Genomic DNA, 124,431 nt, shown 5'->3' with positions numbered 1-124,431 from the left:
ACTACCTGTATTCTTCTACCATGACAGATACCTATAATGCACGTTCTACAAGCATACTTCATTTATTTGACGTAAAATCAAAGTCAATGTAAATAACGCGATTAATTAAAACAAGTTCGTTATAAATAAGTACTCTGTTCCAGAATCCAGAATTGATCTGTTGTTAGTACAGGGTTGCCCATATTCGACGGACCCATCTGGCAACGCCATAACTTTTGACAGAGATGTCACATCGCTTAATGACATACCGCGTTTGAAGCGTCAGTCCAAGCAGATTTTTACCATGAACCAATACACGCGCTCTGAAATAGTTGAAATTTACATTCAACAGAAGAAGTCAATTGTGAAAACTCAACCTGCTTTTAAAACATTAAAAAATGTGAGATGTGCGCCTTCTAAGAACACCATTAAGCGTTTATACGAAAAATTTTCGACTGGTAAGGCTCTTTCTAATCCGAAGAGGCCACATAAAAGTCGACCAAGGCGATCGGCCGAGAATATCGCTGCCGTACGAGCCAGTGTTGAGAGGTCCCCAAGAACATCGCAAAAACGCCGTTCTCAGCAGTTGGGCATAGCTCGGTCCACTTTACAACGGATTATTCGCATTGATTTGCATTTGTTCCCGTACAAAATTCAATTGACGCAATGAATGTTGCCTGCGGACAAGCCTCGTCGATTGGATAGGCCCAAAAAAACATGGGTCCGTCGAATATGGGCAACCCTGTACAACCCAATTTTTTTTTGATATCATAAAGGAAAATCGGTAATCGTAGTAAAAACTTTTAAATTCTTACAGTCCTGGAACAAACCATATAGTAAACAAAGAACTGATGCTCTGTTCTAGAACCTGCGAGAATCTACTATTTTTGCCTTTTTTGAAACAAAAAGATTAATTTGAACTCTGTTCCAAACCTGCAAGAATGTACAACTTTGTACTACGATAAGTAGTACGATAAGTTTGTAGGTTCTGGAACAGGTCAATGGAGTGTATTGGTATTGTATTACTGTTCCAATACCAGCAAGAATCCACTAGTTTTGCATTTTTTTCGCTAATCATAGTAAAATGTTTTACATTCTTGCAGATCCAGCGAAACTCGTACACTTAGCAAACAATTTTCTTTCATGCAATATATGATTGTTATTAAATTTCTATGCAAAAACTAAACTCGTACAGCTTATATTTATAGGGCAACCCTGTTTCGAACTGCGTAAGTCAAAAACGGCAAATAATAAAATATTTACCTTGAATGATGAAAAGTATATTGCAGATCCAAAATGATCTATTTTTGAGTGCGTCGAAGCTCGCAATAATTGATGAAAAGGAATTGGGAAAAAATATTTTTCCCTCAAACAATAAGAAATATACTGCATATGTCGAGTTACAATGAAAGAAGAGTCAGACATAGACCTCCATACAGCAAGCGAAATCAAGGAGTAAGATTGCGATTTGCCAAGGAGCACATATCAAAAGATTTTCTATTTTGGAAGAATGTTCTGTACACGGACGAGAGCAAATTCAGACCTTACAGGGTGAGATGAAAAATCTGCAACCAATTTCAGGCTGCTGTCATTTCTAAGCCACTCGTCCGACAGCTGTTAAAATTATTCCAGTGACAGCTCATTATATTCTTTACAAGGGTACAAAAGCATGAGAATTTTGCATTATTCGTGATGGAGTTCAAGCGTGATTTCTTTATATTTGACTGGAAAATAAAAAGTGGCCATCGTTAGAGCACTCCAGCATTTAAATGTGAATAAATCTTTTATGTCTCGTACCATCGCTCGTTACCCTGCTACTGGTAGCGTAGCCCGACGTCGAGGAAGTGGACGGAAGAAAACAGCAACATCAGCAGAATGGTTCGAAAAGTAAAGAAGCGACTTGATCGAAACCCGAGTCGCAGTTGGCCACCAGAACTCAAGCGCCGGTCATGATGATGGTGTGGGCCGCCATAACAGCCGATGGTCGCTCTTCGCTCGTATTCATCGACAGTGGCATCAGAATAAATGCCGAATATTATCGCGAAAATATTCTGGAGGGTGTATTAAAGCCTTGGGCACGCAAACATTTTGGCAGCAGACCTTGGATATTCCAACAGGAATCAGCACGCTCTTCATTTCCTGCGCACAAGGACCACCAAAATCTCCGGATACCAATCCATTGGACTATTGTGTCTAGAGTATTTTGGAAAGCAAGGTTGGCACTAAAAAATACCAACGAGTCGATAACCTCAAGTAAGAGCTTCGCCGAGAAATGGGCCAAAATACCGCAGAGCAACATTCGGGCAGTGTGTGATGTTTTCATTGGCCGTTTGGAGAATGGCAAATGAAACGCTCCTTGAAAAGAATATGAAGCCTACTCCGACGCACGGCGTGGGGCTCATTTTCAGCCTCTGGACCTGGTGTATTGCATTTTATTGAGTCTATTATGGATCAGACTATGTACCTTAACATTTTGAAAGAATGTTTTGCACTCTGTACGGAAAAGCTCGGCCTTGGTGAATATTATTATTTAATCAAGACAATGATCCGAAACACAAGGCTTATAAAGTGCGGTCATGGCTGCTATATAATTGTCCCCACGTTATGGATACACCAGCCCAGAGTCCAGACGTAAACCCCATAGAGAATTTATGGAGCTATCTCGATGGAAAAATCTGCCTGCATACCATATCCTGCAAAGAAGTTTTGAAGAAAGCTTTGTTGAAAGAATGGCAAAAATTGTAACCTAGATTTTGCGAAAAATTTGTTAAAAGTATGCAAAATAGGTAAAAAAGTAAAGGAATGGATACAAAATATTAATGTTTAGAAATACTTTAAATTATACGAAGTGTACGAGTTTGGCTTTGTCTTTAAATGAATTAAAATGTTAAGTTTTTTTTTGCTTTTTAAATAAGTTTATAGTACACTATATAACAAAAAGTTACAAAAAAAAAAACATTTTTTTGTAAATATTGTTTTTGGGAAGTTATTAAACAACAAACATTTTTCTTTGGCTGTACGAGTTTCGCTTGGAGCTACTGTATGTTTTCTCACACAAATTCAAGTCGCCCATTATGATTAATAATTTGTATTGCTTTTAGATTTTATTAATAAATACTGTGCATATACTTATGTACACACACATATATGTATGTGTTGGCATGTATAGGGGATTTTTATTGATATTTTTTCACGTTAAGTTTCTTATCAGTTTATTTGCAAAAAGCTAAAATAAAGACAACAACATTTTCGGTAATTTACCCTTAGCAATGGGATTTTTTTCCTGTCTACGAATCTTTCTATAAAATGATGCAGCCTCAGAAACATCTTCACAGTTACTCAAATCTTAATCTTAGAGCAATAACTCTTTACTGGAACTTCGAAAATATGAAATTTTTCACACTTCTGGCTGCACTGATGGCATTGTTTGCCATCTGTAATAATTTCTCGATGGTATCGGCATCTCGTGACTCCAGACCTGTTCAACCTAGAGTTCAACCACCACCGCCACCACCCAAACAAAAACCATTCATCTATGATGCACCAATTAGAAGGCCAGGAGGACAAAAAACTATGTACGCTTAAAGTGTTAATAATTTGTACTTTTTAATAAATTTTATTTACGGCAAATATATTATCTGATATTTTTAGTTTGAGTATTTTTTAAAGACACTTTTTTAAATTAGAAATATGTATTTTTAATTGCCTCATACCATTGTTTGCCATTGATTGGTGATTTTTTTTAAATTGGAGAAAATGTAAATTTTAATAAAAAATGTAAATCATTTCAAATTCAGTTGCAACAGAAATTCATATTTTCGACGTTAAAGGGCAACAAATTGTATAATTTTGGGGTTAAAACTGTATTGTCTTAATATCTTTGATTATTCGATTTTGTGGAATAAGCCCAACATTCTATTCATCTTTTGTGTATAAAATGCAACTCGGATCCGACACAGTTCGTTGTCTCTAAACATCAGATAATATTGTTACAAAAATTATGTATAACGCTGTTTAATTCTCATGTGTATCGGTAAATCGTCAATAGCCTAAAAAGCAGTAAGGGTGGAAATACATAAAGCGCATATTTGGCTGGCTTAAGTCATCGGCTGGCTTCTTCGTAGATGAACAAAGGAGTTTTAGGTTGACCTAGTTCGATTTTGGCCCTAGGCTCCTTTGTTCATTTCCAAAGAAGCCAGCCAGATAAGCGATTTATGTATTCCCACCTTAAGTTCGGCCGGGTCGAACTTTGAATACCCTCCACCATTTGGAACAAATTCGGAAATTTTCAAAAAATTTTGTTAAAATCTTAAAAATACCGAATATCGGAAGTTGCCGATACATAGGAAATATACGATATTGTGGACCTATATAGACAAATCTATGTCTGGGGGTAAAGTACTCACACAGAACCCTTTGTGTAGAATTTCATAGAATTCCAGTGAAAAATGTGGCTAAAATCATAAAAATACCGAATATCGGGGAGTACCAATATTTCGGGGATTTAACCCATCTTCGAACTCGACCTGCCTGCAGACAAAAAACAGATCTGTGCAAAATTTTAGCTTCTTATCCTAATTCGTTTTGACTGTAGCGTGATTACAACAGACGAACGGGCAGGGTTAAATCGTCTTAGAATTTTACGCTGATCAAGAATAATTATACTTTGTTGGGTGTAAAATTATTTTTTCGATGAGTTACAAACAGAATGAAAAACTTAATATAGCTTGCAGTTCAGGAACAGACCAAAGTGGTTTTGGTATTTGGTAGCAAACTACTTGTTGTATTTGTTTTGATTGCAATTCTGACATTACAACCGGTAGGCCTCTTTTCTTGTAAAATTTTTTCAACTTAGTTTTCATTGTACCATGGTAGTAGCCATCGTAGAAGAATACAGGTAGTCTCATCAATACAGCTGCTGGGACAATGAAATGTCAAACCATTTTTGGAATTAAAAAATTTTGAATGAAAAATTATTGAAATTTGTCGAAATTGTTGAAAAATTAATATCATAACAACCTTCGATTTGTGTCGTATAAGAAAACATATAAAAAAAAACTTTTTTGACAACACAAACAAATTTTGACATATTAATGTTCTTGAGCTTTGATGCATCTACTGTATACTTCTACCGTGGTAGTAGTTTTTGTAGTTCTTCCTTATATGTGGGCCAGACCAAAGATCAAATATTTTGTTATATTCACGCCTCTGAGAGGGTATTGCCATCTCAAGTCAAGAAAGAATATAATCTAAAACAGAAAATTAAAATATTCCTCTAAAAAGTTATGTAAGACTTAAGGTGAGAATACATAAGTCGCTTTTTGACTGGCTTAAGTCACCGGCTGGCTTGTTCGGGAAAGAACAAAGGTGCGTAGGGCCAAAATCGAACTAAGTCAACCTAAAACTACTCTACAAGGAAGCCAGTTAAAAAAGTGTTTTATGTATTCTCACCACTATGTTATTATTCAATTTGTCTGTTCCGGAACTGCAAATTTGTAAAACTTTTTACTACGATATCCGATTTTTCCTTTATGATATCGAAAAAAAAAAATAGAAGACTAGTAGATTTTTGCAGGTGGTGAAACAAAGCAAATATTATGCTACAGAAAGCAAGGGCTGGATTCTTGTTCTATGAAAATGTGGAATGAAAAATATTTCCTTTATAAATTGAGGCCCAAAACTCATTATAAACTCAAAATACCAAAATACAAAATTGTGGGTAACCGTTGTAGGTACCATTACATGGGGGCTATACCAAACATCTTAAGAGTATTACAAACGCCTGTGCCAAAATTCAATTTACTTATCTTAAATATTGCGACCTCTATTTTGATTTCAACATACGGACAGACATCGTTATGGTGGAAGATATAATTTTTTAACAGAATTGTTAACGGATTATATTTTTTTTTGAAAATTGCCAAATTCGTTGCAAATAGGGTATTCAAAAAAATTGTCCAAAGTAAAATTAAAAACACATTACTTTATAACGAATCAAATCAAAACTTGGAATTTACGAACATATTAATATAATAGATCAATAACCGCAAACTTCTTCAATAAAATATTTCATGTAATCACATTTCTTTAAATAGTACTCAACTGACAATTCGATTTCGATATAAAGCTGGTGTAATTATCAAGATAAACAACAATTCCATTTGACAATCAGAAGGTCGATTAACTTTAATTCTAATAGTTATCAACAAAATCGCGAAAAATGAGAGCTATTTTCGTTTTGGTGGCAATCATTGTTTTGGCGACAATACCAACAGCCAAACAACATTCATCACCTAAAGATAGACGGTACACTCTGCCTACAGTAGGACCCCATAAGCCCAATAGACCTGCACCTGCTGGCCAACCAGCTCCTTATAAACCGGTTGTGAAACTTTATAGACCCGCAGCACCAAAACTGTATAAACCTGTTGTGAAACCCTATCTCCCTCCAAACCCTATGAAACCAAAACTCAACAATTTGTTAGGGAAACCAACAAAAACTCCCAATAGATATCCTCCAATGCAATACCCCGTCAATAAATTGTCAAGAAGTAACAGTTTTTAAGATGTGACGTTGGATAACATTATTATATTATTAATAACCTTATAAAGAAAATTTTAAATAAATACAATTACACAAATGTGAACATTCAAAGCAAATACATTTCAACCATGGTACAATGAAGAGAAGGTAGGCCAACTTTGAAAAAATTGCAAGTATAGAGGTCTACCTGTTTGGCTTGTAATGTCAGAATTAGTATCAAAACTATAAAAAATCAAACAACTTGTTGCATTTATTTTGAATAAATAATTGAAAACCGCGATAACTGAATGAAAGGTCAACACTTCTTTTCAAAATCATGTACTATATAAGTATCTCTAAAGGATTATTTCGCTACAAGAACTCTAGATTTTGTCGATGCATACGTTGAAATAAACATTTTGAAAACACCCGAATTTGAATGTTTTCTGAACAATTTTTTGTTATTGAAAAGAAAACACATACATAAACAAATAAAGATGACATATTAAGCCAAGAAAATAAAAAAATTAAAATCATATGGTATCATAGCCCTACCTTGATATCATTGTACCATGATTTCAACATATTTCCAAGCATGGTACAATAAGGAGGTAGAACAGCTTCGTAAAACTACAGAAATACAAACCTGAGGCTATAACCGTTTCTGTCAGACTTATTTCAAATTATATGCAAACATTTGTTTTCATATTTTCTTCATTTTTAAGGTAGAGCTACCACCTTACCTTTTTATTGTACAATGTTTCCAAGCATATTTCACATGGTAGAATAATATAAGTAACAGCAAGTGTTGTACAACAAACGTAACAACAATCACATACAAAATTGATTTTGCACGTAAAATATTTAGTTTTAATATCATTCTCCTGAATGTATAATTATTAGCTATCAAACCATTATGGGACCAATAACATGTTTTTGAGGCAAAAATCTCACAGGGGCAAGGTAGACCTTCCCATGGCATAATTACAGAAGCTACCCCCTAAATACGATTTTTTTCATTTGGGCCCTTATTCTGTTGAAACATATACACATTTTCTGTATGTATGAGTTTTGTTTTGAATAAAACATACATTAATTTGAAATTATTTCAAATTTGGTTGCAAAATAACAAATTGTACAATTTTGTGATAAAACTATATTGTCCTACCATTTAAGATTCAATCTTGTGGAATAACCCTGAAATTCCATTCTTGTTTCGCGTGTTTTTTTTTTTCAATATAAGAATTTTGTTTAAAAAATTAAACAAAACAAAAATTAAATTAAACAAACAAAAATTAAACAAACAAAAAATTGAACAAAGCCAACTGTTGCATATTTAAAAATCCATTTGACACTACAAGACTCCAGCACAGAGTTGCATTTTTCTAGTTTCTTTGAAGTTGAGCAAGCTTTCTTATTGAGCCATGGACCTTCCAAAGTTCGGTTTTAGATGCTGGTTATGTTGGCAGAAGTTGTTCTTCTGCCAAATTTATTTCGAATCGGCAAGAATATTGATATAGCTCCCGCATATAACTTTCATCCGAATTTAGATTTAGGCCCCTCAGAGTCTAATATGAAATCTATAACAATGATATTCTTTACAAGGTATCAGATACAGCTTAGAAATACTTATGTTTATGTATGTAGTATAGTATAACTAGGAAGGCAAAATCAAGCAATTATATGTTTACAATTTTTTTTTCAAATGTATACATTTCATAACATCTCATTGTCAAAATCTATACTCATAAATCCATTGTATTCACACAAAATCAGAGATGGGAACTGTTTGTATCGAAATTTGACAAGGTACATTACAGAAAATGCAGAGCTGGGAGTGCTAATTTGAAATGAGGTTACCTCTATTTCATTGTACCATGTCTTCGGGCTACTTGAAAATGAGTTTTTTTTGACAAAGTCAAAATGTGTGTAAATTATTTTATTAAAATATGATACAACACTTCATTACCTTTACTAAATACGACACAATACCGAAAATTATACTTCGAAGCATGGTACAATAAAAAGGTAAGGTAGAGCTACCAGCTGATTACAATTTTTTCTTAATTGTGCCCGACTTCTGCCATTTTTGTGTATGTATATATTTATTGTTTTGAAAATAAAAAAAAAATATTTTCGAAATCAATGATTAGAAGAAACGCGCACTACAGCGTGCAAATTAAAGGTAATACCAATTATTACCATGGAATTGAAAGAGTGATCAAGTGGGATAATATTTTTGATAGGAAATTCAGGCACTTCCTTCGTCTTTCACTCTTTTCAATATTCAAAATAAGGAATGCAATATTCAAAATGAGGAAAACTATTAAGTAAATTAAAAAAACCTGTTTATTCTAATTTTGGATAATTCCTACAGAAAGCATAGGCATAGCACCAGGGGTGTATTTTGTACTTTTACGAAGCTTTTCTACCTCCCAATTGTACCATGCTTCCATTGTAAAACTAAGAAGGTAAAGTCATTTCAAATAAGCATTCCCATCTTTGTTTTTTTTTTCTGTAATTAACCTTGTCAATTTTCACTGAATAGAAAGCAGGTTCCCATCTCTGTTTTGTCTATGTACAATGTATTTAAAAATAAATATTTTGATATGAGATGCTGTTAAATGAATAATTTTGAAAAAAAATTTAACATATGATTGCATGACTTTACCTTCTTAATTCTACCATTCATGCTTCGAAGGACACACGGGCGAAAACAAAAGATTGAAAGATACTACACATTCACCCAATAGCAATATTTTCAATGTTTCGCAATATGTTTGATTTTTAATAATAATCATTCTTTTGCATGTATTTTTAAGGCCGTGAGTTGTTGCCAGATTGTAAATTTGTGTTTTCAAGTTTTTTAAAATGTTATTAATATAATTCCATTAATCTTTTATTCAAAAGACAAACGTCAATAAAGGATTTTTTGCGACAAAAGCATGTCATCGGCCTTAGAATATAAAAGAAGATCGCGAAAAACGAATGAAACGCTATGGATTTATCACAATATCGACTTCCTAATGTAATTGGAATTTTGTTTCATCCCTAAACGGAGACATTTTTTAATTCTGTATTATGAAATTGTATTTGATCAGACTTTGAATTTTTTTACATAATTTTAGGGATGTCCCAGAACCTGCAAGAATTTACTAGTTCTCATGGCTCAATAAGAAAAGTTCAGGAAGCTAGGAAAAATGCAACTATGTACCGGAGCCTTATAGTGTCAAATAGACATCTAAGTATGCATAATTGGTTTTGCTTATTTTATATTTTTTAACAAAATTCTCATATTGGAGAAAACAACAAAACATGAACGGAATTTTGGGGTTCTTCCACAAAATTGAATATATGATAGTAAGACAATTATATTTTCTCCCAAAAGTGTGTAATATGTTTCCCATTAAGGTCGAAAATATACAATTTTGTTGCAACTGAATTATTTTGTTTTCATTCAAAACAATGCACACACATATACAAACTGTGTATATGTAATGACAGAATTGGGGCACCAGAAGAAAAAAATTGTATTTAGGAGGTAGCTTTGTTCTACTTTCTGTAATTGTGTCATGCTAGTTCTGAAAATTTATTTCGACATCATAAAGGGAAAATTGGTTATCTCATTTTTAGATTTTTGCAGTCTGTTCCAGGCTATTTGTTTATTTTTCAGAAAAGTACATATATATATACAAAAACTATACTTGGTAGGTTCCAGAACTGCAAGAATGTAATAGCATGTTCACACGATAAATTGAATGAGGTTGTTTGCTCTCAGAATCACGTACACGAATTAACCCGTTCATACGGCACGATTCGTAATTCATAGTAAAATAATTCCTCTTTCAAAAATTTTGTTTGTTTAACTTAAATGGGAATTTATACGAAAATACATTAAATTCACACTAATATGAATAGAAGAATTATTGTTTTCCTCCCAAAGATTTATTATATCATTAATTTTACAATTTTCATTCATGTTTTCAACTTTTTGTGTAAATGTTGACATTTTGGACATATTTTAGTATTTTTCTATTTTCAAATTCTGCTGGAGAGACACTTTGAAAATAATGCATCTTTTGTTTCCAGTTTTCTGTGGAAATTTCAACTCGTGGACAAAATGCCCACCTCGGATGAGAGAGAAAACAAAATGTACTTTCGTTTGAATGTACATACGCCATTCAACATTGTAGTTTTCATTCATAATTTTCAGTCTTCCCAAAAAATTTTAAATTTTTTTTTAAATTTTCTTATTTTAATTTTTAAATGTCATAATTTATTTTTTCGATAAATGCTCTCATTTGTTAGGGATGGGACATATTTTTTCGTTGTTCTGAGATTGATTTGATTTGAACAACGTACAAATATGAGTGTTCGCTCAGGAAATTTTGTGTGAAGAATTAGATAGTTTTTTCATAGTTAAGGGCCAAACAACGAATAGAGAGCGAATCAAGTGCAGTGGAAACGCCACATAAAAGTTTTTACTACGATTACCGATTATACCTTTATGATATCGAAAAAAAAACTTGGAAAACTAGTAGATTCGTGCAGGTTCTGACATTACAAAAATACCAAAAGAAAAAATTGTATTCAGGTGATTGCTACTTTGTCGTTATTGTTCCATGGAAGTAACATTTTCACATTTCATTCTGGAACAAAACGAATATGTTATTTAATTCCTTTTTTAATATCAAATCACCCCACTGTGCGTTGATAATGAAAATAATAATCGATGTGTCAACGAATGTTATTCGTGGGAAATGGCAACCCTTATGCCATAACGGACTTCCACAAACAATAACAAAACTTGGCGTGCCTTGAATGGAAATCATACTTTTGAAATAAATTTTCCTGTGTTTCTGCGTCTTAAAAGGGCGATAGGATTTAAAGAACCATTGAAAGAGTTCTAGAAAAGAAACTTTTAATTAACAGAATGAGCGATTCAACAGCAAAAAGATACCGAGGACGTTCCAAAAAAGGGACAATGGCGAATAAGAGCCAATACAACAGCTATGAATGGTCTGTGGCAAATAAAGCAGAGCTCGATCCTTGTGATTGCCTGCATGTTGGCTGTGAAGGATGCTGGTATCCATGCGAGACGTGTGGCAGTGTCAAATGTTCTACGTTTTGTCGACAAAAACGTAAAGAAACATCATGGGAACAACAATATATTGAATGGATGCGATCCAATTGAAAATATGACGGGTGAGCTACGAAAAGTTGCACTCCCGTTCCTTTCATTTTTACTGAATAGTCCAACATGTACTTTGACCTGAATTTCAATTGTTTTTATGTCTTTGATTTTTCTCCATTTTCTTTCAATGCACTTAAAATGTTTTGTTTAATTTATAACAATTACAACATGCGACGGATATTACTTAATTTAATATGAATTCAATGTTTTGCTTTTTTTAAACACATGTGTTATTTCAATAAATTAATATTTTATATTTTCCTAAATTGATCATTGACTATAATATTTTTGGTGATCACGGACGTTCAGAACAAACACCTATCCTGAATCATTAATTTTTAACATTTGTTTTAAAAACTTAAGTTAAGTTTAAATTTCTATACCTTTTGTCTCATCGATTTCGCTTATAACTCCGTATTTCCGGAAAGACATCAAGCTGGATGATTTTTTTTTTTAGTTCTATACTGAAAAAATATTAGATCCCACGGAAAAAGGCCGATTGACATCCTTATTAGTACTCAAGATCTCAATATTGGGAAGCTTTTTTTTTTGTTGTTGTTATGTTGACCCCCGTTACGTCAATGAAAATTTAACCCGATATCAGTTTTGGCATGAGGGAGTCGGCGCACGACTGCACCTTTCTGAATCTGGTTGTCAAAAGGAAGACTGTTACCAAATTAACATTTTTTTCTGTAAAATTTAGTCGGCGAACCCCCAGAGCGGCATCAAAACCCCTGTGCTATACGTACTGATGTAAACGTTTTGTTTTTTCTTATGATTTTAGACGCCCCTTACTAGATCATGTAATACATTCTGACGCGCTTGGGCGGATTGCTGGTATACATAAAATAAATATCCCAAAGTATATACACTAATGTAATATTTCATATGAAAATAATGATTGGTAATACCAACATAACGAATTGAAAAATGTAGTCTCATATTTGAACGAAACTTAAAATTGCTATGGAAGGTGAGATTAAAAAACTGCAACCAACTTCAGACTGCTAACATTATATTGTTTACAAGCGTACAAAAAGTTGAGAATTTTCCAGAAAAAAAGGTATTCGTGATGGAATTCAAGCGTGATAGTGTAATTTCCTTATATTTTGCTGGAAAACCACAAGTGGCTATCGTTAGAGCACTCCAGCATTTAAATGTGAATAAATCTTTTTCAGCAGAAATGGTTCGAAAAGTAAAGAAGCGACTTGATCGAAACCCGCGTCGCAGTGGCCGAAAAATGACTCGTGTGCTGAACATATCGCAATATTCCATTCGGCAAATATTGAAAAGAGCTCGGGATAAAGCCATTGAAATTCCAAAAAGTGCAAGAACTTACACCGCAACGGAAAGAAAATAGACTCAAGAGCTAAAGAGTTCTTTCGCTTAACCGAAAGGGTTGAACTGCCGAATTTGGTTTTCTCCGATGAGAAAACATTCGTTGTCCAGCTCTTTACAAACAAACAAATTGATCGTGTTTACTTGCCAAAGAGGTCAGAGAGGTGTATTAAAGCCTTGGGCACACAAACATTTTGGCCCAGACCTTTGACATTCCAACAGGATTCAGCACCATCGCATTCAGCACGCGCCACCCAAGAATGGTTACAAAATGAGTTGGACTATTGTGTCTGGAGTATTTTGGAAAGCAAGGTTGTCACCAAAAATACCAAAGTGTCGATCACCTCAAGCAAACGCTTCGCCGGGAATGGGCCAACATATCGCAGAGCAACGTTCGGGCAGCGTGTGACGGTTTCATTGGCCGTTTGAAAGCCATAATTCGTGCCAAAGGTGACCAATTCGAACAAATCTAAACTTATTCTGAAATTTGATGCTACTTCCGACAATTTTTGCTTTCATTCAATAAAATTTAAAAAAAAAATGTAAAAAGTATGGCGTTTTACTTTGTTGCAGTTTTTTTTATCTCACCCTGTAGTTTGCTATTCGTGTACATTTTTGAACTCTGTATCTACTTGGAAACATTTTTTAAGGCCCTGTAACTAAATTTATTCCATTGACAATTGGTCTGTTCCACAACTGCATGAATGAAAAACTGTTCACAACGATCATATAATATCAAAAAAAAAAAAAACAAAAAACAAGTAAGCAAAGGCTACAGTCGAGCGGGGCCGACCGTTGAATACCCTAAAACACTATAATAAACGATACAGATTATATAGGCTAGATACTCGAAAGAATTCCACAATATATTGTGACAAATAATAAAAGAAAACCATCAGGTTTCGTTCTCTAATTTTCGAATAATAGCAACTTAAACTAATTTGCTCTTTCCAATATATTGGTAGATGTTGCACGTAAATGGTCTTCCTAGATCTGGAACCAATATTTCCCAAAGACCTATAATCTCTCAGAAGTGGCAAAAGATTAACATTTATTATTGGTTTTTGACTGAAACGCATCTATATGAGATACAGCCATTTGGCTATATTCTTCCAATTTTGCAGTTTTTTGGTCCATTTCAACCCCTAAATATATGGCGATCATCTCCAAAAAGAGTAGGTTTCTATTCTGACCCTCATCTTATCCCCAAGCAAAATTTCGTAAGGATCGGGCCATAAATGCGATCTGTATATGATATCCTGATATCCTAACTACTTAGTTTTGTTAGCTGTAGAAATATTACCAAATGTTTAATTCAAAATGAAAATATGCTAAAAATTTGACAAAATTGAAAAAATATGAGAAAATGTTACAAAATCAATATTTTCAGCTTTAGAGAGATATTTTTATGCGATTTTTTAGACGTTTTTTCTTTTCTGCCAAGAGGCCATTCTGAATTAATGAGAACTGTCGAAATCAGTGCAGCCGTTCTCGACATATAAGAGATCTTTTAAAAATATCCTCTTTGATATACATATATATCGTACATATTTTACTATATATCCGATTTGTTAGATGTTAACATCAATGTAAAGATCAGAAGTAACCTTGTCATGGCTTTATGATTTCGCCAGGATTTAAAATAGTGTTGTAGGGTATAATGACAAATAGAATGTACTAGATTCTAGCAGGTTCTTGTACACAGAAATTTGTTTTCTATAAAGCAAATATTGTTTTTGTAAAATTGTTTACTGTTGCAATTCATGCATATCTTATGTACATGCGCCTTGGTTCTGATATTGCTTAAAAAATCAAATTAATCCCTGCAAAAGTTGTCTATATTTATATACCTTATGTAAATATGGCTTGGTTTTAATAATCCTTAACAATACAGATTGATTCCTAGAAGAAAGTCTTAATGTTTCTAAATGCGAGTTGAAATTATTAACAAGAATCTACAAGAATCATACAAGAAAATCGGTTAACATAGTAATATTTTTACATTCTTGCAGGTTCTGGAACAGATCAATCCTTTAAAAATCATATAAGTTCTTTGTTATAAATCGGATAGTTTTGCAAACAATCCGTAATTATAGCGAGATAAAAAAATCATATCATATTTTTATTTATTTTTTTTTTTTTTGTAATCAAATTTTATTTTCTTTCGTTTTCTTTTCTCAAAAATAAATAACTTAGACATTTAATGATATAAGAAATTATAAACGGTGCCTTAAATTAAAGAACTTTGTGACCATTGTTGTACTTCTGTGGGCAGGGCTTGATATCGTTGTACGGCCTGATTAATTTGACCATATGTTAGAACCATTTTATGCATTTCAAATTCCTTTTGCACTTTACATGTTGTCGCTGTTAGAGGCAATATAATTTCCATATTTCGCAAGTGTTCGAAAGCTTTCAAAGCCACGGGCCTTTCAATGCCCTGCATTGTCGATGAAACTTTGGCAAACTTATGAAATCGTGAAAATATAATTTCAAAATTGAATGGATCACGATCATAAATTTCCGAATGATGTTTAATGGCAATGATTAGACACAATTCCAATACGGATAGACCGCACAAGAGCTCAACTTTTTCATCCATTTCATAGATGGCAGTTAACTGGGTTATTTGTTCGGCGGTAATTTGTTCCGCAATCGAAAGAGAGGTTTGCATTTGGCAAACCAATCGAAAAATAAAAATCTTAAGGAAAGCTTGACTAACATCAAAATCAAATAGAGCCTGTAGAGACTTAACAACTGAGGGTGTTTTAATTAACTCTGCAATATGTTTATTCCATGCTTCCATATATTTCTTGCTAAACTTATATTTGGACGGCTGAAAATGGCTGCGATGAAATGTCAATTCACTGGACTGTAAATGTTTGAGTGTGCCAACTCTGTCGGCTAGTTCTTTTAATTGTTTTTCACTGGGTATGGTTAAAAGTTCAGCAAACAGCTTAACATATTCATCAAAGTCTTCTGCATTTGGAAATATAAATACCTGACGATGTGAAAATCGTGATTTTACACGCTTCTCCAATAGCTCAATAACATCTAAACGACAGGTAACACCCAAGACACAAATCGGTGCCTGGGCACTTTGTGATACGTCAAAGAGATTATATAGCAGAGTTTGATTGTGATGTGCACAGAATAAGTCGAATTCGTCCAATATGAATACCACACTTTTAGAACGTTTATTGCCCGCCTTCAAGCAGGCAAGTAAAAATGCCAAATTTTCGGAAAACGAACCGAATACTTTGCCATCAGTGGCATTTTCCAACTGCATTTGTACGGTAACCGACTTGAGTGCCAGGCGATCATCTGTATGTAGATTACCATTGAGATGGACAATTAAGGTGTTTTGTATAAAATCCTTGTTTTTCATTAGGTCCGTCAGTACAGCATTAACGAGCTGAAATAAATAATGTTAGGATAATTTCACTACTTTGGTAAATGTGTAAATATAATTTACTTACTGTTGTCTTCCCCGATCCTCGCGGTCCAATCAACAGCATAGAATTCGATTCACCCATTTCTGCTGTCCTTTGCAACAATTGCCGGATATTATCACGTTCATTTTCATGACCACGAAAAGTACTGTAGTCCGTTTGTAATCTTTCCTTAAGGAATTTTCTTGTTTTTAATATTTCTTCACTATCATCGGGCATTTTTATTCAATACTTTATTGGGTTATCAATTGATTTATTTACAACGATCCCGTTTGTTTGTTTACCGACGACTTCGACTGAACAAATGCGCTGCTGCCGCCAATTTTTTTTGCAACAGCATAAACGATAAATCGATAACTGGTAGGATCGATGACATTGTTTGAAGATAGATTTTAAAGTGCCGTAGCGAAAATGTTGACTTTGGAGGAATGATCATGGTAGAATACAGGCAGTCGCATCGACACAGCTGCTGAATATTCTGATGAAAATTATTCAAACTTGTTAGTGTTGAAAAATCATATCATGAGGAACTCCGATTGGTGTGATATAAGAAAACATATAAAAATCTACATAGTTTTGAAAAAAAAAATCAATATGTCAACATTATGTGTTTATGTGTGTGTTTTCTTTTTTTATAATAAAAAATTGTTCAGAAAAATATTTAAATTCAGTTTTTTTTGAAAATGCTTATTGCAAAGTATGCATCGACAATATCTACATGATTTTGAAAAATAATTTTGACCTTTCATTTTGTTTTCAGAAATTTATTCAATATCAATGGAACAAGTTGTTTGTTTTTTTATTGTTTTCGTGACATTACAAGCCAAACAGGTACACCTCTATACTTGCAATTTTTTCAAAGTTAGCCTACCTCATGGTACAATGATATCAAGGTAGGGCTATGATACCATATGATTTCAATTTTTTTATTTTCTTGGCTTAATATGTCATCTTTATTTGTTTATGTATGTGTTTTCTTTTCAATAACAAAAAATTGTTCAGAAAACATTCAACTTCGGATGTTTTCAAAATGTTTATTTCATCGTATGCATCGACAAAATCTAGAGTTTTTGTAGCGAAATAATTCTTTAGAGATATATAATACATGATTTTGAAAATAAGTGTTGACCTTTCATTCAGTTATCGCGTTTTTCAATTATTTATTCAAATCAAATGCAACAAGTTGTTTGATTTTGTATTGTTTTGATACTAATTCTGACATTACAAGCCAAACAGGTAGACCTCTATACTTGCAATTTTTTCAAAGTTGGCCTACCTTGTCTTCAAGGTTGCGCTAACTGTCAAAATTTCGTCTGAAGCGAATAATAATTCGCCTCGGTTTATCTTTTTTGTGGCGAATTTACAAACATCTAAGGGAAAAACAAAGAAATGCATAAGAAACAAAGCACACGAGCATAGTAATAAAATTAAATAAATTTATAAAAATTAAACGTTTCAATGAAAATATTCAAGCAGTCAACCAGCTAGAAGAAAATTAGGTGTGTATGTATAACCTAAAATTTGTAACTATTTCTTTTAGCACAAAAATTCTGCAAAAGAGAGAGAGATGAGAGGAGTTTTGACATACTTTCACCGAGTGTTTGGAAATTTTTTCTGAACTAATTTCTTGTTGCAATCATTTGCTATGTTTCTTCTTTCCGCGATTTGTATTTGGGAAAACACATATAAAACATATATTTTGATAATGATAAGCCTAAAGGTAGGATAACATAAAAGGCTTTTTTGAGTGGCTCAAGTAATAGGCTGAATTCTTCGGACAAGGAACATTCCTTCAACATTTTAAATTCTAAAATCAGTTTGACAGTTCATTGTCCCAGCAGCTGTGTCGATGCGACTACCTGTATTTTTCTACCATGAGCTTTACACTACTTTTCTTATTTTGCAATGGGTAGTCATGATTCGTAGTGGAAAAAGGAAGTTTTCAAATATGGGCCATACTTTTGTTTTAACACAATTAAGTAAAAATGTAAATTGTTGAAATTCATTTGATTTCTGAAGCCATAATCGAACAATTTCGAATAAAATAAATTTATTTACTCTCATTTTAAAACAATTAAAATTAAATCTATCAAGTCTAGCCGTCTCTACCGAAATTTTCAGTTTATTCAAGCTAATCCATTTCGCCCAAAAAGTTTTTCGATATTGAACGAGAGAATTTTTCACATTGTTCCTGATTTTTAATTACAAAAAAAAAAATCTTAAAACCCAGAACTACTTTTTGCACGTTGCATAGTCGCAGTTCACTTCCTAATAGGAAAATATAACTTGATACAAAAATACAGTTGACCGTATAAAAAATATGCGAATTTCTCAATAATACCGATAAAAATTCTGCATTTGCCTATTCCATGTGAGAAAATCAATTTCGATTAGTAAAACGTGTTACCCTGCAATGTCACTAGATACGCTGTTATCGAAATCAGCAACAATGTGATGGAGGTATTCACACACATTGACGGCCAAATGTCAAAATTACCAACCACGCAGCCAGCTATAGAAACTTCTCAGACTTTTTATTAAGAGACTACGAGATTTTTTTAAAAGAAAATTGGACTGAAATATGCCTCCAAAAAAAGCTCCTGCGCCAAGCAAAAAAACCGAGCAGAAAAAGAAGGAAAAGGTCATTGAGGACAAGACTTTCGGTTTAAAGAACAAGAAGGGTTCCAAACAGCAAAAATTCATCCAACAAGTTCAGAAGCAGGTTAACAGCGGTGGTCAACATCCGCGCACCGACAACAAAAAGAAGGATGAAAAGGAGAAGAAATTGCAGGAACAAAAGGAATTGGCATTGATTTTCAAGCCGGTGCAGAAGGTCGAAAAGGGTACAGACCCCAAGTCGGTTGTGTGTGCTTTCTTCAAACAGGGAACATGTACCAAAGGTGACAAATGTAAATTCTCCCATGACTTGGCTGTGGAAAATAAGGTCGAGAAGCGTTCCATCTATGTGGATATGCGTGATGCCGAAGAGGATGACATGAAGAACTGGGATGATGCCAAACTCAAGGAGGTGGTTAATCAGAAACATTCCAGTGAAAAGAAAAGGCCCACGACTGATATTATTTGCAAGTATTTCATTGAGGCGGTGGAAAAATCGAAATACGGCTGGTTCTGGGAATGTCCCAACGGCGAGAAGTGCATTTATCGACATGCTCTGCCACAGGGCTATGTGCTGAAGAAGGACAAGAAGAAGGAAGACAAACCAACGGAAATTTCATTGGTAGATCTAATCGAAAAGGAACGCGCAGCTTTGGGTCCCAATACCACTAAAGTAACGCTGGAAACATTTTTGGCCTGGAAGAAACGAAAGATCCAAGAAAAGAAAGATAAAATGGCCGCTGATGAGGAACGCAAAAAGAATGACTTTAGCAAAGGCAAACAATTCGGTATCTCTGGTAGAGAAATGTTTAGCTTCAATCCAGATTTGGTGGATGATGGTCCGATGGAAGATGGCGATGCTGCCTTTGACACCTATAAACGTGAAGAGAACGAAGAAGAAGTCGAATACAAAGAATTGGATTTGGCGTCACTTTCTCTGTCAGCCCAGGAGGTTGATGGAACGGGTACACAGGCTTCAGCAACACGTCTACAGGAACAGGCCGATGCATTGGAGAAACAAGAAGCCGAAGCGGCAGCCGCTGCAGCTGCTGACGAAGAGAGTGCAACATCTAACACACCTGCCACTGATGCTGCTCCCATCAATAAGGATCTGTTTATGGGATTAGCCGATGAATTGGATGATTTAGATTTGGAAGATGAAGACGAGGATGAAGATGACTAAGATGAAGAAGAAGATAGAGATTAGGGGACATGTGTCATGTTTTTAAAACCACAAGTTACTGCTTATCTGCTGCTTCAACAACAAAATAATCTTCTGAAGAAAAATTAAATAACAAAATGTTATATCAATTTAAAGAATTTTTAATAAATCTTAGTTATTTGTCAATACAAAAAATGAGAGCGTAAAAAATGTTTTAAAGTATAGATTCAATTTATTGGATTTTATTTCTTTTAATCATGGGTAATTATCTATTAATACCTATCATTAACAAGTCATGGATACGAACAATGTGATTAAATTTATTAAAGTACTCCTGAGAAATTACGTTCGATGTCTGAAATCTTGCGCGAATCAGTCCTGTTTTCAATTCAGATATATTGATTTTATGTTTTTTTTGTAGATATTAATTGAATTGGGTATTTTCTGTTCCAAGTCACAGTTTGATTTAAACTTAATTTAAAGGTACCTGTCGATTTAAGGTATTGATAACACTTGAACCTTTTTACACCGAGTAATATAATTGATTTTTTTATGGATACAAGGAAACAACTTCTACTTCATCTTATGCAATTGCGGTGTCCTCTACCCATTTCTGTAAGACTATGAATGCTATACAAAACAACCCAAAAAAATTGTGCGTTCTCAAAAGCCGAATCCTCGACCATGGATTGTTACATAAGTCTGTAATATAATTTTGTTTATGTGCTCTGATTATTCGGTGCATTGTTATTACAGCGGAACTAAGTTCCAATCCTTAAAAATCCTTATTCATTATTGGTTCTCGACAAAATATTGATTTTTCAATAGAAAATGTGCCATAAATGTATCATTTTGGGGTTGGTTTGATTCGTACGTCGGTGGTTCTTACATAACGGTAGCAAACGATTTCAGGCATTTTGAAGGTGGTATTTACATGAATATTCTAATCGAAATGTTTTTAATGTGGCATTTAACTTTATTCCTCGCAAAATACAGTAGAGTCCATTTTGTAGTGCTATTTAGCAGTACCCCCGATAGAGTCATTGAAGATAATCTACAGAATATCCCCTATAACATTAGACGTTAAATTTTGTTAAAGGTTTTAACTAAATTTTCTAATTTATTTTGATGTAATTTTAATTTTCCTAATAGCAGTTTGAAATTACGTTTTTACTCAAATTGATTGTAGAGTATCCTATCTAGTTTAAAATACTGGAGATGCCGGGGATTGAACCCGGGGCCTCTCACATGCAAAGCGAGCGCTCTACCACTGAGCTACATCCCCCATAAATAATCACATTTTTCAATGTAAAGTAAAAAAATATCCTTAAATTTATCCTGAATTATTACTTCAATATTTAGATAACACATCCGAAGATTGTGGATGAGGAAAACAATAATGGTAGGGATAGAATAAATAAGAAACAATATTACCTTGTAAGGTATCCTAAAGAGAAGATACAAAAGCAAATATATAAATATTTTTATATAGTCGACGAAAGATTTTTGGTTACAGCGCATGTGATTTGTAATAGTATTAAAAATTGCAAAGAATATTTCCCCTAAATATTTATGCCCAAAGGAACTCTCCGAAGTTTCAAATATTTCACAAAGTGAAGTCAAAGGCAATAACATAATCTGTTCATCATATCTACCATGTCATTAATGAAGAGCTATACAGGGTGAGGTGAAAAAACTCCAACAAACTTCAGACTGCTGTCATTTCTAAGCCACTCATCCGACAGCTGTTAAAATTATTCCAGTGAAAGCGTTCAAAAGCATTTTGGTGAGAATTTTCCACACACAAAAAAGTTATTTGTGATGGAATTCAAGCGTGATTCCTTTATATTTGGACGGAAAACCACAAGTGGCTATCGTTAGAGCACTTTAGCATTTAAAAGTGAATAAATCTTTTGTGTCTCGTACCATCGCTCGTTACCGTGATACTGGTAGCGTAGCCCGACGTTAAGGAAGTTGACGGAAGAAAACAGCAACATCAGCAGAAATGGTTCAAGAAGTGAAGAAGCAACTAGATCGAAAACCGCGTCGCAGTGGCCGAAAAATGGCAACAGAAGGATAATAGACTCAAAAGAGCTAAAGGGTTGCTTCGCTTGGCCGAAAGTGGTGAACTGCCGAATTTGGTTTTCTCCGATGAGAAAAAATTCGTGGTCCAGCAGTTTGTAAACAAACAAAATTATCGTGTTTACTTGCCAAAGAGGTCAGCTAAAAATGTGCACCTTTGGTTGGCCACCAGAACTCAAGCGCCGGCCATGGTGATGGTGTGGACCGCCATAACAGCCGATCGTCGCTGTTCGCTCATATTAATCGACCGTGGTATCAGAATAAATGCCGAATATTATCGCGAAAATATTCTGGAGGGTGTATTATGGTGGCATCTCCGGTTACCAATCCCTTGGACTATTGTGTCTGGAGTATTTCAGAAAGCAAGGTTGGCACTAAAATACATCTCACTCAAGCGCTTCGCCGGGAATGGACCAACATGACGCAGAGCAACATTCGGGCAGCGTGTGATGGATTCATGTCGTTTTGAAGGCCATAATTCGTGCGAAAGGTGACCAATTCGAAAAAATCTAAACTTATTCTACAATTTGATGTTATTTCCGACATTGTTTGCTTTCATTCAATAAAATTTAAAAAAAAAATATCTCACCCTGTATATTTGAATTATAATTTCTGAACACAAATTGAAGTATAAAAGTCCTCAGTTGTATTTTGTCAAGAAATGTCTCTGGGACAAAATTATACTTGGAGATGCCGGGGATTGAACCCGGGGCCTCTCACATGCAAAGCGAGCGCTCTACCACTGAGCTACATCCCCTATAACTACGGATTTATTCATATCAAAAAATGGACGATTAAAATTTAAGAGACAGACATTTAAAACCAACCTGCGGTTTAATGAATACAACCGTGTAAATGTGGAACAGGACTCAAAATGATCCATTAATTATACAGATAGAAATTTAATAAAATTATTTCTCACAAAATGTTAAAAAGACAAAAAACCAAATTGATAAATGAAAATTGTTTGCATATTAAGGATATCAGAACTTTTCTAACTCTTCAAAGCATTCATTTTCCGTCCCATTTTTTTAATAGTTCATTTTTACTCTGCTTAAAAGGTACATGTTGCAACAACCATTGGGCATGGTAGAAGAATACAGGTAGATGTATCAACGATTGGGAACATTAATAAGTCAAAATTATTTATGTTTTTTCAAAACTAAGTAGTTTTTTATAAGTTTTCTTATACAACACCAATCGGAGGTTGTTATGATATATATATTTTTTAACAATTTTCACAAATTTAAATAATTTTTCATTTTAAAGTTTTCAATTTAAAAAAAAAAAGTTTTCAATTTCTTTGTTCCCGTAGCTATGTCGATGCGACTTCCTGTATTCTTATAGCATGAAAGAAACAGAAACATAAGTTGTGTTCCAGTACTTTTTTAGTAGTAAAACTTGCAGAAGAGAGAACAGTTCGAAATGTCATTCTCAATTAGGTGTGCTCAAAAAATAAGGGAACGGAAAATTAGCAGAAATGCGATAAAATGTCAAAATTCCAAGAGTAAACAGTCCAAATCGGACTGGTGAAACCTTACTGTAACGGACGCCAAAATTTAAAAAATTAGTATTGAAGACGATACGTTAAAATTAATAATCTATAATAATAATTAATAGTCTGATTCATCATTCAGCCAGTCCTCCTCACTACTGGAATCATCCAAAAGTGCTCCATATTTTCTCTTTTTGTTTTTTTGCACTACAAATATTAGCTTTTCCTTTAGTTTTTAAGTTGATCATTTCTTTATTTTTGTTATGACGCGGGAACATTGAAATGTATCAATACATTTTTCAACCTTGTTAGCCCTGCCAATTAAATGTCAAATTCACAATTTGCACATTTCTGCTCGGCCAAATTCATGTAGCTAAAACAAGCAGAAATGTGCACCACTCAGCGCCATTTTTTTCTCGAGAGAGCTGCAAGTTTTGCTAGTTTTTGCAGTACGGGAACGCGTTGCAGCAGAATTAGTACTAATTAGTACTAATTTGTAGGTTCTGGAACACAACTATAGTTTTCTGCAATAAACAATCGCAACCCTGAAAAAGTGTACAATCAGCTGTTTTGTCACAACAAAATAAATTTTACGCAACCAAAAAAAAAAAAAAACAATCGCAAAAAAACATGGTAGAAAAATATAGGTAGACGCATCGACACAGCCGCTGGGAAAATGAACTGTCAAACCAATTTTGGAATTGAAAATGTGGAATGAAAAATTATTTAAATTTGTAAAAATTGTTGAAAACGCGTATTATAATACCCTCCGAATGACGTCGTATAAGAAACCAAATATAAATCTACTTATATTTGAAAAGACATTTAAAATTTTTTGACATATCCATAATATCCATAATGTTTCCAAGCGTTTATGCATCTACCTGTATTCTTCTACCATGCAAACCACAAATGGAAAAGATGCAAGAGATTGCAAGAAAAATTTTGTTCGGCAAGAATTTGCAAACTCTCTTAAAAGAACTGCAAAATCGAATCGATCTCTTTCATAGCACAGACGGGTAACTAGGCAGACCTAATATAAGGACAGCGCAAAACCCGAAAGACACTATCTATCACACTCCCTTTTTAACAAATGGGAACGCCATATGAAGGTATTACCCTATATTAACATGTTATTAGTAATCCGTTAAACATTAAAATTAATTAAACATTAATTAGTGACTGCAGATTCTTTTGGAGAAAGTAAAAGTGAGAATACATAAAACTTTTTTTACTGGCTTAAATCATCAAATAGCTTTTTCGTAGAGAATCAAAGGAGTTTTAGGTTGACTTAGTTCGATTTTGGCCCTAGGCTATGCTCTGTTCATTTCCGAAGAAGCCAGTCGATGACTTAAGGCAGTCAAAAAAACATTTTATGTATTCTCACCTTAAAGATATTTTATTCTCTTTTGCAACAAAATAGTGACAAGTAAACAGACGAAATCCCTCCAAAAACATGCAATCAGTCAGCTGATTTTTCAAAACAAAACTATTTTACTGCCATTAAAAGAAATGAAGGACGCAGACACTAAAAATGAGAAAAATCGAATTGTTCTACATTGCAGAACTTGTATTAACAGAGAATTCCAATAACAATGTGCAACAATTGTTACAAAAAACTTATGGAACCAGACACTCCTAACGAAGAAAGTATTTCATGCATATTTCCTAGGATAATTTTGTCGTTCAAAGTCTGGCACAAAAACACCTTTTATAAGGGAATATTATAATCAATTTATTATCTAAATGTCTACCGGCTTTTTAAAACAAGCCTATTGTAAACGTTAGCGAAAAACTCTCTGTCATCTGTCATGTAATCTATAACTAAATTTTCGAAACTAATTTAAAAATTATCTGGAGATGCCGGGGATTGAACCCGGGGCCTCTCACATGCAAAGCGAGCGCTCTACCACTGAGCTACATCCCCTACAATTATATGAAGTTAAAAGCCAATTCGTGTAGTTGAATCTTAATATTAATTTTATATTAAAGGACATTAATTTTATATTAAAATCGAAAGTTTACAAAATTTTCGTTTTAGATTAAAGTTTATGAATCCTTCAAAATTCGTTATTGCGGACAAATTGTTTTGTTTTGACAAATCAGCTGATTGCTTGCAAGATTTTGCAGGGTTTCCGTCAATGTTTACTTTTCGGAGTTTTCTTGCAAAAGAGAATAAAACTACCATACTCATTCAGAAAGAAGTTGCTGGACAATTCCTGCAGGAAAAGTAACCAGAAGAAGTAAACAAAAGAAGTAACAAATGATTTTTGAACCAGTAACTACGATTACGCCGTACAATTGTCTATAAAAACTTGATAGTTGGCAACGCCATTGATCACTTAGCCTGTATGAACCTATCATTAATAATAATTATGTATCAATCATGGTAGAATAATACAGGTAGTCGCATCGACACAGCTGCTGGGACAATGGACTGTCAAACTAATTTTGAAATTGAAATTTTTGAATGAAAAATTATTGAAATTTGTAAAAATTCTTCAAAAAGGCACATCATAATAACCTCTGATTGGCGTCGTATAAGAAAACATAAAAATGATAAAAAATAAGTAAATTATTGTCTGTTTTTCAATCTACTGATTTTTACTTTTTATAGCCTCCACCTTGGAAAGGAGGGTATATTAACTTTGTCATTCCGTTTGTAACATCCATAAATATTCATCGCAAACCCCATAAAGTATATATATTCATAATCAGCATAAAATTCTAAGTCGATTTATCGATGTCCGTTTGTTGAAATCACGATACAGCCCACATTATTTTACGTAGAGCGTAAATTTAGCGGATCAATTTGTATTGTGCCTAGGATAGTTGGTATTGAAAATGAGACATATCGGTCCACGTTTTGTTATAGTCCTCATGTAAAGGTACCTCCCGATATTCAGTATTTTGTAGATTTTTTCCAAATTTTTTCACGCATTTGTATAAAAAGTGGTATTTGTAGGTCATAATGGGTTCTTGTTCATGTGACGAAACATTATATGTATAGGTCCACGTTTTGGTATAGGCCCTATATAATGGTACCTCCCGATATTCGGTATTTTGATGATTTTTCAACATTTGTCACGAATTTGTCTAAAAATTTGAATTTGTAGCTCCGGTGGCAAAACAATATCCGGTTTTTTGTTGGGTTTTGCCACATTTTTTTCGCGGATTTGTCTCAAAATCGGTATTTGTGAGTCATAATGGCTTCCCGTTCTGGTGGCGAAACATTGAATATTTAGGTCCATGTTTTCCTATACATATTCGATACCCACCGATATTCGGTATTTTGATAATCCTAGTTAACTTTACCCATGAAATTATTTCAATTTTGGTATTTTAGAAGATTTGATAGATGACAAATCTCAAAGTATAAAATTGTCTGTAGAGGTTCCCGTTTTGGTATGGCCCCATATAACGGCCTCACCCACTTAATGGTTTTTTGATAAGTTTAACAGCATTATGCAAAAGGTCTTACTGGTATTTGTAGTTTAAAGTAGAGCACGCTTTAGTTCAGATACTTAAATATATTAAATATTATATAAAAATGATTCCTTTACCCTAAGGTGGAGGGTATTAAAAGTACGGCCCGGCCGAACTTAATGTTTTTACTTGTTTACTAAGTAAACTTTTTCTAGTAAAATTTTGCAAACTCTCAGCAATTCAACTCTCACAATTGTTCTCTAAGTTCGCTCCCATTAACTGGAATTTGGGATATCTAACAACATTTGCAATATTTTGTACAAAATACTGAATTATCGCTCGTACAGACCTAATATAAGACGAAACTTTTCCATATATTTCTCTTAGGTAACGTGAAAAAAACAGTTTTTTTTTAACGAAACAGGGATTAGACCTGTCTTGAGTTATTGGTATTCCAAAAAATGAACAGCATTCCTGTCCAACAATTACAAATTGTATTTAGCGCTTCCTAACTTTTTTCTTTTGACTTAACCCGAATTTTTAAACTGTTATCCTTAGAGTTTAAAAACTTGGTCATTGCCTCCTTTTTACATTTGCTTCAATTAGTCAATCGACCATTGACTAAGATTAACCCGTTGTACCCTAAACTAAAAATTAACTGGAGATGCCGGGGATTGAACCCGGGGCCTCTCACATGCAAAGCGAGCGCTCTACCACTGAGCTACATCCCCTATGAAGAGTTAGGCATTTTTTGCATAAATTTATTTAAAAAAAAAATTACAAAAAATTACAAAAAAAATAACAAAAAAATCTGGAGATGCGGGGATTGAACCCGGGGCCTCTCACATGCAAAGCGAGCGCTCTACCACTGAGCTACATCCCCCACCCTTTATGTTCCAGTACAAATTTTCCAGCCGATCCAAAAGGCAATTCATTTGTTTAAAAAGGTTTCTCATGGATCTGAGCAATAAAAACTCTGGAGATGCCGGGGATTGAACCCGGGGCCTCTCACATGCAAAGCGAGCGCTCTACCACTGAGCTACATCCCCCGATGGAAATCGGTCGCCACACTACAGTTTTGTTCATTTTTCTTTTCTAAAAATTGGAGTTTGCAAAATTTGTTAATTTTACCTTTGAATTCATATTTTTTTTTGTTCCAGCATTACTGGCATTTTGTTGCGAGATTCTTATTAAAACACTTACTTTGTGAATATACGACTGCCTACTTTGTAACAATTATTGTAAATTTTTACTGGAAAAAATCTGTTAACCCACAACTTCTGCAAAAAACCTCGATTTGAGTGAGAAATTTTGACATTTCCTTTACAGAAAATTTGCAAATTCTTACAGGATAAAGGTGCAAGTACATAAAAAACATGGCTAGGCATAATAATGTCAAATTATAACGGAAAACCATTGCAGGATTTTAGTGCGGCTCTGTAATCCCTTTATGAATTGTCACAAAATATGCCTAGCCATGACTTCAAGCTTCTTATGTACTTACACCCTAAGTCTCATATTTCAATAATTTGCAACCCCTCTGCTTCCTTCTGAGTATCTGGGAATTTATTTTTAGAAATCGCAATTCTAATTTTTTGCTGTTGGAGATTCGTCCTTTTGGCTCATTTCCTTTTTTTATTTTCAATGAAATGCAAAATGCTCTGTTTTGACAAGACAGCTGATTGCTTGCAAGTTTTTGCAGGGATTTCGTTTGTTTCTTTTTCCCTGTTTTTTTTTTAAGAAATAAAAACACAAACCAGAGAGATGGGGACCTCTTTTCAATACAGTGACATTTGACAAGGTAAATTACAGAAAATGAAAAGATGGGAAAGCTTATTTGAAATGACTTTACCATCTTCATTTTACCATATTAAAAATGTAGAACTGCAAAAAATGTATACATTTGTACTACGATTTTTCTTTATGATATCGAAAAAAAAACTGCAAAAGCATTAGATTCTTGCAGGTTCTGGAACAGAGAATAAGTTGGAGTAGCTATTTCCACCCTTCTTACACTTATTGATGGGACCCCGATTAACGAATTATAAACATTTTTGACTAACTAATTTAGTATTGCCCTTTTCCACAACCTGCAACCTAGTGATTCTTATCGATATCATAAAAGGAAAATCGTATCGGCTATAGTAGTAAAAACGTTTAAATTCTTGCAGTTCTGGTACAGATCATAGCATAGAAATTGTAATTTGTATGAACTGTATACTGCGCAATATTATATAATAAGGGCATACAAATTGTTTTCTTTTATCATGGCAACCCTTTTCTGACGAACTCGACCTTGTCATATCTAAAATATTTTCGTATGACAAGTGGCAGTTTTTACAAAAATAATAAACTATACTTTATTTTCGGCGTTTCTTGGCACATAAAAAACCTTCATCATGAGAAAACATTTTCGGTGATGTTAGTTCTTGTGTAGTCCCCGAATAAAGTTTTTTGGGGTCCACCTCTAAGGTTCAAATCCACAGAATTACCAGCTGAAAATTGTTGCCAAAATCTTCACAATACCTGCTATATGGATTCTGTACTAAAACGAAAACTCACGCTGACGATTTATTGTAATAAATTTGATGTCAATTCGACTTAAAATGAGGGGTGAAAATTATATTGTCGTCATACTTGTCCTAAGCGAAACCAAATTCAATCATTCCATAATTAAGTCTTACATGACTTATCAGACTAATATTTTAGTTTTGTTTTCACAAGTAAGCTGATTGCTTTGGGGCAAAACTAGCTGCTTAATAATAGGTGTGTCTGGTTACCCTGGTTATTGTTACAAATTGTTACTAGTAGTCGTCTGTTAACCTGAAAGTTCTGCAAAAGAGAGCGGTTGGAGAGAGAAATTTTGACAGTTCTTTCAGTTAGAGTTTGCAAATTCTTGCTGGACAAATTTTTTCTTGCAATCTTTTGCAACTCTTCTTCTTCTCATTCATCGACATTCAATCAGATGTTTATTATTTTTGTTTATTTATTTTTTTTTTGTGCTTTTAATTTAAAAATATTGTTTTGGAATTAGCAAGACTAATTGTTTTTGGAGAACAACTTTACAAAATGTGAAAAACACAAATATTAATATGTAATTATTTCCAATGTTTTTAGACAAACGCCATTTATAAAACTTGTAGAATTGGTAGTGCTCCCTTTCTTTTAATTCTTTTAATGGGGGACAAATCGGTTTGTTTTGACAAATCAGCTGATTAGTTGCAAGCTTCTGCAGGAATGCCGCCTGTTTACTTTTCGCATTTTCCTTGCAAAAGAGAATAAAATTACCTTACTCTCTCAGAAAGATGTTGCTGGACAATTCCTGTAGGAAAAGTAACCAGACACACCTAATATTTACGGTAGACGAATATGGGACAAGGAACTGTCAAACCAATTTTGGAATTGAAAATGTTGACTGAAAAATTATTTAAATTTGTAGAAATTGTTGAAAAACGCGTATTATAATAACCTCCGAATGGCGTCGTATAAGAAAACATATAAACAATTACTTATATTTGAAAAGAAATTTAAAATTTGTTGACATATCAATGTTTCCAAGCGTTAATGCATCTACCTGTATTCTTCTACCATGATAATATAACACAAAGTTGAATGTTTATTATCTGGAAAACAAATAAATTATTGCCTGAAATTTGTAAATATTTTTGTACAGTCATAAAACAGCTTTTTCCATCAGCAGATTTTACTAGATAATAGTTGTGTTTGGTTATCCTAAAATTTGTAACAATTGTTGCAAATTGTTACTGGAAGTCGTCTGTTAACACAAAAGATCTGCAAAAGAGGTCTATTTGAGAGAACCATTTTGACAATTCTTTAACTGGGAGTTTGCAAATCTTTGCTGGACAAATTTCCTCTTACAATCACTTGCAGCTCTTCTTCTTCTCCTGTGTGTTCTTAATTTCTTTTATTTGCGGACAAATTGCTTTGTTTTGATAAATCAGCTGATTGCCTGAGAGTTTTTGTCGGGATTCCGTCTGTTTACTTTTCACAGTTTTCTTATAAAAGAGAATAAAACTGCCTCACTCTCTCAGAAAGAAGTTGCTGGACAATTCCTGCAGGAAAAGTTACCAGACATACCCAATTTTTACTGAGTAAATTTTTCCAGCAAGATTAAACTCTCTTTCCTCGTTCTCATTAGCTGGACTTTTGGGTTATAAAATCACATTTTGTACAAAATATCTTATTTCGGGAAGTCCAACATCAATCTTTAATTTAAAATGCGTTTTTCTCGTAACTGATTTATTTGAGATGCGACATTCTTTCAGAAAAATGATCTACATCTGTATTTGTTATACGACTAATCCTATTAGTTTGAAGACATCATGAAAATAAACACTTTTATTATATATTTTTTCAATTTTTTTACTTTCATTCTTTCTTTGTCCCGATTTAAACTAGGCGAGTTTAGTTGCGGCTCAGGTCGTGTAAAAATAAAGTCGGACAATCTAATATGATGGAAAACCCAACATTCTGTCAAAATTGTTGCTTAAATGCATTCTAAACGCAACTCAAAAAGTAGGATTTGTTATGTGTAAACACGCCATTAAAAAGAAACAAAATAATCATACCAAGCGGTGCCATCGTAGAATGATGAAGGTAAAGTCATGCAATCATTTTTTCACAATATTTTCAAAATGGTTCATTTGACAACATATCATTGTCAAAATTTATACTTGTAAATCCAGTATGCATATACAAATCAGAGATGGGACCTGTTTTCCATGCAGTGAAATTTGACAAGCTAAATTACAGAGCGGTGCCATAATGGTGTCTTTTAACGAAAATAAATACTCTATTACAACAATTTTTCTAGTTCCTGGCCGCGTTTATATGATTATTAACGGTGTACCCACACTGATTGCCAATAAAAAACATTGTACCCACTTAGTTCGAAGATATCAAAAAATATGTAAGTTGACATATTTATTATTTCTCCCATATGACAATGAATAACGTATACATTATAATAGAACATTGTTAACATTTTTCAGTTAAAACAAAGAAATAATCATTAAACAACATTGCTAATGTTTGCTTCCATAAATAGATTTGCCACAGTGCCACACAGACTCGCGCACTCACAAAACATGTCTGCTGGGTTCCACTCACTTATGAGCAACAAACTAATTGTATGACTTTTCAACGGGGCCTCTTTACTTATATTGGTATTTGGCAACGCTTCGACATGAGGGGATGTAGCTCAGTGGTAGAGCGCTCGCTTTGCATGTGAGAGGCCCCGGGTTCAATCCCCGGCATCTCCAAATTTTTTTTATTGGATTTTTTATTTTTCTTCTTAACATGAGAAGTTGTTAGACATGGACTATTTAAACTTAAGTCCTTATTTATATTAGGCGAGTTTACTAGCGACAAGTTTTATCGTTCTCTTTTCAACTTGCCTCTTGCATTTATACAAGACAATTATTTTCATCATTGCCTTTTTTGTCATTTTTAATCATATTTTTGTATAAAAATAAAAAACCAACGAAGAATTGCCAGTATAAGCAATGTTTTTCCATGTCCATCCCCTTTACACCTCTCTCATACAAATAAAGAATTCATCCCAAGGCACAATTACAAAAGGCGGAACATCATATGACAATTGCGACGTTTTAGGTTTGGACTCTATTGGCCACTTCCTTCACTTTATATGAGATATGTGTTAATTTTTAGAAAATGTTAAATATGCATAGCCGACCGAAGAATTCAATTTTATACCCTCCACCATACATAGTATGAAGGGTATATTAAGTTCGTCATTCCGTTTGTAACTCATAATCATTTTAGACACAACAAAGTATATATATTCTTGATCAGCGTAAAATTCTAAGACGATTTAGCCCTAAAAAAAGCTAAAATTTTGCACAGATCTTTTTTTTTTGTCTGCACGCAGATCAAGTTCGAAGATAGGATATATTGGTCCACTGTTTCGTATTGCCCCCATATAACGATACCCCCCGATATTCGGTATTTTGATGATTTTAGCCACATTTTTCAATGGGATTGTCTGAAATTCCACACAAGAGATTCCTTGTGAATACTTTACCCCCTGAAAGAGAATTGTCTATATAGGTCCACGATATCGTATATCCCCCATATAACAGTACCCCCTGATATTCGGTATTTTCATGATTTTAGCCACATTTTTCAATGGGATTGTCTGCAAATCCACACAAGGACTTCCTTATGAGTACTTTATCAATGGAAAGAGAATTATCTATATAGGTCCACGATATCGTACAGCCCCCATATAACGATACCCTCCGATATTCGGTATATTGATGATTTTAGCCACATTTTTCAACAAGGTGTTCTTTGTGAGTACTTTACCCCCAGACATAGATTTGTCTATATAGGTCCGCGATATCGTATATCCTCCCATATAACGATAGAAGGCATTTTAAAGATTTTAACAGAATTTTAAATAGATTTTATTTATTTTGAAAATTTTCTAATTCGTTCCAAATGGTGGAAAGTTCGGCCCAATCGAACTTACTGCTTTTTTACTTGTTATACTTCATCTAATACAGAAAATCGAACATTTATATCCATATTCATCTCAGGTTTCTGGTTGAGAGAAATATTTGAATATAGCAAGTTGTAAAAAAATCGCCGACTTGTTTCGCAAGTTATGATAGATAAAAGTATTGAAAATTGTGACTCTTTGTGGGTGAGGTATCAGAAGGGGTTTGCAGATATATATCATCTTCACAACAGATCTTGTTTTAGCAAAAATATATGTACGTGTAAAATTTGAAGAGAGTTGGGAGTTTATTTCGCTTTCTTTAAGCGTTTTGTTTTTTTTTTAAATCTTGAACCCTATGTGGGGGAGGTACAAGAAGAACTGATCCAGTCTCTCCCATCTTTAGAACTGATCTTGTGTTGATGGAACTATTGAGATGTACCAAATCTGAACGGAATTGGATGTTAGTTTCGTGTTTTATGAGCTTCATGGATAATCAAAATTTTGAACCTTGTGAGGCAGGTACCAGAAGGAGTGAACCGATATATCCCATCTTCAAACCAGACTTTGGGCTAATAAAAATATTGTGATTTGTGTAATTTGAAGAGAACCGGATGCTTATTTTATGAACATTTTGGTTATTCAAAACATCGACCCTTTGTGTGGGAGGTACCAGAAAAAGTGAACCAATATTTCATCTTCACCCCGGACCTTGGGTCAATAAAAAAATTGTGATGTGTGTATTTTAAAGATCGGATTATCCCTTCTCTTCCTGGCAGTAAAAAATTTTTTTTTGCCGAAAATTTCGACCTTTTTGTGGTGGAGGTACCAGAAGGAGTAGACCGATATTGTCCATCTCCGAATTCGATATAAGTTTGATAATAATATTACGATGTACCAAGTTTAGACCAAATCGGATACTCCCTTCGACGCACCAACCAGACAGATTGACGGACGGACATCGCTAGATCGACTCTAAATGTCCTGAAACGGATTTGGTCCAAAGAGACCTAGTCTAAAACCGTTATTTCGATGAGGCACGTTTAGGCCGTATCAAATGATATATACCCTCTCTAGGGTATATTTTGGAAATTTGGAGTCTGCGAAGGTCTGTCAGAATTTGGAAATGTGGAGTCGAATGTCTATCACAATTTGGAAATTTGTAAGGTCCATTCTGTCGGGAAATTATATAACATGTTTATATGTGTTTTTATTTTAGGGAAGACATAGAAAAGTGAGGCAGATGTGGACATCATCGTTTTTTTTTTGTTTAATTAATATTTTTTTTCTTGTTTAGTATTACATTGTTTAGTTCATTTAAAATTACTAAAACCTAGAATATTTGAGCACTAAAACATCTTACGTTAAAGCCCAAAAAGTACCTTCATGCTGAATCAAGAGTTGTTTGATTCCACCCTTTTATATCCCTTTTCCGTCAATGTACAAAGAAATTGAAGAAATTTAAAAGTAGTCTAAATTCTATAGCCTTCTGTAAAACATTAACTTAAATTACAAGCTATTTGTCTTTGTTATTTACGACTTGACTTACTTTCTTTTCATACCCGCCCATCAAATCTGAAGGGTGTTGAACCCAGAGATTAAATTTTTCACAAAATACTTAAAATTTTGGCACACATTTCGTTGGCTATAACAAAAAATAATTCCCAACGTATTTTTAAAATCGCGCAGACATTCTTCGTGCTTACGCATGAAATACCGCTAACCATGTCATTTTATCAATGGCTTTGTTGTCAGCTTTGGACGTACCAACGGAACAAACGAACGAACGATCCGACCAACATACCTATCCATGCACTTTGTGTTGTGCTGTGTTTTTGTTGTCTTCTGGAAACCCCCAGTTGACCAAGTTAAAGGTGCAGTCATCAACGTTTTTATGGTGGTGGCTGAATGAATGGTTTTCTTTTTAATTTGCATTCGTTGTAACGCCACGATAGCCATCCTTAACATCCATTCGAGCATTCATTAAGTGGGGAAATGTTTTTATTTTGTATTATTTCTTTAATTTTTGGCAAACTAAAGAGGCTTGATGTATTTTGAATGTTGGAGAAAGTAGGTAGTTGGATTGTAATGGAACATCATTTGTCATACAAATAAACTGATCATCTTCCTTATTGAAACTGCATGAGAAAATATACTATCATCAAGAATCCGAAATAATTATTTGAATGAAGCCGAAATTCTATAACTTATAGCACGTTCACATACAAACTTTTAACCGGATTAACCCTCCTTATCACCAAATATTTTCTTAATCCGGATTAATTCAACCAGTTGTCCCAATTCATATTGGGCGCCAATTCATAACTTTGTGCAGAACATGTGACTAGTTTATCCTGCACAAAACTACATTAAACCATTTTCACAACATTAGTATTTAACAATTAAAATGATATCAGTCGGGTTTTGCCGACAGATTTATACCCCCAGCCTTGAGTTATGAGGTACCTAAGCAGTTGGCCAATATTGACCAATTAGTATCTGACCTAAGACTGATAAAAATATTACAACGTGCCAGATTTGGACTATATCCTTTATTTATGAGATATGTGCAAATTTTTGGAAAATGTGGAAATATGCTTGAGGTAAGAGTTATAGCGGAACGAAGTATTCATTTTCACACCTGACCTAGCACTTATGCAAATATTACGATTCGCAAAGTTAGAGCAAAATCGAATCCTTTCTCTTGCTATAAAGTAAATTATTTTCCTTGAAAATGTAGACATTTTGTGTGGGAGTTACAAGAGAAAGAGTGGACCGATATTGCCCATCTCCGAACTCGATCTAAGTTTGAGAATAATATTACGATGTACCAAGTGTGGATCAAGTTGGATAATCCCTTCGAGAGTTATCGTGCGCTTTAGCCAGCCGGCCAAACAGACGGACGGACGGATGGACATCGCTACCCTCTAACCCTTAAAAACACCTTAAATCATTGTTTATTCGAATTTTCATTCAATGGAAACCCAAACTTTCTAATTTACACCTACTTCCGTTTAAAATCTGAGCTGAAAAGTTGTAATGGCGAGTATCAGGGGTACCGTTAAATGGGAGCTATATGTTCTTGGGACCTGAAACGCCACATTACAAGAAGTTAGGTATTAAAATCTAAAATCTAAAAAATATTTGAAACACGAAGGTGCCGTAGTTGAATTATGAGAACCCTATTGTCAAATTACAGCTCATTCGGTTCGAAATTGTGGAAGAAATATTTAAAATTCCTAAAATCAGAAGAAGATACCGACGAATGGGGACTAGATCAAACTTTTCTAAATTTTAAATTGGCCGATAATGTCAGTTCTGTTTTGACACTTTTGTAGTAAACACACGCGAAATACACGTTAATAAACAACGTTACGCTACACTGCTTTAGAACGCGGAATATTGGTGATTATTTATTTGACCAATAATCGGTCCGTAACTTTGGCACAACGTGAATTTTGTCGCAGATTTCCTGGCTGTCTAAAGCCTGCAGGTGAAACAATGCGACTTTTAGCCGCTCGCCTCGAAGAGACTGGCACATCAAAAGATGCTGCCAGGCGTGGTAGACCCCGGAGTATCCGTTCAGCCGAGAATATTGCTGCTGAAGCCTAGGATGTCATGGAAGCGACGTCGACCTCGACCAGACGACGTGCCTCGCAAATGGGCATCAGTCGACAGTCTTCACAGCGAATTTTGGTACAAGATTTGAAAATGTTTCCGTACATAGTCCATCAGCTGTTAGTGCTGACCGCCATCCGTAATACCACCAAGAAGAGGATGATTTTTCATTAAAAATAATTATGAGTGATGATGCCCATTTCCAACTTAGCGGGTAAGTAAATAAACAAAATTTACCCAAAGATCCATTACACCCGCTCAAAGTCGCTGTTTTCGCTGGAGGAGTCATCGGACCTTTTTTCTTTGTAGAAGTCGTGGGCCAAATGGTTACTGCGAATGATGAGCGCTACAAAGCAATGATAGACGATTTCTTTTTGCCGCAACTTGATAAAGGATACATTTCCCAGGTGCCAAATCTCCCGTTTTGGCGATTTGCACTGGCCAGCAAGATCGCCTGATTTGACCGCTCCAGACTTCTTTTTGTGGGGCTTTTTGAAGTCGCGGGCTTATGTCAACAAGCCTTAGACACTTTCAGCTCTTAAAGACAATATTCGACAAGAATGGGAGGACCTATCGCCGGAAGTTTTGGCCAAAGTGATGGAAAATGTCATAAAAAGAGCTCAAATGATAATAAATTGTGGCGGCTTGTTCTCGACTTGATGTAAAAAAAAAAAACTTAAAGACCGAATAAAAATAATCCACAAGAAGAATCAAAGTTTTTCATTTTTTTTTAAATTACAGCCAAAAAACATCGGAAGTTTACATTTGCTTCCTCGTACAGAGTGAGATGAAAAAACTGTAACCAACTTCAGACTGCTGTAATTTCTAAGCTACTCGTCCGACAGTTGTTAAAACTATTCCAGTGGCAGCTCATTAAATTGTTTGCAAGCATTGTGGTGATAATTTTCCAGAAAAAAGTTATTCGTGATGGAATTCAAGCGTGATAGTGAGATTTCATTATATTTGACTGGAAAACAATCACCACTGGAGTGCTCTTACGATAGCCACCCAGCATTTAAATGTGAATAAATTTTTTGTGTCTCGTACTATCGCTCGTTACCGTGATACTGGTAGCGTACCCCGACGTCAAGGAAGTGAACGGAAGAAAACGGCAACATCAACAGAAATGGTTCGAAAAGTAAAGAAGCGAGTTGATCGAAACCCACATGACAGTGACCGAAAAATGGCTCGTGAGCTGAACATATCGCAATATTCCATTCGGCAAATATTGAAAAATGAGCTCAGAGTAAAGCCATTGAAATTTCAAAAAGTGCAAGAACTTACACCGCAACAGAAATTAAATAGACTCAAAAGAGCTAAAGATTTGCTTCGCATGGACGAAAGTTGTGAACTACCGAGTTTGGCTTTCACCGATTAAAAAACATTCGTTGTCCCGCAGTTTGTAAACAAACAAAATGATCGTGTTTACTTGCCAAGAGGTCAACTGAAAATGTGCACCTTCGGTTGGCCATCAGAACTCAAGCGCCGGCCATGGTGATGGTGTGGGCCGCCATAACAGCCGATGGTCGCTCTCCGCTAGTATTAATCGACCGTGGCATCAGAATAAATGCCGAATATTATATAAATATTCTGGAGGGTGTATTAAAGCCTTGGGTGCGCAAACATTTTGGCCGCATATTTTGGACATTCCAAGAGGACTAAGCTCCATCGCACTCAGCACGTGCCACCCAAGAATGGTTACAAAATGTGGTTCCTCGCATCATTTCCAGCGCACAAAAATCTCCAGATACCTTTCCGTTGGACTATTATGTCTGGAGTATTTTAAAAAGTAAGGTTGGCACTAAAAAATATCAAAGTGTCGATCACCTCAAGCTAGCGCTTTGCCGGGAATGGGCCAAAATATCGCAAAGCAACTTCGGACAGCGTGTGACGGTTTCATTGGCCGTTTGAAGGCCATGATTCTTGCCATAGGTGACCAATTCGAATAAATCTAAACTTATTTTAAATGTCTAAGTGCAGAGCAACTTTCGGGCAGCGTGTGACGGTTCCATTGGCCGTTTGAGGGCCATAATTCGAACAAATCTAAAATTTGATGCTGTTTCCGACGTGTTTTGCTTTCATTCAATACAATTTAAAAAAATGTAAAAATTATGGCGTTTGACTTTGTTGTAGTTTTTTTTTTTTATCTCACCCTGTGCTTTTCCTTCACCTTGTATACTTCTGAAAAATCTTAAACGACAATAATAGTATCTTAACACTTGTAATTTTGTCGGGTTAATCTGCTTTATGAGGATTTATTTGACGTATAAGCAATATAAACAATAAGCCACTGCCTTTACTAAATCCGGTAATCTCTAAAGACTATCTATAGTTTTAGAATAATGCAACATACTTTTTGGGTTAGATTCAGATGGATATGTGGCGATCTCAGGCCCCTCTTTTAATACTATGCTACAATTATTGGGTAAACCACACATTCTTCTAGATATTTTTTCAGAATAAGAAAACCCCTCCAATTGTTTTATTTAATTCCCATATACATCTATAAACTTAAAATGATTTATGTAAATGTTTCACAAAATAAAAAAAAAAACTCAAAAGAATTTGTTTGTTTAAGAACTTTCAATTCAATTTTTAATGGCAAGAGGAAAAAACGTTTTACGTTTGGGGGAAATTCCAAAATTTTATACAAATTTTGGGTGTCGTTCGATGGGAATGTGTGTGAGTGTGTACTGTGCTGAAATTAATATTCAAATATTCGTTTTTGTAATTCAACAATCAGTTTGGTGGGGTTTGATTTTTGTTATTCTTTTGTAATTTTATAAAATTAACGACACGCTAATTAAAACATAATTTATAACACAATTTGAATGACGCATGGGAATCGGAGAGAGGAAAATTGGAAATGTTTGGGGGAAAAGCTAGGTACACAACTTTAAACATTTTGTGATCCTCGGGGACAGAGAAACTTTTATATATGCATCCGGAGGACTAGAGAAACCTTAAATTATATTTAAATTGTGACCATTCATTGTGAAATATTTAGGCGAATCGATTACTAGCATTTAATCAATACGTCAAATGTCACATGTCCTAAACTCCATCCAATGCAAATGTTAAACTCTCCTCTTCTCTATTCTATACACAATAGTCTCCCCACCCGCGTATGGGTTAAACCAAACCATCAACAAATTCTAAATCGCAGCCATATCGATATTATCTAAACTCAGTGAGCTAATCTACATTTCACGATCACACAATTAAACCACAACCAAAGAGCAGCAGCAGCAGCAACAACAACACAACCCAAAAAAATGTTCAAACTGAAAAAAAGTAGAAAACTTGACTTTGAACTGCCATAAAATGTTTATTTTTACCCATTTTACCGTGTTTTTGCTATTGTAGATGTTGTTGCTTTAAATTCGAATGCAATTTCTAAATACGAGTAGGACAAGTTTTGAGAAAGACAACAAAAACTAAATAAACACAAAACTAGGCTTCCTCCTACCCGTTTGCACTCTTCCCTTAGGCCGACATGGAGCTTAAAATGCGGCTCTATAGACTCATAGAATTATTTTTGTTTTTATTTTGTTTTGTGGAAATTTCTCTCGCCATTTTAAAGAGATTCAAGAGACATTCGAGAAGAGGTGGGAGCAAGTGAATCATTTTCCCACAAAAAGGTTGCCATGCTTTATAAAATAACTAGCTGAACCCGGTGCGCTTTTGATCTGAAATGCATTCAAAATTGTATATAGGAATATTTTGTGGTTTTTAAATAAAAAATAAAACTAATTGAAAATATATTATATATAAAGTATAAAAAACTTATTTGTTGTAATGCTTTAAGATATAAATGTAAAGGAGCGTAAACAAACCAGTCTCTCGGTCTACCAACGCGAAAACCTGCCAGGTACAAAAAAAAATAAAACTAATTGAAAATATATTATATATAAAGTATAAAAAACTTATTTGTTGTAATGCTTTAAGATATAAATGTAAAGGAGCGTAAACAAACCAGTCTCTCGGTCTACCAACGCGAAAACCTGCCAGGTACAGCTGACCATGAGAAAAGCAGGAACATGTCAAATTTAGACCAAATGCACGAAAAGTTTGTCTTTGGGATTTAATGATTGTCATAGCAAATGCTAAGCGTACAGGAAACTGCATGCTTAGTTTAACGGCAATAGATATGAACGTATATACTGGTAGGAATATGTTTCTTAATAAAATAATATCCAAATCTAAACCGATCTCAATATAATTTGCCAACATGTATGTTTGTACCAAATTCCGCCACTTATTCCAAATTTCATTGGAATCTGTCATACATATCGTGTTTGGTGTATCAAATACATGAAATCGGCCGAAAATATATATGAGCTATATCCAAATCTGAACCCATTTCAATACAATTTAGCATATTTATATTTGTTCTGAATTATCTTACACATTTCAAATTTCATCGAAATTGGGGATACACAGCTTGTTTGGTGCATCAAATACATGAATCGGCCGAAAATATATATGGGAGCTATATACAAATTTGAACCGATTTCAAAATTATTTGACAAATAAAATCTTAGACCAAATTTCATCACACATTCCAAATTTCAGTAAAATTTGACATAAAAAATGTGATCGATGCATCAAATATATGATATCGGTCGAAAATATATATGAGAGCTATGGCAAAACTGGTTTGAGACAACATAATCAGATCGTGGAAAACAGGCTCTTGATAGAGAACGAAGCCACTAATATCTTAAAACGCCTGACGGAGATAAATATTATATGTTTTGTCACAAATAGCCATAAAAAATAGTTCTTTAATTTACGAAGCCGGTGTAGGGGTCCTCGAGTAACAGAAAAATCTTTTAAATTAGGTAGACCAAACTAAAAATACTATCTAAGTGGGGTTCATACAGATAAACAATAAACTGCAACAAAGACTAACGCCAAAATTTTTACATTTTTTTTTAAATTTTATTGAATGAATTCAAAAAATGTCGGAAATAGCATCTAATTTTAGAATAAGTCTAGATTTGTTCGAATTGGTCACCTTTAGCACGAATTATGGCCTTCGAACGGCCAATGAAACCGTCACACGCTGCCCGAATGTTGCTCTGCGATATTTCGGCCCATTCCCGGCGAAGCGCTTGCTTGAGGTGATCGACACTTGGTATTTTTTAGTGCCAACCTTGCTTTCCAAAATACTCCAAACACAATAGTCCAACGTATTGGTATCCGAAGATTTTGGTGACCATAGTGCTCTGGAAACCCTCCAGAATACTTTCGCGATAATATTCGGTATTTATTCTGATGCCACGGTCGATTACTACGAGCGGAGAGCGATGTGTTATGTCGGCCACACCATCACCATGACCGGCGCTTGAGCCAACCGTAGGTTTATTGACCTCTTCGGCAAGTAAACACTATCAGTTTGTTTGTTTACAATCTGCTGGGCAACGAATGTTTTCTCATCGGAGAAAACCAAATTCGGCAGTTCAGAACTTTCGGCCAAGCGAAGCAAATCTTTTAAGTTCTTGCACTTTTTTGAATTTCAATGGCTTTACCCCGAGCACATTTTTCAATATTTGCCGAATAGAATAATGCGATATGTTCAGCTCAAGAGCCATTTTTCGGCCACTGCGAGGCGGGTTTCGATCAAGTCGCTTCTTTACTTTTCGAACCATTTCTACTGATTTTGCTGTTTTCTTCCGTTCACTTGCTTGACGGCGGGCTACGCTACCATTATTACGGTAACGAGCGATGTTACGAGACCTAAAAGATTTATTCACATTTAAATGCTGGAGTGCTCTAATGATAGCCACTTGTGGTTTTCCAGCAAATATAAAGAAATCACACTATCACGCTTGAATTTCATCACGAATAACTTTTTTTCTGGAAAATTATTTTTATGGAGATATGTTAAAGCTTATGTCTATACAGACAAGCCTGCTTCAATTGACAAAGTAAAAGACAAAATTGAAGTATTTATTCGTGAGATGCCGGCCGATATGTATGTAAGAGCATGGCAAAAATGGACTAAGCAGATGGACCATTTGAGACGTTTTTTTAACATTCCCGTATCTCTTAAAAAAATCACCCTTTATTACTTTTTTTATTGTTTCACTAAAACATTCCCTAGATTTACCTTTGACCACACTGAACGTCATATTTGACTGTTTCGAGCCCATTTGTTTAGTTTCGTTGGTCCCGTTGTACAGTCTTTGGTTTATTTTCATTTGATTTTCCCGTTCATGATGTTCAAGTATTGTATTTGCTAGAACGATCTTGGCAACCCTGTGCCGAAGTCATCAGTGAAAATTGAGACATCTTCATTGGCTCTCTTTAACTCACTCCCAATAAAAAAGGCCAAAACAAAAGCAAATCATGCAATGAACGGCTTAAAACAGGCACGGCGCCCAATGTGTAACCAAAACAACTACAATGTTAAGCCATGATTGAGAGAGTAATTGAGACCAATATTTGTTGGCGAGAACTGCAAAGAGAGAGACTATAAATAAAAGTTTCGAAGCTCGAGAAGATTCACAACAGACAGAGTCTTCTTCACATAACGACGTTCGAATTTACACAAGAAGCAAAAAAAAAAAAAAACAAAAGCAACCAAATAAATATCCGAGCGAGTGATAAAAAATAAATAGATTTTGGAAAAAAATCAAACAAAAAAGTGAACTGAATTGCAAGAGAATTACAAAAATAAAATATTTACAAACAAACGTGTGTTGATCTGCATCGAGTGCGTGTTTTGATATTTTGACAAACTAATCGATAGATGCATATGAATTCCATTAAATAAACGGAACTATTGTTGCTGACAAATTTAAAATAAAACAAAAAATTATCTTTAGAAAAACCATAACAACAATAACAACTGAAGTGAACGTTTTTTTTTCAGTTCATTTAATTTGAATATTACCTGACTTGAAATCATAAACATCACTTGTCGTCAGTTCAATCTGTCAGTGGGCTGTCGACAGCAGCAATCCAAAAATTGAGATACAACTTCAGGCGATTTCATCAGTCAATTGAATTTATTTTTTTCGGTTTTCATCAATCGCTCGCTGTTCGTTGGTCAGTTCATCGAGTGACAACAAAGGCGTTGAAAAGAAATACAAAAAAGAAAGTTTTCAGCTTGACTCCATATTTAAGCAAAAAAAAATAAAAACACAAAAACATCTTTTGTTTTGTTATTTCATTATACAATATATTATTATTGTTTAAAAATTGTTTGGTGTATTTGTGTGTGAGTGTGTCTTTTTGCCTACATCCAACTTTGGCCCCATATTTGAAAGATAAAAAATCCCACAACAACCTACGATAACAAAGTTCAAGTAATACAACAACAAAACCAACAACCACAACACCAATAAACCAGCAACATAAACTATAGTTTATTCATCACCATCAACATCACCATGGCTATAAAGTTAAACGCAGCGAAAGTTTCTTTGGCACTTTGCCTATTCCTAACTGTGGCCGGCCACAGTTCCTTTAGGCAAATGTCGGCTCAAGCCTCATCGATACCCATTTGGGAATTTTTAACACGAAATGAAAAGGTAAGTTAATGCCAATTTGTTTTATTTCTTTTAATATCGCCTTAACTTTAAAGCTACAGAGGTTAATAATATTCCTTGACGAAGTAAAATGGGTATGGGCGGCATGTAAGCTGATGTATAAAGGTTATGATCCACACACAGACATCGATGTGTTCAGTCAAAGCCACTTAAAGGAAGGGACTAGCAGTCTTCCAATGCTATTATATACATTATTATTTATGTTGGGCGCCACCAGCTAATGCAGCATTGGCAAAATAAGTTCTTGTACATAAATTATTATTATTATTGATTAACTTAGAATTCAAGATTCAGTCTAAAAGCATTTTTAAAGCAAACGAACACATGATATAATTGCCAATTCCATTGATTATACTTCAAATAAATGACAGATCTCCGTAAAATGCGTTATTTAGGCGCAGGTTGCAAAGCAGCTTTATGTGGAATTTTTTCTAAAAAACATATTTATAATGCGGCTATGGACAGGGTTTAGAATTACGCTCCGACTGAGCTGCTCACGATTATGTTGGGTGTCGTTTTCCTCCGATGGGAAAATGCATTGGAAATGCCTTAGTATTTGATCCTACTCCTGATCAACAAGCAAAGAAGAATTTAATCAAAACAAGTAGAGTTTTATTTCGTTCGCAATCTATTGACCTCTACGCAAGGTGGTGTATTGTTTCGTAGACCAAACATAAATCCACTGTATTTTTGTTTTGGTTATTTAAGGACTTTTAAGACCAAAGCACAACCAGGTCTTCGCTTCATTTTCTGCTTCGCAAATGTAAAAGAATAAAAAGGGCGACGGACGAGTGGATAAGTAAAAGCCACGTTACATTCCATCAAAAAATCTTACAGGTAACAGAATCAATAGAAAACTTTGTATCGGACCGGGTATCTGAAACAATTGACGGATTCCTACCACAAATGCCGACTGGAAACTGTTGTTATACAGACGGCTCAGTGCCAGGGGGAAGAGCGGGATAGGGATTTTTTATTGAAGAACAAAATACCGTAACTTCTTTCTGCTTGTCCGATTACAATACGATCCTTTAAACGGAGGTCCAGACACAATATCGGCTACCATAATTATATGAGTACCAGATCATGCGGGAGTTAGAGGTAACGAAATAGCGAACTCTCTCGACAAAATCAGGCAAGGAATTAGAAACATTAAACTTAGACAATACAGTGCCGCTTAATGCATCACGTCTATTATTAAAGACATGGGCAAAAAAACGCCCACATATCCCTATGAAACAATGAGGACGTAGAGAAAGCCAAAAAATCCTATGGGGCGACCCCAATGAGATAAAAAACGAAGAGACTTTTCTTACTACATAAGAAGGAGATTAGTGCCCCATTAGGGGACACATGGGCCTACAAGCTAATCTGTACAAGATAGGATATGCAGATTATAGCATATGTATTCAGGGCATACGGGGAAGATGACGAAACTTTGAAACATTTTCCCTGCCAATGCCCAGCGTTTGCAAATATCAGATCCCAATTCTTAGGGAGCGACTCCATGCCAGACCTTAATCAGATCATGGTTAATGATGTAAAACAATTAAAGAATTTCATTAAGGCAACTGAATTTCAAATATAACTGACTGTAAACTGCCCGTCTTCTTTGGAAAACCTTTAGTCTAGAGCGCACAACAGTCCTATATTGGCTTAAGTGTATGCCCATCAGGGCATGCGGCGAATTGTTTCGCAACTCTTTTCAGCCTAACCTAACCTAATAACTATCTAACCAGATGAATGACCTAATTCTTCTTGAGGGGTATGAACGGGAAAATCGAACCGCTTGATGGTATTCTATGCCCACAGTTTATAAGCAGCATGGACCTAAACAAATGATGTTAGTTACAAGAATAATTGTTCTGGTCATATTTCGGAAACACTCCTATCATATCTATGAAAATATATTTTCCTTCTTATCATGGTTTCTGGCAAAAATTCTCTTCAGGACTAATTGAGATTCATTTTTTTAATTTTTAAATCAAAAATATTCTCAAAATTAAAAAAAATAAATTCCGCAAATAAATTATTCGACATATGGAATTCTTCAATGCATTTCATTTGTCGTTGTGCGATTGTGTGTTCAAGCGAAAATTCATAGACAAGTTTGTTATTAATAACTAACAAAAACAAAACACGGTTATAAAAAGTAACTGGATTTTTATTGGCCTTTATTAAATATTCAATAACAATGCCGGCAATAATATGCGTTAAATAAAAAAAAAACAACAAAAACAGCAGTAACGATCTATGCGGTACAACAAATTGTTAGAAAAATAAACACAAACTCAATGAAAAATACACAAAAACAGACAGACAGACTGATAGACGGACAAACGGATAAATGAATGAGACTTCAAAAAACAAGACAAACGAAAAAAAACTAAGAACTAGGTAAATCACCGAACTATATCGAGTTATCATCATCCAGTCAAAATTTGCATTATAATGGTGTGAACATTTCAATTATTAATTTAAAACTATTCGACGATTAAAATTGAAGATTTGTTGTTTTTGTGGTTTGCTTGGAGATTTCTTTATCGATACCCGAGGAGATTGTAAACTAAGTAGATCACTTCAATGGGCGGCTTACGCTTCTTGGGCCCAAGGAAAACTTTGTTGGCCATGAAATTATTAACTACAATTGGAATTAGATTAGCGTTAACGAAAATTAAATGAAATAATTTAATGGGAACATGTTCTTTTCACGCTATTGAAAATTATCATTTTTTGTTCAGATGTAAAGCATTAATAATGGAAGTGTGAAATTAGGGCATAATACCATTTGAATTAGCACTACGTATATACATATGTAGAAACTGAGTTTTGAAAACTATTATCAACTTTTTATACCCTCCACCATAGTATGGAGGGTATATTAAGTCTATTATTCCGTGTGTAACTCCTGAAAATATACATTTTAGACCCCACAAAGTATATATATTCTTGATCAGCATAAAATTCTATGTCTACGTCGTCTGTCCGTCTATCCATATGTACGTCTCTGGAAATCACTCTAGCTTCTGAACGAAATGAAGTAGATTGAAAAAATTTTACTTAAATGTATATTATGTCTGCAGTTTGGTATAGCCCCCATATAACGGTATAGCCCCCATATAAGTGTATCTCCCGATATTCGGTATTTTGATGATTTTAGCGACAATATTCACCGGAATTGTTTCAAATTTGGTATTTGAAGTTCGTAATGGGTAATACAGACAAAAAATGTTCGGTGCAGGCCCACGTTTTCGTATAGCCCCATATAACGGTACCTCCCGATATTCGGTACTTTGATGATTTTAGCGACATTGTTCAGCGGAATTGTTTCAAATTTTGTATTTGAAGTTCGTAACGAATACTACAGCCTTTGGCAGAAAATTGTCAGTGCAGGTCCACGTCTTTGTATACCCCCATATAGCGGTACCTCCCCATAGTCGGTACATTGATGATTTTAGAGACATTTTTTACCGGAATTGTTTCAAATTTTTCATTTGAAGTTCGTAAGGGATACTACAGCCTATGACAGAAACGTGTCTGTGCAGGTCCACATTTTGGTAAAGCCCCTATATAATAGTACCTCCTTACATTGATGATTTTAGCTTATTCACTGATATTTTTTTCAGGTTTCGCATTTAAATATTGTAATGGCTTATGACAAAAGTTGCCTATGCATGTCGTCGTTTATACCCTAATATGATGACTATATTTGGTATTTTTAAGATTTTAACAGAATTTTAAACGGATTTTATTTTTGTGAAAATTGTCAAATTAGTTCCAAATGGTAGAGGTTATTCGGCCCGGCCGAACTTGAAGCTTTTTTACTTGTTTTGTCTAATTCTTGGCTTTAGATAATGTTGCGTTTCGATCAGGTGTCAGTAAGTTATTGTGTGACTGTTCATGTCGTATGAATATTAAAAAAAATAATTCTAAATATTATTAGTCACTTGCCGAATATTTTACCACATCCTGGGCCTCAATTCTCGTTCAATATCAAATGGAAAATTACATAACAGCGTTACCTAAAATTCGCGTAGTGTACACACATATTCAACTTCCCCACAATGGTGAAATGTTTTGTACGTCCGTATTACTCAAATACGTCAGGTCCATATCTTTGAATCTATCAAAAACAAGTGAAAATGCAGTAAGTTCGGCACAACTATGAATACCCTCCACCATTTGCAACGAATTTGGAAAATTAAAAAAAAAAAAATCATTAAAAATGCTGTTAAAATCATAAAAATGCTGAGTATAGTTGTTATATTGGGGTCTATACGAAGACGTGGGCCTGCATGGGCCTCTTTTGTCATAGTCCATTACAATATTCAAATACGAAACTTGAAAAGATCCGGTGAATAATTTAGCGTCAAAATACCGCATATAAGGAGGTACCGATATATTGGGGCTATACGAAGACCTGGACCTACCAAATATAAAGAAATCATACTGACACGCTAGAATTCCACAAATAACTTTTTTCTGGAAAACTCTCGATGTAAACTTTCAAAACTTCGATACACTTGTCTTCTTTTTTTTGGCTCTTCTTTTATAATGGATTTTTTCCGAAATTATTGGAAAAACAGAATTAGTCCCACAGTGGACTTTTTGGTCCTGCGTTGAATGATGCAACTTAGAACGATGACTAATATATTTGTTTATGCTTAGTAAATAAGTTATTTTGTATAAGAAACTCGACTCGACTATCGATTGCTGAAGATCGATAGTCGGATATTACAAAAAAAAAAAAATGGTTTCCTCATCAAAATCGAAATCTGAATTATTGAGTATGTGTCTACCGTAAAAGTATACAAAATATGCTTACTGGCATTTTTCTTTGAGCGTATAATTTATGTTTATTTTTATACATTTTTGTCATTCATATTAAAAACGACAACGACAACGACTTGAACCGTTTTTTCGGCGATAAAAGAAAACGTGTTTGTGCCAGCACATTGTTGTTCATCACATTCATAATTTCTATTGTTTTTGTATTGTTAATATCTACATATGTCTGTCTGTATCTATCCTAGAAGTATAGAAAATTATATTCCATACATAAGCTGCAAACTAGACATAAAACGCGGTATTGTATTGTACTCCTTTTTGTGAAGAGTACCCCCCCCCGACCAAAAAAAAAAAAAAAAAACTATAGCTTCAAGGTCTTAATTCGGCAATTTTGTCATTTGCAAGCTATACTTTTTGATTGTTCTATTGAACTCAGCAGCAGCAGCAGCAATGACCAGTTTTCGTTTCAATTCAATGATCTGATATTCTAATCTGATGGTCAAGAAATCGACGAGATCTCTCGTTTTTTTTCTTTTATTGAATTTTAATATTTATGATTTGTTTTATTTAATGATGACAATATTTGTCTATGAATTATGATGGCTAGTACGCATAACGACACACTAGCCTGGTTTGTTTGACTGGAGAGTGAGAAAAAAATCACAGATGACAAATTGACAAGATTTTTTCTAAAAAATATATAATTAGTTTTAATTGAAATTGTTGGTCTCTGGCGAAGATTTGTTAGAAAAATATTTATTTAACATTGCTTAAAAGATGCCATGTGTGTAGTACCATTAATACTCTCAAAATCATTCGATGATCAATGTCAAGGTTTATTTGAATAGTCCGTAGCAAATTGTTGGAAAAGGTCTCCAAAAATATATATGTTGCCATGGGGTTTTTAGTAGGCTGTGTAAGACGCATGGAGCAGTTTCAGATTCAGATTTTTGATACAACAAGTAAAATAGTATCAGTCGGTTTTGCAGACAGATGTATACCCCATCCTTGAGTTATGATTATTCAAACTGTTGACCCTTTATGGGGGAGGCTCCTAATTCGGATCCGACCTAAAACTGATATAAATATTAAAGCATGCCAGATTTAGACTATATGCAAAGACTGCAAATTTGTGGAAAATGTGAAAATATGCGTGAGGTAACAAATATGGTGGAGCGAAGTATTCCATTTTCATACTTCATCTTATACAGATAAAACCAGTAAAGGAAGTCTTAAAGTCTGGCGGGACCGACTTTATGATAGCCTACACCACTTTGCATATTTAGTGGAGCTTCACATGAAAAATGAAAGTTTTGATTCGGAATTTGCGAGAATTAAATTATACCAACTACGGTTACTAATATATGAGAAGAATATCCTCCTCTGAATCGATTTCTATTAAATTTGCGGAGACTTTTGTACCTTTTCAATTCGGGCTTGTATTAGCCATTTGGTGCACAATTAACTTAGAATCGGATAAAGATATATACGGGAGCTATATCCAAATCTGAACCAATCTCGATAAAATCGGGCAGAGGTATCTATAAGCTGTATTTGATATATTTACCCGAATATCGTTCTTCTCCATAGCCGTAATATGCACTCTGTAGCATATTACGGCTATGGAGAACAAAAATAACAAATCGGATGAACAATATATATGCGAATTATATCAGAATCGATTTCAATAAATTACATTTGTACTTAATGGAGTGGTTTTTTTGCACCTGACCTACCACTGATGTAAATATTAGGATTTTCAAAGTTGGATCAAAATCGGATTATCCTTTCTCTTTCTGTGCAGTGAAATATATATTTTAAAAAAATTCGACTTGTTGTGAGAGAGTTATCAGAAGTAGTTGACCAATATTGCCCATTTTCGAACTCGATCTAAATTTCTTGATACAGGGTGAGATAAAAAACTACAACAAAAATGTCGGTAATAGCAATAAATTTTAGAATAAGTTTAGATTTGTTCGAATTTGTCACCTTTGGCAGGAATTATGGCCTTTAAACGGCCAATAAAATTGTCACAAGCTGCCCGAATATTGCTCTGTGGTATTTTGGCCCATTCCCGGCGAAGCGCTTGCTTGAGGTGATCGACAAAATACTCCAGACACAATACCAACGGATTTGTATCCGGCGATTTCGGTGGCCATTGTGCGCTGGAAATGAAGCGACGAACCTCATTTTGTAACCATTCTTGGGTGGCGCGTGCTGAGTGCAATGGTGCTGATTCCTGTTGGAATGCCTAAGGTCTGCGGCCAAACTGTTTGCGTGCCCAAGGCTTTAATACACCCTTCAGAATATTTTCGCGATTATATTCGGCATTTATTCTGATGCCACGGTCGATTACTACGAGCGGAGAGTGGCCATCGGCTGTTATGGCGACCCACACCATCACCATGACCTACTCTTGAATTCTGGTGGCCAACTAAAGGTGCATATTTTCAGCTGAACTGCTTGACAACGAATGTTTTCTTATCGGAGAACACCAAATTCGGCAGTTCACCACTTTCGGCAAAGCAAAGCAACTCTTTAGCCCTGTTGAGTCTACTTTCTTTCTGTTACGGTGTAAGTTCTTGCACTTTTTAGAATTTCAATGGCTTTACCCCGAGCTCATTTTTCAGCTCACAAGCCATTTTTCGGCCACTTCGACGCGTGTTTCGATTAAGTCGCTTCTTTACTTTTCGAACTATTTCTGCTGATGTTGGTGGTTTCCTCCATCCATTTCATTGACGTCGATCTACGCTACCAGTATCACTTTAACGTCGATGGTACGAGACACAAAAGATTTTTTCACATTTAAATGCTGGAGTGCTCTAACTATAGCCACTTGGTGGTTTTCCAGCCAAATATAAAGAAATCAGATTATCACGCTTGAATTCCATCACAAATAACTTTTTTCTGAGCAGTCACTCGAATAATTTTAACAGCTGTCGGACGAGTGGCTTAGAATTGATGGCAGTCTGAAGTTGGTTGCAGTTTTTTTCATCTCACCCTGTATACCCTTCCCAGCCATAAGAAATTTGATAAGAGATATTTGAATTACATCCAGTATCACTGTTACAGAAAATGGGTCATATCGGCCATCTTTTTGGAAAAGTCTCCCTAGAAGGATTACTCCGATTTCTATTTTTTTTAACATTTTAGCCATTGTTTTCGTTAAATGTTGCCTTATATTGTCATTTAGAGTTCTTTTTGTATAGAAACGATTTTTATCTAATATATTTTTTTTTTTTGAAGAGCTGGTCGCCTTATTCTTTACTGCGGCAGAAGACGAAGAATGTGTTAACAAGTAACTGTTTGCGATGTACAACGATACAAAGGTTTCACCCACTTTCACTTTACCAATTAACGTTATTAGAATCACTGGTTCTACAATTATTGCCAAATGTTAAAGTATAACAACTATTATTGTCTAAACATAATAGAGGTGCTAATAGACGAAAAGATGCTAACAATCTTCAATTACTAGGTAGTAAGAGATTAAGATGAAATACAAGTTTTTATTTGTGTTTTCAGAAGGAATAAATTGTTTCAATGAACCTTTTACACACTGCGAACGAAGGGCCTGTTTTTGTATGACAAATGCGAAAAAAAAAACATTCCAAGTGTGGTTTTTTTTCAATTTGGAATTAAATTAAAAAAGTAAAAAAACTTTGGGGAACTTGAAAAATTTCAACAAATTCAGAAAAATACTGTTTAAATGATGAGCTTTATGCGGGGGCTATACGAAGACCCAGAGCTGCATAAGTACTTTTTTTCGTAGGCTGTAGTACCCATTAAGATCTTCAAATACGAAATTTGAAACAATTCTGGCGAATAATATCGCTAAAATCATCAAAATACAGAATAAAGGAGAAACCGTTATATGGGGGGCTATACGAAGACGTGGTCCTGCATACGCAATTTTTAGGCATAGGCTGTAGTACCCATTACAAACTTCGAATACAAAATTTGAAACAATTCGGGTAAATGATGTCGTTAAAATCATCAAAATACAGGATATCGGGAGGTACCGTTATTTGAGGGCTATACGAAGACGTGGAACTGCATACGACATTTTTTGTCATAGGTTGTCGATAAATCGTCTTAGAATTTTACGCTGATCAAGAATATGTATACTTTGTTGGGTCTATCATGAATATTACAAACGGAATGACAAAGATAATATACCCTCCATAGAATGGTGGAGGGTAAAAAAAAAAAAAATATTATGGTTTTTATACCATCCACCACATGGTATGGAGGGTATATGAAGTCCTTCGTTCCGTTTGTAACTCATCGAAATAATAATTCTTGATCAGCGGACTCTGCCCTGTCCGTCCGTCCGTCCTTCTGCTGTAATCACGCTAAAGTCAGAACGATTAAAGATAGGAAGCTAAAATTTTGCACAGATAAGTCTTTTGTCTGCAGACAGTTAAGTTCGAAGATGGGCTATAACGGACCGGGATATCGTATAGCCTCCATATAACGGTACCCCCGATATTGGGTATTTTGATGATTTTAACCACATTTTTCAATGAAATTGTATAAAATTCTACACAAGGGGTACTTAGTAACTTTTTTAATCCATAAAAAGTAATTGTCTATATAGGTCCACGATATCGTATATCCCCTTTTAACGGTACTTCCAGATATTCGGTATTTTGATGATTTAAGCCACTTCTGTCAATGGAATTGTCTCAAAATCCACACCAAGAGTTCTCCGTTAGTACTTTATCCCTTGAAAGAGAATTGAATATATAGGTCCACGATATCGTATATCCCCCATATAACGGTACCTCCCGATATTCGGTATTTTTATGATTTTAGTCACAATTTCAATGGAATTGTCTGAATTTCTACACAAAAAGTTCTTTGTGAATACTTTATCCCCTGAAAGAGAATTGTCTTTATAGGCCTAGACATCGTATAGCCCCCATATAACGGTACCCCCCCCCAATATTCGGTATTTGATTATTTTAGCCACATTTTTGAATGGAATTGTTTGAAAATCCACACAAGGAGTTCCTTGTGAGTACTTTATCCCCTAGAAGATAACTGTCTAAATAGTTCCACGTTTCAGTATAGTGCCCATATAACGGTACCCCCAGATAGTCGGTATTTTCATGATTTTTTGCGGCATTATTCACCGGAGTTGTTTCAAATTTCGTACATAAAGTTCGGAACACTTACTACAGCCTATGACACAAATTACTCATGCAGAATAACGTCTTCGTTTTTTTCAACGAATTTTTTTTGAAATCTTTCAAGTTTCTTCCAAGGAGCGTATAAAAAGTTCGGCCCGGATGGTGAAAATATCGCCTCTTTGAATACCAACGATTCTATAAGTTTTATAATAAGTTAAGAAGCATTAACATAAATATTGCAAGATCTTGGGACAAATATGGATGGCATTAGTATTGAATACATACAAATTTTGGGTCCTTCCTTATTTTGTCTGCTGTAACTTGTCATCTGTAATTGTTCTCTCAAAAATAAAAAATATATATAATAAAAAATTAAAACTCGTACTTTCGTTTACCTTTTCTTCCCTTTCCTCGTGGCACCAGCTGTAATGAGTATCTCAAAATTTTCAAATATTTTAATATTCATATATTCTGATTTACAACCCCCCTCACATCATCAACTAATCACGAAAAAAACACGAAATAATTAATTACACATTTTTTTTTTTGTTTTAATATAGGCAAATAATTATAGCCGGTTTTATTTTTTTTTTGTTACTTGTAAATGTAAACAATTCGGCAATTTATCAATGTTGGGTAAAACCAAATGTGACAGCCTTTTCTAATTGTTATTGTTATTGTTTTACTTCATTTTTATTAATGATCTACTTTCTAAGCACATTTTCAAAACCACTTTGAATTTCGAATGATTTACGATGTATTGGAGAAAATGCGTTTTATTTTTTGAGAGGTTATTATTTCAATATTTTATACAAATTAATTGTCCTCTGTGAAATTTAAAGCATTTCTATTCGAATTAGTCAATGATGAAAGATTCTGGTTATTAATATTTGTTTCTCCTTTTGATTTCCCTTTTTTTAATGAAACGATATTCGTTTCATTTACAAAAATAACTGCAACAGCAACAATTCTGCACTAAATATTCATTTGTTTTGTTGATACGCTTGGTTGCATTTTATAGTTTTCTATTGTTCGTTCGTTCGTTCATTCATCCACCCATCTATCCTCAAGCGAATTACGAATTGCACTTTACACGTTTTTTGAGTTTTTTTTTTGAGCGGGATGGATGTTGCATTTTTGTATTTTCCTCATCGTTTCAGCTTGTTTTTATCTGAAGACGCAACAACAACAATAGAAATTAAATGAAGTGCAGATTTATTTGTTACAGTTTGTTAAAAGTACAAACTGCTATCCGTTTTCATTGCCTGGCTGGCTTTTGCCGTCGAACAATACAGACCAAATTGTTCAATTTCCTTTTTTGAGTTCCAGATAAAGACACCGTGGGCACAAAGGCGGATAATTTATTTACCCACAGCTTATTTATCCACAAACGTGGATAATTTATTTATCCACCAGCGTGGATAATTTTTTATCCACCAACATGGATAGGTTGTTTACCAATAAACATGGATAGTTTTTCTATCCACAAATGTGTGTATAATTTATTTATCCACAAACGAGGATAATTTTATTTTAATTTTATATTAAGTTTGTCATTCCGTTTGTAACACCTCAAAATATACATTTTAGACCCCACAAAGTATATATATTCTATGTCGATTTAGCGATGTCCGTCCGTCAGTCCATCTGTGGAAATCACTCCAGCTTCCTAACGAAATGAAAATACTACAGCCTATGAAAGAAAATTGTCTGTGCAGGCCCTTGTCTTCATATAGCGCCCATATTACGGTACCTCCCGGTATTCGGTATTTTGACGATTTTAGCGACATTATTTTCCGGAATTGTTTCAAATTTAGTATTTGAAGTTCGTAATGGATACTACAGCCTATGACAGAAAATTGTCTGTGCAGGTCCAAGTTTTCAAACAGCCCCCATATAATGGTAACTCCCTATACTCGGTATTTTACTGATTTTAGCTACATAACTCACCGAATTTTTTTCAAGTTTCGCATTTGAATATTGCAATGGCTTATGACCAAAGTTGCCTACGCAGGTTGACGTCATCTTATAGTCCCCAATATAAATGCTATATTCGGTATTTTTAAGATTTTATCATTTTTTTTTTTTTTTTTTTTTTTTTTTGAAAATTACCAAATTCGCTCCAAATGATGGAGGGTAATTAAAGTTCGGCCCGGCTGAAATTACAGATTTTTTTAATTTTTTTTTGTTTTTTTTTTTTTACCCACTGTGCCGCACACTTGTCTTGGAGCATTTCAAACCACAGCAGCATTGCAGCATTACCCACCACTACTTCCGTTAACTATTGCAAATTGCTGCGGACAACAACAACATTTTCCTAATCTTGCGGATAAGGCATTTGCTAACGCTGTAATTTCTAATGGAAGATAAATATAAAAATACGTATTTTTATTAAAATATTTGAAACATATCCGCGTGGGTTTTGAAATTTTTTATTATTTTTTCAATTAGTATTGGAGGGGGAAATATTTATAAAATGAGAACAGTAATCATAAAATGTCAAAACACGTAGGGAAAGGATTGACATGTGTGGCAAGTTATTTTCCGAAATAAGAACGCTGACAAAATGAAAGATGACAATATAGGGGTGAGATGAAAAAACTGCAACCAACTTCAGACTGCTGTCATTTCTAAGCCACTCGTCCGACAGCTGTTAAAATTATTCCAGTGACAGCTCATTATAATGTTTACAAGCGTACAAAAGCACTTTGGAAAGAATTTTCCAGAAAAAAAGTTATTCGTGATGGAATTCAAGCGTGATAGTGTGATTTCTTTATATTTGGCTGGAAAACCACAAGTGACTATCTTTAGAGTACTCCAACATTTAAATGTGAATAAATTGTTTATGTCTCGTACCATCGCTCGTTACCGTGATACTGGTAGCTTGGTCGAAAGTGGTGAACTGCCGAATTTGGTTTTTCCGATTAAAAAACATTCGTTGTCCAGCAGTTTGTAAACAAACAGAATGATCGTGTTTACTCGCCAAAGACTGAAAATGTGCAACTTCGGTTGACCAACAGAACTCAAGCGCCGGTCATGATGATGTTGTGGGCCGCCATAACAGCCGATGGTCGCCCTCCGCTCGTATTAATCGACCGTGGCATCAGAATAAATGCCGAATATTATCGCGAAAATATTCTGGAGGGTGTATTAAAGCCTTGGGCCCGCAAACATTTTGGCCGCAGACCTTGGACATTCCATCTGGACTCAAAACCATCGTACTCAGCACGAGCCACCCAAAAATGGTTACAAAATGAGGTTCCACAATGGCCACCAAAATCTCTGGATACTAATCCGTTGGACTATTCTGTCTGGAAATACCGCAGGAATGGGCCAAAATATTCGAACAAATCTAAGTTTAGATTTGATGTTTTTTGCCGACATTTTTTGTTTCATTCAATGAAATTAAAAAAAAAATTAAAAATTATGGCTTTTGACTTTGTTGCAGATTTTTTTATCTCACCCTGTACGTCGTTTACAGTTTATCAGATTTAATAAACCCTCAAAATACTATTGAATATATGTCAAAAAATTCGCTTAAAGCGGGTTGTAAACGCGGCAAAAAATTCTAATGTAAACCTATTATGAGAGGACTTTTGGTCCTCAGACTAAATATCAAATAATTTACGTTTCTTCGATATTCAGTGAAAAGACTAAGGAGATTTTAATAATTTTTTAAAATTATTACTTTAATAAATCTTTAAAATAAAAACGAGAGAAAAAGAGATTGGTGGCTTTAAAAGCGCCCGCAAGGATTTTTTAAATTTAGGTCAACATTTTGTTGATATAATGGATCCGGTTTTTGTCAACGCTGCTACAGCTCTTTCAAGTGAAGTATTTCTGTATTTTTTTATGAAATTCAACTAAAATCATAAAGAGTTCCATCACCATCTCCTCTCTTACATTTTGCATTGAAAAAAACTAAAAAAAGGAGTGTCAAGTTGGTCTTGGCTAACCGGCCAGACCCATAGAAAGGTCTACCAAAACTCATCTAAATCCTCCTCTAAAATCCCCTCTTTCACCATATCAACATTGGAGAAGAGACTACAACAAATTCCAATCTGAAGATGATGATGGTTTTGGTGCGGTCAATAACCTGTTGCTATTGTTGTTGCTGCTGCTGCTGCCTTAGCCCAATACATGCCGGATGGATATCAAAAGCAAAAAAAAAAATAACAAAAAACTAAAGAAAATCGCCGTATTTATAGTCACATAATCAAAATATCATTAAGCGAAAACACAATAACATAAAAAATAAAAACATTTCGAAAAGACCAACGACGACAGCAAAAACAGCAACAACATCAGAAACAACTTGATAATTACATGCGAATCAAAAAACGAAAGAAAGAAATTAATAAAGAAAAAAAAACACATGAGAGTAAATTTACATAAAGAAAAAAATTATAAAAAAAAACAAATTGCCGCCATATATGGCCCGTCGCAATACAGCGAAAGCGTTTATTTGGCGAAAAAAAGACAAATCTGCGTTACTGACCCAATGTTAAATGTTGACGCCACACACCATCTCGACGACAGCCAGACGGACGGACGAATGGATGGATGGACAATACAATTTCCAATGACAACAATAGCAGCGGCTTCCTTTCATCCCTCCCAACCACTTGGCTGGGTGATGGGACTTACGTAAATTATTGACTAACATATTCAGTTTTCAGGCTTTTATTTTGTTTTTTTTTTTTTTGGGGGGGGGGGGGGGGGGGGGGGGGTTGAACTGGTTTCCCCCCATAATTGGTGTGTCGTCTGGCGACAGACAACAACGCCAGCGACGACGAATCGCTCAATTGATTACATTTCTTAAATAACTGATATATTAGCTGAAATTTCAAAAATAAAAAAGTAACTCTTTTTTCACAGAAAATGTGTCACAGCTGAATGTGTGTCTGTGTGTGTGGTATATTTTACATGCGTCCATGTGTGTGTGCTTGGTGAGAAAATTCAAGATGACCAAAAGCGATCACTTCATTTTCATAGCACAATGGGATGAAATGTATTAGACTACGTTTACATAGAGCCCTTTGCAGTGATAATTGGCCAATTGCAATGAATTTGATTATGAAAACATATTGTGATTGAACATATTGTGATTGATGTATGTAAACGTATTTTAAATGGCTTGAATGTAAACCATATGAAAATAAATGCCATGATAAATTAATACAGGTAACCGCATCGACACAGATGTTGGTACAATAAACAGTCAAACCAATTTCAGAATTCAACGTATAAAATTCAAAATTTTAAATCACGTCGCATGATTTTTATTTTTTATACCCTCACTCATACAGAGTGAGATAAAAAAACTGCAACAAAGTCAAACGCCATAATTTCTACATTTTTTGTTGTTGCAAAAATTTTAAATTTTATTGAATGAAAGCAAAAAATATCGGAAATAGCATTAAATTTTAGAATAAGTTTAGATTTGTTCGAATTGGTCACCTTTGGCACGAATTATGACCTTCACATGCTGCCCGAATGTTGCTCTGCGCTATTTTGGCCCATTCTCGGCGAAGCGCTTGCTTGAGGTGATCGACACATTGGTATTTTTTAGTGCCAACCTTGCTTTCCAAAATACTCCAGACAAAAAAGTCCAATGGATTGGTATTCAAAGACTTTGGTGGCCTTTGTGCGCTGGAAATGAAGCGAGGAACCTCATTTTGTAACCATTCTTGGGTGGCACGTGCTGAGTCCTGTTGTAATGTCCAAGGTCTGCGGCCAAAATGTTTGCGTGCCCAAGGCTTTAATACACCCTCCAGAATATTTTCGCGATAATATTCGGTATTTATCTGATGCCACGGTCGATTAATACGAGGGAAGAGTGGCCGGCACCATGGCCGGCGTTTGAGTTCTGGTGGCCAAGCGAAGGTGCACATTTTCAGCTGACCTTTTTGGCAAGTAAACACGATCATTTGGTTTGTTTACAAACTGCTGGACAACGAATGTTTTCTCATCGGAGAAAACCAAATTCGACAGTTCACCACTTTCGGCCAAGCGAAGCAACTCTTTAGCTCTTTTGAGTCTATTTTCTTTCTGCTGCGGTGTAAGTTCTTCCACTTTTTGGAATTTCAATGGCTTTACCCCGAGCTCATTTTTCAATATTTGCCGAATAAAATATTGCGATATGTTCAGCTCACGAGCCATTTTCCGGCCACTGCGACGAATAACTTTTTTTTTTTGATAATTCTCACCAAAATGCTTTTGTACGCTTGTAAACAATATAATGAGCTGTCACTGGAATAATTTTAACAGCTGTCGGTCGAGTTGCCTAGAAATGGCAGCAGTCTGAAGTTGGTGTCGGGTTTTTCCTTTTACCCTGTATATTCATTAAAAAAAACAAATAACTTTGTTTTTAATGTATGTTATTCTTTTTCTTTTTACAACAAATTTAAAATGGACAAAATAATATTTTCGCATAACAGTCTTTTCCTCTGTTTTGGTTGCAGCGAATTCAAATTTAATTGACAGATGGTTTAATCAGCTGAGATGGAAGGGGGATCTTATACATGGATCATGCTTTACAGTGTGAATATTTTTTTTACTTTCTCTTTCTATTTCTCTATCATTTGCCATATCAACTGTGTATTTCTTTTTCCTTTACCTATACCACATATTTATTTCAATCACAATAAATATTTTGACAACTAATCGAATGATCAGCTGTTTTAAAGGGAGCATCTATTTATTGCCATTAACTGTCAAAATACGTATTGTGACTGATACAAAAAATACAAAAAGGTAAACAAGTGTTCATGATGTTTGGTATTTTTTAGGATTTCGTCACAGTTTCCACAGGAAGTATATGTACATGCATGTGTCACAGTATTTTGACTTTTTTCTTTTTTTCTTTTGACTTTTGATATAATAAACTACTTTGTTGTAAACGTTTGCGAAAAAGGCAATAAAGATTAAAAAGCTTTGTTTACCCAAGTATAAAAAATAAAATTGGCGGCTAGTGTAATTTTTTAAAGGCGCTCCTTCGGAAAAAGCAATCACAAATATATTGACGTATTGAATGACAGCATGTGAAATTATTCAAATTCATTGATGACTTTTATATGGTCATCAACATATATGGCTGTAATAAAAAATGGATTGACGTAAATCAAAATAATCATGACAGCCCAAGTCGGGTGACTTCATCACCATCTTCCATACTACTTATACCTCCAACATCAATGGCATTTCTTAGAAAATAATTTTCATTGAAAAATGGCAAAGTAAAATGGTTTTGCAAAGCGAAATGATGAATTAATCTACCGATAAGATCGTGTCATTAATATTTTCCTAAACAACGCAATTATTAACACTTTATTAGGCAAGCCATATATTTTTATTGCTGTTGTATTTTCCAAAACAAGAACCTGTTTCATCTTTTTCCAGAAAAAAATCCAAAACATCAATGTTGAACTTATCTACATAACTTGATGGTTAAGTTACCTATGCTGATGAGATGGGGAGTTTTTTTCTCTCTCTCTCTCTCTTTCTACATTCTTTTGTATAAAAATATTTACTCATCAGCTAGTAAGTAATTCGTTCATTCATCTGATAACATGTTTTATGTGTCTTGATCATAACCACGTTCTGACATTCCTTATTTTATTTATTACCCTCCCGCGTTTTTCTTGTTCTTTTTTGAAAATTCTTCTTTCAGTGATAAATGGCTGGAGAATCTTAACTTATCTTCAAAGTAGCTATGAATGTCTAGAGTGCTTTGGCAATAAATCGCTCTGTTTGCAATTAATGCTGGTAGTCAGTCACGCAAATTGAAGAAATGACGAGCGTATAAGACATTATTAAAATCAGTAGCCGAAGTTGATGAACCATCTCTGATAATGCATTCACAATAGCAAATGGCAATAAACATTAAGTCAGAGGAAATGCATCATCATTGGCTGCCATAAAAATGATATTAAAGATAGATATTGAATATATTATTTGTGTGCAAAAATATATATACAGGGTGAGATGAAATAAGTGCAACCAACTTCAGACTGCTGTCACGTCTAAGCCACTCGTTCGAAAGCTGTTAAAATTATTCCAGTGTATACATGCGTACAAAAGCATTTTGGTGAGAATTTTCCAGAAAAAAATTATTCGTGATGGAATTCAAGCGTGAAAAATGAGCTCGGGGTTAAGCCATTGAAATTCCAAAAAGTGCAAGAACTTACACCACAACAGAAAGAAAATAGACTCAAAAGAGCTAAAGAGTTGCTTCGCATGGCCGAAAGTGATGAACTGCCGAATTTGGTTTTCTCCGATGAGAAAACATTCGTTGTCCAGCAGTTTGTAAACAAACAAAATAATCGTGTTTACTTGCCAAAGAGGTCAGCTGAAAATATGCAACTTCGGTTGGCCACCAGAACTCAGGCGCCGGCCATGGTGATGATGCGGGCCGCCATAACAGCCGATGGTCGCTCTCCGCTCGTATTAAACGACCGTGGCATTGGAATAATTGACAAATATTATCGCGAAAATATTCTGGAGGGTGTATTAAAGCGTAGGGCACGCAAATATTTTGGCCGCAGTCCTTGGACATTCCAATAGGACTCAGCACGCGCCACCTAAAAATGGTTACAAAATGAGGTGCCTCATAGGTACCTAAATGGTACCTCCCGATATTCGGTATTTTGATGATTTTAGCGACATTATTCACCGGAACTGTTTCAAATTTGGTATTTGAAGTTCGTAATGGATTCTACAGCCTATGACAGAAAATTGTCCGTGCGGGCCCACGCCTTCGTATATAACGGCATCCCTCGATATTCGGTATTTTGATGACTTTAACGAGATTATTCATCGGCCTAAGTCAGAAAATTCTCTGTGCAATTCCACGTCTTCGTATAGCCCCCATATAACGGTACCTCCCTATATTCGGTATTTTGATGATGATTTGAGCTACACTATTCACCGACTTTTTTTTTGACAAGTTTTGCATTCGAATGTTGTAATGGCTTATGTCAAAAGTTGCCTATGCAGGTCCATGTCGTGTAATATAACGGCTACATTCGGTATTTTTAAGATTTTAACGAATTTTTAAGGATTTTTTACTTATTTGGTTAATTCTTGGCTTAAGGTCATTAAAAAACTATGTTTTTATTTTTGAAATTTTTCCTTTTTTATTCATCCAATATTTCGATTTCCTCCGGAAATCATCTTCATATTTTTTTTTTTTTTTTTTTTTTGAAAATTACAAAATTCGTTCCAAATGATGTAGGGAATTCAGAGTTCGGCCCGGTCGAACTTTCAGCTTTTTTTACTTGTTTTAATGTTTGACTGTAATTTTTGAACGATGAATTTCTAAGTATTAGTGGAATTGAACAGAAATTGAACAAGTCAACCCAGCTGATTTGTTTTTTTTATGAAAAAAATCAGCCTATTACTCATGGTCAATAAAAAGGTAAAATAGAGCTCCCAACTGATAACAATTTTTTTCTACTTCTTCCAATTTTGTGTATGTATTTGTTGTTTTGAAGAATAAAAACAAAATATTTTTAAAATCAATGATTGGAAGAAAATCAAATTGCGGGGAGCGCATCAATAATATTGACCAGATTTGTCATGTAATTGAAAGATTGAACACTTAGGATCATATTTTTGAGAGAATATCCAGAATTTCATTCATCTTTGGTGGTATTTGACTCATTTTAGAAATTAACAAAAAATATCAAATAAATGAAAATAACTTGTTGGATATAATTTTGAATAATTCTGACACGAACCGGGCTTAGCCTCAGAGCTGTAGTTTTACGAAGCTGTTCTACCTCCTTATTGTACCATGCTATTACTTATGACAGAAAAGCTATCTTCTTATGTACCTCCATCTGTTAAAAATATTTAAATCTTTCGTTTTTCTCTTTGCATTTAAAATCCTTTGAAAATATTTCTTATAAATCCACTTTTCTGGCACTTATAGGTCGTTAAGAATATTCTTTAATATCCCAAAACAATGGTCCATAGAGAATATTTTGAAAAATAATCTGAAGAATATTTAAGAAAAAAACTATGTGACTACTTTGACAGACCTTCATAAGTGTAATTTTGCGCTTCACAATGGGTTAAAAATACGATTATCATTTCGATAAGGTATTTATTTGTTTTACAGAAGTAAATACCCATGACTGATTTAAGGTGACACGGATTACGGTACCTCTTCGGAATAGAAATGTAAATGGCATAGCCGACAAACATACGGGGGGCGTTCCAATATAGTTGTTCATTGCAATCAGGCGAGTGCGGCAAAAAGAGCCAAATTCGTATAGTGAATAGTCTAGCAAACGTTAAAAATGAATTAAAATTTTTTTGTCAACTCAAAGTACGTGACAAATTTAACAATATTCAGACAATTCGGCGCATTGTTTAAAAAAAAAAATGATTATATTGGAATTGTTTTTTTTTGTTTTATTCCAATAGAGGTGAAGTATAGCAAAATAAAACCCCCGCATAAATTATTGCACAATATTTTAGTTTAGGTTCTTGTTTTTCGCCTCAAGAAGCTAACAAACAAATTATTGACGTTATTTCGGTAAACAAACAAAAAATATTATTAAATTGTCTAGCTCACACACAAAAGAAAAAAAGTTTTTGAATGAATTCCAAAAAAAAAGAGAAGAAGAAGAAAAAATAGCCACTCGAGTTTTATTATTGATTTATTGAGAATTATAAGCGATTTGCCATTTCAACAAAAACAAGTGAATTGGAAGAACCATAATGATGATGATCTCAACGTATCAGTGTGAAAGGCTTGATAAAAATCTTTTGTTGTCTGTTATATAATTATTTGTTTGAAGCCGAAATCAAAGCAAGTGACGCGTTGACAGCTCTTGATTAAACGCGTGTTGGGGGGTTCTAAGTTGTTTGAGAATTTTGAAGTTGGCGTGAATTAGTTTTGTTTTTTTTTGTTTAATTTTCAAAACAGTAGGAAGCAATTTGAAATTTTTTATTTGTAGATCTAAATAGCAGCGGACTTGTGTTCTCGATGATTGAATCAGCGCTGTGATTGAAACCCCTTACCCCAATTGCAAGAGATATTTTGTATTTTATCAAGTGAACTTTTGCGTTTTACGGGTGCGTATCTGTACAAAAGTCTGTACCAAATTCAAATTTGCCATTTTTCCATTTAAGATAAGATATAAACTATGGATCAGATAGGTCAACATTTTTTTTTTTGTGTTTGTTTTCTCTTTCGAGACGAGCTTAATGATCTGAAATTTGCAGTGAAAAGGAAAGCCAGATAGACACTATCACACACTCACCACTATGCGACGCGTTTCGCCGTTGGTTAAGCGGCTCATCAGGCATATTTGATGTGGATGATGGCTTACAAGGGCCGTTCTCTGGAAAGTAGTATATATTTCGAACTTATTGCAAATTAGCATATGCGAATTATACACTAGAAACTCTCCAGGTTCGACTCAAGTTCTATTGGCAGATCTTTTTCACAGCAACGTTTTGTTTTTGTAGTGATGGATTTTTTGTCCACAACAACTACATTGCTTTTTTTGTTTTTCTTCGATATGGAAATTAAAGGAACATTTGAACTTAGTATAAGGTAGCCGTATTTGTCATGGTAGTAGAATACAGGTAGTCACATCGACGCAGCTGCTGGCACATTGAACTGTCAAACCAATTTTGGAATTGAAAATTTTGAATGAAAAATTATTAAAACTTGTAAAAATTGCTTAAAAATTCATATCTTACATAACACAAAAAAATGTACTCATTTTTGAGAAATCGTTAAAAAGTTGTGACATATTAATGTTCGCAAGCGTTTTGCATCTACCTATATTATTTTACCATGCATATCTGTCAAGGAAGAACAACAAGGCGAGAGGGCAAGAGATAAAAGTGAAACAAACAACTCACCAATCGTTGGTGAGCCAGTTCGGAGGGGGACTTAAATGTAAACGAGAGCGAGAGAGAGAGTGCACACATGTCGCTAAATCCCAGAGCTGGCCAAATTATTGGTGAGTTTTTTCTTTAACATCTGCCCTCTCGAAAATTAAAAAAAAAATCTGTAAGTTCGGCCGAGCCCTCCAACATTTGAAACGAATTTGGCAATTTTCAAAAAAATAAAATCCGTTTAAAATTCTGTTAAATTCTTAAAAATACCGAATGTAGCCGTTATATTAAGGGCTATGCAACTAAACTATTACAATATTCAAATGCGAAACTTGAAAAAAAAATTGGTGAATTATGTAGCTAAAATCATCCAAACACCGAATATAAGGGGGATACCGAATAATATTTGGGGATATACCAAAATGTGGACCTATACTGACAATTTTCTGTCTTAGGCTGTAGTATCCATTACGAACTTTAAATACCAAATTTGAAAAGATTCGAGTGCATAAGTTGCTAAAATCGTCAAAATGCCAAATATCGGAAGGTGGTGTTATATGGGGGCTATAAGAAGACATGGACCTGCACTGACAATTTTTTGTCATAGGCTGTAGCATCCGATGCAAACTTCAAATACCAAATTTGAGATAATTCCGGTGAATAATGTCACTAAAATCATCAAAGTACCGAATATCCGGAGGTACGGTTATATGGGGGTTGTACGAAGACGTGGACCTACTTGGCCCAACACCAAAAGTCCTGCAGACATAATATACATTTGAGTAAAATGTTATCAATCTATTTCATTTCGTTCGGAAGCTAGAGTGATTTCCACAGACGAACTATTTCCATATTTGGACTATATCGGCTACTTCCTATACTTTATATGAGATATGTGAAATAGTCTAAATAGAATCGGATGTTAATTTCTCATTTTATGATATTTAAAATTTTGATCCTTTGTGGGGGAAGTACCACAAGGAGTAGACCGACATATTCCATATTTACACCAGGCATCGGGTTAATAAAAATATTATGATGTGAGTTATTTGAAAACAATCGCTAAGAGTCCGATTCATATTTTATAAAAGTTAAAATTATTCAAAATGTTGAACCTTTGTTGGGGAGGTACTTGATGCAGTGGACCGATATTGTTCATTTTCGTACCTTACCTAGTACTGATGGAAATATTAGGATTCGCAAAGTTGGGGCAAATCAAATTATCGTTTCTCTTTCTGTGCAGATACATAATTTTTTGAAAATTCCTACCCTTTGTGGGGGAAATACCATCTCCGAACTCCATCTAAGTATGACAAAAATATTACGATGGACCAAGTTTGAACCAAATCGGATACTCCCTTCGAGAGTTATCGTGCGCACCAGCCAGACAGACAAACGGACGGACGGGCATCTCTAGACCGACTCCAAATGTCCTGAAACAGATTTGGTCCAAAGAGACCTAGGGTCGAAAACCGTTATTTCGACTAGGTACGTCAAATGATTTATACCCTTTCTAGCCATATGGGACACCCTTTATAAACCCCACCAAAATCAGTTTGTCCGCAAAGATTCCCTTAAGATCGTTCTTTAAGACTCCCCTAAGATCGTCCCTCAAGATTCCCTTAAAGTCTACTGTAGAGAGTTCCTTGTCGTATATTAGGACTAACTTCAGATCGTCTTTGACGTCAAAACGAAAGACTTAAGACACAAACCCCAAATAACAACAAGAATCGCCGCCCCTCAAAACACACAAACAACACACCTTAAAGCAAAACGCAATTATTAGCCAAAATCCAAATCATGAAATATTTTCAAAAAATAATGATAATGATAACAATAACAATAAAAACCAACAACTCGTGCCTGTTATTATTCATCCGTCCATAATTATGCAAATTAAAATAGCCGCCGTTACTGTCACAACCCCTATACCTGTTTACAACGCAAATAATTCTTGAGAAAAATCTATAGCATCTTCCGAAAACGACTGAATATTTCTATGGAATTCTTTTGCTTCTTTCCCTACGTCGCCGACGTTTAACCGCAAAAATGGTCTCTTATGTGTGCAAAATTTTGTAGATATTCGAGAGTGTTAAACAAAATAAAATTAAACTGGTTTTATATTTGAAAATTTGCTTTGGCTAAATCGATGTGTCACACAAGTGATATTTTTCGTGTCGAATTCGAATGATAGATACAAATATTTGCTCTGTTCCAGTACTTGCAAGAATCTACTAGTCTTGTAATTTCCTTTCGATATCATAAAGGGAAAATCGGTTATGGTAATAAACACTTTTACATTCTTGCAGTTCTGGAACAGAGCAATTATAAGCTGCGTGTAGTTAGAAGACCTTCTGTGGGTTTTGTCAATAGAAAGATTAAATAAAAGTATTAAGACTTCTAAGACAGAATAGGCCTTATTACATCGGTCGGATCTTACTTATATCAAAATAGTCCTAAACATCCTTCAAAATACATTTTCAAAAAGAATTGCTTCAAAAATATTTGAAGCCCCTTAACAGGTAAGAAGACCCCCCACAGCATCTCAATTCCAAAGAATGCCTTGCTTTTTTATTTATTATACCCTCCAGCATTATATGAAGGGTATATTAACTTTGTCATTCCGTTTGTAACTTCCCCAAATATTCATTATAGACCGTGCAGAGTAGATATATTCTGGATTAGTGTAAAATTCTAAGACGATCTAGCGACGTCCGCCTGCATGTCTGTCTGTTGTAATCACGCTATCTTTCGAAATAATTGAGATAGAAGGCTAAAATTTTGCATACATGCATAGTTTACTAGCAGGCAGGTTACGTTCGTAAATGGGTCATGTCGGTCCACGTTTTCGTATAGCCCCCATATAACGGTACCTCCCGATATTCGGTATTTTCATGATTTTAGCGACATTATTTATCAGAATTATTTCATATTTAAAGTTCGTAATGGTTACTACAGCACATGACAACATTTTTGTATGCAGGTCCAAGTCCTCGTATAGACCCCATATAACGGTACCTCCCTATATTCGGTATTTTGATGATTTCAGCAACATTATTCACCGGAATCGTTTCAAATTTCGTACTGGAAGATCCTAATGAGTACTACAACCTATGGCAAAAAAATTCGTATGCAGGTCCACGTCTTCGTATAGCCCCCATATAACGGTACCTCACGTTAGTCGGTATTTTGACGTTTTCAGCACCATTATTCATCGGAATCGTTTCAAATTTCGTATTAGAAGATCTTAATGGGTACTAAAACCTATGGTAAAAAATGTCGTATGCAGGTTCACGTCTTCGTATAGTCCCCATATAACGGTTTTCATTTAAGTGGTAGTTTTCGGAATTTTTTGAAAAATTTCAAGTTCCTTCCAAATGGTGGAGGTATTAAAAGTTCTACTTGTTTATATCAACATTTTGGGTTTCAAAGTTACCGATTTTTGTCGGTAACTCAAAAAATGAGTTAGAGAATTCCATCACAGAATAGTCCTAAACATCCTTCAAAATACATTTTCAAAAAGAATTGCTTCAAAAATATTTGAAGCCCCTTAACAGACAAGAAGACCTCCCACAGCATCTCAATTCCAAGAAATGCCTTGCTTTTCTTATTAGTTTTATTTTTTTTTACAAAATTCCCCCAGCCGAGGCTTCAGTTCATTAATTATCTTTTAGCGTTTGCACACTTCATTTGCAAAATGTACAGCGAAAGCGCTATGTCACCGCAGACACTTGACCCCCAACCATCCAGAATGTTTGCATTATCAGTTAACAACTATAAAATTAATGTGCTAAAATAAACAAAATCAAAATGAATCATTTCTGAGATTTGTATTTATTTTTTCGTCATATTTTTTCTTAATAATGCCAAGGTTTAGTTGTACTGTGGAATTTCGAAAAAAAGGTGTGTGTTTAACAGGCACCCATCTCCTTGCGCATCATGTTTAATCGTAACGATGATCAATGAGAAAATATTTACAACAACAAATGATGATGATATTCAGAAGATTTTTTTTTTTTGAAATGACATCGTACAAAATAAAAATGACACACAGACATACTGTTTAGGGAGTTGTTTAAAAATTAATAATATTTAAACAAACATATTCTGTAATTATTTTTTTTTTTTAATTTACCTGGAACAGAAAGTATAATGAAACATGTAAAAATAAGTAAGTTCGGCCGGGCCAATTAAAAATATAAAATAAAACTCGTTAAAAATGTTGCTAAAATCTTAAAAATCCGAATATAGCCACTATATTGGGTGCTATACGAAGACCTTCATAGGCAACTTTTGTCATAAGCTATTACAATATTCAAAAACAAAACATGAAAAAATTCGGTAAATAATGCAGCCAAAATCATCAAAAACCGAATATAGGTTCCGTATAGGTATCGAGGTACCGTCCTATCGGGGCTATGTGAGGACCTGAACCTGCATAGACAATTTTCTGTCACAGGCTGTAGGTCCTACAGGGTGAGATGAAAAAACTGCAACCAACTTCAGACTGCTGTCATTTCTAAGCCACTCGTCCGGCAGCTGTTAAAATTATTCTAGTGACAGCTCATTATATTGTTTACAAGCGTACAAAAGCATTTTGGTGAGAATTTTCCAGAAAAAAATTTATTCGTGATAGAATTCAACCGTGATAGTGTGATTTCTTTATATTTGGTTGGAAACCCACAAGTGGCTATCGTAAGACCCCGCCAGCATTTAAATGTGAATAAATCGTTTGTGTCTCGTACCATCGCTCGTTATCGTGATACCGACGTCAAGGAAGTGGACGGAAGAAAACAGCAACATCAGCAGAAATGGTTCGAATATTAAAGAAGCGATTTGATCGAAATTCGCATCGCAGTGGCCGAAAATGTGGCTCATGAGCTGAACATATCGCAATATTCGATTCGGCAAATATTGAAAAATGAGCTCGGGGTAAAGCCAATTAAATTCCAAAAAGTGCAAGAACTTACACCGCAAGGGAAAGAAAATAGACTCAAAAGAGCTAAACAGTTGCTTCGCTTCACCGAAAGTGGTGAACTGCCGAATTTGGTTTTCTCCGAACAGAAAACATTCGTTGTCCAGCAGTTTGTAAACAAACAAAATGATCGTGTTTATTTGCCAAAGAGGTCAGCTGAAAATGTGCACCTTCGGTTGGCCACCAGAACTCAAGCGCCGGCCATAGTGATGGTGTGGGCCGCCATAACAGCCGATGATCGCTCTACGCTCGTTTTAATCAGAATAAATGCCGAATATTATCGCGGACATATTCTGGAGGGTGTATTAAAGCCTTGGGCATGCAAACATTTTGGTCGCAGACCTTGGACATTCCGACAGGACTCAGCACCATCGTACTCAGCACGCGCCACCCAAGAATTGTTAGAAAATGAGGTTCCTCGCTTCATTTCCAGCACACAATGGCCACCAAAATCTCCGGATACCAATCCGTTGGACTATTGTGTCTGGAGTATTTTGGAAAGCAAGGTTGGCACATTAAAAATACCAAAGTGGCGATCACCTCAAGCAAGCGCTTCGCCGGGAATGGACCAAAATACCGCAGAGCAACATTCGGGCAGCGTGTGATGGATTCATGTCGTTTTGAAGGCCATAATTCGTGCCAAAGGTGACCAATTCGAACAAATCTAAACTTATTCTAAAATTTAATGCTATTTCCGACATTTTTTGAATTAATTCAATAATATTTAAAAAAAAAAAAATTAAAAATGCTGGCGTTTGACTTTGTTGCTGTCTTTTCTATCTCACCCTGTATTTTTCGGAACAGCTGTTTTCTTGCCAGATTTTTATCATCTTTTTCACCTTTTGAGACTAGAGCTATAATAGATTCAATTTCATTTTTTTTATTACATTACCCCTGAAAATTCGAATTTAAAAAAAAAATTCTTATCAAACTTATTAGCGGATTTTAAAAATAATATTTTACAAATATATTTTATTTATTAAACGACGATCCCACTATCCATTGGACCCACGGGTTTTCCTCAATTTGTTATTCGTAAACTCATGGCCGGTAATAAAATAAAATGCGAAAAAATAAACATAAATAATGTGGCAGAACCATCAACACATTGACAGCTAATAAATTATGAATAATTTCTGTGTAAATGTAAACGAAAGCCTTTAAACAAATTATGTACATGCTATAAATTTATAATTGTTGCAATAAAAGTATTTTTTCTTTTCTTTCTTCGCTGATTCTGATTTTTATTGGCTCTTTGTATGAAAACGAAATAAAGAACAGATCCTTATATTTTCGAAACTTCCCTTTCTTTGTGCGACAATTTGTACATCACTCTCGATTTTATGCGAGTGTTTGTATCTGTTGCCAACTTATATAACATTTATTTGCCTCAACATTCCGCATACAAATTACCACAAAATAAATTCTGCCCAACAAACAAAAATCCAATCATAAAAAGTGAATCACAAAGAATATCCGTCCACATTTTGGTTTTGCCAAATTTCTTAATTTCAAATTTCCAGCACATTTTTTTCTCAAAATAATTTTTTGTTTATTTATTTGTTTTTTTTTTTTTTTCTTTTATTTTAGATGTCTTATTTGTATTCCCATTTTGCCCAATTGGTGAGCGTGCACTGTAAAACAACAGCAGCAACGTCAAACACACCGGTCAATCAATGCAAACATGATTTGTTGAATTATGGCTATGAGAAATTACAAACGTTTGCGGATAACCAACTGGAGGCAATGGATCCCTATCAACGGAATTCGGAAAATTTAAGTAAGTATATTTTTACAATTATTAATATAAGTTGTTATTATGATAGTAAACTTAAAAGACTTAAGCAGGACTCCTATCCTTCATTAGTCATTTACAAGGCGGCGAATGATGCCCTCGTTTAAAATTTTTTTCTAAAAAAATTGGCCGAGTAAATGAAGAATGATATGAAGAATATAACCTAAAAAATAATAAAACCAAAAATATTTGACTCATAAGTCATGTAAGACGTCATGTATGCAATGGTTAAATTTTGCTTAAGCTGCAGTTAGGACAAATATGAAAATTGACAATATCGCGCCTTGTTTAACTATAAAACTGGTTGAAGATTGCCATCATGCATTTTCAGTCGAATTGGAATTAAATTAGTTACAGAAAATTTTCAGCGTAAAGGTGTAAGCATGGTACAATTAAGGAGGTAGAACAATTTCGTAAATACAGTCCTCAGGCCATGCCCGAATTATTCAATTATTTGGAATTATTCAAAATTATATCTAACAAATTGTTTTCATTTATTTAGTATTTTTTGTTTATTTCTAAATTGAGTTAAATAGGGCGAAAGATAAATGAAATGCCTGGATGTTCTCTCAAAAATATGACACTTAGGTATTCAATCTTTCAATTCCATGGCAGATCTGGTTAATATTATTAATGCTCGCCCCGCAATTTAATTTTCTTTCAATCATTGATTTTGAAAATGTTTTGTTTTTATTTTTCAAAACAACAAATACGTACACAAAATTGGCAGATGTCAGGCACACTTAGAAAAAAAATGTAATCAGCTGAAAGCTCTACCTGAACCTTTAAGGTCCAAGTACATAAAAAGCTTGAAGTCATGGCTTGGCATATTAATATCAAATTATACCGGGGAAACGACGGCAGAATTTTAGTGGGGCTCTGTAATCCCTTTATAAAATGTGAAGATTTTGACATCACTTTTCAGCTGATTTTCTGGGGTTTTGATCTAAAAACACAACTTTTACAAAAAACGTAATTCATGGACTACACAAGAACTAACAGCATCGAGAAAATTTCCTTAAAATTAAGCATAAAAAATCTCAATTTTTATATGTTTGGGCTTAAAAAATATAAATAAAACAAGAAAAAAGCAGCTAAGTTCGGCCGGGCCAATTTTTTTATACCCTCCACCATGCGAAAGGAACTTGATTTAAAAAAATCCGTTCAAATGAAAACCTTAATATGGTGCTATACGAAGACGTTGTGTTGGATAAGTAATTTTTTTGTCTTTGACTGTAATAGTACGATTCCGAACTTCAAATACAATATTCGAAACAATTCCGGTGAAAAATGTCATACGAAATTTGACGCAATTCCGGTGAATAATGTCGCGAAAAATACTGGAAATACCGAATATCTTGGATAGCGATATATGATTGCTATACTAAAATGAAGACCTATATAGACAATTCCAGGGGGGTAAAGTACTCAGAGAGAACTCCTTGTGTGGATTTTCAGACTATTACATTGAAAAATGTGACTAAAAGCATCAAAATACCGAATGTCGGGAGGTGGGATATACGATATCGTGGACCTAGATAGACAATTCTCTTTCAGGGGGTAAAGTACTCCTTGTGTGGATTTTAAGACAATTCCATTGAAAAATCTGGCTAAAATCACCAAAATACCCAATATGGGGTGCACCATTGTATGGGAGCTATACGATATCGTGGACCTATATAGACAATTCTCTTTCAGGCGGTGAAGTATTCGCAGAGAATAGAATTTTAGATAGTTTCATTAAAAATGTGGCTAAAATCAAAATATCGAATATCGGGAGGTACAATTATATGGGACCTATATAGGCAATTCTTTTTCAGGGAGTAAAGTAGTTAAGAAGAACTCCTTGTGGAGAATTTCATACAATTCGATTGAAATATGTGGCTAAAATCATCAAAATACCGAATATCGGTGCTACTATTATATGAGAGCCACACGATATCGTGGACCGATATAGCTCATCTTCGAACTTGACCTGCCTGCAAACAAAATACAGATCGGTGCAAAATTTTAGCTTTCTACATTTATTCGTTTTGACTCTAGCGTGACTACAACAGACGGTCAGACTGACGGACGGAAAGGTCAAAATCGTCTTAGAATTTTACGCTGATCAAGAATATATATACTTTGTTGGATCTAAAATTATAATTTCGGAATGACGAACTTAACATACCACCCATACTATGTATGGTGGTGGGTATAAAAATATGGAAAATATAGCGGTTTTTATGTGCCTAGAAACTAGCCGAAAAAGAGGATTAATTATTATTTTTGTAAAATATACCACTCGTCATACGAAAATATTTTAGGTTAGAAAATAATTTTTATATGAAAAATGGTGTAGTTTGTTGTAACACGGTTGCCATATTCGATTAACAAATGAGTCTCTCTCTCTCATTTTGCCATAGTTAAACCCATGGTAGAAAAATTCAGGTAGATGCATCAACGCTTGGGAACATTGTCATATGTCAAAATTGTTCGAATGTTTTTTTTTTCTAAGCGGAGCTTGTTATGATATGCATTTTTTCAAAAATTTCTACAAATTTCGTTAATTTTTTATTCAAAATCTTCATTTCCGTAATTGGTTTGACATTTCATGGTCCCAGCAGCTGTGTCGATGGGACTACCTGTATTCTTCTGCAGTGGTTAATGGCACTGCTACCAATAGATTTTATTTTTTATTTTCTTGGGTTACCACATCAACCATGGTAAAGGAATACATCAACGCTTGGGAAAATTGATATGTCAAAATTTTTTAAATGTTTTTTTTTTTTAAGTAACTAAATTTTTATAAGTTTTCTTATACAACACCAATCTGAGTTTGTTATGACATTCACTTTTTCCAAAATTTTTACAAATTTCCATAATTTTTCATTAAAAATCTTCATTTCCAAAATTGATTTGACAGTTCGGTTTACGAAGATTAGTCATTCGCATGATAGAAAATACACTTGTAAACATTATGGTATCAAAAATATTTAGAAAAGTAAATTGATTTTTAAATATTTTCTTTTATGGTGCCGTTCAGAGGTTATCATAACAATACGTTTATACTTTCCAAATCCAATGGAACCCCATTGTATATACATCAAATGAATTCGTTCTGTATGCACCAAATCCAGTGCATTTCATAAGATATTTTCACAACAATTTACTGACACACACCTGACACAATCTGAAATAATTGTTTTTCTTTTTCACGTTTTTCAGTTTGGACTTCAATTATGCGTGATCACCCCAGCTCCCAATTGATTACCACACGCAAACCGGCATTGGCCACACCTCCGGCAACAAGTATTATCATTCTTACCCATCAACAACCGAGTACTCCAAAATCTAATCCCATAGATGCCACAACAACAACAACAGAAACACAATATCCACACAATCCCATGTTTGATAGCAGCGAACAAAAACACCAATATGCCATGGATATGGACATTGCCTATGGTTATCCCAGTATGGCCCATAATCCGCAGGTTGATGTCTTCGATGTGGGCAGTGTTCAGAAAACCTACCTAACTGGACCCTCTGTGGTGCGTGTCAAGCCCGATGGTACACCCGTCGAAGAGGACAAGAATAAACCAGTGGTCAAGGATGACGATTTGGAACACTATGTCAATACTGGACTCTTTGGAAGTGATAATACCAAGCCGGTGGCACACACACACACTCCCACAGCCACAACATCATCCAATGGCAAACATAGAAAAATTGCCACCATTAATGCCCTGAAACAACAATATTTGACGAATCTGGCAATACAGCAACAACAGCTATTGCCACCCTATGAACATTCCCGCAATCCACGTCAGGCATATTGAGGGGACGTTTTTCTTATAATGTCACTAATTTGCAGGAACGTTTTTGGAAGACATTGAATAATTTCGAAAGTGTTTTACTTTTCAGTGCGGAAATGACGATCTTCCGATCATTTCATTAGCCTTAGCTTTATATATTTGTATTTATTTTTATATAAAAAAAAACAAACAAACAAAAATAGTAATTTAAGTGCATTTTTTTCTCAGTGTGATTGTCAAAAACTAATAAGAGTGAATGTTGTACATTCCAGATTATCGATTTTTTTTATGTATGTGTAAATGTGTAGAGAACAATGAATGAATGAATGTGTCTCCGAAATCTCTTTCTTTCTTTCTTTCATATAATTATTCTTCTTTCAATATCTTCCTTCAATTTTAAGAACATTTTTTTTTTATTTTATATGCATGCATACAACTCATGGAACGATTTACATACATTTTATATAAATAATATTTGTATTAATTATTTAATAGATATATTTTTGTAATGTGTCATTTATTTACTCTTCTATCCTCTGTTCTGTATCATTTATTTTATTTGTATTCTACGTTTTTTTTGGACATATAATATATATTTTTTAATTATTTATTGAGTGCTTTAGTTATAGGTTATATATAATTTTTGTAATATAAATTGACCAACAAAATAAAATTAAAAAAAAAATTGTTTAAAATTTTCTTATAGCATTAAAATATTTCTACATAGGGAGTTTTTGGAACTCTTTCAGGAACAATTGGACATTAGGTACGTTTTTTTCTTTTGAACAGGATTAATTTACTTTATCAAAGATGTTACACTAAATATTCGTCGTAGACCCCATAAAGTATACAGGGTGAGATGAAAAAACTGCAACCAAATTCAGACTGCTGTCATTTCTAAGCCACTCGTCCGGCTCCTGTTAAAATTATTCCAGTGACAGCTCATTATATTGTTTACAAGCGTACAAAAGCATTTTGGTGAGAATTTTCCAGAAAAGCAAGTTATTCGTGATGGAATTCGAGCGTGATAGTGTGATTTCTTTATATTTGCCTGGAAAACCACAACTGGCTATCGTTAGAGCATTTCCATTTCGTCCAGCATTTAAATGTAAATAAATCTTTTGTGTCTCGTACCATCGCTTGTTGCAGTGATACTGGTAGCCTAGCTCGACGTCAAGGAAGTGGTCGGAAGAAAACAGCAACATCAGCAGAAATGGTTCGAAAAGTAAAGAAGCGACTCGTGAGCTGAACATATCACAATATTCCATTCAGCAAATATTGAAAAATGAGCTCGGAGTAAATCCATTAAAATTCCAAAACGTGCAAGAACTTTCACCGCAACTGAAAGAAAATAGACTCAAAAAAGCTAAAGATTTGCTTCGCTTGACCGAAAGTGGTGAACTGCCGAATTTGGTTTTCTCCGATGAGAAAACATTCGTTGCCCAGCAGTTTGTAAACAAACAAAATGATCGTGTTTAATTTCCAAAGAGATCAGCTGAAAATGTGCACCTTCGCTTGGCCACCAGAACTCAAGCACCAGCTATGGTGATGGTGTGGGCCGCCTAACAACCGATGGTCGCTCTTCGCTCGTATTAATCGACCGTGGCATCAGAATAAATGCCGAATACTATTGCGAAAATATTCTAGAGGGTGTATTAAAGCCTTGGGTACGCAAACATTTTGGCCGCAGACCTTTGACATTCCAACAGGACTCAGCACCATCGCACTCAGCACGCCCCACCCAAGAATGGTTACAAAATGAGGTTTCTTATTTCCAGCGCACAATGGCAACCACAATCTTCGGATACCTATCCGTTGGACTATTTTGGAAAGCAAGGTTGGCTCTAAAAAATTCCAAATTGTCGATCACCTCAAACAAGCGCTTCGCCGGGAATGGGCCAAAATACCGCAGAGCAACATTCGGGCAGCGTGTGACGATTTCATTGGGCGTTTGAAGACCATAACTCGTGTCAAAGGTGACCAATTCGAACAAATCTAAACTTATTCTAAAATTTGATTCTATTTTCGACATTTTTTGCTTCCATTCAATAAAATTTAAAAAATGTAAAACTTATGGCGATGCAGACCACATTATTTGATGTAGAGCTTCAAAATTTGGCACAAACAATTTGTATTGTGTGTTGGTGTGGAAAATGAGATATATCGGTCCACGTTTTGGTATAGCCGCCACATAACGGTACCTCCCGATACTTGGTATTTTGACGAGCTTATTGTTTTTTTTTTTTTTTTTTGTAATCTATAAAAGTACAAATTGTATTAATAAATTTGTAATTCACTATATTAGGTGTAACGCAAAGTAAATAAAAGGTATAGATTGTATCAGAATCGAATATGTTTGAGATAAAGGATAATGTATACATATTATTATTTTTATAAAATATCTAGAAACTATTTTTGATTTTATATTTTCAAAAAACCTACCATATACATACCGGACAGATAGTCTTCCTTGCCGTCTAGAATTTTTCACAGCCAATAAATGCAGACAAAATTTGACATCGAACAGAGCAATCAAGAGATGTACAAAAAATGTTGAATTGTCATTTATTCGTCAAATAAATAACGAATTATTTTAATAGGCGTAATTTAAGTATTGGTATGTGGGTATTTTTTGTGACTTCTCGTGACAAATGTCATTTCTTTCCTGTGAATATTTTACTTTGAAATACATTGTAAATACCGCTTAGGTATTTATTCGACTGAAAAATTTAATTATTGAGCATACTTTTAGGCGGACAATTTTTTTGAAGATTATTAAAGCTGTTATTTTTAAATTCCAAGCATAATGGGAATAGCTCCATGTTATGTAATGGTTTCTTCCGATTCATCAGCCCGTTGTTAGATGTTGCGCTTTTTATACCCTCCACCATAGTATGCAGGGTATATTAAGTTTGTCATTCCGTTTGTGACACCTCGAAATATACATGTTAGACCCCACAAAATATATATATTCTTGATCAGCATAAAATTCTATGTCGATTTAGCGATGACCGTTCGTCTGTCCGTCTGTGGAAATAACCCTAGCTTTAGAACGAATTAAAGTAGGTTGAAAAAATTTTACTCAAATGTATATTATGTCTGCAGGACTTTTAGTATTGAATATGGGTCATGCAGGTCCACGTTTTGGTATAGCCCCCTATATGGTACATTATTCTCCGGAATTGTTTCAAATTGGTATTTGAAGTTCGCAACGGATACTACAGCCTATGACAGATTATTGTATGTACATGCCCACGTCTTCGTATATCGCCCATATCCCGATATTAGGTATTTTGATGATTTTAGCGATATTATTTACCGGAATTGTTTCAAAATTGGTATTTGAAGATCGTAATGAATACTACAGCCTATGATAGAAAATGGTCTGTGCAGGTCCACGTCTTTGTATAGCCCTCAGATAACGGTACCTTCCTATATTCGGTTTTTTTATGATTTTAGCGACATTATTCACCGATTTATTTCAAGTTTAGCATTTGAATATTATAACAAAAGTTTCCTATGCAGGTCCACGTTGTCGTATAGACCCTAATATAACGGCTACATTCGGTATTTTTAAGATTTTAGCAAATATGTTAACTTTTTTGTGAAATTCGTTCCAAATGGTGGAGGGTATTCAAAGTTCGGCCCGGCCGAACCTACAGCTTTTTTAATTGCAAAAAAAAAAATTAAATTTATAAGTTTGAAAAACTTTTGTAACCAGAACTTCATCATTTTGTATCCTCCAACTTGGAAACAAGACTCTCAATCATTTAAATTTTAGTACAGATTAATGAAAAGTATGTATGTATTTCTCAAATTGTGTGGACAAAACATGTTCGTTACTCTTTTTGAAGGTGAAAAGAGGAAAATTTTGTACGTTTGATAGTATTTTTGTAATTTATAGACTCAAAAACTGCTGAACAGATTTTCTTGAAAATTTCCAAATATACTAAAGCATAGCCTGAAAGTAACATAGCTATGGAGATATAGCATCAGAATCGGAGGTAACTCCAAAAAATTTAGTTTTTGTGTGCACATGTCTATTGGTCGATTACAGATATAGTCTTTAAATTTGGAGTGCGTAACGGAATTTGGAGCAAAAATAATTTATATATTTATATATATAGGATATATCTCCCATAAATATTTCGGCCGATTTTATGTATTTTATGCACCAAACACGATATGTATGTCCGATTCCAATGAAATTTGGAATAAGTGGCGGAATTGAGTACAAAATTGCCAAATAATATTCCAATCGGTTCAGATTTTTGCCATCTTTGCAAAATTGACGAGAGTACTAGAGCAAAGATTTTGTACAGGGTTGTCCATATTCGACGGACCCATCTGGCAACGCCATAACTTTTGACAGAGATGTCACATCGCTTAATGACATACCGCTTTTGAAGCGTCAGTCCAAGCAGATTTTTACCATGAACCAATACACGAACCAATGCAATCATATGGTTACAGTTTATTTTTTTTTTTCAATATTATTCATTTGACTACATCTCATTGTCAAAGTGATTTTGACAGACATGCATTTCAATTCAAAAAATAACGTCAATTTTGAATTTGAAAGTATGAAAATATATCTGTTAAAGCAAAGTGATTCTCGTGGGAATGATTATTTTTCATTGTTCCAAAATCAGAAGAAGACAGTGAATGATGGTCCCAAGCATGTGGTTCATATATTACATGATATATGATGATTCAAAATATTGAGCCTTTGTGGGGGAAGAATCACACCACTTGCATTGTTATTCAAAACGATTACCAGTGGGGAGGATAATAGAAGGAGTGGTCCGTTCTTCGAATAACGAAAAACGATTTATATGTCCGACATCATTTTTTATTTATTTTATCGGAAAGATGTAATAACCGCCCTTATTGTTTTGTTTTGAAAAAAATAAATAAAAGTACCTAACTCTCTCAGACAGAAGTTGCAGGACAATTCCTTCAGGAAAATTAAAACAATTACGAAAACAAAAACTATTTTACAAAGTTACCAACCCCAACAAAAGTTACCAATTCTACCATCTGTGCAGACAACAGAGTGGAACTATTTTATCGATGTCGGCGGCTTATTAGAACGGCGTATTGGCCGACGGCGCGCCGCCGTTTTACAATCGACTTGTCTCCTCAGCAACTGTGGCAGTCAACTTCATGTTCAGTCAATCAAAAAAACACAAGTCGGAAGAAACAATATAATAAACGCTGCAATACAAGAAATAGAGTGTAATATATTGAATATTGATTGTGCTACAACTTAAATAGCAAGCTGATGAAATTCAAATAAAAATTACAAAATCGAAAGCAATATATTGTTGTGTGAAAGAAATAAAACATTAAAAAAACTAAGAACTGAAAAAGCAAGAAAAGTATAAACTAAACTTGTAAGTTAACAAATACAACAACCACGACTAAACAAAAAAGCCGGTTAGTGTTATATATTGACTATACCCACATATATACAATTTCTATATACCAAAGGGAACCATACACATATATTTACGTGAGTATGTTGAAGCAAGCTTTAAGAAAAGGGAGATTTTCTTTAATGTTTGAATAAATATTCATATTTGGAATCAATGGAAAATTTGTTTTATTAGCGAGGTTTGCGGTATAATTATTTTAAAAATCATTCGGAACTACAACATGTATAGGTTAACAATTTAAAATAAGACAATATATATTTATATAAAAAACTCATTTTAAATGGAATTTCATTAAATAAAGACTTGTTGGAAAACTTTGAAAATCAACAACCACGTGTTGTTGCTATTCTAGAAATTTCTTTTCAAAACATCAAATGAAATTTGCGCTTTTTTATGGTTTAATTTTTAAAAATCTCACTCTGTGTTTGGTTTGTCAAGCCATCATATCATCAATATTTTATAACTCTTGCCAAAATCTATCTACGCCCAGTCCCCCAGTTCATTGGGGTTTATGCAAAAGAGTTCTTGCTTCCTTCTGGCACGTACACCATGACCACCACGTTGTTTGTTTTTACATGATTACAAAATCCATTACCCCCCGCATATCTCTCTGTTTACACTTTCCTTCCACTCTCTTCTCTATCACTCTCTTTTTTGGTTTATCAAATCAGCTGTTGTTGTTATTTAACCTCCTCATTCCACACAATTGATTAGGCAGAAGATGTAAAATTAAATTACAAAACAGTTTTAGTGAAGTGGAAAAAACTGTGCCTTTATTGATCATGGTTATTATAAGAAATATTTTTTAAATTAATGCTCTAATATTTTTAATTCTAAATAAACAATAAATATACATCTGTATATAGTTGTGCAAGTCGTCTAACCACGAGCTGTCTGGAGTCTTTCGTTGTGATCCATAGTAGAAGAATATAGGTAGTCACAACGGCACAGCTGCTTGGAAAATGAACTGTCAAAGCAATTTTCAAAATGAAGATTTTGAATAAAAAATATTGATATTTGTAAAAATTGTTGAAAAATGTATATCATAACTACCTCCGATATGCGTCGTTCAAGAAAACGCATACAAACCTACTTATTTTTTGACAAAACATTTTGGCCCATTCCTGGCGAAGCGCTTGCTTGAGGTGATCGACACTTTGGTATTTTTTTTTTTTTGTGCCATTCTTGCCTTTCAAAATACTCCAAGCACAATAGTCGAACGGATTGGTATCCGGAGATTTTGGTGGCCATTGTGCGCTGGAAATGAAGCGAGGAACCTCATTTTGTAACCATTCTTGGGTTGCGTGAATGTTTGGGTGCCCAAGGCTTTAATACACCCTCCAGAATATTTTCACGACAATATTTGGCATTTATTCTGATGTCACGCTCGATTAATACGAGCGGAGTGCGACCATCGGCTGTTACGGCGGCCCACACCATGGCCGGCGCTTGAGTTCTAGTGGTCAACCGAAGGTGCACCTATTTGGCAAGTAAACACGGTTATTTTGTTTGTTTAGAAACTGCTGGACAACGAATGTTTTCTCATCGAAGAAAACCAAATTCGGCAGTCCACCACTTTCGGTCAAGCGAAGCAACTCTTTAGCTCTATTGATTCTATTTTATTTCGGTTGCGGTGTAAGTTCTTGCACTTTTTGGAGTTTTAATGGCTTTACCCGAACTCATCTTTCAATATTTGCCGAATGGAATATTGCGATATGTTTAGCTCACGAGCCATTTTTCGGCGGGTTTCGATCAGGTCGCTTCTTTACTTTTCGAGCCATTTCTGCTGATGTTGCTGTTTTCTTCTGTCCACTTCCCTGACGTCGGGCTACGCTACCAGAATCAACGAGCGATGGTACGAGACAAAAAAGATTTATTCACATTTAAATGGTGGAGTGCTCTAACGATAGCCACTTGTGGCTTTCCAACCAAATACAAAGAAATCACACTTGAATTCCATCACGAATAACTTTTTTTCTGGAAAATTCTCACCAAAGTGCTTTTGTACGCTTGTAAACAATATAATGACTTGTCACTGGAATAATTTTAGCAGCTGTCGGACGAGTGGTTTAGAAATGACAGCAGTCTGAATTTGGTTGCAGTTTTTTCATCTCACCCTGTATTCGTCTTTCTATTTATAGTATTTAGATGATTTTTCGATACATTGCAGTACATTGTGGTTACAGGTTGTCTTTGGACATTATTTACATCATGCAAAATGAAACCATATAGACGACTCACATTCGAAGTCGACTCAATGTCCGTACGTCGGCCCATGTATTTTTGTAAATTATGTTACAAATGTAACAAATTTCTAGCTTATAAATTTTGGTGAATATGATTTTGGATATAGCTATAGCTTTAATTTGTATTTTTGGCAGGAATTTTATTTAAGTCCCTCAAAAACTGCAATAATAATTATATTTGCTACAAAATGCCATTTACAGTCAAGTATACCCTAGACAACTTTTGTTAATTTGAAGATGCATTTCCTACATATTAGTTCTATCCGATTTCACATTTACATCACTATAAAGACGTATCACAGAATATGATTCGTAGCTCTCCTTTTTATGCATAGTGGTGTACGGTACCATATAGTCAGCTCTACCTGATTTATTAATTTATTTTAGTGTTTTTATATAAAGAAAATACAAAAATTGTTAATTTTTATAGTACAGTACTTGAGAAACTATTACAGCTTTCTTGAATAAAGTATTTAAATTTTATACGAGAACCAGAAATGCAACAACTTCCTTTTAAAAATTGTCCTTTTCTACCCTCACATCTCAAAGACAAACGAATTTTCTATATTTACCGGCAATATCCATGCACATGGAAATATAGTCCACATATTAATTACCAAAAATTCTTTTTTTTTTTTTCATTATATTTAAAAAAATCTTGCCATTTATGTATTCTACAAATCAACAACAGCAACACTATTCAGTACAACATGAAAAAATCATACCACCCTGAAACCTGTAATATTCATAACCACCAAACAGCAGTAGACTCCCCTCTGCCTACCATTTGCAATTGTTTAGAGGTCAAAAAGTCAATAAACTTATTTCACTTGGTTTGTGTGATATACAGTTGCAGTTGTTGGATGCATAGATGAAGGATGGATGGATGGATGGAAGTGGACGGCGGGTAGATGTTCTTGCAGTTTTGCCTTGCAAACAGCGGCCGGGCAATGCATTGCACGAAAAACGACAAAAACAAGTTGAAGATACGATATACAATATACCCACATACATCCATGCGCATTCATATATATGTTTGTAGGTGCCAGCCACCATTGCAAGGCAATGCAGAATAGTTGTTGTTGACAGCAACTACGTCGTCGTCGCTGTTTGTCGCTTTTGGAGAAATATGGGAAAAACAACTTGCATATCATGGAGAGAAAATATAGTCCCAAACACATAAGCTGACGTTGGAGCAATGTTGATGTGGTGGTATAGTTGATATGTGGAGGAAAGCAAGCCAAAAAAAAAAAAAACAAACAAACAAAATGTAATGTGAAATCCATCCCTCCCACAGAAAGTCAAGAGGAGGTAAGGCAGAAAAAAAAACAAGAAAAACAAGGCAAAGTTGTCGGCCGGTAATGATGATGGAGGTTGCAAATAAAAAAAAGCAAAACAAAACTCAATCTTGTATGCCTAGATTAGCTTTTCAGCTTTCAGCTGCTGCTGTTGGTGTATAAAAAATACATACTAATATAAATGCGGTTTCAAACTAATATTAAGTACCTAATATGAATACACATATTATATCTGTGGAATACGGTAATTCATTTTTTGTATTCTAAAAATTAAAGACAAGCTTAAAAAATATTTCTTTATATTTTTTCAAGTTTTTTTACTGATATTACAAACAAATCCTCCCAAAATGTTTATTTTACTGATATTAAAACTGCGTTGAATACCTAAAAACATCGTTTTGTGATTGAATACTATGAATACATTCTTGAACATGAAACTCAGTTCGTACTCATAGCAATTAGATTTTTGGAAATCAGTATATGAATGGTATAAAAAGCGACAACAGTCGAGAAAGCACATTAATGTGAATTCCAAGCGTTGATCAAAGGTCGCTTCGGTTAACTATCCATCCCTTCAGATATTTAGACAGCAGAAAGGACTTTCTAAGACATTATTATGGTAACAGACTCTTGCTTTATATCTGCTGACTCAACACCCGGATAAGGACTAAATTTCTTTTCAGAGGCAGCGGGGCTAGAGAATGTTCTACGTACGATACTCACTTCGTATACAAGCAATTGGAATTTGGGAAAGCAGTTTAAAAATGATATGTATTGATCTTCTTCGACTGCTCGAGAAAGCGTAGTGAACTGAATTCAAATAGTTCACTAAAAGTCTACATACCTGCTGGACAAATGCCCGGATAAGGGCAATATTTCCCTTTCATCGTTATGATCTTCGTCAGTCCGGTCTTATTAATGCCTGAGTAGAGAACTTATAGTTAGGGGGCAAACAGAGCACAAGCTAAAACTGAACTAAAAATTAAATCGTTCACCAAAGGTCGTTACATGCCTGCTGGCCATAGAGTGAAATAGGGAGTTATAGAAGGTGATATCTCCGGAACTATTTATCCTCTATTCCGGAATTACACGTCCTCCAGACGGCATTGAAAGGGTTTACTTTGCAGATGACTGTACGATCATGGCGTCGGCTCCGTCTTTGGTGACATATGTGTCAGGTGGGACACAGTTCTCGACCGATTCAAAAATATTTCTTTAACTTTCTAGAATCAAAGCTGTATTGTTACATTCTTGTATGCATTCTATACGTGTGGCACAATAAACGAATTGTATTTACATAGTATTATTTATTTTGTATCGACAAAACAAAAATCTACCTTCAAGTGGTTGCTTTGGAAATGATAAGGCACCTGTTCCCCCCAAATAAAAAATGTATATGCTCCCAGGAAACCTAAATTGTTTTTTAAATGCTAACAAAACCTCCACCACCTACTCCCAACTTCGAATTTTCTGTCATTACTTAAAGATACATACCGTAAATGTTACTTTTTCTACCACTCCCTCTCCTGTTCAGTGCAACATTTTGTTCTATCGCAATTTGTATTCTATGAAGAACGAAAACAAAACGAAAGAAAATGTGGACAACCGTCAGCCAGCCAGTCAGCTGATAATGAATGTATTGCGTGGTGATGTGCCCCCAAATAACTCAAGTCTCTAAACGGCTTGCCAGCCAATGATATTACAACAACGCAGTGGTATCGTTAATCGGACGTTGTTGTTTACTATTTTTATTATATGCTTGTTATTCTGTCGCAATTATATATGTATATATAGTATATGTTTTGTGCGTACGTCCATATATACATAAGATTTAATAAAAAACAACACCTGTTTTTTTGGTGAAAAACAAAAAAGAAATTTTCCCTGAGTTTTTCACGTACGCCACTTTTTTGTCATCCACAAGTAAATTAAACACGTGGTATGAACAAACAACAACCATAAAAGTCCTTTGTCAGAGGACACATCGTCAGGTCAATATTCTTGTGTGAGAGAATTATGAAATAGATAAATATTGTACACAAAATAACAAGATAATACACTATAATTGTAAGATTAAATAAAATTTACAACGATGACAAAAAAATAACATTTTTTCATAAATACAGGGAAGTCCAGCAGATTATGAAAGTAGTACTAGGTTAGGTTAGAGGACGCGTGGTTGCTTAGCAACCGCTCCACTCGGAGACCTGCTGGTCCATTGTGATCATCCTGATGGAGTGCAAATGGAAAAATAAAGAGACCAGGAAAAGACTTACGAAAGAAGGGAGTATCCACGAAGAATTTATCGTGTTGTCTTTAGCCATTTTAGTCTTCTAGCTGGCTGAAGAATAATTGACGGCTCAGTATTAGAGAGTGAAGATAGATCATGCAGAGTTAGCTTACCCGTCAGTCAGCCTCAGTCTGACTCTAAAAAGAGTTGGACATTGACAGGGTAAGTGTTCCGCAGATTACAGTGACCTGTAACTAAGCCTACAACAATTTTAGGTCCGATTTCACCATGGAAATGAGTGATGGAGATCTCCTTTTGGAGATTACCGGCCAAATTTTTTGGATGCAATACTGAAATCCTCCAGAATAGTGTTTGTGTATAATCTGGAAGCTCTCAATCTCTAGAATAGTTGACTCGGAGCCACTTCCTGTCAATTCATCCGCAGCTTCATTGTCAGGAACCCAACAAAGCTTTATAAAGGACTTAACTCTTTCCAGAGCATTTCTGCACTCCAGGATAGATTTGATGGTGGATGAATTTAGCGCTTTTAGGGCTGCTTGACTATCGACTATCGGGTTTCGCTGACGTATAAAGTCAGAAATCGGAGATATAGCGAAATATATATATGAATCTAATTGTTCAGATATTGTTTTGAAATATCATTAGCACGACATGGGGGCGTATATATTTGGGAAAAAGGGGCCATACAAGCATGATAACCAATATATCCCTTTTTCATGACTAGATGATAGTATTTTGATAATTAAATAAATCAAAACCATACACATTAATAAAGTACATGGAATGTGTTTAAACGAAAAAATTGTGCTGATAATGATCTGATACTCATTTGAGATTTTTTAATAGATGCAACAAATTACTTCTGATAGCCACTTGAATCCTTATGAGGACCTTTAAGGTGATGCTAAAAATTGTTTTTAACCCTACGATAATAGTTCTGGTGGTCCTAATAAAATATTCCTAAAAAATATCAAAAACTATACCCCTCACTTTGGCGCTGCTCTGCAGGTTATAAAAATTGAGGACAAATCTATCTATTGTACATGCTACTTTGCATCGCTGTGTTTTGTTTGTATTTCACATTGTTTTATTTTTATTTCTACTTTCTTTTCACTGTTGTTGTGTTTTTTATTATATTTTTTTCTCTCTCTCGCTATTCCATCTCTATTTAATTGTTTTGTTTGTAGCACACATTTTTCCTTACATATATCTACGTATGTGACGTACGCCACAGACCGACAGATATGTTAACATGTGTCTGTCTATATAAATTTTAAATTGTTTGTCGTTTCGTTTGTTTTGCTATCCGCCGTTGTCGTGGTTTATTTTTCTGCCGGCTGACTGGATCGCTGGCTAGCTATCTGATTGTTACCGGTAACAATTTTGTGTCTAATATTCTCAGTCCAATTTTGAAATCTATTCACTGCTGTTCGCTCACAGCGAAAACATTAAGAATTTTTTCAACACACGCTCCCCTGCTCGTTGCGAGTATTTACCACGAGTTTTTAGTATATTTTTCTGAGACGCATTTTATTTATTTCGCTTGAAAATATTGAATTGCGTAAGTTGTTGTGAATACATAGTACGTTTTTTTGTGTTTTGATTTTGAGTTTGAGAAAACACCCACCGGCAAAAAAAAAATAAATCATTTTTGCTAAAGCCGGTTTTGAAAAAGCCGCCTAAAAATAAGAGAAGTAATTAAAAAACTCAGAATTAAAAGAGAAGTGTTTTGCTTGCTTGTAATGATAAAATGTAACAAAGTCCTCAAAAAGTGAAAAACGTTCGCCCTATGACCCATAAAAAAATATTCGTCTAAATAAAACAATGTGCTTAAGCCGTGTATTATTGTCAATTGATAAATATTTTAAATAAATACCAAAAAACTGTGTTAATTAAAGTTGTTGGTATTATTCCACCGAAAATATTTCGTATATAATATTTAATTGAAAGATAATTAGATTGATAACATATTAGGTAAATCAAAAACAAGGTGGCGATAATTTTCATTACACTATGTTATAATAATGAGATGTAGAGGCCAAGCGCTCTCTGTGTTCACACTAAAACGTTAACAACTGCACATCACCTTACAGTGTCTGAAAAGTATTGATTCAATTTGTCTGTAATATCTCAAGCGATGGCACATATCTATAAAGGTTTGAAGATAGAACTCGTACTAGTAATGTATGTAATATATACAGGGTGAGATAAAAAACTGCAACAAAGGCAAATGCCTTAATTTTTACAATTTTTTTAAATATTATTGAATGAAGCCAAAAATGGAAATGGCATCAAATTTTAGAATAAGTTTAGATTTGTCCGAATTGGTCATCTTTGGCACGAAATTTGGCCTTCAAACGCCCAATGAAACCGTCACACGCTGCCCAAATGTTGCTCTGCAGTTTTTTGGCTCATTCCCGGCGAAGCGCTTGCTTGAGGTGATCGACACTTTGGTACAACGGATTGGTATCCGGAGATTTTGTTGGCCATTGTGCGCTGGAAATGAAGCCAGGCACCTCATTTTGTAACCATTTTTAGGTGGCGCGTGCTGAGTCCTGTTGGAATGTCCAAGGTCTGCGGCCAAAATGTTTGCGTGCCCAAGGCTTTAATACACCCTCCAGAATATTTTCGCGATAGTATTCGGCATTTATTTTGATGTCATGGTCGATTAATACGAGCGGAGAGCGACCATCGGCTGTAATGGCGGCCCACACCATCACCATGGCCGGCGCTTGAGTTCTGGTGGCCAACGAAGGTGCACATTTTCAGCTGACCTCTTTGTCAAGTAACCATGATCACCGGAGAAAACCAAATTCGGCAGTTCACTTTCGGCCAAGCGAAGCAACTCTTTAGCTCTTTTGAGCATATTTTCTTTCCGTTGCGGTGATCTTGCACTTTTTGGAATTTCAATGGATTTACCCCGAGCTGGGGTATTGCGATATGTTCCGCTCACGAGCCATTTTTCGGCCACTGCGCCGCGGGTTTCTATCAAGTCGCTTCTTTACTTTTTGAACCATTTCTGCTGATGTTACTGTTTTCTTCCGTCCACTTCATTGACGTCGGGCTACGCTACCAGTATTACGTTAACGAGCGATGGTACGAGACACAAAAGATTTTTTCACATTTAAATGCTGGAGTGCTCTTACGACAGCCTCTTGTGGGTTTCCAGCCAAATATAAAGAAATCTAACTATCAGGCTTGAATTCCATCACGAATAACTTTATTCCTGGAAAATGTTCATCAAAATACATTTGTACGCTTGTAATATAATGAGCTGCCACTGGAATAATTATAACAGCTGTCGGACGAGTTCCTTAGAAATGACAGCACTCTGAAGTTGGTTGCAGTTTTCATCTCATCCTGTTTATAATACATATCATATCAAAGGCATCGGTTCTGATTGCCATACCATATAATGGTGGTGAGTCAAAAATGAGTCCTGAAAGTCATAGAGAAAGCTCTATGTCTCAGAATGGAAATAGATGCGTCCTATGGAATTTGTTTTTGTTTTTAGAGTATGAACACTTCTTTTTAAACTATTCACTGAGTCACGTAGTTATCGTCTGTTAACGGTGATCGGGGATATTGAAAATGACGTTTCAGCACAACATTGACGGCGAAATTGTGTCATTTCAATAACAAAAAAGTCAAAATCTAGAATATTTTTTTCTAAAAACAAATACAATAGACCAAACAAGGCCGAATTTTGTATTCCATTGATAAGATTAAATTTTCTTTCAACACTTACAGGGGTCTGCCAAGCTCACATGTTCCGCTATCATAAAATAAATGAAGCACTAATGCTTATGAATTATCTTCAAGTGTTTATTATTGACTAATTCTTTAATGTTTTTTTTATATTTTCAGACAAAAGAAAAATAATAGCAAAAGGAGCAACACTATTAAAATAAAATTATTCCAAATTTTGGTTGTCAAAAAAAAAAAATATTTTCGAAAAGCGCTTGCTATAACTCTGTCTCTCATTTGATTTGGTTAACAAAAGAATTTCAAAACGGATCGCTTGGCTGTAATACAAAAACATCTGTTGAAAATAGAAACCATAAAACTGCATACGAAAAACGATCGGCTATGTCCTCTGCTACAACGATCCCTTCTACCGCCCATCATAATTCAAACACTACACAACTATCAACTGCAAATTGTAAAGCAACGAGAACCGCTTCACCACCTCCATCATCTTCTGCCGCATCAGTATCTCAATTCGATATAACAAAGGACGAATTTGAACGGATATCGGAGGCATTGAAAAAGGAAGAATTTCGTAAATTATTTCTAGACTATATTGAGGAGATCCAAGATCCAGAAAATCGCAAACGCTATGAAGATGAAATCAAACAAATTGAAGCTGAACGTGGCGTCGACGTAATCTTTGTCCATCCTCAACCCGGGTTTGTTATCAAAACCTCACGGAATGGCGAACAAAAATGTTTTATAAATTGCGCCAAAAACGAACATGTGGGCAAACCCACAAGTCAGGTCTCACTGAATCATGCGACCGGTCAAAAGGGATTGAGCTGGTCCATTCCCATGGCCCAGGCACCGCCACGTGATGACTTCGATAATAACAAGAAACGTTGTTGCGTCTATGATGTTGTCTTCCATCCTGATGCCTTGTATTTGGCCGAAAAGAATTCAGCCTTCCATAAGTGCCTGGTTGATACAGCACTAGATGCCGTGGAAAGGGAATATAAGGTAAAGTTTAGTTGAACGCTATTTTAAATGGCCTTGTTTGTTTAAAGACTTTTTGTTCGTTGCAGGTGACACTGGATCGAGTTAATATCAAATTTCCCAAACTACAATACAAAGGTTTGCCCAGACCCACTGTGATACGTAAACTGTCAAAAACCCCCTCTAAAGATGCTGAAGAACCCCATCCCCTTGAGCACATGTATCCAGCAAAACCCACAGCCGATACAGAAGCTCCCAAAATATTACCCATGAAAAGCATGGAAAACATGAACAAAAAATCCGAATATTGCACCCCAAAGTACACGCTAACACATCGCCATGATGTCGATCTCAGTCAATATACAAATGAATTAGATGCTAAACTAAATGCCACCAAACCTCGGGAATTAGTTGTAGACATAGAACTGCCTCTATTGAATTCCAGCAATGAATGCCAATTAGATGTAACAGAAAAATCGATATTTTTGCTCAGTGATAAAGTTGGGTCCAAATATCGCCTTAACCTCGATTTGCCGTTGAAGGTTGATGATAAGAACGGCTCGGCGAAATTTGATGTGGATACCAGACATTTGGTTATAACACTGCCTGTAATACAAACGCCATTAGCCATACAACGAGAAATGCATGAATCGTTATTACATTTGAATCGTGAAGATAGTGGTGTGGAAAGTGATATGCTCAATGAAGATCTGGTGTCGAGCACCGCCGAATCTCCTGTGGAGGAATTGAATTCTACTCCCTTGGATGAGGTTTTACAGAAGGCTGTGAATAATGTTGCTGCTAAAGCTGGCGATAGTTTCCTCAAATCTAATGTGGACTATCAACTTCCAAACAAATTTGACTGCAATGTATTGGATAACACCATGTCACTGATACTGCAGGTGCGTAATGTCCAAGATGATTCCATACAAATGCAACAGCATGAACATTCTTTAGAAGTACAATTTAGTTCTGTGGGATCGGGATACTATCCCACCTACTACGCCTTCTACATTCAGTTGACCGACAGCAATAGCGAAATGAAAATCAACAAGGTTGATGCTGAGGCATGGGAAAATAATGTAATTCTAAACATATATTTCAATCAAACTGCCGAGAATTTAACTAGCTATCTTGCTGGTTTAGATAGTGATCATCTCAAGGAGTATTACATTTATGGTAAAACCAAAATGGCCCATAAATCGAGGCAAAGGCAAAAGGTGGTGGCCAAACATTTGTTAACAGAGCCAACCAATATGGACATAACCATAGAACGTTCAGAGTGTGATAAATCAGTTGATATAGAAATCAAACCACGTTTGGCAGAAAATTCCACATGCAATACCAACACCACGGAAGATGAAGATTGTCATGGTACCACCAGTGCCAGTGCTGATAACAACTCCACACAAAACTCCAAGAAGCTAAATAAAAAACAGAAACGTAAAAATAAAAAACGTCGTTCTCTAAGTGAATCTGCCTGTGATGACATTAAAGCATATCAGCAACAACAACAACAGGATCAACTAGATCAACAACAGAAACAACTGCAAGACCAACAGCAGCAGGAGAAGACCTCCAATGTTATAACTGAAAATGAAGCCGATGTTGATGCCGACGACGACGAAGATGATGAAGATTCATCACCGGAACGTTGTGACAAATCATCGAAACCTCCCCATCATCCCATATCCTCGTCAATGAATGTGCCTTCGGCATTATCATCATCATCATCATCTAATGCTGCCAATTTAAACTGCATGGGACAGCAGCAACAACGTAACAAACAACGCAGTTTCTCTGAATCTCGTGATAGTGTTATAAGTCTCAGTGCTGGTAGCTGTTCGTATAAGGGTATTTTGAAACACTATAGCCGTTATGGTCCCCGCCCATCCCTCACCGATTCATGTTCATCTATTGATGAGTGTTCATCGTCGGCCTATTCCACCTCAGTGGATGGCATGGCAAATGCATTTAATGCTCTTCGTTTTTCACAATCATTCAGCGATATACCCGAAGAAAATGTTGTCGGTCTATCGGAAAGTTGTAAGAAAACTGTTCGCTTTAGTGAAGTTATACGCAAGCAGGTGTTTAGGTAAGTAACATCTGGGTATATTTTTGGGTGGGTGAACTTTAGAGTTTCCAAAAGTAAAAGAAAAAAATTGCTTTGCAATGAAGGACTAGGCCGGACCGTCCCAACTAGATTTGGAAGTTAACGAAAAATCCTTGAGTTTATGCTTGTCCTGAATACGCATTTAAAAAAATATAATATAAATATTCATGTGACTGACAGTTCGAGAAGTCTTTAAAAAATATTATTAAAAAATCCGCGATCGTGCCTCTGATCAGAAGACATTTAAAAATAAGATCGCATTTCTAAAAGTATCCACGGTTTAAGCGGTTGAAATCGTTAATATTTTCTGAGAAAAAATCCAAATAGGCCATTTAGCATTAATAATTACTGAGAAAAGATATGAACTTTTATAGACCTGTAGTGAAGTTCCCTAACTTATTTTTTGAGTCACCGGTAAAAGTTTGTAAAATAAAATTGCTTATGATTTCTGTAATTAACGAAATTTGTCCAACAAAATCAAAGTAGTCGCAAAGACTCACCCATAGATACCAATGTTGTTATTAAAATTTTGTCCGTCGGTTACTCAAAAAAATGAGTTAGAGAATCGCACTACTGATATACAGAATAGTTAAAAAAAATCCCGAAATTGTAGACAGAAATATCTGCTGCACGACACGTGGCAATTATTGACTTATTTATCTGAAATTGTTGTCTTCTTTCGTAATTCATTTATTCAAGTTCTAAAATCTTCCATTATTCTCTTTCAGATTGGATTCCAGTATCTTGGGTCAACGCAAAAAGAATCAAAAACGTCGTGATCGTAAACAAAGAGCTTTACAACGTCGTCTTAGTGAAGGCGATTCCGCTGATTATGAAGACAATAAGGTAAATTGCTGATAAACTGAGAAATTTGCAAATCTACCCCATCATTTCATTTATAACACATTTATCTGATCAAGAAACGGAATCATTAATCACGTCACTGGACGTGTCATCATAAGGCCATATATTAAATTGCCACCAAAATGGCAAACGATCATCTACCTCCTCCAACCATAGTCAGTCGTTTGTACAGTTGTTTGATTGGTCCCATTAAAATTTGTTTTGTCTCAAATTACTCGACACTATTTGGTGTAGCCGTGTCTTGCGTCTTTTGTTTATCAACAATTTTCTAGTTATTTATTTATTTAATGATTTGCACTTGCTGCGCCCGTTGCCACGAATACGATGACGTGCGATTTGTTTATTATATCCTTCTTTTTGTAGATTTGGCAAAAATATTTATTTAGTAAATCATGGTTGTTGTGTTTATTTTTTATAACATCTTCATACATAGTATCACCCCCCTTCTACAAATAAAAAACAGACCTTTTTCAAGAGAAAAAAAAAAAAAAAACAACAACAACAATTGATAGAAAATCGATGGCATTAAGCCAACTATGTCTACCTCGCTACGATGTGTGCATATAAGGTATAGCGTGTAATTTATCAATGCAATATGTGGATGCAATTCAGTTTTTCCTTTGCATTTTATAGGACATGCTTCTTCTTCTTCTTCGTTTTCTATTTATATTCTATATTTATAGTTATTATTTAATAGATTAAATCATAAGCGCTTGTGAAATATGGACACTTGGTGTAGGTTAGTTATACGGTTTTATTATCTTAAAAACAAACGTCAACCGGTACAAATGACAAAATATGTGTCATTTGTTGATAAACAAAATATGTTTTAAGGCGCATATTCCAGATAAAGAAATGTTTTTTTTTTTCATTATTTTATAATATAATAAATATTTTAGACTTAATATAGGGATATTTAATCCGTTGTGATAATAAAATAATTTAGCTTTTTATACCCTCCACCATAGTATGGAGGGTATATTAAGTTTGTCATTCCTTTTGTAACATCTTAAAATATACATTTTAGACCCCACAAAGTATATATTATCCTTGATCAGCATAAAATTCTAGGTCGATTTAGCGATCTCCGTCTGTCTGTCCGTCTGTGTAAATCACGTTTTGGTATTTTGACGATTTTAGCGACTTTATTCACCGGAATTGTTTCAAATTTGGTATTTGAAATTCGTAATGGATACTACAGCCTATGACAGAAAATTATCTGTGCAGGCCCACGTTTTGGTATAGCCTCCATATAATGGTACCTCCCTATATTCGATATTTTGATAATTTTAGCTACATTATTAACCGATTTTTTGCAAGTTTCGCATTTCAATATTGTAATGGCTTGTGACAAAAGTTGCCTATGCATGTCCACGTCGTCGTATGGAACGTAATATAAGGCTACATTCCGTATTTTTTAGATTTTAATAGAATTTTTATCGGACCTTTGCCTTCTCATGTCGTCCACAGAAGTTCTTGGGTCGGCATTGTGGTTTGTCTAAATACTTTCCCATTACGCCTTATAAGGGGTCAACGAAGTATTCTTATCCATGGTCTAAATGCCTTGTAAACCTTGTTCTTAATTTTCAATTTAACGCTGATAGCTGTGGCTTGTGCAAACTACTTAAACGATTTGTCGACTATGTCCCCCAGATAGTTCCCCTTGACCTGGTCATTCAGCTGGGTTCACATCTCCGCAGACAAGGCAGGAAAGGGTGTGGCCGTGGACTTAGTGGCGGATATTTTCATATACCGCGAGATAGATTGTAGATAAAAATACTAATTCAAATTGTTTTTAAAGGCATTGTCCAATTTGAAGTTAAGAAAAGTTAGTTTTCAATTATTTTTCTACATTGACAAATTTTGGGTTCCAATTGTCCGACGCACATGTATATATTTTCAAAACTTTAAGTTTTTCTCGTCGTGGATGATATAAAATATTTATGTCCGAAAAATTCTCTTTTCTTTCGAATAAACACATTAAATATTAAATGAATTTATTGTAATTTCGATTACAATAACAAATGAATAAATATTTTCAAATATATGTTTATCTCTTTTCAGCCTATGGTACCTTTACCAACATCCAATTCCAGTGCTCAATATTTGAAAACGAAAAATAACTGCAACAATAACGGTGTCTCTTCGACAGCAACCAACAAGAATGGCAACAACAAGGCCAAAGATAAAAAATCGAATCAGAAAAACAATCGACCACGGCTGGAGTCGGAATCATCATCCGATGTGGATAATCACAAGAATGCTATGATGTTCGAAATGGACATGTAAAGCGCAACCCAAACTCCAAAATGATTTTCCAAAATTTATAAAACAAAAGCACCCACCAACTAACCATGGAGCAAACTAAAAATAAGTGGTACTCTACAAAATTTTGTATTGAATGGAAATTTGAAAAAGAAATCAAATCGTCGTGTTTCATCAGAACATATTAACAAACATACATACAAGCATACATACATCAATACACAATATATATCCATTTGAAATTGTTTACTTAGCTATTAGAGAAAGTAATTTTAATAATGTTATTACACACAGCAACAAATATTGTAGTAGGCTAGTATATAGTTATCCTAGTTTGAGAGTATTTAAAAGAAAACATCTAAATATTCATCATCTATAGGAAGAGTAATAATTGCCTTATAAGAAACAAATTATGTATTTGAATACAACAATAATACCTTAAAAACCCACACTAACATCAAGATGCATGCGTATATATATTGCTCAAAAAATATCCCCACAATCCCCTTGAATTTTTTTGTTAGCACATTTGGCCCTTTTAAACAATTTGTATATTTTTGTTTTCTATTTATTAAAAAAAGAAAGATAATTATATTAATTTGATTTCTGTTTGCCTTTCACACACACATAAATATATAACGGTTGTAGAAATTCCAAATATTATTTGCGAAACACAGCACTTTAAAAAAAGACTTTAAACATTTTATAAAAATTGTTAGAAACTTTAATTTTTTTGTTATCATATGTAATTATTATTTTTATTTTCTTCTCTAAGAAAAATCCAATATTGTTATAAAATTTAAAATTTTGTTAATTCTATTAAAAAATTAAAAAAAAAAACATACATTTACCCCACAAAAAAGAAAAACCTCTTGTGCATGCATGCCTCAAATATGAAATTTTTCAAAACGAAAATGAAATCAATTTGAGTTTACAAAAGAGAACGAACATGAATGTTTCTTCTGCTTGTTCTACACACGAAGTATATTTATATAAATAGGGTTCACTTCTATATTCATCAATTACAATTGTTCATATCAAACACATTTATATAAATTGTATGTACTCCTGTATGAGGAATCTTTTTTATTATTATTATTTCTAATGTTATGCCACATATACATACACACATATATATTGAAGTTATTCCTTACAAAAATATAGTATATACAACGTTTAATACTGTATCGATTGCATACGAAAGAAGAAACCTCAAGAGTTTTTTTTTATTAAAAATTATTATGTATGTACACTACTTTTTCCTTAATTGTGAATAAAACATTTTAAATGAAAATATCAATTTTGTATTATTAATACTTGCAAAATCAGGAAAGTAGAGAATTCCTTTAAATATATAGAGGTGAGATAAAAAAAACTGCAACAAAGTCAAAGGCCATAATTCTTACATTTTTTAAATTTTATTGAATAAAAGCAAAAAAATGTCGGAAATAAAATCAAATTTTAGAATAAGTTTTGATTTGTTCGAATTGGTCACCTTTGGCACGTATTATGGCCTTCAAACGGCCAATGAAAACATCACACACTGCCCGAATGTTGCTCTGCAGTATTTTGGCCCATTCCTGGCGAAGCGCTTGCTTGAGGTGATCGACACTATGGTATTTTTTAGTAGCAACCTTGCTTTCCAAAATAATTACTCTAGACACAATAGTCCAACGGATTGGTATCAGGAGATTTTGGTGGTCATTGTGCGCTGGAAATGAAGCGAGGAACCTCATTTTGTAACCATTCTTGGGTAGCGCATGCTGCGTGCGATGGTACTGAGTCCTGTTGGAATGTCCAAGGTCTGCGGCCAAAATGTTTGCGAGCTCAAGGCTTTAATACACCCTCCAGAATATTTTCGTGATAATATTCGGCATTTATTCTGATGCCACAGTCGATTAATACGAGCGGAGAGCGACCATCGGCTGTTATGGCGGCCCACACCATCAGCATGGCCGGCGCTTGAGTTCTGGTGGCAAACCGAAGGTGCACATTTTCAGCTGACCTCTTTGGTAAGTAAACGCGATCACTTTGTTTGTCCAATCACACGGCGGCCGGTTCTATGTACCGGATTGACTCGGAGGTACAATTCTCCGACCAGGGGCCGCCACCCCGGCAAATACATGTTTGTGTTCGTCCATTTTTCTGATGTGGGAGCAGCATTACCCGGAATGTTTGCTCCGTATTCTTTTTGCCCGAGCCGGGATCGAGACCAACCCCGGAACATGGTTCTGCTCCGTTTGTCGTAATCGCATCCACCACAGATCGGTCTCGGTGAGATGCAACGGATGCATGGAGTGGGTGCATTTCCGGAATTGTTCCGGCTTAAACCGGATACAGGAGTACAGCGAAAGGGACTACATTGCTTCCTGCTGCGTCAATGTAGACCCCAGTGAGTCTTCATCGTCGTCGCAATATGAGACTCCCCCGCAATCTCCTCAACAGCAATTTACGCAGCATTTGACGCCACACATTGCTGTTCAAGTTCCGGATAATGCGTCATTTCTCCAGTTAAATTGTGAGGTAAGACTAACGAAATCGTAAGCTTCATGAGTCGGAAGAACATCAAGGTCGCAGCGATCCAGGAAACGAAGCTGAGTACAACCTGCAGGCTTCAAAGTTGTAATGGATACAACGTACTGAGGAAGGATCGCTCCAGGGGTGGAGGTGGAGGATTAGCTTTCCTATTGCACCACTCTGTCCAGTACAGACCTATCTCGCCTGAGCTTGACACTAGTGACCCAACATGGAATGTATGGGGGTAGCGGTCAAGTGTGGAACCGCCGAAGTAGAGTGCTCAACGTGTACATTCTGCCGTTTAATAGCTGTGCCCCACGTTATATGCCTATATCAGTTCACATCTGGTATGCAATAACCGTCTGGTGCTAGGGGATTTCAATGCCCATCATGAATTATGGCATTCCGTCCCAGCTTGTGGCACAGGCCCACATGACACGCTGCACCTATTTCGCTGCCAAGCTAAGCCTACTCACCTAACTCCAGTCTCGTTATGGACACAACCCATACAGGTTGCATCCTTTTTGAGACAGAAAAATGGAAACCGAACGAACATAGATGTATGAGCTGCTACAACAACAACTTTGTTTGTCCACTTCCGGTGAAGCGGAGCAACTCTTTAGCTCTTTTGCGTCTATCTTCTTTCTGTTGCGGTGTAAGTTCTTGCACTTTTTGGAATTTCAATGGCTTTACCCCGAGCTCATTTTTCAATATAAATGATGACTCGATTAAATAAACACGTCTTTCAAAAAACCTGATCCTATTTTTCAGTACGAGGTTTTAGTTTGATAGTTAAAAAACTAAATAATATAGCATATATATTAAAAAGTATACATTTAGTGTTTACCTCCAAAGTAGCCTAAACACACATTTTAAGTCAAATTGATTCGAAAATATAATCAAAACCCTCGAAATAGGTAAAAGCAGGAGGTACTTTTATATGAGCGCTACTCCGAAACATTGACATTGAATCATTTCCGCGAAGAGGTCTTCTACCTGAAGCTAGATGCCAAATAAGGGCAAAATCAATTAAAAAATGTGACCAAGACCCTGGTAATAGCTAAAATCACCGGATACCTTCACATAAGAGTTATAATGAATAATTAATTATTTGAAAGAATTTGTTTTTTATTCTAAAATCTCAAATTACCAACATTTGAGGAATTTGAAAGGGGCTATATCATTTGAGGGGGTCTATATCACAATGTAGACCAACCTGATACATATTTTGTTCAAATGATAGCTCATGTAACCCCTAGGACTGTATCAAATTTAAAACTTTATCGTAACTTCTGTATAAGTAACTTTGTGTATAAGTAAGCTATATAAAATGGACTATAAAAAAGTTAGATCCGGGAACCACTCTTTTGCGATTTTTATTTTTCAACCGAAAAAATTTCCCAAACCCAAGATTATCTGTGGCTCAGTGTAATTACTAACGATAGCGCATAGAGCCCGTATAACGTTACCTATGATTTAAGGTTACTTCTACTCCACTGTTTTGTAGTCCGCATTATTACGGTGCCTCTTCATATTCGGTATTTCACTGATCGAAGTCCCAATTAAATTTGCATTTTGAGTTCTCATTCGATGGATTATTTCCATATCTAATCAAAATGGAAAATTTGGGTATGGCAACCATATAACAGAATGTATAGGAAATATGCAAACTTTCTCAATTTTTTCGTTTTTTTTTTTTAATAAGAATTTTCAATTCCAAAAGGAATTCTGAAACAATTCTACACAAAGTTCCATATCATAATAGAATAGTAAATTTTTTCAGTTCCGCGATTTTTCTCAAAAATTTCTTTCATGACAACGATTCCATTGTAATTACAAATAAACAAAAGAAAATTTGAGTCAAATCGGCCCAACCATTCTCAACTGATGTGATACTATACTTCTTCAAATTTAAAGAAGTAGCGACTTTATTCACCGGAATTGTTTCAAATTTGGTATTTGAAATTCGTAATGGATACTACAGCCTATGACAGAAAATTATCTGTGCAGGCCCACGTTTTGGTATAGCCTCCATATAATGGTACCTCCCTATATTCGATATTTTGATAATTTTAGCTACATTATTAACCGATTTTTTGCAAGTTTCGCATTTCAATATTGTAATGGCTTGTGACAAAAGTTGCCTATGCATGTCCACGTCGTCGTATGGAACGTAATATAAGGCTACATTCCGTATTTTTTAGATTTTAATAGAATTTTTATCGGACCTTTGCCTTCTCATGTCGTCCACAGAAGTTCTTGGGTCGGCATTGTGGTTTGTCTAAATACTTTCCCATTACGCCTTATAAGGGGTCAACGAAGTATTCTTATCCATGGTCTAAATGCCTTGTAAACCTTGTTCTTAATTTTCAATTTAACGCTGATAGCTGTGGCTTGTGCAAACTACTTAAACGATTTGTCGACTATGTCCCCCAGATAGTTCCCCTTGACCTGGTCATTCAGCTGGGTTCACATCTCCGCAGACAAGGCAGGAAAGGGTGTGGCCGTGGACTTAGTGGCGGATATTTTCATATACCGCGAGATAGATTGTAGATAAAAATACTAATTCAAATTGTTTTTAAAGGCATTGTCCAATTTGAAGTTAAGAAAAGTTAGTTTTCAATTATTTTTCTACATTGACAAATTTTGGGTTCCAATTGTCCGACGCACATGTATATATTTTCAAAACTTTAAGTTTTTCTCGTCGTGGATGATATAAAATATTTATGTCCGAAAAATTCTCTTTTCTTTCGAATAAACACATTAAATATTAAATGAATTTATTGTAATTTCGATTACAATAACAAATGAATAAATATTTTCAAATATATGTTTATCTCTTTTCAGCCTATGGTACCTTTACCAACATCCAATTCCAGTGCTCAATATTTGAAAACGAAAAATAACTGCAACAATAACGGTGTCTCTTCGACAGCAACCAACAAGAATGGCAACAACAAGGCCAAAGATAAAAAATCGAATCAGAAAAACAATCGACCACGGCTGGAGTCGGAATCATCATCCGATGTGGATAATCACAAGAATGCTATGATGTTCGAAATGGACATGTAAAGCGCAACCCAAACTCCAAAATGATTTTCCAAAATTTATAAAACAAAAGCACCCACCAACTAACCATGGAGCAAACTAAAAATAAGTGGTACTCTACAAAATTTTGTATTGAATGGAAATTTGAAAAAGAAATCAAATCGTCGTGTTTCATCAGAACATATTAACAAACATACATACAAGCATACATACATCAATACACAATATATATCCATTTGAAATTGTTTACTTAGCTATTAGAGAAAGTAATTTTAATAATGTTATTACACACAGCAACAAATATTGTAGTAGGCTAGTATATAGTTATCCTAGTTTGAGAGTATTTAAAAGAAAACATCTAAATATTCATCATCTATAGGAAGAGTAATAATTGCCTTATAAGAAACAAATTATGTATTTGAATACAACAATAATACCTTAAAAACCCACACTAACATCAAGATGCATGCGTATATATATTGCTCAAAAAATATCCCCACAATCCCCTTGAATTTTTTTGTTAGCACATTTGGCCCTTTTAAACAATTTGTATATTTTTGTTTTCTATTTATTAAAAAAAGAAAGATAATTATATTAATTTGATTTCTGTTTGCCTTTCACACACACATAAATATATAACGGTTGTAGAAATTCCAAATATTATTTGCGAAACACAGCACTTTAAAAAAAGACTTTAAACATTTTATAAAAATTGTTAGAAACTTTAATTTTTTTGTTATCATATGTAATTATTATTTTTATTTTCTTCTCTAAGAAAAATCCAATATTGTTATAAAATTTAAAATTTTGTTAATTCTATTAAAAAATTAAAAAAAAAAACATACATTTACCCCACAAAAAAGAAAAACCTCTTGTGCATGCATGCCTCAAATATGAAATTTTTCAAAACGAAAATGAAATCAATTTGAGTTTACAAAAGAGAACGAACATGAATGTTTCTTCTGCTTGTTCTACACACGAAGTATATTTATATAAATAGGGTTCACTTCTATATTCATCAATTACAATTGTTCATATCAAACACATTTATATAAATTGTATGTACTCCTGTATGAGGAATCTTTTTTATTATTATTATTTCTAATGTTATGCCACATATACATACACACATATATATTGAAGTTATTCCTTACAAAAATATAGTATATACAACGTTTAATACTGTATCGATTGCATACGAAAGAAGAAACCTCAAGAGTTTTTTTTATTAAAAATTATTATGTATGTACACTACTTTTTCCTTAATTGTGAATAAAACATTTTAAATGAAAATATCAATTTTGTATTATTAATACTTGCAAAATCAGGAAAGTAGAGAATTCCTTTAAATATATAGAGGTGAGATAAAAAAAACTGCAACAAAGTCAAAGGCCATAATTCTTACATTTTTTAAATTTTATTGAATAAAAGCAAAAAAATGTCGGAAATAAAATCAAATTTTAGAATAAGTTTTGATTTGTTCGAATTGGTCACCTTTGGCACGTATTATGGCCTTCAAACGGCCAATGAAAACATCACACACTGCCCGAATGTTGCTCTGCAGTATTTTGGCCCATTCCTGGCGAAGCGCTTGCTTGAGGTGATCGACACTATGGTATTTTTTAGTAGCAACCTTGCTTTCCAAAATAATTACTCTAGACACAATATTCCAACGGATTGGTATCAGGAGATTTTGGTGGTCATTGTGCGCTGGAAATGAAGCGAGGAACCTCATTTTGTAACCATTCTTGGGTAGCGCATGCTGCGTGCGATGGTACTGAGTCCTGTTGGAATGTCCAAGGTCTGCGGCCAAAATGTTTGCGAGCTCAAGGCTTTAATACACCCTCCAGAATATTTTCGTGATAATATTCGGCATTTATTCTGATGCCACAGTCGATTAATACGAGCGGAGAGCGACCATCGGCTGTTATGGCGGCCCACACCATCAGCATGGCCGGCGCTTGAGTTCTGGTGGCAAACCGAAGGTGCACATTTTCAGCTGACCTCTTTGGTAAGTAAACGCGATCACTTTGTTTGTCCAATCACACGGCGGCCGGTTCTATGTACCGGATTGACTCGGAGGTACAATTCTCCGACCAGGGGCCGCCACCCCGGCAAATACATGTTTGTGTTCGTCCATTTTTCTGATGTGGGAGCAGCATTACCCGGAATGTTTGCTCCGTATTCTTTTTGCCCGAGCCGGGATCGAGACCAACCCCGGAACATGGTTCTGCTCCGTTTGTCGTAATCGCATCCACCACAGATCGGTCTCGGTGAGATGCAACGGATGCATGGAGTGGGTGCATTTCCGGAATTGTTCCGGCTTAAACCGGATACAGGAGTACAGCGAAAGGGACTACATTGCTTCCTGCTGCGTCAATGTAGACCCCAGTGAGTCTTCATCGTCGTCGCAATATGAGACTCCCCCGCAATCTCCTCAACAGCAATTTACGCAGCATTTGACGCCACACATTGCTGTTCAAGTTCCGGATAATGCGTCATTTCTCCAGTTAAATTGTGAGGTAAGACTAACGAAATCGTAAGCTTCATGAGTCGGAAGAACATCAAGGTCGCAGCGATCCAGGAAACGAAGCTGAGTACAACCTGCAGGCTTCAAAGTTGTAATGGATACAACGTACTGAGGAAGGATCGCTCCAGGGGTGGAGGTGGAGGATTAGCTTTCCTATTGCACCACTCTGTCCAGTACAGACCTATCTCGCCTGAGCTTGACACTAGTGACCCAACATGGAATGTATGGGGGTAGCGGTCAAGTGTGGAACCGCCGAAGTAGAGTGCTCAACGTGTACATTCTGCCGTTTAATAGCTGTGCCCCACGTTATATGCCTATATCAGTTCACATCTGGTATGCAATAACCGTCTGGTGCTAGGGGATTTCAATGCCCATCATGAATTATGGCATTCCGTCCCAGCTTGTGGCACAGGCCCACATGACACGCTGCACCTATTTCGCTGCCAAGCTAAGCCTACTCACCTAACTCCAGTCTCGTTATGGACACAACCCATACAGGTTGCATCCTTTTTGAGACAGAAAAATGGAAACCGAACGAACATAGATGTATGAGCTGCTACAACAACAACTTTGTTTGTCCACTTCCGGTGAAGCGGAGCAACTCTTTAGCTCTTTTGCGTCTATCTTCTTTCTGTTGCGGTGTAAGTTCTTGCACTTTTTGGAATTTCAATGGCTTTACCCCGAGCTCATTTTTCAATATAAATGATGACTCGATTAAATAAACACGTCTTTCAAAAAACCTGATCCTATTTTTCAGTACGAGGTTTTAGTTTGATAGTTAAAAAACTAAATAATATAGCATATATATTAAAAAGTATACATTTAGTGTTTACCTCCAAAGTAGCCTAAACACACATTTTAAGTCAAATTGATTCGAAAATATAATCAAAACCCTCGAAATAGGTAAAAGCAGGAGGTACTTTTATATGAGCGCTACTCCGAAACATTGACATTGAATCATTTCCGCGAAGAGGTCTTCTACCTGAAGCTAGATGCCAAATAAGGGCAAAATCAATTAAAAAATGTGACCAAGACCCTGGTAATAGCTAAAATCACCGGATACCTTCACATAAGAGTTATAATGAATAATTAATTATTTGAAAGAATTTGTTTTTTATTCTAAAATCTCAAATTACCAACATTTGAGGAATTTGAAAGGGGCTATATCATTTGAGGGGGTCTATATCACAATGTAGACCAACCTGATACATATTTTGTTCAAATGATAGCTCATGTAACCCCTAGGACTGTATCAAATTTAAAACTTTATCGTAACTTCTGTATAAGTAACTTTGTGTATAAGTAAGCTATATAAAATGGACTATAAAAAAGTTAGATCCGGGAACCACTCTTTTGCGATTTTTATTTTTCAACCGAAAAAATTTCCCAAACCCAAGATTATCTGTGGCTCAGTGTAATTACTAACGATAGCGCATAGAGCCCGTATAACGTTACCTATGATTTAAGGTTACTTCTACTCCACTGTTTTGTAGTCCGCATTATTACGGTGCCTCTTCATATTCGGTATTTCACTGATCGAAGTCCCAATTAAATTTGCATTTTGAGTTCTCATTCGATGGATTATTTCCATATCTAATCAAAATGGAAAATTTGGGTATGGCAACCATTGTTATGTGTGCATATGCTCGGCATACGATTAGGCCATCCGACTGTCACAGAGACTCCCAGGGCTAGGGATCTCAACCCGCCAATCGAATCCAACACACTAACATTGAAAGGGGACTTTACTACAATTGCTCTACTCTACGATATACAAAATAGGAGTCATCATACAGGGATCTCGGTGGATCGATCCCACACTCGCCCACCCTACCTGGATCCAGTATTTCCATTTCTTGCGTTTCTCTGAATCCCCTTGAACCACACGCTTTGAATCACACACTTACTTCATACCACCTTCCCCCCTCAAGTTATACAAATTTAGCAACACATATTAGTATCTACTGTTTACAAAAGAATCATTTTTAATTTTATTAAAAAAAAATAAGTTAGCTTTAAATATTTTCTTAATTTTTTTCTCTACTATTTTTTTTCTTACACTAAAATTGACAAACTGTATGGTATAAAAAAAAACAAATTAAGAATAATACCGGGCTTTCTTAAATCTATGGCTTTAATTACTCGGTAGAAACCAATATATTATCCTTTGCCTTGCTTTTCCCGCGCAATATTCACGCGTCTATACGAAATTACTAGCCACCTAAAAGAGCTCTCTTAACCGGCCTAATTGCCGCTAAAATTCCACGGCCTAAACTATCAGATCGAATCACAAGGACTCAAGATAATTTTACTGTAACACCTCCTAGCCTTTGAAAATAAACGCGGTATTTTTCCCTTACAAACTGATTATTACTTAAATCCTAAGAACTATAACCTATCTTATTACTAAATCTTTATACTGAATATTATATTTTTTTTCTCGAAATTTATGATTATTAACTCTTTTTTTCTTTTCTTTTAGTTCCAAAAAAGGAGACAGCAAATTTTATGGACGTCACATATATATATAAATATATCTATCAAGGACAACACAACGGTAAGACACCTTTTACCTGAGCAGTGATTTATAACGTTATTGATTAATTCTTCTTATCTCTTCTTCCAGTTTACGCTTCTTTCCGGAGGAAACAGATTTTGAACGCCAGGCAAACCCTGAAATGAAGCTGGACTTGTTGACTGGTCCTTTTACAATGCCGGCGTTCTGGGCGGGATCAATAACAGGCACAGCAAAAAGCTCAAAGTTGCAGCTGGCCAGTTTACAATTCAAATCTCCACACCCTCAATGTAACTTTTTTTGGCTTTTTTCTCCTGTGGACAACTTGCCACTACCTTGCGTTACCAAAAAGAAAAGGCAATTTCCCGCCGTTGTGCTGACCAAAACCGAACAATTTTCGGTGCTTCCAAAAAAGCTTGATACACCACCGGAATATTCCTGTTGGAGCAACACACATCACATATAACAACACATTACTCAACAAACCACTGTTACAAACTACTTACACAATAAAAAAATCGCAACACACAAATTAAATTTTTCCACTTCTTCACTGCTCTCTAGCTAAGTTTCACCGGTAACGTCTTATTCTTAACTTTGGCTTTTCTTATGCTCGCAGCCTTTTATACCCCTCTTCTCAGTGAATCCCGCCAGACGCTCATTTTCCACGAAACACCATTTTCCTGAGCCATTTTCAATTTTCATTCCTTTTTCTTTTCAACTGTCAATAGCCATTTTTTATTCTATTGTGAATTCTCATTTCAGCTCACCCCGGAGTAGTAGTAGGTTCCCACCTACTCAGCAATCATAGGGCTGCCTAGTCACTTCTTAGCCTGAGTCACCCTGTCATTCACTACCTTTATAATACTCTTTAACTCAACCCTGTTCGAGCCTAATTTCGTACGTAGCGAACCCTATCAAACCATTTCCGGCATTTTGATCCCATCGCCACCCAGACTACACACCCCGCAGAAATTACAAGCAAATTGAAATCTCGAAGCATCCTCACCATCCTCACTAAAAACCCAAGAAAACTGAGCAAATCCATTTGAGGACCAATTATGGGATGCACTACCAACAGAATTGGGATAATTTCTGCGGTGGTTGTGGACAGGTTTTGCCAAAAAACCCGGCCCCATATATTTGTTGCCTTTTTGCGCCGAATGTGAACGGCCTGCAACAAAACTTCAACTTCGGCCACAAAATCGAGGACGGAGGTGATGTGCACGGCCGCATTACTCATTTACGTGGGGACATCCCACTCCCTGAAGGTCTCATGCCGGGCATAAGCTCCGAACAGCAGGCTGGTCAAAGCCCTCCCCCTCATGCTGGTAAATATCCCCCATCGAAATAGAACCACATAAATTAATTTATTTTTCTAATCTGTCCATCAGATCTGTGAAACATGTCTTGCTAGTTCGCCTGATAATTCTCGATCCGACACCCTGAAAATATCGTGTCACTACCAAACATCGATCGAGTTCCGAGTCCGGGAAACTCGCTGGTAATTCCCCTATAGCAGGTCAACATTTGGGAAGATCAAAAACGCTCATAAATTTTACAATACGCATTCGGTTATTTATAAAATCCCGCATTCAGTATTTCTACTAAGACAAGTTCAGAGGAACGGATGGGATTTATCGGCCCACTCCTTTGGGACCTTCACTACAAAAAGGTAAACATCCGGAACAACCCAATAATTCTACCAACCCAAGACCTTGTGTGGAGTTGGAATATATTTGTCCTCTCTGGCGGATCCACACTGGTAACACCCAACAGCTCTAAATGAAAAATTCTCCGATTTCATCAAAATTTCACACATTCTTCTTGGTTATGGATATAATCTTCAAAGTTGGAATCTATACGTACTTTGATACACAAATAATTTGATCAAATTATTGAAATCATGGTACAATAAAAAAGTAAGGTAGATCTGAAAGCTGATTACAATTTTTTTCCCAAGTGTGCCCGACTTCTGTCATTATTGTGTATTATTTGTTTTGAAAATAAAAAAAATATTTTCAAGGTCAATGTTTGGAAAAACGAACACTGCGTGGCCGGCGTTCAAAATATTACCCTGTTTTGTCCTGGAATTGAAGGAATAAACAGTTTGGATCACATTTTTGAAAAAAAATCCGTGCGTTCAATAACGCATTCAAAAAATAACAACAATTATCAAAACATTTTGTCGCATACAATTTTGAAGTATTTTGACAGAAAGCGGGCATAGCCCTAGGAATGTATTTCGGTACTTTTTTGTTTGTTTTGAACATTTAATAACTTTCATTCCTTAATAGGTGGTGAAACATTTTGCATGCGGAAATATTTGTGCCTATGCCTGTCTTGTCGTCGTGGTTGCCGAAGAACGGATTTTGTATGCGGTATTTGCTGATGTGATTGATAGGTAAACAAATACCATAATCGTGGTGTCTACGTGATTGTCTGGTAGAATGTAGTTTTATGTATGTTCGCTTTTTATGTATGGGAATCTTTCATTAATTTATGCCGGAATAAACCAGATTGTGCTATTTTTATCGCCACCGGGTGTGTTTGAGTAAAATTTTTTTTTTTTTTCAAATTTGTATGTCGCGTAGAATATTTTGTAAAAGAAATTAGACAGCTGTGATAAACGTGAAACTAGAGTCTGATTACTTTGAATTACCCAATTAGGGGAACAGATCAGCTGATATTTTTGAACCTTAATACGAATGAATTCAGTACGAAGGTGATTTTACTATCGTATTTAGTTTCATCAGACACATTTTCTATGTTTTGTTTTGATTCATTCGATTTTGAATTAAACAATTGCTGATAAATGTGATATAGAATTGGTACCAAATGTGAAATAGTTTTTGAAAGTTATTTTAGAATTCTTTTTATAAAAATTGAATTGGGAAAGGGGATTGAACAGACTTTCTTTTCCACTTATCTTTTAAGATCTTTTGCATGACAGATTCCAATCGCCTTTCCATTTAGATCTTCGAGAGAATACATATTATTTCCTATGGGCTTTACTATACGACACTTCGTAAATTTCCGGGCAAACTTAGCATTAAAATTTTTCCCAAAATCGCTAAGAACATAGTTTCTTTTATATACCTCTTGCCCCGGAGAGAAAATAATCGTACGAGCCCTTGCGTTATACCTTTTTGCGCTTTGTTGATAAGCCTGATGCATATTCTGTCTAATTTTATTTCGGATTAGTTCCATCTTGTCGTTACGATCTAAATGTATAATTTCATGGTCCGCCAATGAGTGGAGCTTCCGAGCTAATTTATAATCTGAACCATGGGTATACATACTATGACCAAACAGCGCGAAAAATGGCGTTACACCAGTTGCAGTATGAATCGATGTTCTTAAGGCGCACTCTATGTCTGTTAGATACAGGTCCCAATCTCTGTGGTCATTTTCTAGATATGCCCTAATCGCCGCCAATACTGATTGATTGACTCTCTCAGATGCATTAGACTGCGGAGCATATGGAGCTGTTTGGATATGATTGATTCCATATGTTTCAATCATGTCTTTGAAAGTTTTAGATACGAACTGTGCCCCATTGTCGGAATGTATCGTCTCGGGTACGCCAAACTTACGAAATATATCCTCAACCATAAATTTTACCACATTGGAAGCTGTTGCCTCTTTCATTGCCTTAAGAAATGTAAATTTGCTAAAGTGGTCCACCACTATAAATATAAAGGCGTTGCCACTTTTAGACCGGGGGTATTTCCCGAGGAAGTCAACGTAGAGTTTCTGGAAGGGAAGATTTGTCACGACTTCATTTCCGATCTGAGGCTGAGTATTTTCATTGGTAGGCTTTGTCTCTTTGCAAACAGTACATTTAGACACATATTGCCTAACCTGGGATACCATTAGAGGCCAGTAATATTTTTCTCTTAAACGAAAAATGGTTTTTGATATGCCTCCGTGAGCTGACGTCGTTCTATCATGGGCTTGCTCTATTAAAGAATGGGTCAAAGACTCTGGGACCCACAATTTCCACTGAAACTCTTGTGTTTCTGGGTTATAGGACTTGTGATCTCTTTTAAATACCATATTGTCGACAATCTTTAGATCGGGGAGATTCTCCTTTTTATTTGCACTAATTTCTCTAAGCTGTTTGTACGAATCACTTTCAAACTCGGTGGTCTCGAATTCAAAAACCCGATTCATGTCTATTTCGTCGGCATTGGGTAGGCGGGATAGCATATCGGCGACAACATTTTCCTTTCCTTTTCGGTGCTCGATTTTGAAGTTAAATCCCTGAAGTTGCAATGACCAGCGAGCTAAACGACCACTGAGGTCCTTTAGACTCATCAGCCATTGTAAACTAGCGTGATCTGTTATCACGGTGAATTCCATTAGCTCCACGTAAGGACGGAAAGTTTTGATAGCCATCACCGCCGCCAAGCATTCCTTCTCTGTCACGCTATAATTTCTCTGACACTTATTGAGCTTTTTCGAATAGAAAGCGATCGGATGCTCATGTCCTTCGGCATTCAGCTGAAATAGAACAGCGCCGATGCCATATTCCGAAGCATCACATTGAATAAAAAAGGGTTTGGAAAAATCTGCGTGGCGTAACACCGGTGCGGAAGTTAAGGCCCTCTTTAAGTTTTCAAATGCCTCCTTTGCCTTGTCCGTAATTACGAATTTGGGCGATTTCTTCAGGGTATCAGTAAGGGGAGCTGAAAGTGACGCGAAGTCTTTAATAAATCTTCGGTACCATCCTGCTGTACCCAGAAAACTTCTCACTTCCCTAGCACTTTTGGGAATTCTAATTTTTCGAATTGCTTCTACTTTTTCGGGGTCAGTACGCAACATGCCTTCTCCAATAATAAATCCCAAATATCTCAACTGACGAAAACAAAATTTTGACTTGGTTAACCCGATTGTTAAATTCGCTCGGTCAAGGCAATCGGCTACTTCATTCAATAGACGAAGATGCTCGTCGAAATCACTTGAAATAATCAACAGGTCGTCCAGGTACACAAAGACATTCTCCTTGAGTCGTTGGGGAATGACTTTGTCCATCAGTCGACATAACCTTTGTGCAGCATTACACAATCCAAACGGCATCACACGGAATTGATACAATGGACGGCCTGGGACCGTAAAAGCGGTGTACGGCTTGCTTTCTTCGTCTAATTCGATTTGCCAGAACGCATATTTAAGATCCACGCTGCTAATGTAATGAGTTTCATCAATGCGACTTAGTATTCCTTCAATGTTTTGCAGGGGATATGCGTCCTTGACCGTGAGCTTATTTAACTTTCGAGCATCCAGACAGAAACGATTTTTTCCGGGCTTTCGTACGATAGTTGTACGATTGCTCCAAGGGCTTTCACTTTCCTCAATAACATTAAGTGCTAACATATTATCGACTTCTTGGTACGTGATAGCTTGAACCGCTGGAGACATTGGATAGTGGCGGTCTTTAACCGGTTCCGCACCTTCCACGAGCTTAATCGAATGCTTTTCTAAACTAGTACAACCTAGCCCATTTTCTTCAAAGGTCTTGAATTTTTTTACTATGCATTTTAATCGATTCTCTTGATCATTTGTTAACTCGTGAGGGTTGAGTTTGTAGTCGGGACCCGTAGCAGTCATATCCCTGAAAACTTTTTCTATATTAATTTCAGCAGCTCCTATCACATCAGGGGCTAATTCGAATGTTCGCCAGAAGTCTATTCCAAGATATAGTTCTTGTTCCAATTGAGGACATAGATACAGTGTCATAAATTTTTCCTGCTCTTGGTATTTTATGATGGCTTTAATTTTCCCTAAAACATTATACTGTGTACCTCCGGCGGTGGTTACCCTGCTGGACATTGGTATAATTGGAATGCCAAGTTCTTCTATTATCTCTCGGCAATTTTTCCCTAACATAGTAACCGAAGCGCCGGTGTCTAGGAGCCCATTCATGATTTTTCCTTGCATACTGATTTCCGAGAAAACTCTGGGATCTGAGGCAATACCAGTCACTCTCGAAATAGTTTCTATCAAATATCTTCGCTGCTCACGCCACTTCTTGGATTTTTGTCTCAATTCAATAATTTTTTTCGGGATTACAGTAAACTCTGAGTTAAAAATTCTCTCCTTGACCTTAGCATAATTTCTTTGGCGATCTTCTAATGGAATGTAATGCCTCTGACCTGCAGAAAAATTTTTCGATTCTACACTACTCTTATCTCTAAATATATTATCGTTGTTTTTTATTAAAATTCGGACGTTTTTGGGTGCTAATTCTTCCGATTCACAGGGTTCTCTGACGGGTGTGTTTCCCCTGTTACTTCCACACCCCTTCGGGAGTTTCCCTGTTGACAGACAGGACACTTTGGGGTTACTGTGTCCGGCTTCCCACACCTATAGCAGAACAATTTCCGGACTTCTACTGGACAGTCCATAAAAACATGCCCCTTTTCTCGACAGTTCCAGCAGATCATTGGGACTCTAATTTGGCTTTGTATCCGGATAGCTGACAGCTCTTCACCAATATTCTCCTCCGGTACTTCTACATGCTTTTCATAAATTTCATCATATATTTCATTTACTTGGCGGATAGGTCGCTGGGGGAACGTTACAGCTCTATTTTCGCGCCTAGGGAAATTTCTCTCAGCTTCAATACATTCTATTCGTAGCTGTTCAACCGACGAAATGGTCATCTGATATACATGTCGTTTTATATCTTCACGTATATTTCCCCTTAGGATCTTAATCATTTCGTACTCGTAAATAGGTTGAAGTAATCTAGATCGCAAAATTCCCATCTCGTGAAAATAACTATTGATGCTTTCATTTGGCCTTTGTTTCCTTTCTAACAAATCCCTGAGTATGTCGAATTTGGATTGTGGGGTTTGATACTGGCTTATCAGCGCTTCTTTAAGACCCATCCAATCGGTGTAAACATTACTTTGTCTATGCAGCCAATACCATTCTCTGGCTTGACCAGAAACCAGAAAGGCGAAATCCCTCAACACTTCAGACCATGGAATGTTATATTGAGCCTGCATGATCTCTAACCGCTTAATAAAATCCATAACTCTTAAGCCTTTCGGGTCACCACTGAAATTTAAACCAAGTTTATCAACTCGTATTCCTAGTGGTTCCACTCTAAACGTATTCGTTATCGGGCCAGTAAATTGATCTGATAATGGAGTTTGACTAGCACTCGGAAATTGGATAATTGGTGGCATATTCCTATTTACTGCGTCATTATTATTGTTTGACGTCGGATTAGCATTACTATTTGTAATAGAATTAGAGGCTATTGTAGCCGTTGGGGGTACAATTAATTGTTTACGCACAGTGTCGGATAGTTCTCTCATGCCTTTTGATAAAGAATCTATCATTTTCTTCACATCAGATATTTCTGTTTCGACCATTTTTTTAACTTTATCTTCCAATGACTTCTGGACAGACGCTGCTTCATCTTGTACTAGTCCATGTAAGTCGGAAGTAGTTGGACCATTATTATTCAAATTATCACTCACTGTTGGCACATGATTGGTGTTCTGATCTCTTCGCATTATCGTGTCTGCTAGATCGATAAATTGCAAAGCACTCATGTTCCTATCCTCATTCGCCATTTCGTCCGACCCTATTCGTCTTTGCTTACTCTGCTCTGGAAAATAAGTCGATCGGTTTAGGTCAAAATTTTCGGGTCTGTCTCTCTTATTTCTTTTACTATTGCGGGTATTGTAGATCATGACCTATACCCAAAATTTATCTTCTCATTTGTTATCAATTGAATCTCGGACGAAACCTTTTCTTGTAAGTAAGTTTTAAATTCAGTTAACCTTTTTTTTTTAAATATGAAACATTTGCAACACAAATACTTTTTATAAATACATTCAATTACAATTACACATACAAATTTTCAAATTTGATAATTACAACATAGATCTACGGGGGAAGTGTAATTTTCAGAAGCAGTGTGTGTGTGGTTTTTTTTTATTTATTTATTTTTTTATTATTATTATTATTTTTTTTTTTTTTTTTTTTTTTTTTTTTTTTTTTTTTTTTTTTTTTTTTTAATAATAATTTTAGTGCCCTTTATGAGGTGTATGACTTTTCCCTTAGACATTCTTATACTTCTCATAAATTATAGTGCTTTGTTAACTTCGGACCCATGACATATCTATTACATTTCATAAATGAAAGCTCAGGGTTTTTATATGCAATACTAAGATTTTTGCATCTCTCAGATCAAAATCGCTATTGCTGCTACTCGATGTACTTATTCCTGTCTATAATTTATTTGGGTTATTTCACAAAAACAAATTTTAACAGTAGGATTCTCAATACAAATTGTTTTATTCCAGCTCGGAATTACAAGCTATTGATTACACCCTACTTAGAACAGTGGAGAAAACGTTCCCATAATATATTTGATATAGTAATATCGCACTTCGTAACCCATCTCTCTAAAGTTCGGATGCATACTAATATCACAGAATATTATTTGTCAAAAACATTTTCTTTTGTCTATTTAAAATCTACTAGCATTCTATGGCTGTGTGCGTCGATGTTACTGCACAGAGTTACTAACCTAATATCACAGTTTAACACGGCCATGTTTGAGTCGCCATTTTTGACAGTGGTATCAGGTACAATAAAGCTTTTTTTAGAATATTGGGCGCCATCTCTATTATGTGTGCATATGCTCGGCATACGATTAGGCCATCCGACTGTCACAGAGACTCCCAGGGCTAGGGATCTCAACCCGCCAATCGAATCCAACACACTAACATTGAAAGGGGACTTTACTACAATTGCTCTACTCTACGATATACAAAATAGGAGTCATCATACAGGGATCTCGGTGGATCGATCCCACACTCGCCCACCCTACCTGGATCCAGTATTTCCATTTCTTGCGTTTCTCTGAATCCCCTTGAACCACACGCTTTGAATCACACACTTACTTCATACCACCTTCCCCCCTCAAGTTATACAAATTTAGCAACACATATTAGTATCTACTGTTTACAAAAGAATCATTTTTAATTTTATTAAAAAAAAATAAGTTAGCTTTAAATATTTTCTTAATTTTTTTCTCTACTATTTTTTTTCTTACACTAAAATTGACAAACTGTATGGTATAAAAAAAAACAAATTAAGAATAATACCGGGCTTTCTTAAATCTATGGCTTTAATTACTCGGTAGAAACCAATATATTATCCTTTGCCTTGCTTTTCCCGCGCAATATTCACGCGTCTATACGAAATTACTAGCCACCTAAAAGAGCTCTCTTAACCGGCCTAATTGCCGCTAAAATTCCACGGCCTAAACTATCAGATCGAATCACAAGGACTCAAGATAATTTTACTGTAACACCTCCTAGCCTTTGAAAATAAACGCGGTATTTTTCCCTTACAAACTGATTATTACTTAAATCCTAAGAACTATAACCTATCTTATTACTAAATCTTTATACTGAATATTATATTTTTTTTCTCGAAATTTATGATTATTAACTCTTTTTTTCTTTTCTTTTAGTTCCAAAAAAGGAGACAGCAAATTTTATGGACGTCACATATATATATAAATATATCTATCAAGGACAACACAACGGTAAGACACCTTTTACCTGAGCAGTGATTTATAACGTTATTGATTAATTCTTCTTATCTCTTCTTCCAGTTTACGCTTCTTTCCGGAGGAAACAGATTTTGAACGCCAGGCAAACCCTGAAATGAAGCTGGACTTGTTGACTGGTCCTTTTACAATGCCGGCGTTCTGGGCGGGATCAATAACAGGCACAGCAAAAAGCTCAAAGTTGCAGCTGGCCAGTTTACAATTCAAATCTCCACACCCTCAATGTAACTTTTTTTGGCTTTTTTCTCCTGTGGACAACTTGCCACTACCTTGCGTTACCAAAAAGAAAAGGCAATTTCCCGCCGTTGTGCTGACCAAAACCGGACAATTTTCGGTGCTTCCAAAAAAGCTTGATACACCACCGGAATATTCCTGTTGGAGCAACACACATCACATATAACAACACATTACTCAACAAACCACTGTTACAAACTACTTACACAATAAAAAAATCGCAACACACAAATTAAATTTTTCCACTTCTTCACTGCTCTCTAGCTAAGTTTCACCGGTAACGTCTTATTCTTAACTTTGGCTTTTCTTATGCTCGCAGCCTTTTATACCCCTCTTCTCAGTGAATCCCGCCAGACGCTCATTTTCCACGAAACACCATTTTCCTGAGCCATTTTCAATTTTCATTCCTTTTTCTTTTCAACTGTCAATAGCCATTTTTTATTCTATTGTGAATTCTCATTTCAGCTCACCCCGGAGTAGTAGTAGGTTCCCACCTACTCAGCAATCATAGGGCTGCCTAGTCACTTCTTAGCCTGAGTCACCCTGTCATTCACTACCTTTATAATACTCTTTAACTCAACCCTGTTCGAGCCTAATTTCGTACGTAGCGAACCCTATCAAACCATTTCCGGCATTTTGATCCCATCGCCACCCAGACTACACACCCCGCAGAAATTACAAGCAAATTGAAATCTCGAAGCATCCTCACCATCCTCACTAAAAACCCAAGAAAACTGAGCAAATCCATTTGAGGACCAATTATGGGATGCACTACCAACAGAATTGGGATAATTTCTGCGGTGGTTGTGGACAGGTTTTGCCAAAAAACCCGGCCCCATATATTTGTTGCCTTTTTGCGCCGAATGTGAACGGCCTGCAACACCATATAACAGAATGTATAGGAAATATGCAAACTTTCTCAATTTTTTCGTTTTTTTTTTAATAAGAATTTTCAATTCCAAAAGGAATTCTGAAACAATTCTACACAAAGTTCCATATCATAATAGAATAGTAAATTTTTTCAGTTCCGCGATTTTTCTCAAAAATTTCTTTCATGACAACGATTCCATTGTAATTACAAATAAACAAAAGAAAATTTGAGTCAAATCGGCCCAACCATTCTCAACTGATGTGATACTATACTTCTTCAAATTTAAAGAAGTAGCGACTTTATTCACCGGAATTGTTTCAAATTTGGTATTTGAAATTCGTAATGGATACTACAGCCTATGACAGAAAATTATCTGTGCAGGCCCACGTTTTGGTATAGCCTCCATATAATGGTACCTCCCTATATTCGATATTTTGATAATTTTAGCTACATTATTAACCGATTTTTTGCAAGTTTCGCATTTCAATATTGTAATGGCTTGTGACAAAAGTTGCCTATGCATGTCCACGTCGTCGTATGGAACGTAATATAAGGCTACATTCCGTATTTTTTAGATTTTAATAGAATTTTTATCGGACCTTTGCCTTCTCATGTCGTCCACAGAAGTTCTTGGGTCGGCATTGTGGTTTGTCTAAATACTTTCCCATTACGCCTTATAAGGGGTCAACGAAGTATTCTTATCCATGGTCTAAATGCCTTGTAAACCTTGTTCTTAATTTTCAATTTAACGCTGATAGCTGTGGCTTGTGCAAACTACTTAAACGATTTGTCGACTATGTCCCCCAGATAGTTCCCCTTGACCTGGTCATTCAGCTGGGTTCACATCTCCGCAGACAAGGCAGGAAAGGGTGTGGCCGTGGACTTAGTGGCGGATATTTTCATATACCGCGAGATAGATTGTAGATAAAAATACTAATTCAAATTGTTTTTAAAGGCATTGTCCAATTTGAAGTTAAGAAAAGTTAGTTTTCAATTATTTTTCTACATTGACAAATTTTGGGTTCCAATTGTCCGACGCACATGTATATATTTTCAAAACTTTAAGTTTTTCTCGTCGTGGATGATATAAAATATTTATGTCCGAAAAATTCTCTTTTCTTTCGAATAAACACATTAAATATTAAATGAATTTATTGTAATTTCGATTACAATAACAAATGAATAAATATTTTCAAATATATGTTTATCTCTTTTCAGCCTATGGTACCTTTACCAACATCCAATTCCAGTGCTCAATATTTGAAAACGAAAAATAACTGCAACAATAACGGTGTCTCTTCGACAGCAACCAACAAGAATGGCAACAACAAGGCCAAAGATAAAAAATCGAATCAGAAAAACAATCGACCACGGCTGGAGTCGGAATCATCATCCGATGTGGATAATCACAAGAATGCTATGATGTTCGAAATGGACATGTAAAGCGCAACCCAAACTCCAAAATGATTTTCCAAAATTTATAAAACAAAAGCACCCACCAACTAACCATGGAGCAAACTAAAAATAAGTGGTACTCTACAAAATTTTGTATTGAATGGAAATTTGAAAAAGAAATCAAATCGTCGTGTTTCATCAGAACATATTAACAAACATACATACAAGCATACATACATCAATACACAATATATATCCATTTGAAATTGTTTACTTAGCTATTAGAGAAAGTAATTTTAATAATGTTATTACACACAGCAACAAATATTGTAGTAGGCTAGTATATAGTTATCCTAGTTTGAGAGTATTTAAAAGAAAACATCTAAATATTCATCATCTATAGGAAGAGTAATAATTGCCTTATAAGAAACAAATTATGTATTTGAATACAACAATAATACCTTAAAAACCCACACTAACATCAAGATGCATGCGTATATATATTGCTCAAAAAATATCCCCACAATCCCCTTGAATTTTTTTGTTAGCACATTTGGCCCTTTTAAACAATTTGTATATTTTTGTTTTCTATTTATTAAAAAAAGAAAGATAATTATATTAATTTGATTTCTGTTTGCCTTTCACACACACATAAATATATAACGGTTGTAGAAATTCCAAATATTATTTGCGAAACACAGCACTTTAAAAAAAGACTTTAAACATTTTATAAAAATTGTTAGAAACTTTAATTTTTTTGTTATCATATGTAATTATTATTTTTATTTTCTTCTCTAAGAAAAATCCAATATTGTTATAAAATTTAAAATTTTGTTAATTCTATTAAAAAATTAAAAAAAAAAACATACATTTACCCCACAAAAAAGAAAAACCTCTTGTGCATGCATGCCTCAAATATGAAATTTTTCAAAACGAAAATGAAATCAATTTGAGTTTACAAAAGAGAACGAACATGAATGTTTCTTCTGCTTGTTCTACACACGAAGTATATTTATATAAATAGGGTTCACTTCTATATTCATCAATTACAATTGTTCATATCAAACACATTTATATAAATTGTATGTACTCCTGTATGAGGAATCTTTTTTATTATTATTATTTCTAATGTTATGCCACATATACATACACACATATATATTGAAGTTATTCCTTACAAAAATATAGTATATACAACGTTTAATACTGTATCGATTGCATACGAAAGAAGAAACCTCAAGAGTTTTTTTTTATTAAAAATTATTATGTATGTACACTACTTTTTCCTTAATTGTGAATAAAACATTTTAAATGAAAATATCAATTTTGTATTATTAATACTTGCAAAATCAGGAAAGTAGAGAATTCCTTTAAATATATAGAGGTGAGATAAAAAAAACTGCAACAAAGTCAAAGGCCATAATTCTTACATTTTTTAAATTTTATTGAATAAAAGCAAAAAAATGTCGGAAATAAAATCAAATTTTAGAATAAGTTTTGATTTGTTCGAATTGGTCACCTTTGGCACGTATTATGGCCTTCAAACGGCCAATGAAAACATCACACACTGCCCGAATGTTGCTCTGCAGTATTTTGGCCCATTCCTGGCGAAGCGCTTGCTTGAGGTGATCGACACTATGGTATTTTTTAGTAGCAACCTTGCTTTCCAAAATAATTACTCTAGACACAATATTCCAACGGATTGGTATCAGGAGATTTTGGTGGTCATTGTGCGCTGGAAATGAAGCGAGGAACCTCATTTTGTAACCATTCTTGGGTAGCGCATGCTGCGTGCGATGGTACTGAGTCCTGTTGGAATGTCCAAGGTCTGCGGCCAAAATGTTTGCGAGCTCAAGGCTTTAATACACCCTCCAGAATATTTTCGTGATAATATTCGGCATTTATTCTGATGCCACAGTCGATTAATACGAGCGGAGAGCGACCATCGGCTGTTATGGCGGCCCACACCATCAGCATGGCCGGCGCTTGAGTTCTGGTGGCAAACCGAAGGTGCACATTTTCAGCTGACCTCTTTGGTAAGTAAACGCGATCACTTTGTTTGTCCAATCACACGGCGGCCGGTTCTATGTACCGGATTGACTCGGAGGTACAATTCTCCGACCAGGGGCCGCCACCCCGGCAAATACATGTTTGTGTTCGTCCATTTTTCTGATGTGGGAGCAGCATTACCCGGAATGTTTGCTCCGTATTCTTTTTGCCCGAGCCGGGATCGAGACCAACCCCGGAACATGGTTCTGCTCCGTTTGTCGTAATCGCATCCACCACAGATCGGTCTCGGTGAGATGCAACGGATGCATGGAGTGGGTGCATTTCCGGAATTGTTCCGGCTTAAACCGGATACAGGAGTACAGCGAAAGGGACTACATTGCTTCCTGCTGCGTCAATGTAGACCCCAGTGAGTCTTCATCGTCGTCGCAATATGAGACTCCCCCGCAATCTCCTCAACAGCAATTTACGCAGCATTTGACGCCACACATTGCTGTTCAAGTTCCGGATAATGCGTCATTTCTCCAGTTAAATTGTGAGGTAAGACTAACGAAATCGTAAGCTTCATGAGTCGGAAGAACATCAAGGTCGCAGCGATCCAGGAAACGAAGCTGAGTACAACCTGCAGGCTTCAAAGTTGTAATGGATACAACGTACTGAGGAAGGATCGCTCCAGGGGTGGAGGTGGAGGATTAGCTTTCCTATTGCACCACTCTGTCCAGTACAGACCTATCTCGCCTGAGCTTGACACTAGTGACCCAACATGGAATGTATGGGGGTAGCGGTCAAGTGTGGAACCGCCGAAGTAGAGTGCTCAACGTGTACATTCTGCCGTTTAATAGCTGTGCCCCACGTTATATGCCTATATCAGTTCACATCTGGTATGCAATAACCGTCTGGTGCTAGGGGATTTCAATGCCCATCATGAATTATGGCATTCCGTCCCAGCTTGTGGCACAGGCCCACATGACACGCTGCACCTATTTCGCTGCCAAGCTAAGCCTACTCACCTAACTCCAGTCTCGTTATGGACACAACCCATACAGGTTGCATCCTTTTTGAGACAGAAAAATGGAAACCGAACGAACATAGATGTATGAGCTGCTACAACAACAACTTTGTTTGTCCACTTCCGGTGAAGCGGAGCAACTCTTTAGCTCTTTTGCGTCTATCTTCTTTCTGTTGCGGTGTAAGTTCTTGCACTTTTGGGAATTTCAATGGCTTTACCCCGAGCTCATTTTTCAATATAAATGATGACTCGATTAAATA

The 124,431-nt window shown here is 35.3% G+C and overlaps 4 protein-coding genes, 5 long non-coding RNA genes and 7 other non-coding genes across 20 annotated transcripts; 7 read left to right on the top strand and 9 right to left on the bottom strand.

Moving 5' to 3' along the window:
• Positions 1 to 15,159: 15,159 nt before the first annotated feature.
• On the bottom strand, positions 15,160 to 16,959 carry LOC131803437 (origin recognition complex subunit 4-like). Its single transcript, XM_059124745.1, has 2 exons — positions 16,514 to 16,959; positions 15,160 to 16,449 (listed from the first exon to the last, which is right to left on the bottom strand). Exons 1-2 carry the CDS (start codon positions 16,703 to 16,705, stop codon positions 15,265 to 15,267), a joined length of 1,377 nt encoding a protein of 458 aa, XP_058980728.1. The 5' UTR covers positions 16,706 to 16,959; the 3' UTR covers positions 15,160 to 15,264.
• A 1,946-nt stretch (positions 16,960 to 18,905) lies between these two features.
• Positions 18,906 to 20,464, top strand: LOC101896809 (zinc finger CCCH domain-containing protein 15 homolog). The gene has a single exon (XM_005179254.4). It carries the CDS (start codon positions 19,068 to 19,070, stop codon positions 20,283 to 20,285), a length of 1,218 nt encoding a protein of 405 aa, XP_005179311.1. The 5' UTR covers positions 18,906 to 19,067; the 3' UTR covers positions 20,286 to 20,464.
• A 1,013-nt stretch (positions 20,465 to 21,477) lies between these two features.
• Positions 21,478 to 21,549, bottom strand: TRNAA-UGC (transfer RNA alanine (anticodon UGC)). Its single transcript has one exon. It is a non-coding gene; the product is annotated as a tRNA-Ala (tRNA).
• Positions 21,550 to 23,031: 1,482 nt separating this feature from the next.
• Positions 23,032 to 23,103, bottom strand: TRNAA-UGC (transfer RNA alanine (anticodon UGC)). Its single transcript has one exon. It is a non-coding gene; the product is annotated as a tRNA-Ala (tRNA).
• A 2,593-nt stretch (positions 23,104 to 25,696) lies between these two features.
• On the bottom strand, positions 25,697 to 25,768 carry TRNAA-UGC (transfer RNA alanine (anticodon UGC)). Its single transcript has one exon. It is a non-coding gene; the product is annotated as a tRNA-Ala (tRNA).
• A 2,158-nt stretch (positions 25,769 to 27,926) lies between these two features.
• TRNAA-UGC (transfer RNA alanine (anticodon UGC)) lies at positions 27,927 to 27,998 on the bottom strand. Its single transcript has one exon. It is a non-coding gene; the product is annotated as a tRNA-Ala (tRNA).
• An 81-nt stretch (positions 27,999 to 28,079) lies between these two features.
• TRNAA-UGC (transfer RNA alanine (anticodon UGC)) lies at positions 28,080 to 28,150 on the bottom strand. The gene has a single exon. It is a non-coding gene; the product is annotated as a tRNA-Ala (tRNA).
• Positions 28,151 to 28,244: 94 nt separating this feature from the next.
• Positions 28,245 to 28,316, bottom strand: TRNAA-UGC (transfer RNA alanine (anticodon UGC)). The gene has a single exon. It is a non-coding gene; the product is annotated as a tRNA-Ala (tRNA).
• Positions 28,317 to 32,477: 4,161 nt separating this feature from the next.
• TRNAA-UGC (transfer RNA alanine (anticodon UGC)) lies at positions 32,478 to 32,549 on the top strand. The gene has a single exon. It is a non-coding gene; the product is annotated as a tRNA-Ala (tRNA).
• An 11,332-nt stretch (positions 32,550 to 43,881) lies between these two features.
• On the top strand, positions 43,882 to 77,900 carry LOC101896628 (rhythmically expressed gene 5 protein). Its single transcript, XM_005179253.4, has 3 exons — positions 43,882 to 44,907; positions 73,273 to 73,462; positions 76,688 to 77,900. Exons 1-3 carry the CDS (start codon positions 44,767 to 44,769, stop codon positions 77,299 to 77,301), a joined length of 945 nt encoding a protein of 314 aa, XP_005179310.1. The 5' UTR covers positions 43,882 to 44,766; the 3' UTR covers positions 77,302 to 77,900.
• A 4,540-nt stretch (positions 77,901 to 82,440) lies between these two features.
• LOC131803811 (protein kintoun-like) lies at positions 82,441 to 99,737 on the top strand. 2 transcript variants are annotated; one of them, XM_059125531.1, is made up of 5 exons: positions 82,441 to 82,673; positions 92,378 to 93,223; positions 93,289 to 95,294; positions 96,041 to 96,158; positions 98,241 to 99,737. In XM_059125531.1, exons 2-5 carry the CDS (start codon positions 92,600 to 92,602, stop codon positions 98,463 to 98,465), a joined length of 2,973 nt encoding a protein of 990 aa, XP_058981514.1. In that variant the 5' UTR covers positions 82,441 to 82,673; positions 92,378 to 92,599; the 3' UTR covers positions 98,466 to 99,737. The 2 variants fall into 2 exon arrangements, with proteins under 2 accessions (XP_058981514.1, XP_058981513.1); XM_059125530.1 differs by lacking the exon at positions 82,441 to 82,673 and adding an exon at positions 89,907 to 90,071.
• A 2,923-nt stretch (positions 99,738 to 102,660) lies between these two features.
• Positions 102,661 to 105,301, top strand: LOC131803809 (uncharacterized). Of its 2 annotated transcripts, none has more exons than XR_009342781.1 (2): positions 102,661 to 102,999; positions 103,806 to 105,301. It is a non-coding gene; the product is annotated as an uncharacterized LOC131803809 (long non-coding RNA). The 2 variants fall into 2 exon arrangements; XR_009342782.1 differs by lacking the exon at positions 102,661 to 102,999 and adding an exon at positions 103,007 to 103,743.
• A 3,701-nt stretch (positions 105,302 to 109,002) lies between these two features.
• LOC131803793 (uncharacterized) lies at positions 109,003 to 111,591 on the top strand. Its single transcript, XR_009342774.1, has 5 exons — positions 109,003 to 109,093; positions 109,163 to 109,628; positions 109,817 to 110,382; positions 110,446 to 110,978; positions 111,349 to 111,591. It is a non-coding gene; the product is annotated as an uncharacterized LOC131803793 (long non-coding RNA).
• On the bottom strand, positions 109,110 to 109,820 carry LOC131803799 (uncharacterized). The gene is made up of 2 exons (XR_009342777.1): positions 109,558 to 109,820; positions 109,110 to 109,489 (listed from the first exon to the last, which is right to left on the bottom strand). It is a non-coding gene; the product is annotated as an uncharacterized LOC131803799 (long non-coding RNA).
• A 7,056-nt stretch (positions 111,592 to 118,647) lies between the features above and the next one.
• Positions 118,648 to 119,236, bottom strand: LOC131803797 (uncharacterized). Its single transcript, XR_009342776.1, has 2 exons — positions 119,096 to 119,236; positions 118,648 to 119,027 (listed from the first exon to the last, which is right to left on the bottom strand). It is a non-coding gene; the product is annotated as an uncharacterized LOC131803797 (long non-coding RNA).
• A 457-nt stretch (positions 119,237 to 119,693) lies between these two features.
• LOC131803804 (uncharacterized) lies at positions 119,694 to 122,475 on the top strand. 3 transcript variants are annotated; one of them, XR_009342778.1, is made up of 2 exons: positions 119,694 to 119,785; positions 120,979 to 122,475. It is a non-coding gene; the product is annotated as an uncharacterized LOC131803804 (long non-coding RNA). The 3 variants fall into 3 exon arrangements; XR_009342779.1 differs by lacking the exon at positions 119,694 to 119,785 and adding an exon at positions 119,797 to 120,172; XR_009342780.1 differs by lacking the exon at positions 119,694 to 119,785 and adding an exon at positions 120,180 to 120,916.
• Positions 122,476 to 124,431: the final 1,956 nt, after the last annotated feature.

This window comes from Musca domestica, unplaced genomic scaffold, assembly GCF_030504385.1.
Source record: "Musca domestica strain aabys unplaced genomic scaffold, Musca_domestica.polishedcontigs.V.1.1 10, whole genome shotgun sequence".
In the NCBI taxonomy this organism is placed as follows: domain Eukaryota; kingdom Metazoa; phylum Arthropoda; class Insecta; order Diptera; family Muscidae; genus Musca; species Musca domestica.
Note: the sequence above shows the minus strand (reverse complement) of the source record. Positions and strands in the feature narration are given on the sequence as shown.

What these genes read in the sequence shown, in the direction of transcription:
- LOC131803437 (XM_059124745.1), bottom strand. Translation starts at nt 16,705, where the DNA reads ATGCCCGATGATAGTGAAGAAATATTAAAAACAAGAAAATTCCTTAAG. An exon ending in GAGGATCGGGGAAGACAACA is followed by an intron (nt 16,450 to 16,513) that starts GTAAGTAAATTA and finishes TATTTATTTCAG; the next exon opens with CTCGTTAATGCTGTACTGAC.
- LOC131803811 (XM_059125531.1), top strand. Translation starts at nt 92,600, where the DNA reads ATGTCCTCTGCTACAACGATCCCTTCTACCGCCCATCATAATTCAAAC. An exon ending in ATACGCAAGCAGGTGTTTAG is followed by an intron (nt 95,295 to 96,040) that starts GTAAGTAACATC and finishes ATTCTCTTTCAG; the next exon opens with ATTGGATTCCAGTATCTTGG. An exon ending in CTGATTATGAAGACAATAAG is followed by an intron (nt 96,159 to 98,240) that starts GTAAATTGCTGA and finishes ATCTCTTTTCAG; the next exon opens with CCTATGGTACCTTTACCAAC.
- LOC101896628 (XM_005179253.4), top strand. Translation starts at nt 44,767, where the DNA reads ATGGCTATAAAGTTAAACGCAGCGAAAGTTTCTTTGGCACTTTGCCTA. An exon ending in TTTTAACACGAAATGAAAAG is followed by an intron (nt 44,908 to 73,272) that starts GTAAGTTAATGC and finishes CTTTTATTTTAG; the next exon opens with ATGTCTTATTTGTATTCCCA. An exon ending in ACGGAATTCGGAAAATTTAA is followed by an intron (nt 73,463 to 76,687) that starts GTAAGTATATTT and finishes CACGTTTTTCAG; the next exon opens with TTTGGACTTCAATTATGCGT.
- LOC101896809 (XM_005179254.4), top strand. Translation starts at nt 19,068, where the DNA reads ATGCCTCCAAAAAAAGCTCCTGCGCCAAGCAAAAAAACCGAGCAGAAA.